This window comes from Spermophilus citellus (genome assembly GCF_964194105.1).
Source record: "Spermophilus citellus genome assembly, chromosome: 18".
In the NCBI taxonomy this organism is placed as follows: Eukaryota; Metazoa; Chordata; class Mammalia; order Rodentia; family Sciuridae; genus Spermophilus; species Spermophilus citellus.
In genome coordinates this window covers 2,247,252-2,381,441 of record NC_138200.1, presented here as the reverse complement: position 1 = coordinate 2,381,441, position 134,190 = coordinate 2,247,252, and the positions used below count along the sequence as shown (strand labels likewise).

Genomic DNA, 134,190 nt, shown 5'->3' with positions numbered 1-134,190 from the left:
CTTCACGTGTGTCGCGATTCTGCCACAGCCACTTGGTCTCCTTTTCCTGGGGGGACAGGGATTGTGTTAAAGCAAACAACATGTGGAAATCTGGGTGAAAAGAGCTCACGGCTTGAGATCTGTTTTAAAACAGTACAGCAAGTGCAAACCTATCATCCCAGGGCTCCGGAGGCTGAGGCAGGAGGATGGCAAGTTAGAGGCTAGCCTCAGCAAGTGAGCCAGGCCCTAAGCAACTTGGCAAGACCTTGTCAATTAAAAAGGGCTGAGGATGTGGCTCGGTGGTTAAGTGCTCCTGGGTTCCATCCCTGGTAAAAACAAACAGACAGACAAATGAATCCTGTAGCAGATTATTTAAGCCCTCCCCCCCAGTGGTTGGGGGGGGAGGAGACAGGGCATGCTGCTGGAGGGGGTCTCATGTGACTCCTTTCTTTTCTATTTTTGCTTTTACTTAGAGTTTTCCTTCATAAGAAGCTAAAAGTTATAAAATAAACTACAAATGTCAGGAGAAATGGTGCCCAGGCACCAGGTGCACATAGATCGTGATGACCACACCTCAGCACTGGACAGCAGGTCTGTAGGATCAGCCAGCAGCTGGTCAGGTGGATTTCTCCCAGTTTGCCCCCAAAGACCTTGACCTGGGTGAGTTACTCGGAAGTCATGTCCTACGGCTTTCAGGGAGTTTTTGTGGTATTTGTTTTTCCCTGAGCGTGTGTGGCTGCTGAAAAGTGCAGAACAACAGGGTGGTGACTGATTCTCTTGATAACAGGCCAGATGCCTGCTCCCTTTTTCTTACTCATCCAAGACTTGGCGGAGTCCCCCCAGTGAGCCTCCAGGGGGGCCTGGAGAAGCAGTCACTGGCCACAAAGATGCAGCCAGCAAGGGGCAGAGCCGGAACAGGAGGCTTGGAGTCTCCTGCCTGGACAGCATCTGAGGACAGACTCCAGGTCCCCACGCAGGGTTTGTGTCGGCTGTCCTGGAGCTGGGGCTACTGGGCTCCCGGGCGCAGCTGCCGTGCTAGAGCCAAAAGGTCAGTCTGCAGAGCTGGCCACCTGGGCCCCCGGGAGGAGTGGGAGAGGGGCACTGGGGCCTCCAGCCCTCCCCCAGAGGCTCACTGATGATCCAGGGAGCTTTGCACCTCTCCATTTAGCAACGCACTCCACCACTCCAAGGGGTCACCCCGAGTGACCTCAGCATGCAGGTGTGGCTGGGGGAGGTTCCAGGCCTGGCCCCAGGGCACACCCCTTTTTAAATCCGGCCTCTGGGTGTCGGGCCTCCCCGCTCCAGTCAGGCGACCCACGGCTCCCAAGGGCTCCCTGCCACGGTCCCCTGACTTTGTCTCCTCCTGGCTGAGTGAGCATGCCCACTGCCTCCCGCCTCAGCCTGCTCCCCGGGGCACCCGGCCCTGGCGCTCCCACCAGAGCTGGACTGCTAGAGAAACGCTGGGGAGCTGGGATGCACTACGCCTCGAACATTCCACCATGAAATACCCGGTACGATTAGGTGGGAGACTGTATGTGCTGCACACATTGTATGTGAAACTCAGTAAACCAAGGTAGTGTTTCATGGGTGATACCGACTGTTCATTACATACCACTTTTTTCAATTAAATTTAATGAAGAAAACATACTGAAAGAGCCCACAAAAATTAGTTTAGGGTTGGGGGTGCAGCTCAGTGGAAGAGCACTGCCCTGGTTGCCATCCCACCACCACCATCACAATAATAATAATAAACAATAACAACAAATCATGATGATGATTCACCCTCAAAGACTGCACTGTTGACAACTTAACCCCCCAGCCTCCCTCCCATCTCATCCTTGGCTCAAAAGAGACAGAAAAGAAACCCTAACTGCACCCTGATTTGCCTGGTCTGGAGCAGATGAGGCTGTGAACTAGCAAGCAGACCTTGGCCTCCCACCTTCCCCCTGCTGCCCGCACAGGCTCTGCAGGGAGAGTGCGGCCTCCGGTGCTCTTTCCTCTTCAGGGCGTTGCCATGTCCCTTTCACTGAATGTAGACGGGAGAAAACCCGGACCTCAGCCCCAGATAGGGAGTCATGATCACTGGCCACTGTGTCTCCGCTGCGGGCCAGCGCCTGCTGGGGGGTCGTGGGCCTGCAGGGCCATCTGCAGGGCCACCCTCATCTTCCCTGTGGCACAGGAACTCCCACTTCCTGAAGCCCAGACAGGCCACACCCAGTTCTTCACGCCTCCAGCGGGAGCAGTGTGCACCCAGCCCCAGCCTAGAGAGATGTCTTGGACATGACCACCGTGAGGACGCCTCTCAGCGTGCAGTGAGCGCCAGGTTGGCCTCCCGAGGAGGAGACAGGACTTTCCAAATGGAGCTGGACCCCTCTTGTACAGATCCTTCCCTTCCCTCCCAGATGGGACACCAGGCCAAGTGAAGTGCTTGCTGTTATCTGATTTTTTAAAAACTCTGAGTTACGTGGGCACTGGCCCATCCCATGCCGCCTTGCTAGTTGTCAAATGCCACATAAATAGTGTCATGTGTGGGAGCTTCTTGGCTGGCTTTGGCTCCAGCAGCTCAGCACATGGGTAAGGTTCCCTGTTCCCTCTGCGGAACTGTTCAAGAGCCCAGAGCTGCCGGCTGTCTTGGGGGCACCCCTTCTTCAGACGGTGGACACAGGGGTCTCTCCAGCCCTGTACTCTTTCCCGCAGCGGTGCAGCCCTTGCTCCTACGTGGAAAGGCAGGCCCACTGTGGTCGGAGTCGAGCCTGCGCCGCTCTCCCAGACAATGCCTCCCGCTCTGCAGGCTGCTCACCGCTACTGATCTATGTATCTTGGGTCCATCGAGTCCCTGGAGGATCTGAGAAAGCTGGCCAAAGCGGCCCTGTCCAACAGCGGCTAGCCACCTGGGGCTCTTCAGCCCTGAGACCTGGCTGCTCTGAGCCGGGAGGGACTGGAAGCAGCCTAGGCTCCAGGTTGAAGGGGGAGTGGAGGAGTCTCCCCGCCGGCTCTTACGTCCACGTGTTGCCTCCACCGCGCTCTTGCCAGGCGCCACCCCTCGTTGTCCGTGGATTTCATACTTCGAATACACCCACTGCCTAAAATTCATCATTAACTCCTAGATCCATACCCCAGTGCTATAATCAGTAACAATGTATCATATACTTGAAAATGGCTGACAAAGTAGTTCTCACTGCAAATATATGTGTAAAGTCTTATGAAAACAGAAGTGAGACCAGTGGAGTGGAGGCGGGGACGGGGAGGGAGGAGGGCAGGTGCTGGAGAAGGCAACTGACCCCATGACGTGGTGTGCTGTGTGCAGGTACAAATGGATAGCAGGGAATTTCACGTTTATGTGGGATTGTGAGGCACCCATGAAAAGTGCAAATGCATCGTGGTCCCTGTGATTAGCCATTCCTCGATGTGTGCATATTTCAAAACATCATGTTGCCCGCCATAAATACAAGCAATTTCTATTGGTCAATAATAAAAAGTCAAAAAATAATAATAAAGGGGGGAAGGAACCCTAAAAGCTCACACTGCCTTTGCAGGGTGGTATGGAGCTTCACACGACGGGAGCCCAGTGCTGGCCTGGGTCGCGCTCTCAGCTCACCCTGCGAGCAGGTGTCCTCGGGGTCTGGTTGTGCTGCGATTCCCACATTTTTACACTTTTTTGCTGGTGACGGGGGTGGCCAGGCCCACATGTGTAGGCTGAGAGGCGTCGGCTCTGGCTCAAGGACTCAGGAAGCCCCGTGTCCGGTCAGCCTCCTTCAGGCACCAGCTGCAGTGCTGTGGCTGTGAACTCGGGGGCTCCACAAGGTGTTTAAAAGGAGTCTTTAAACAGAAGTGCAGGCTGGAGCAAGGCTCTGTGTCCATCATCGATGGGAAACTTGTCAGGAAACCTGACCCTGTCTCCCCGCTTGACTCAGAGTTGCCAGTGGGGTGTTGTCTGCAAGTTCAAGTTCACAGACAGCTCTGAGCAAAGAGAATCCTCGCACCCGGTGGAAGTCAACATCATTGAGATCATTTTCACCCAATTTATTTGGGACTGAAGCCCCTCACTGCAATCCACCAAGGAACCCTCTGGAAGTCTGGAGACCACTGGCCAAGAATAGGGGTGTCTCCATCCCCAGGGGCCGCTCTCCAGACCTCGTCCCTGCCACGTGCGTGGCCCACGGCTGCAGCCTCTTCCCACCTCCAGCCTCACGCCCCACCCCAGGCAGCTTTCCAATGCTCCCTCAGACCCATCCCTCCCCCTCGCAGTGGCCTCCGCGCAGCCCTCTGCCCTAGGGACGCAGTCCAACCTCCCCAGCACCGGAGCCCTCTGGAGCCGGCACCTGCCCCTTATCTCCTGCTGCACCCATCTCACCCCTACCCCTGGCCACACGGAAGGACTCAGAGTGCAGGGGGCAAGCTGGCTTCTCTCCCTGGTCTCAGGAAGTGTGCAGTGAGGAGAGCGGCGGAGGCCAAGCGCAGTGGCTTCGTAAGGCTTCGTAAATCCTATGCGATTAGCAATGATTCTAGCTTGTATTTACTGAACTCTGCATCTCACCAGCCCCTGTGCTAAGCCTCGCAGAGGCCCTGGGGAGAGAGGCGCTATTCTTAGCTGTGTTTGATAGTTGAGGAAAGAGCGACTCACAGACTCACAGAGATTAAGTCCCCTGCCCGTGTCCTGCTGCGGGTCAAGTGGAGCAGCCTGCATTTCACACCCTGGCCTCTGGCTGCCGGGAGCTAGGGAGCTAGGGGCACGTGTAGGTCAAGGTTGTGGAGTTCTCTGGTGGCCTTCAGCCTCCCCCACACTTCCTGGGGCCTTGCGCTTGCTGAGCCCTGGCAGCAGACGGTCTGTCACCTCCAGGGGCTGTAGGGGCTCTGCAGGCAGTTAGGAAACAGGTGCTCCTGTTGTAGTTGTGGGCCAGAGGGAGCCCAGGAGTGCCTCCCATCAGTCCCGATGGGACCCAGGAGGGGGAGAGAGAGCCAAACGAGGACAGGAGAGGCCACCCAGCCTCCTGGGATTCCAGGTAGAGCAAGGAGAGCCATTCAGTAATGCTGAGCCCCACGGCTGCTGCCGGGCAGCAAGCAGGCAGGTTCTGAGCTGCAGCGGAGGGCAAGGCCTGCCCTGCTCTCCCAGGCCCGACCGGGAGGCATGGGGCGGAGGGGGTGCTGGGGCAAGGCTGAGGATGGGTGGCAGCACCCTAAGACCCACTGTGGCCACGGCTGTACCCGGTGGCCATGCCACCCCTGCCAACCTCCCGTGGGTGGATGGCATGGCGTGTGCATGACATGGCAGCAAAGCCACCAGCCTGGCCTGGGGGAGGCCCCAGGGAAGCTGACCTGGACACCCAGGTCCTGTGAACTTTGACCTCCTCCGCCCGTACACAACTCTTTCCAGTAGGGGTCCTCCGAATCTTCCTCTCGATCGGTGGTTTTCTTTCCTCGTTAAAAAAATTAATGGACTTCATCCCTTAGAGCAGTTTTAGGTTCACAGAAAAGGGGAGCAGATTGCACAGAGATCTCCAGAAGACCACCTGCCCCGCTGCGGGCCCCCCTTGTTACCAACACCTCCATCTGGGCGGCCCTTCCCTGGTCTCTATGAGTCCGGTGACAGGTCATCTCCAGAGCCCAGGGTTCTCAGGGTTCACTCTGGCGACCCTGGCGCAGGGTGGGCTGGGACAGAGGTGTGCTGGGGGGTCAGCCCTTACAGTTCGGGGTGGTTTCCACACCCTCTGCCCTCCGCCTCCCTGCCCCAACCCTTGGCACCCCTGAGGCCCACAGGCTCTGCGGTTCTTCCTTCTCCAGAGCTCAAGTAGGGGTCAGGCAGGCTTCTGCCCGGCTTCTTTCACTTGACCACATGCATTTAAAGTTCCCCTATGTCCCAAGTCCCAAGTTCAAGGCCAGACTCAGCAACTTAGCCAGACCCTGTCTCAAAATAAAAAGGGCTGGGAATGTGGCTCAGCGGTAAAACACCCCTGGGCTCAATCCGCTGCACTGTGAATATGAACATCAACCAACAGGAAAAAACTCTGTGCACAAATACAAGCTCCGTGCTCACACAGCTGGACGGCAGGGCAGTCACTGAGGCTGTGCCGCAGGTCTATTCGACAGGACCGTCCTACCCAGCAGGGACGTGTGCTGCAGGAGCTGGAGACGCAAATGGCCAGCACCGGGAATCTGAGGGCTCCTGGCCCCGTGAGCGTATTCTCAGAATGAACTTGTGAGCCGGCAGGTAGCGCACGCCTGTGATCCCTGCGGTGTGGGAGGCTGAGGCAGGAGGATTTCAAAGTCAGCCTCAGCAAGGGCCAGGCGCTGAGCAACTCAGTGAGACTCTGTCTCTACATAAAATACAATATAGGGCGGGGGATGAGGCTCGGTGGCCGAGTGCCCCTGGGTTCAATCCACATTAGCGTGTGTAGTGGGGTCGGAGGAGGGGGGCCAACTGCAGAAATGAGGCTCTCTGAATTAGCGTCCTCCGGCAGCGCTGTGCTTGTTAAAGGATGAGTGACGGAAGGCGCAAGGACCGAGCCTGTGAGTGTCCCTGCACATCCACCTCCCCTGCAGGCACACGGCTGCCTGAGTCCCCAAGGGGAGAACTGGACGCCCATTCGATTGTCAGAAACAAAGAAGTGGTGGGGGACAGGAGGCGGGGACGCTGCAGGGCCACTGGAGGGAGTGTGGTCCTCCTCTGCGACAGAGGACGCCCCTCGGGGGGAACAGCTCCAGGAGCTCCCCACGAGTCTCGGGGGTGAAAGGAGACCCCTTCCCTAGGCGTTCAGGGGAGCAGGGGCAGCCTGTCATGCTGCCCGCCCTGTGCCTGTCTCCCCTCTCTCCAGGTGGCCCTGCTGCAGGGTCATCGGGTGGTGTAAGCTCCTGCAGGGGAGGGAGAGGCAGGAATGGCCGAAGGTCAGGGAGGGTGTCCATCCACTCCTGGCCAGACTGCAGCTTGCAAGGGACAAGGACCAAGCACTGCAGTGGCTGAGACCTCACTGTGGGGGGCATGAAGACTGGGCCCAGGGTGGAGGTGGCAGAGGGCCGTCAACAGATGCCCCATTATGGAACAAGTTGGCCGCCACGGTCGAGTAGTGGCTGGAGTGTGACTTCACATCCCAGCCAAAGCAGACAGCACCCCCCTGTGCCTCGGTTTCCCCATCTGTGAAACAGGGATGCTTGCACATGTGTTACCGGGAAACTCGGTGTTAATAGATGCCTATCTGTTTCTAACTCTGGAGAGCAGTCCTCAGGGACTCCGAGCAGCACCCACACCAGGCTCCAGAGTGAATCCCGTGATCCTAGCTTCTCAGGAGCCTGAGGCAGGAGGGTCTCAAATTCAAGGCCCCTCTGGGCAACTTGGCCAGACCCTGACTCAAAAGTAAAAATAAAAAAGGGATCAGGTGCAGAACACTCTGGGCTCAAACCCCATGCGCCCCCCTTTCTCAGTTCCTCTGTTTCAAGGACTCACGAACCTGCCATCAAGGGGTCACTGGGCGGAGGTCTCAGCTGAAGGCTGGGGAGAGGATCTGCACCCAGCTCACCCATTGCTTGTGGCTGGACTCAGCGTCCCCTGGGCTATTGGACTGTTGGCTAGCGCTGCCTGCAGCTCTGCCAGGTGGGCTCCCCAGGGCACAGCTGCTGGCTCCTCAGAGAGGAAAGTGGGGAGAGATGGCCAGCCAGACAGGAGCCGTCTTCCTTGCCCACTCTTGACAAGGACACCCTTGCTCTCCCTGATCTTTTTATTAGAAGGCGTGAACCTGGGCCCTTCGAGGGGTGGGGATTCACCAGGAGGGTGCCTCAGGAGGCAGGGGCTAGCTCGGGCTGTGGTCACTGTTCCTATTGGGACAGGCACCCATGTTAACAGGCAGGAGCCCCCAGACTCTCTCTGCTACTCCCTCCCTTTGTGACCGTGAACAAGGCTCCAGACCTTTCTGAACCTCAGATTCCTCCTCTGGAACATGGGGGTGGGGGGTGGGGGGTGGGATAGGAACCGTCCTCTTTGCGCTCACTGCTGTGTGCACTGAGGATGTGTGCTGGGACCGGGAGTGAGCCCCGAGGGGCTGGCGTTCCAGGGGGGTGGCGGTGGACCACCCCTGAGTCAACTAGACCCAGGACAAATGAGAAGAAAACAGCAAAGAAAGTGGTTTCAGACAGACGAGAAAAGAGGCCAGATAATTAATTCAGGTGAACTAGCAGTGTTTTTCCTGAGCACCTACTGCGTGCCAGACATGGAGGCCAGCTGAGGTCTGCACCTGCACACTGCACATGCAGCCGGAGGTAAGACACACTGAAGTCCCATCCTCAGCACCTCAAAATGCAGCCCACGGTCCGGTCGTGCTAGAGTGGAGGGGCTCCCAATCGCCTGTGGGAGGTGCCCTCAAGGAAGGCCACATGGAGTCAGAGGTACAACGGGGTAGAGTGCCAAGGGGTGCCAAGGTCTGGGGCAAGGCCGCGAGGGCCCTTGATCTCCCCATCCTTCAGGACCGGGAGATAGTTTATTCATGTTGTTTTAAGCCCCTGGTTTATGGGACCAGGTCACAACATCCCTAGGAAACAAACAGGTGCAGAGACTCCAGCAATCAAGAAGAATCCCCTCCCGGTCCACATGTGGGCCCGCTTAGTGCCCCGTCTCCAAGGTGCAGCTTGGAGAGGGAGGCTGCAGTGCAGACCCCTCCCAGGCCTGTCCACCTGGCATCCAGGAGGGTAAGGCATGTGGGTCACTCCAGCCCTGACCGGGGCTCGGGGTGCAGTGAGAGGGCTCTGTGTGTGTGGTCTTTGGGGGCTGGGTGGGAGGGAGAGACAGAGCCGCGCTGCCTGGCCTGAGTGGCCATCGCCAGGAGAGACACAGCCGGCTTGCATTCACTTTCTGTGCGACAGCCTCAAATGGCACCCGCGGGTGAGCCTGCGTTTTCTTCGTGGCCCAGGTGTCCCGAGGCCTGGTGGGGCTCTCTCCTCCAGGCCTCACAAGTCTGGAATCGAGGTGCAGCTGGGCGGGACTGTGACTCAGTTTCCGTGGTGGGGGCACAGAGGTTTTAGGTTCGTGGGTCCCCGTCCCTTGCCGGCTGGGGCCACGACCTGCCTTTGGCTTGAGGAGGCGGCCTGTGTTCCTGGCCGTGGGGTAACTTCCACCTTCAAGGCCGCAAGGAGAAGCTCCCCTGAGTGGAATCCCCTCAGCTTCAGGAAGAGCCTTGTTCCTTTTAAGGGTTCCTCCGATTAGGCCAGGCCCACCGAGGGCCATCATCTGCCTACCCTGAAGTCAGCTGATTAGGAACCTTAATGCCACCTCCACAGCTGTGCCTAGGAAAGCATCAGATGGAATAACTGAGAGCAAGGACCCGGGGGTCACCTTGGATCCAGAGGGAGGTGGAGTGTAGGAGAGGGGCACACAAGGCTTCCTGCCGGGAATCTACAGGGAAAACCGAAAGGAAGAGCGGGAGTCGCTCCAGACCAAGAGAACGGCTTGGCCGAGGTGGACAGAAGGGAGGCCCTGTGCCAGGAGCCCACAGAGCCGTGGAGAACACAAGGTAGAAACAGCGGGAGCGCCTGGCACCGCCAGTGGGCAGGACCTTAGATTAGCCGCTGGGCCGACCGGATGACCGCGTCCTGGAAGTCCAGGCAACCCAGCTCCTCCGCCCTCTCCTCCCTCTCTCTCCCCCTCTCCCTTTCTCGGTCTCTCTCTCCATCTCTCCCTGACCACCCCGCCTGGCGGGCTGCTGCCCTCTCCCTGGCTTCAAGTCCACGTCCACCACGCCCCCTTCTCTCCTTCCGCAAAGGCCCAGCGGAGGGAGCGGGCGGCGGGGGCTGGGCCGGCGGGAGGCGCCCCTGACCCGCAGCAAATATTTGCGGAGCGGGGTCTGCCCGGCACGGCGCTGGGCGTGGCGAGATAAGCGCAGGGACTGGGCGGGGGCCGGGGCGCATTCCGCAGGAAGGGCTGGCGCAGCGGCGTCGCGGGGGGCCCGGCCGGCTGCGGTCCCCTGGGCTGCAGTGGAAGTGGGGTACCCGGCTCGGCTCGCCTCCGTCCACCTGCACCCGGCCCCTCCTCCAGCCCTGGCGTCGCCCCAGCCGAGGCCACATCTCCCTTCTCTGGGGACCAGCTCCTGCTTCCTGGCCCCAAGCTGTTCTGGTTAGCAGCTGGGGCGAGCACAGGTGGGACCGGACGGCCAGCAAAGCCCAGACGCCCCCAGCCGGCCACGCCCCTGCGAAGGGATGGCCCAGCACAGACCCGGGAGGAGGGGGCATGCCGCCTCCCGCTGACCCCAGAGACTGATCAGGAGCACTGAAGGTTCGAGGCCACCCTCTGCATCTTGGCACACCCGGCTGGGGATGTGGCTCGTGGTGGAGCACCCCGGGCACACACGAAAGAATTCCTAGATAGCTCCTCCGGAAGGTCAGCTGAAGCCTTCCGCGATGCAGAGCCCCTCCAGGGGCCCAGGCAGGGGCGACAAGTCACGTGGGCAACTCCTGGCCTGCCTGGCTGTGGTGGACTCGGTGACCAGGGCCTTTGAGACTCTTCCCCCCAAGGCTCCTCAAAACCACCCAGGCCATCCCTGGTCAGCTGGGGACAGAGCAGGGCAGGTGTGATGCCCAGCACCCAAGCCCACAGGAGATGGAGGGGCCCAGTGGGGAAGCCATGTGACTTCCTGGGTGGGATCCTGGGCCACTGAGGGACATTTGTGACATCCCAATAGAGGGTCGTTTCCTTAATAGTGATGTGCCCGCCTTTCTCTCTCCCTCCCCCTCATATATCTCTCTCTCTCTCTCTCTCTCTCTCTCTCTCTCTCTCTCTCTCTCTCATTTTCCAAGTCCTTTATTTTACTTATTTTGATGTGGTGCTGAGGATCCAGCCCAGTGCCTCATGTGCTAGGCGAGGACTCTGCCACTGAGCCACAACTCCAGCCCCTCTTGGATTCTTTATTTTTATATTTACTTATTTATTTTTAGTTGTCGATGGACACATACCTTTATCTTATTTATTTATTTTTATGTGGTGCTGAGGATCGCACCCAGTGCCTCACATGCCAGGCAGGTGCTCTCCCACTGAGCCCCAGCCCCAGCCTCAGTTTCTTGATCTTGACAGATATACTAGGGCAGGTAATGGCAGATGATAATATTTGGTTGAGGGGTCAAAGGGAATCTAGAATCACTGCAAATTCTCTATAAATCTCAAAGTTGCTAAGATTTTTTTTTAAAAAAGGTTATTAAAAAGGAAAACCAGGCTTATGAGTACCTCTGTCCAGCTCACAACCACCATTCAAACAGAAGGCAGAATCTATTAAGTCAGGAGAGGAATTTGTGCTATAAATTGCATTCATAAAAATTCATTAAATGTAATTTTTCTGTATTTATTTTTGTGGTACTAGGGATTGAAGCCAGCAGTGTTTTACCACTGAGCTGCATCCCCAGCCCTTTTTATTTTTTTACTTTGAGACAGGCTAAGTTGCCCAGGCTGTCCTTGAACTTGCAATTCTCCTGCCTCAGCCTCCCGAGTCACTGGGATTCCAGGTGTGCACCACCATGGCTGGCTGTATTTAAAATGTGCTAAGGACAAGAAGCTCAAGTATCCAATATCTTGTTATTATGTGCATGTTCAAATGTTTGGAGTGAATTGATACTTGCAAACTGCTTTGAAATGATTTCTTTTTAAAGGGATGTATAGGGAGGTGGGGGTTTGGTTTAGTGCTTGCCTAGCACACATGAGGCACTGGGTTTGATCTTCAGCACTGCATCAAAAAATTTAAAAAATGAAATAAAGGTATTGTGTCCATCTAAAACAAAAGAAAAATAAATTTTTAAGGATGCATGAGAATCCTGTCACTTCTGTTCAGTTTTGCTGTGAACCTAACACTTCTCTGAGTAAAAGTTTCCTGAGTAAAAAAATATGATGGATGGATGAATAGGTGGGTGGATGATGAATTGATGCATGGGTAGATGGAAGGATGGATGATGGATGGATGATAGATGGATGATGGGTAGATAGATGAATTGATGATGGATGGATGGATGGATGGATGATGGATGGATGGATGGATGGATAGATGATGGATGGATGGATGATGGATACATGGAAAGGTGGATGATAGATGGATATAGATGCATGGTGGGTAGATGGATGGATGGATGGATGGATGATGGTAGATGGAAGGATGGATGATGGATGATGGAGGGATGGATGGATAGACGGAAAGATGGATGATGGATGGATGATGGGTAGATGGATGAATGGATGATGGATGGATGGATGATGGTAGATGGAAGGATGGATGATGGATGATGGAGGGATGGATGGATAGATGGAAAGATGGATGATGAATGGATGATGAATGGATGATGGATGGATGATGGGTAGATGGATGAATGGATGATGAATGGATGGATGGATGGATGAGTGATGGATGAATGATGGAAGGATGGATGATGGATGGATGATAGATGGATGATAGTAGATGAGTGGATGAATGATGGATAGATGAATGCATGATGGATAAGTGAATGGATGCATAAACAGATTCATTAAATAGAAAATACAATAAAATGCTAATTGTAGACTCTGGGGGTTACTATATGATTGTTTTCTATTTTCATTTTTTATGGTCTCACAATGACATGACAAAAAGAAAAAAGAAAGTCAAATCCTTCCAGCGTCTGCGTGAACGTCTCTGATGTTCCTCACTCACTTTGAGTGGAAGACGGTCCTTCTGAGCCCCTACCTGATCTGCTGCCCCTGCGGCCCCTGCCCCCTCCTCTCACTCTCCTTCTCCGTCCCTTCACACTGGCCTCTGTGCCCCGTGAGCAGCCAGTCTGACTCTTCCTCAGAAGTTTGCCGCAGCTATGCACTCCTTGGGGACACATCCTCATTTCCCATGGCTCTGTCGTCCAGCTCCTGCTTCCACGGCCTGTGATTCCTGTGCCCCTGGCCTGCATCATCTTTCCCCATTGCATCTAGCCCCTACTAAGACGCTGTGTCATTTACTTGATCATTGTCTTCTTTCCTTTTTCCCTCTTTTTCTTTTTTGGTACTGGGTTTGCACCTGGTGGTGCTTCACTACTGAGCCACATTTCCAGCCACTTTTTTTTTTTTTTTTTTTTTTTGAGACAGAGCCTGGCTAAGATGCCGAGGCTGGCCTTAAGTTTGTGATTCTCCTGCCTCAGCCTCCCGATTTGCAGGGATCACAGGCGTGGTCACTGCCCACCACTGACCCTCTCCTCCCCCTAGAATGGAAGCCTCAGAGAAGGAGGTATCTGTGTTTCATTAACTGAAGGACAAGCAGCACCTAGGATGGTGCCCAGCACACAGCAGGGGCTCAATAAAGACTTTGGGAGAGTGATGAGTGGGCAGGATGGGGATGAATCCTGTGTAAGGGTCTGGAGCTGCAGCGCCCAGGGTCCCACCGGCCTTGCTGCTTCCTGCCTTGGCTAAGCCAGTTCACGTCTCTGTTCCCGAGTTTCCTTCTCAGGAAATGGACTCCGTGGGGAACCCCCACGATCACCAGGGAGGCTGTAGATAGTACAGTCACTTTGGAGAGCAATCTGGCACTTTCTCAAAAGGTAAACTGCAGACTGCTCATTCAGCCTCGTGATTCTGCCCAAGAGAAATGAAAGTAAGCGTCCACACACAGACGTGTCCACACATGTTCAGAGCAGCGCTCAACCGCAGCCCAGGAGCAGAAACAGCCCCACACCCGCTGGCCGAGGAGGGTCAACGGCATGGTCTGTCCGCACACAGAGCATGACTGAGCCGGAGGAAGGGATGAAGGTCTGAAATTCACATCGTGGAAGGACCTTGGAGGCGTTGTGCTGGGTCAAAGAGCAGGCACCAAGCCACCATCTGCAAATCCAGTGTCTCAGATGTCCAGAGTAGACAAAGTTGAGGGACAGTGGGTAGAGGTGGGGCGAGAGGGACTTCAGTGGGCGGAGAGCTGTTTGGGGGGTGTCAACATGCTCTAAAACTGGATTGTGGCACTGGTTAAATTTATTAAAAATCAGTGAGTGAAACGTGAAGCGGGTGAATTCGGAGGCCTGGAGGTGACATTGCATTAAGCTGTTCAAGAGACAAAGCAGAGACATGAATGAAAAGACGGAGCCCTCCGCCGCCCTGTCCCCCGCCGTCTTGAGGGGTAAATGAGCCCACTTCTGCGCCTGCAAGATGCATGCCTGGACTTCATCAGCCAACTTGCCGAGGTCCCGGGTGAACATGCTGGGTGACAGGGCTCAGAGCACAGGCTCCGAAGGGCCCAAGGCCACTGCTGGGACCTCTGTGTTCTCGCTACACGCTACAACTTTTCACAATGATGGGATATTTTAGATCTGTGCTGTACAATATGGCAGCCACCAGCTATATTTGGTGAGGAACTGAACTTTTAATCATATTTCATTTGAATCAAACTTACTTATTCTAAATTTAACCAAAATAGTACCCATTACTAGACACCCTATTGGACAGCAAAGGTCTAGAACACTCCAGCACCACAAAAAAGTCTAGTGGGCAGAGCAGCCCTGGGACTCAGCTCCTTCCTCCTCAGTTCCTGCAGGGCTCAGAGGTCTGGAGCAGAGGAAGTGGACGCAAGCTTGGCTGCAAGAGGAGTGCAAGGACCCACAGGGCTACCATATTGGTGGTCCATGGTGCTGCACCCCTGCTTCTTCTCAGGCCAAGGTGCTTGGGCGCAGGGTCTCTCCTGCTCAGAACCCAAGCACACCCCACCCCCACCTCCACACACAGCCTCACTCCTGGGTTTCACGAACTCACATTTATTCAGACAGAGGAACAGGGACAGACCTTTGATCACTGGAAACCCCCAGGGTCTGGCAGTTCCAAAGAGGTGATGGTGTCCAGTGTATGTCACAGGGAACAGGCAGGCTGGGGCAAACCCACCAGTCTGAGTCCCTCTGGCCAAATGTCCTCCGCCTCCTTTTCCAAGTCGTTCTGCCTTAAGACACGGGTCGGGGCAAGCGGTTCCTAACTGGCATCAGGGGTCTAGGGATGGGCAATGGGGACGGTGGGTGGCCCAGGGCCTCCTCTCCTTAGTGTCAAGGGCTTGGGGCAGGGTAGACAGGAGGTGCCTCTCCTTCAACTTCCCTCCTCCATACTGTGAACCCAGAGCTCGAACGGAGGGGCGGAGGGTGGGTACAAGGGTCAGGAGGCCAGGCCTCCCAGGCCGCGCAGATGCGCTTTGCTGTCTACCTCTTCTTCCTCCATCTCAAAGGCCGAGTGGTCTTGGCTGTCGAAACAGGAGGCGCTGAGGAAGACGGGGGGAGCGGGAGGGGACCGGGGTGGGGTCCCGGGGGAGGGTGGCTCTTCCTTGATGTGTGAGAGGGGCAGAGGGAGCCCTTCCGCATCCTGCTCAGGTGGCTGGGGCGAAGGCGCGGCCTGGGCCTGGAGCGCCTGCAGCGCCGCCGCCCTCTCCAGCTCTGCGCGGTGGCAGCGCTGGTGGCGAAGGAGGCTGTAGGCTCGCGAGAAGCGCCGGGGGCAGCGCGGGCACGGGTGCGGGGCCGGGCCTCCAGCGTGGACCTGCGCGTGGCGGGCCAGGTCCGCCAGCCGCTTGAACTCCCGCTGGCAACGCACGCACTGGAAGGGGCGCGCCCCCGAGTGGGTCACACCGTGCTGCCGCAGGTGTGCCCGGCGTCGGAAACCTTTGCCGCACTCGGGACACCAGAAGCGGGGCTCCCCCGCTGGGGGCCGGGCTGGGGCGGTGTCTCCTCCGTTCTGCCCGCCTTCTCCCCCTTCGGGGGCACCCCCGCACTCGGCCCCTTCGCCCCCCTCAGGCCCTTTCCCTGAGTTCCGTCCACCTGAGGCCTTGTCGTCCTTCTTGCCCGCCCCGGGCAGCGGGGCCAGCAGGCTGAGCGCTCCATGGACGCGGCGGTGCTGGCGGAGGTAGGAGGCGAGGCGGAAGGCTAGGCCACAGTCTGGGCACACAAAAGGGCGGTCCGTGGAGTGGACCAGCCGGTGGCGCGACAGGGACCAGGGCCTGGCGAAGGCCTTGAGGCAGATGGAGCACTGGTGTCGCTTGGGGCGTGGCGGGGGCCCCCCTTCACCCTCCTGTTCGCCCTCGGGGCGCAGACACGGGTGCGCTTTGAGCTCGCCCTTGGTGGCAAAGGCTTCGCGGCAGCGGAGGCACAGCAGCGTCCAGTCGGCCTGGAGCAGGACCTGCTTCTCCTCCTGCCGCCCGGCCGCCAGCGCCAACTCGGCTCTCAGCTCGGCTGCCCCAGCCTCGGCCTCCTCCGCCTCCGCCTCCCGGGGCTCGACGCTCGCGGGGGCCGCCAGTGGGGCTGGGTCCCCAGCAGGCCACGACTCCGGCCACGCTGTCTCCTCCTCCGCGGCCCCGGCCACTGCAGTGGCGGGCTGCTCTGCGCCCTCCTCCTGAGGGCTCCAGCTGGACTCGGCCGCCTCCTTGGCTGCCCTCTCGATGGCCAGCTCCACCTCGCCGCCCGCGTGCTCCTGGGCCAGGTGGCGCCTGAGCTGGGCGGGCTCCGGGAAGGTGCGTGGGCAGGCGGCGCAGCGCAGCGGGGGCTGGGGCCCGTGGCCTCGCAGGTGGCGGGAGAGATGGGCAGGCCGGCGGAAGGCCTTCGGGCACAGGGGACAGGCGTGGGGACGGAGGCCTGAGTGGCTCAGCCGGTGCCGGGAGAGGTAGTAAGGGAAGCGGAAGAGGCGGCCACAGGTGGGGCAGGGCAGGGGCGCCCGAGGGGCTCCGGCGCCTCCCCTGCCACGACCACGACCACGACCACGACCCCGGCCCCGGCCTCGGCCCCGGCCACGGTGTGGTGGGCTGCCCTGGGCAGGTGGAGGGGGCTGCGGATCCATGTCTGTGGGGAAAAAGGGGAGAGGCGGGCAGAGGTGAAGGGAGGTGTGTGGGGTGTGGCAGAGAGGGGCAGCCACAGAGACAGGCAAAGGCGGGACAGCGGGTCAGCGCTCACCCAGGGAGAGGGGAGGGACGGAGGAGGAAGGCAGGAAGGTGGGCAGACAGACCCAGATCTGAAGCAGAGATGGGACAGAGACAGGAAAATCAGAAACAAGAGGCGCAAAGAAGCACAAATGGAGAAGCATCAGGAGAGGGAAAGGGAAAAGGAAAGGGAGAGGTTTAGAGACCCAGGGGCAGAAAGTGCAAGCAGACCAGGCCAGTGGGAGGGTCGAGGCAGGGACTGAAGGGACAACAGGAGAGGGGACAGAGAGTCAGCCAGCTGCTTTTGCTCAAGGGCCCTACAGTGGGATTTTTGGGAGAGGCCAGAAACTAGCTCCCAAGGGGCCAAAATGGAGGGGGTGGGATTTCAAGTCTTGAGGCCCAGGAAATGGAGTGTCTGCACCCAGAGGCAGGGCTTGCAGACGCCAGGGAATTGGAGAGCTCAGACTCCCAGTCTGAGGGCAGAGGGCTGGGGCTGGACCCCTGAGTCCGAGGAAGGGGGGCTGGGGACTGGACTCCTGGGTCTGAGGGAGGAGGCTGGGTCTGGACCCTGGGTCTGAGGGAGGAGGCTGGGGCTGGACCCTGGGTCTGAGGGAGGAGGCTGGGCCTGGACCCTGGGTCTGAGGGAGGAGGCTGGGCCTGGACCCCTGGGTCTGAGGGAGGAGGCTGGGCCTGGACCCTGGGTCTGAGGGAGGAGGCTGGGCCTGGACCCCTGGGTCTGAGGGAGGAGGCTGGGCCTGGACCCTGGGTCTGAGGGAGGAGGCTGGGCCTGGACCCTGGGTCTGAGGGAGGAGGGCTGTAATCTGGACCCTGGGTCTGAGGGAAGAGGGCTGTAATCTGGACCCTGGGTCTGAGGGAGGAGGGCTGTAATCTGGACCCTGGGTCTGAGGGAGGAGGCTGGGCCTGGACCCTGGGTCTGAAGCTGGGGTCTGGACTTCTGGGTCTGGGGGAGGAAGGACCTGGGGTCTGGACTTCTGGGTGTGGACTGGATGGGATGGGTGGTCTAACTGCCTGGTAGGTAGGACACACAGTTCCTGGGTCCAGGTGGAGGAGGGGGTTGGGGGAGGGGGTCGGGCTCGAGAGCAAGGGGAGGAGGGGTCTGGGAGCCTGGATGCTGGAGATCCCCAGGGAGGAGGAGGCTGAGGGCCCGACCCTGGACCGGTCGACGGGTCGGGGGGGCGGAGGCTGCCGCGACACGGGCCCTAGGTCCCGGAGGGGGCGATCCGCTCAGGGCCCAGCCTGCGGCTCCCCACAAGCATGATCTGCAGAATTGGGCGGCGGGTGGCGGCCTTGCGGGTTTCTCAGCCCGGGGCCTGGGGCTTGCTCTGGCTGCTGGGCGCCGGGTCTTACCTCCGCCTCCTTGGCTCCTTTCTTCCTTCCCCGCGGCCGGCCGAACGCGGACGGTGGTGCTGGGGAGGGAGGGGGCCGAGCGTGGTGGGGGGTGGAGGAGGAGGCTGGGCTCGGTGTCACCGCCTAAGCCTTCCCCCCGGAAACTCGGCCTTTGGTCGGAGCCTGGAAGAGGAAAGACTGTCTGGAAGCCGGAAGCGGAGGACCGGGGACCCGGGAGCCGGGAGGCAGGGCGGCTGTGGCTCCTGGGTCCTGTGCGGGGGAGGTGGCCGCTAGGAGAAGGAGGGGGCTTCGGGCCCCCCTCCCCAGCAGATGCACGTATTCATTCATTCTTTCAACAAATACTCATTTATCAAGCCCTGTCTGTGCCAGGCACTGTGTTGGGCCAGAGGGCAGGTGGGGGAGGGTGTTGAATGCAGCCACAGTCTTCAGAAAGTACTGGCATGCTGGATTTGAACCTGGCTCCAGCCTTCCTTTGGCAGTCTGGGCAAGTGAATCTATTCTCCAAGCCTCGGTTTCCTTCTCTGTGATAAGCCCTTGCATATATTCATTTCATTGCAAGTGGCCAGTATTTACTGAGCACCTACTATGGGCTAGCTCTGTCCTTGGTACTGGAAGGACAGTGGCCAAAACAGAGGCCACTGCACCCTGTCCCAGGAGATGACCATCCACTGTCAGACAAACCAGCCAGTGGGGGTGCCGGAGTGCTCTGATGCAGGAAGTTGGATGCTATAGGAATGCAGGAAGAGAGGGGCTCTGGGCTGAGCTCACACTGGGAGTTGGGGTGATTCATGAAGTCTTCTAGGAGGCAAGTGCTTCGGTGGAAACCTGCAGGATGGAACAGCATGACCACATCCCAGAAACCTCACATTCCGCAGAAAAGGCATGTTGCAGGTGTATACCTGTGCTTGACTCTGTTTCTTATAGGTTCCATTCATGCCAAACATTGTTTGGCAAGTTAGTGGGCGAACAGTTCCTTTTATACTTAGCCGGAATGAGCTATGTACAAGCACAAGCAATTCCAGGAATTTCTCCTTAAGAGAGATCAGAAACATGCAAAATTATGTCTGTACCAGGTTACTCGCTAGTGTGGCACATCTCTGCAAATGGCTCAAAGCCATCTAGATGCCCATCCAGGAGGTGTGAGTGACAAATCCATGACTGATCTAGCCAGTGGAGTCCTAGTCTTCATAAACAGACTGAAGATGCCCACTGTGTAAAGATATGGAAAGTACCCGAGCAGTGATGGGGACGGCAAGCGGGGAGGGTGAAGAACAGCCTGGCCTGCTCTGTGCGCTCTGGTCATGCTGAAGAACTGGAGGACCAGAGAAGAAACTGGCAACAAAGTCCTGTTCCCAGGACTGAAACTTAACTACACTTCATCCTTTTGTAATTTCTGAGTTTGAAACCTTCGGAATGTGTTATATATTAAAAAAAAAAAAGTAAAGGGGAAATAAATTAAGTGGGGATACTGACAATAAAATGAAAATTATAAAGCTTATTTATATTTTTTGGTCCTGGGGATTGAACTCAGGGGGCACTTTACCACTGAGCTACATCCCCAGTCCTTTTCATTTATTTTGAGACAAGGACTTGCTAAGTTGCCCAGACTGGCCTCAGACTTAGGATCCTCCTGCCTCAGCCTCCCGAGTCTCAGGGATTACAGGCATGTGCCACTCTGCCTGGCTTAATGAAAATAGCTGATTCTTCCAAGTGCTTTAAAAATATGAGCTAAGGGCTGGGGTGGTGGCTCAGTGGTAGAGTGTTTGCCTAGCATGTGGGGGGCACTGGGTTCGAGTCTCAGTATCACATATAAATATAGAACCATCAACAACTAAAAAAAATTTTAAATGAGCCCATATTTCTCCTTACCTTTTGAAATAGATAGCATTATTTTCCCCTTTTACAGAAGATGAAAATGAGGCACTAGTTTCAAAGCTAGTGAGTCTCACTAGGTTTTTGACTTCACAAAGAGGAGAAATGATAGTGGATCAGAAGCATGATTTAAAAAAAATCTGGTCAGTAATACTATATTTTAAAGAATATATACATAAGGAGTAAAAATCTAAAAACATCTATGGAAAATGTAACCAATTGGGGGTGGGGGTTCCATTTGAGAAGGAAGAGGCAATCAGATGCATCTCTAGTATTTCAAAGCTGGTAGTGTATGGGTGTGTGTAGTGTTCCAACTTTTTAATTTGGTAAAATACATAGAACATAAAACTGACAATTTTGACTCTTTCAAAGTGTACAATTTAGTGGTCATAGTAGCAAGTATATTCACAATATGGCGCAACCATCCATGCTGTCCAGGCCCAGGACTTTTCTATCAGCCCATCGTCTCAGCAGTCATTCCTGGTTCCGTCTGCTGGCTCTGGATTCGCCTACTGTGTGTATTTAATATAAACGACATTATAAAACCTGTGGTCTTTTGCAACAGCTGCTTCCACTTAGCCTCTTTTTTTTTTTTAAGTTGTAGATGGACACAATACCTTTATTTTTATTATTTATTTTTAATGTGGTGCTGGGGATTGAACCCAGTGCCTCATGCATGCTAGGCAAGGACTCTACCACTGAGCCACAACTGCGGCCCCTAGCCTCATGTTTTCCAGAAACACCCATGTTGTAGGTGAATAGGCGAATCATTCCTTTTTGTGGCTGAATAATATTCCATTACATGAATAAACTATATTTTATTTATCTATTGGTGAACGTTTGGGCCGCTTCCATCTTTTGCCATGGGGAATAGTGCTGTTGTAAACATCACTGTGAACATTTTTGTTGGACAGCTAGCTGTTCTGAATTCCCTGGGGTATGTACCTATGTCATTTTGTCATCCATTGCAAAGGCCAGAATTCTTTCTTTAAAAAATAAGAATTCAGGAATGGGCATGATAGAAAAGAAACTGAAGCAGAAGACGGTAAGGGGGCTTTGATGGCTTGGTTTGGGCAGCAAAGGCGGCTTGGAGGCCAGCGCCCTACGCCGGGAAGTGCGGGGCCTCCTGGTGCAGGCCGCGCTTGGAGTCGTTCCGAGTGCACTGAGACGCACTGAAAAGTTTTAGGGAGAGTCACATGATCTGATTAGTGTGTTGGAGAAATCCCTGCGGGACCCGTGGAGGCCAGGCCGGATGCTTGGGAGACCGGGCGGGCGGGGAGGAGGCGCGGGCGGGCGCAGGTGCGCAGGGCCCGCGGGAGGCGGCCCGGGCAGGGGCGGGGCCTCGCGCCCAGGGACAGGCGGGGCTGCGGGTCCGGGGCTGCCGCCCCTCGTTGGCTCTTCCGCTTCACGTCGTCGCCGGTGTCCAGTCCCCTGCCTCCAAAGCCGCCCAGGTGGCTTCTCTGCTGAACGCTCTTCTGTGGCCCCTCACGTCCTCGGGAATAAACCCAGGCCTTCCCTAACAGGCACAAGGCTCTGCATGCCCCTCTCCTCCTAGAGGACGGCTCTCCTGCTTCCTCAGCCCGCCACCACCCTCTCTTCCTGGGCTCAGGGCATTTGCACGTGCCATTTGGTAGCGTTTCCCCTGCTCCCCGCACTCCGCGCGGAGCCCAGCCTCCTGGCCTGTCCTCCCGAGCTAAAACTGCCTTCCATCTTCAGCACTGTGCCACAGGCCCACCTCGCCCTGGAACGTATCACTGCCGTGTCGCTGTGGCTTATTTTTAAACTGACACCCCACCCCCTTTTCCCTTTCTCTCTCCATAACCATGGCGGAAGAAAGATCAACCTTTTTCCATCCTAGGCCGAGTTATCTGTCCTTTGGTTCACAGAGGACAAGAATGGAGCCCAGACTTTGCAGTGGGCCCCTGAGGACCTAAGAAACAGCTGGCAAGGCTGCAGATGAATCACGACTGCCCACAGGGCGCAGCTGCCCTGTGGCCTTGAACTGCCTCTTTAAAAGCCTCTGTTCCCTGACAGAAGCACAGCCTGGGGACAGGAGTCCCCTGGCTCCTCCTTGGCTAGCAAAGCAATACACCTTCCCGAGTCCTTCTTATTGGATTGGCATGGAGACAAGGCCAAGCTCTGGGTATCAGTCATCCTTACTGTGGCCGACCCTGGGCCACCTGTGCTCGGCCTCCCCTCCCACTAGATCAGAAACCCCATGAGGGCAAGGGATTGTCTTGCCTATTTGTCAAACCACTCTACCCAGAGCACCAAACACAGAGGTGGGGAGGAATGAGGAGAACTCGGGTGTTGTGGAAAGGGAGCGATGAGGGGAGGGGAGTTGCCGAGACCAGGTGCCCCCCCCAGCTGCCGGCCTCTCTCATTACTAACCCCCAGCCACTCTTAAATTAGCACATTTATGAAACAGGGCCACAGTGAGACAAGTAGAGGGCAGTTCAGCACGTGCATTTGGGAGGCACTCAGGAAATGAAAAGAGGCCCTTGTTGCACGTGGGAAGCACCAGGATCCTGGGAGAGGCGAGGTGGGTGGGAGCCTCAGGCTTCCCAGGGTCCTGTTTTTAACTCCGCAACCAGCTTTGATCTCCATGACAACCCTGGCATCATTCCAGGCCCTAGACCCCTGGACAGCTGTCTCCAGGCAGGACTGGAGAGGGGGCTGTCTTGTCCCTGGGGGTGGTGCCTGTACCTAAGGTGGTGGCCCTGCTTCTCCAACAGGGACCACCGCATCCCACGGCAACACGCAGGGAGTCAGTCTGGTGGTGTAGAGAGGAGTATGTCCAAGGTCTAGCGTCCCCTCCCCCAGGCAGGGTTGACCTTGTTCCCAAGAGGTGGAGCCTTTTCAAACTGGTGATTGTGGATCTCAGCCAGTCTTCCTTGAGCTTCAAACTGTTACTTGTTTCCACCCCCACATCTCCCTCCTTAACATTGTCTCCCCTTGCAAACTAAAACTTAGGGAAACTGCACAACACAAACGAATAATTGAACAAAAATTTTAAGATGACCCTCAGATGAAGAAACAGGACATCACGGTCCATCAGCAACTGTAGAAACCTTCCGGCCTCCGCCTGAGCTTAGCTGTCTAGCCCACTACTCTGAGTTTTATAGAGAAGAGTTTTTCTGTACCAGTTACTACCCATGATGCATCCTGAACACTGCAGCAGCTTGCCTTGGAATGCCGTGTGCATGGAGTCGTGCTTTCACACAAGTACCTGTGTGTGCTCTTGTCCACCCTCAGTGCTGCTCAGTATTCCATGGCCTAATGCACCATCACCATTTAGCTACTGTACTCATGAGTGTGTGTGTTGGGGGATGCTAGGGATGGAACCCAGGGCTCCAACGCACTAGGCAAGTGCTCTACCTACCCCTGAGCTACCCCTAGGCCCAATCTACTGTGTTCTTTCTTTCTTTCTTTTTTTTTTTTTTTAGAGAGAGAGAGAGAGAATTTTAATATATATTTTTTTTAGTTTTCGGCGGACACATCTTTGTCTGTATGTGGTGCTGAGGATTGAACCTGGGCTGCACGCATGCCAGGTGAGCGCGTTACCAGCTTGAGCCACATCCCCAGCCCTCTACTGTGTTCTTGATGGACATTTTGGTGGTTCTGAATTTGGGTATATAGACATAGCTGCTGTGAACATTCTCCTGTGTCTCCTAGTGCCGGTGAACATGACTTACTCCAGGGTTTGTGGCTGGCGGAATCACTGCATCGCAGGGAATGCATATTGGCATTCAATCTTAGAGAATGCCAATCTACCAGGCATCTTCAGTTTACATAGAAGAGCTCTGATTCTCCAAGCCCTGACCTTAACTTGTCCTCTGGTCCTGATACCAAGTGCCACCACCCACCCACTTACTTCTGCTTCCTCCCTTTCCAGTGCACGCACCTCCCACCTTGGACACACAGGTAAGCCACACATGCACACAACCCATCCTCTGCATTCTACCTCCAGCCCTCACACCAAATCCTCCCACTATTTCTCTCACCAGCTGGCCCAGACTCTCACTACTCCCTCCTGGCAGACTGACTAGTCCTCTACTTCTTTCCCTTTGCAGGCTCCAGCTCCTTCTCCCCAGAGCCAGAGAGCTGGTCATCTGCACCGTGGAACTGTCTGGTCAGTCAAATGCTCATCTTGAGTTCCCTGGCCCTGGGTGATCTGACCTCTGCCTACCTCTCCACCTCATCTCCTCCCTCCTTTCCCGAGTTCACTCTCCTCCTGGCAGCCACTCCTCATCTTTCAGGACTCCGAAGTGCCACATGGCAGGGAAGCCCACCCTAACTGCTCATGGGAAGCCCAGCCACTCGCCGTTCCCTGTTGCCTTCGGAGTGCTCAGGACCACCTGAGATTACCTCCACTGTTGGTTCCTCTTGCTCCTAGCCTGTCGCCCACTCACTAGAATGTAAATGTACCAGAGCCAGGATTAGCTATTTGCTTACAGTGGGGTACCAGAGGGGTACAAGGCCTGACTCCAAGAGTTGTGTGTGTGAATGTGACCGGGCTACTGGTACCACCTATCCTGATGATCTAGAGGTCTTTCTTAGGATCTAAGGATCTTGCCAGATGGCTGTCTAAGGGGCAGAGTCTTTTCCTGGGCTGTCTCTAAGCCCCAATCAGAAAATGAGACAGTAGTGATTGACAGGACAAGGTTTATTGGGGTCCTGGAGACACTAGGGAGTGGGAGAAGGGGGCAAAGTCAAGGCTCACAAGGGGGGAATCCCCTAGCCAATTTCCCCCTTCCCCTTGGGGTTAGGAGGAACACAGAGACAAACCAACAGAGATGGAGAGAAAGATGGACTAGTGCTACAGGAGCGGGGGAGGAAAACCCCAAAGCCCACCACCTCCACCTGGATGAGGTCACAGGATGTGGAGTAACGTGGACCCAGCCACACTCTACAGGATAAGGGAGTGTCTGTCCTATTCACTCTAAGAAGGGTGGGGCCAGGCCACTATGTGGACCAGCCCAGTGCATTTGGGTCAGTCCATCCTACTGGCTAGGGGGATTTCGGACCAGTCTATCCTAGTGTTTTGGGGTGGGGGAAGATCCTTAGGGTCGATCCATTCAGTGGTAAAGAAAGGGACCTAATTGGAAGGTGGGGGAGTTGAAGGCAAGGTCATCTACCCTGGTCCTCTTTCAGTATTGGGAATGAAATGGGGGAAAGGCAGATTTCGGCTATATTCATTTTCTGGGGTCACCAGTGACTGGTGGGTAGTATTTGGAGGGGATCCTGGAAGATTTGGGAACATGGTCCCTGCATTCCCCAGATCAAGGTCATGGAGAACGATGGCTGTCTGGGAGCGGGCAGTCTTCCCTTGAAGGTACCCACACTTAATTAGCTGAGAGGTGCTGGTGGAGACCCATTTCTCATTTGGAGGTCCCCACATCTTAGAGGCCTATTGATTGGGGTTGCCCACACGCATTCCTGGGGTCTCAAGCTCAGGAGTCTCTCCGTAGGTTTAGGTCCCCCAATGAATATGTTCTCCGACCCCTTCCTTGGAAGAGGTCTCTTTCTTGGTGGTCCCCCAGCTGGGGGCCTGTGTGGGCTCTGGGTGGCCCCATGGCCAGGTCGGGGCCTCATCTTAGGGCCTTGGCTCTGGACTTGAAGGGCCGGGGCCTCACCTGCACACAGTCCTGAGGTCCCTGGCAGGGCCAAGTCCAGTCCCTGGGTTGGTTGGGTTGAGGGCTGGGCGGCCTCGCGGTTCAGTCCATGCCCCGGTGCAGCTTCAGGTGCCTGGAGAGGTTGCTGAGCGTGATGAAGCCCTTGCCGCAGATGTGGCAGGGGAAGGGCCGCTCGGTGCCATGCAGCAGCCGGTGGCGCTTGAGGTAGCACTCGTGCCGGAAGAACTTGCCGCACTCGAGGCACGGGAACGGCTTCTCGCCGGTGTGCACCAGCACGTGCCGCTCCAGGTCGCGGGGGGAGCGGAACAGCTTCTCGCACTCAGAGCAGCCAAAGATCTTCTTGCCGCGGCCGGAGCCCGACGCAGGCTCCCCGGATGCCGGCTGCCCCCCAGGAGCCGCCGCTGCTGCCTCCTCCCCGCCGCCCTCGCCGTGGCTGACCCGCCGGTGCTCCTCCAGGGCCGCCAGCGCCGCATACAGCGCTCCGCAATGGCCACAGCCGTAGGTGGCTGGACCCGAGTGAGCCTCCAGGTGGCTGGCCAGCGCCGCAGCCGACGCGAAGAACGTCCCGCAGTCGCATTGGTACAGGGTGTCTTCCGACGGCTCGGCCGCCGCACCCCGCGCGGGGGCCTCACCGCCGCCCTCCGGAAGCAGCCCCCCGAGCTCGGGCACGCCACCCCCGGTGGGGCCCAGGAGTAGCCCGCCGTCCCAAGCCGATCGTGCGTCTCCTGCCTCCGCTGAGCCGCCCTCGCGGGCCGTCTCCAGCCCACTGCTGGCCCCCGGGACCCAGACCTGCACAGGGGGTGCGCCAGCACCCTGCAGGTCGTGGGTCAGCTTGTGCCGCTCCAGCAGCGCGGGCGCGTTGAAGTCGCGCTCGCAGCGTGGGCACTTGAACGGCTTCACGTCTGTGTGCGCGGCCCAGTGGGCTGCCAGCTCGCGGCCGTGGTCGAAGCGCCGTGCGCAGGCGCCGCAAGCAAACGGAGGCAAGGAGGCTGCGGCTGCGGCTGCGGCCTCTGCCAGCCCCCAGCTGCCCGCGCCCGCGCCCTCCAGGCCCTCTCCACTGCCGGTCCCCGCGCCCCCGCACACTGAGCAGGGCCCCACGTTGCAGCAGACGGAGCAGGGTGCGCTCAGGGCGGGCAGGCCCGGGCCAGGCTGCAGCGGTGCTGGCAGCACCCCGCGGTGCTGGCGCTTGAGGTGGCGGCCCAGGCTGGAGCGCGAGGAGAAGCGGAGCTCGCAGACCAGGCAGCAGTACGGCTTCTCCCCAGTGTGGACGACCTAGGGGTGGAACACAGGTCAGTGCAGAGGGGCTTTCCGCGTGGCAGATTCCGGGACACCCAGAAGGAGGAGGCCCAAGCTTTCCTACCCGGATTCCACACGCGCAAGCCCACTCTCTACCTTGGGCCACGCAGGCATGTTTCAGTACTCAAGTCCAAGTCCCTTCCACCTAGGACCTCTGCAGATGCTGTTCCCAGGGCACGCGGGGTGGGGGGTGGGGTGGGGGGTGGACACACTTCCTGCCACTCTTCCTGGCTAAGTCCTAATCCTCTCCAATGGGCCTACTTAGGGGTGTGACTCCCTGGGAGAGTGGTCCAGGTCTGGGGTCAAATCCCTGGGGTCTTCTATTCTGTGCATATGGAAGCAAGTGGCTTTGAATCTCTCTTTTTAAAAATACTTATTCTTTATTGTACACGATACCTTTATTTTATCTATTTTTTATGTGTGCTGAGGGTCGAACCAGGGCCTCCTATGTGCTAGGTGAGCGCTCTATGCTGAGCCCCAGCCCCAGCCCCAGCCCCAGCTTTGAATCTCTTGACCTCTGCTTTTCCCTTCTGTAAATGGGCAGAATCAGACTAGCCACCTCACAGTGCTGCTGTGAGGACACAGGGAAATGGCCACAAAATAATTACTAGCTCCGCATGCTACCATGGCTAACAACCCTCTCTGTGTTCTCTAAACCAGCATACAATGGGGCAGGTGGATGGGGCTCTCACATACGCCTAGGTGGGAGGTGGCGTTTCAAGGTACACGGGGAACCTTCTGGAGTCCAACAGACTTGTGTGATGATGGAAATGTCCCACATTCATGCTGCCCGATAAACTAGTCACAAGCACACGTGCTACTACTGAGCATTGGAATGTGGCTGGTGCCAGTGAGGGCCTGGCCGTGTGCCTGGAGAGGTGAACCGCAGGCCTGGAGGGCAGTGGAAGCGCTAGCCACATTCACAGACAGGGAGGTGACCCCCACCCACTCCAGTGTCTCCTCCCTACTCTAGAAAGCCCCCACCCATCACGGTGCCACCTGTCACCATGCGTGAAGCCCGGCAGCCGGCATCACCGCCCTGCCCCTGCTGCAGCACAGGCCACACCTGCTGCCCCCCTTCACTGCAGCTAATGGTTCCAGAGTCCCAGAGGCCAGCCTGGGAGGGGACTCACCTAGTGTCAAGCCTGCTGTCACCAGCCGGTCACTAATGGCCCTCAGGTCTATCAAGGCAGAGCTGTGATTTGAACCAAATCTGGCTGCTTTTCAGAGTCCCACCTAATGTTTTGTTGTTTTTTTTTTAAACAAATATTGATCCAGGGAATCACTTCCAGATTTAGGAAATCAGACTCTCCAAGAAATGTGTCTTTCTGAGGCACAGCTTGGCCTGCGGATGGGGAGAAACCAGAAATCTGGAACATCATTCACCCTTATGGCTAAGAGCTTTCTGAGGGTAGAGTCCTACTGATTGGTAATATTTGCCTTGAGTCCTGTGAGGGTTGATGAGAGTTCGGTGTAACTGATAATGTCTACCAGGGGCACGGACCTAAAGGAAGAACCAGAAGTGGTGCCTCTCTGCCATTCTGGCTCCAGACATGGTGATGTCTACAGTACAATGGGGTGCCTGGAACTCTCTCTTCTTGCTAGATTTATTCTCTGTCCATCTGCCTTTCTAACACACAAGCTTGTGCTGGCCTCAGGACCTTTGCACATGTTGTTCTCATTGCCTGGAAGGCTCTTTCCCATGACAGGCTCCTCCCTTCCTGGGGAGAGTCAGTGTATCTGTCAGCTCCCTCCTGGCATCCATCCTCCCCATCTGGGTGACGTCTCCCCAGCATGTGAGCAAAGAGGAAAGAGGGACCAGGTCAGCCTGCTCACTGCTGTGGTTCCAGGTCCTGTGCTTACTGGATGCCCCAGGACCAGTGGGCTCTGCAGCCTTCTCTGGTACCATGCTGTCCCTGGCCCCCTGGCCACATTGTCCCTAGCCACACATCCGGCTCCTGAAATGCCTATCCTGCTTCCATGAACACGTGCACTTCCTGGGCTTGGGCAGCCCTCTCCTGCCTGTTGAGCAGAGGTATCATTCTCAGAAGCAGCATCCTCTACCCCGCCCAGCCCACTTTACCGGCTCTCCTCACCCCCCAAAACGTTTTGGCCACAGTCTAATGGTCACTAACCTGGTGTCAATCAATGTCCCCCTCCCTGGACTGTTGGATGTGGGGGCTCTGAAGGGGGACTGTGTTTTCCCTGAAGAACCTGACTTAGAGTCGGGCTCACTGAAGGGTTCCGTCGGATCCTGACCTACTGGTGGGAGTGGGCAGATGTCCATGAGTGGAGGGACTTGTTGCCTGAGCATTAAGGGCTGTAAGCAGTGGGTACTTCGTCTCTTTGATGGATGCAAACACTGGACATGAGAGAGGGAGACAGGAGGAGGGGATACCACTAGAGTTGGGGCTAACATCAAGGACATGATGTTCTGAACCCAGAGAGATGCCAGGGGACAGAGACGGGGATGTGGAAGACCACTGTCAACCAGGTCTTCCTGGCCCTAGCAGGGTGTCTGGCCCGCAGACGTGGTTTTCCGGGTGGATGTGGGGCTGCCCCGCTTGCCTCCACCCTGCCCAATCACAGTCTCCAGTCAGTCCTTGACACACCGAGCCCTTCCCACCTGGGGCCTCTGCGCAGGCATCCCTCCTGTTGGACTGCTTTTCCCACACGGACTCCTTCTCAGACTCAGGTCCAGCTCAAACATGGCCTTGCCCTGACCTTTCTCCATCTCCCCTCCTGCACTCCCCATGTCAATTTTACTTATTTATTAAAAATATCCTTCCCAACATTTCTCCTTTCCCAGAACATTCTTATCTGTGGAACTGCTTTCTTATCACTTTCCTGGCCACTGTCCTTCTCCAAAGGAACATAAATTCACTGAAAGCTGGTATTTAATTGATTTTATGCTGGTAACCTCAGTGTTGGGCCCAGGGAAAGCCCTCAATTGGTAGTTGTGAAATAAAGAAATTATATGTACATGTGATAAAACTATTTTACTATAAGGAAGGGACGCACAGGGCAGGCCCTGGCAGGGGGCAGAGCTAGGGCCACATGGGAGGGGCAACTTACTAGCAGGTTGTGTGTGTGAGATGGGCGGTGACCAAAAAAGAAGTATGGCTTTGGCGGAGGGAGGAAAGGAGAAATTCTCTCTGGGAGGAAGCAAGTGCACGGGGCCTCGATCTGCTGCCTCTCAACCCTGTGCGGGCTGTGTGGGCCTGTGGACTCACCTGGTGGTGCAGCAGGCCTGTGGAGTCGCGGAAACCCTTGGGACAGGCAGAGCAGCGGTAGGGCCGCTCCCCCGTGTGGGAGCGCAGGTGGTTGGCCAGGTTGAAGCTGTGCTTGAAGCCCTTGCCACAGCGTGGACACGCATGGGGCTTGAGAGCTGTGTGCCGAGCGAAGTGACGCCGCAGGTCTGAACGGTAGCGGAAGCTCTTGCCACATTCGCTGCAGTGAAATGGGACGCGGGGGGCTGCAACAGGTGCTGCCTGTGCTGTAGCAGGTGCAGGGACAGGAGCCGGGGGTGCCGGCAGCCGGGCTTCATCCATGGTGACAGGTGGCACAGTGGTGGCTGGGGGCTTTCTAGAGTAGGGAGGAAACACAGAGCCGTTGAAGGGATCACCTCCCTGTTAGCCCCTTAGGCTCACAGGTCCCACACCAGACCCCTTGGAGACCCTCCTACTGCTAAGCCACGCCCACCACACTAACCACACCCACTGTTCTTAAGAGTCTTCTTACAAACCTTTCTCCCTCTTCTTCATTCATCTGCCAATCTTCATAACCACTACCGTGTCACTTCTACTCAAGTCACCGTGTTAAGCCTCTCTGGATCCTCTCTAAACCCTTCCCACTCTGATGCAGGTCCCACCACTCCTTTGGAGACACTAGTTCTATTCCTTAAACATCACGTATTCCTGGCCATGCCACTTTCCCTCCAAAAGCCTCTCCTACACTTCTTTGAAGATGACTGCTTAGTGAACAGGAGGACAAGGATTTGCAGCTAAGCACACCAGTGCCATGCTTCCAGGAAGACCAAAACTAGCTGTGCAACCTAGATAAAAACCAGTCAAAACTCTGGTCCTCTGTAAGAAGGGAAAGATTCTAGTACCTACCTCATGGAATGGTGGCAGGCACTAAGCCACAGCCAGGCAAGTATGCTTGTGCTCACGTGAGCCAGCACACAGTCGAGACTCAGCAAGTGTGCTGTTGACTACCCCTATCTGTAAGGGCCCTCCTACTTTCTTAGTTTAGCACCCCCATGCTTTCCAAGTCATCCGAGTTCTCCAATCTTTGTACTTTAACAAGATCTGACTTCCAATACCATACATTTCTTCCTTCAAATAGGCCCCATCCTTTCCAAGATCAATCCCCACTCCACTCCTATAACTTCCTCTACCCTTTCTTAGTCGCTACTGAGCCCCCTGCATCCTCTCCAAATTCTTCCACTTTTATTATAAAGACTTGATAGTTCTATGGAACTCACCAAATTACACACCTAAACCTGGGCCCCCTCTCAGCACCAAACCCCACCCCAGACAAACTCTACCCCTTCTACCCTAAGCTCCTCCTGCCCTCTTCCTGGTCCCTATTTTCCCAGCAGGCCTTAAACAGAGTTCCTTCTGCCTTTCAATATAGGCCCCACCCACCACAGTATTAAAGCCCCACCCCTTACCTAAGCTCCTCCCAGTTTCTATCCACAGACCCTTAAAATATACGAAGCCCCACCCACAACAAGCCCCGCCCCTCGGCTCCTCCGGTCCCTGTTCCGCCCACATCACCACTAGGCCCCGCCCCCTCGTGCTCCCCACGGCTAGCAGAACCGGCCCCCCCAGCACAGTCGGCTCAGAGACCCAGGCCCGAAAAACGGCCCTTTGTGCCCCTCCCCCTGGCCCTAGAAGGTTCGGCCCCGGGCACTCGGGGCGGGGGCAGGTCAGGCGGGCCGGGACCGAGCAGGTCCACCTCGCTCAAACAGGGCGGAGGTCCTGGAAGCTTGATGAGGCCTCGAGAGGCCAGGGAAGTCAGTCCGCTTTCCTCTTTAATTACTTACACCTCCCTCTGGGCGCCGACATTTTGGACAGCGGGGGCAGCGTCACTTCCACCCGGGGGGCCCCTCAACTTCCGCCTCGGCTCCCTTCTCCCCCCTCCTTCTCCCGCCCCCTCGACTCCCCCTTTCCACTCCACCCCGCCCTTCTCCTTCTTTCCCTTCCCTTCCCTGGGCTTGAAAGTTAGAGAAGCCATGTCGGCGCCATCTTGGTTGAGGGCAGCGGGGCGGGGCCTATGATCATCCCCGGCGCTGCATAGCGTCAGGGCAATAAGCTCAGCCTGCGGATTCCTGTAGTCTACAATGACGCTAACTGGTGCTAACGTAGACAGTTATGATTCCTTTTCCCCAGTCTCGCACTACTTCTTTACAGGATGCCGAGTTGCATCTGGAAGGAAGAGAGAAACTGAACTGCGCCAAGTGCAATACAGATAGAAAATACCAGGCACCATCTTTTCTATTTAATCCTCCATGGGGCCTTGAAGCTATCAGCGCCATGTTAGTTGCGGGCACTAAGTAGACATTTCCCGCTTCTCATCTTTCCGACCCATCTTTGATTGGATCACCCGGTTGGGTGCTTTCTGGGAGGAAAGGCATTTTGATGTGGTCAGGGATGTGGTGATGGGCTCATTCCCACTGGGGCAAATCCGGCGACTTGTGCGCCTCTGCCTGCACGGATGTGACCGGTCCTTAGGACCCAGCGAGTACCCTTTGTTCCCCGCGGGCGGCGAGGGGAGGGGCCGCTGGCGTCCGCTCCGAGGGGCGGGGCCGGGCCCGCGCGCCCCCGCCCCCGCCCCGCCGCCGCCGAGGGGCAGGGCCCCCTCGCCCCCGCCCCTTCCCACGCGCCGGCCCGTCGCCCCCCGCGCGCGTGCACACACGCGAGCCCAAGGCGGCATGCAAATGAGGTACCCGGGAGGCGGGGGACCCGGGAGGGGGGAGGGGGATGGGGGAGAGGTGGCCGGGAGCGCGCCGGAGCGCGGCCCAACACCTGCTCCCGCGCTCGCCCTTGCGCGCGCCGACCTCGCGCCCCGCGGAGCCGCCGGGCTCGCGCGCGCAGACCCCCTCCTGGCAGCTCTCGCTGCTTGCGGCCCCCGCGCCGCTCATTGGCCGCCGCCCCCGCAGGGCCCGCCCCGCGCGCGGGCTCCCCGCTCCGGTCCGACGGGCGCGCGCCCGCAAGGAATAGGAGTGGGGGAGGGTCGAGGGACCAGGTGCTCTCCTCCCGTGTTTCAGAGGTCCACCTCCCGGTCCGGGCTACCCCACGGGAGCGAACCATGTGGTCGTTGAGAGATTGTCGCGCTTTGGATTTCAGGCCGCTGTGTGTCCATTAAAGGGGGTTGGGGGCTGCGGGTGGTAGAGTACTTGCTTACCATAGTCAAGGCCCTGGGTTCCGTCCCCAGCACCACAAAAAAACAAGTCTAAACGGGGGCGCGGCGCCCTCGTGCTACCTCTCCAGTTATACCCCGATCTCATGCTCCCAGGTTGTAGTTGGCTCCGGGAAGATGGTGATGTTGGTGCACTAGTAGGTTGGGGCATTTTAAAGCCCCTTCCTTATTCGTTATTACTCTCCCACAAACCAGATATAGCATTTTACAGAGAAGGAAACTGGTTCAGAGACGTACAACCACTTGCTTATTATGGGTAGAGCTGGACTTAAACCTGGGTCTGAGAGTCTTCATGCTGTCTTCTATCTCCTTGGGACCATTTCTTCTCATTCCCTGAGCCACTGTGGTCAGCAACACCGGATTGGAGTCTTGGCCTTGCACTAACTATCAGAGGGAACTTAGCTGATTTGGCTTTCCTGTATTTCAGTTACCCCATTTGCAAAATGGGGAAGGTGCATCCTCATTCAGAAGGTTGGTGTGAGACTTAGCTTAGGCATGATGCTAATGAAGAGGGCATGATGCTAATGAGGGCTCTTCTGTGTAAAATATTGTCCTATGGCATGTCTGGTCGGGCAAGTGGAACAGAATCCCATTTTGTGAAAGACTTAATTGAGCTGGGAGAAGTGAACACCTTGCTCAAGGCCACAGAGAGAGGAAGTGACAGACTCTGAATTTGAACTTGGGATATCTGACTCCAGAGGCCAAACTTAGCAATGTGGATATGTTTCCTTATGCACCAATTAGGGTCAAACTTCACCTAGGACTGATTCCTTTCTTCTAGTTCTGAACTCTTCCCTTCTGCCAATCAGGAAGGAAATCTCTGAGACCTCTATGGCTCTGGAATTTGATGGGCTATTTTGAGGCTTGCACTCTCAGTTGAACCCTTATTTTTCTCTATTTAGCTAATGTTGATCTTGAATTCCCTGGTCAAGGGAACAGATTGTGGGGCATGGGGGACATTTGTGGAAATCAGGGCAGTGCCCGTTTATGATCCAGTACTAAATTATCTTATTGTTTTACCCACCAGCATGGCTATAATTGTCTGGGTGAGGTCAATCATATTCAGGTCAAGAGACTTGGAGCCAGGGTTGGGTGACATGTTGGGGTACACGGGGTGTTGGAGACCCTCCCCACACTGACGCTGCCCCTCTCTCCTCTTAGCCGGCTCCAGTGCCCAGACCCAAGCCCCTCACTGCTCAATGGACACCCCCAGCCCAGACCCGTTGCCTTCGACTTTGACTGGGGAGGAAGAGAAACCTCTGGCCTTACTTCCTCCGGTTCCCCGGGGCCGCAGAGGCAGACCTCCCGGGGGAGCCGCCTCCTCAAATCGGACCCTCAAGGCCTCCTTCCCTCGCAAGCGGGGCCGCCCCCCCAAGTCAGGGCAGGAGCCCCCGCTGGCGCAGGAGCTGACCTCACAGGTGGGCAGTGGTGGTGGCAGCGACCTCCTGTTGATCGATGATCAGGGTGTACCCTATACAGTCTCAGAAAGGTCGGCTGCAGGTGGGCCCCAGGGCTCTGTCTCCAGAAGGGCCCCGCACTTCTGCCCTGTGTGCCTGCGTGCCTTCCCCTACCTCTCCGACCTGGAGCGCCACAGCATCTCACACTCGGAGCTGAAGCCGCATGAGTGCAAGGATTGCGGCAAGACCTTCAAGCGGTCCAGCCACCTGCGGCGGCACTGCAACATCCATGCGGGCCTGCGGCCCTTCTGCTGTCAGCTGTGCCCGCGCCGCTTCCGCGAGGCAGGAGAGCTGGCACATCACCACCGCGTGCACTCCGGTGAGCGCCCATACCAGTGCCCAGTGTGCTGGCTGCGCTTCACGGAGGCCAACACCCTGCGGCGCCATTCCAAACGCAAGCACCCAGAGGCCTTGGGAATGCCCCTGTGTCCCCCTGACCCAAGGCCCGAGACGCCGTGGGACGAAGAAGAAAGCATCCCGGCCACAGCTGGGGTGTGTGAGGAGGGGCCTGAGGGGAAGGAGCCCGCCTGTCCTGCACCCTCGGCCTCTGCTTCCCGGTCCTGGCTTACAGCCAGGAGCTCAGCTGGCACCGGGCCCAGGCAAGTGGGCCAGGACACCCTCGCTTCTGGTGGTCTTCCTGTCTTGGGAGGGGGTCGAGGCTAGGGACCTACACCTCCAGGTCCTGCTGCCTTGTGGCACCTTCCTACGGACTAACAGGCCCCTGGAGGCAGGGGCTGTGGCAATAAATCCCTGCCTACTGGCTTCCTGTGTGTGTTCCATGATGATGCCTCTTCTCCGTTGCAGTGTTCAGCGGCTGCACCACCCTGACAGAAGTGCGTGGGATTCCAAATAACCCCATGTCACGTGCCTCCCTAGCATGGCGCCAAAGAATGGCTCAGAAGAAGCCTTTGCTCCTCTCCCATTTCCACCGGACCCCAAAGTGCTACCAATAAAAAGCCAGACTAAGTAAAACAGTGAACTTCTATGCAAATGTGACTCTAGGCTCCCCTCATCCTTGCCAAATTCCTGACACGTAGGTCCTGCCTCCGTGGACCCACAGTTTGCAATGAAACACTGAGTTGAGGGCTGGGATAGAACTCAGTCGAGAATGTGTGCCTTGCATATATGCAAGCCCCTGGGTTCAACCTCCAGCACTAAAAAGGAAAAAACAAAAACAACTTGAAGATAAGAGGACTGAATTTGGGTAGGTTTTATCAAAAGAAGGGGGGGGGCTTGGACGAGGTGCAAGCCTTATTGGGCAGTTAGGGGGCATTAGGGCGGGTCTTAGAAGGTGCAAAGGCTGGGGATGCTTTAAAGAGGTTAAGGTTGGCCAGAAGAAAGAGAATGACTTCCAGAGAATGGGCGAGAGTTTACCTGAGGGATGGGACTAGAAAGAGAGCTTTCGAATGACAAAGCATTAGAAGTATGACTTAACTGTTAGAAAGTGCTGGGGGGTGGACATGACTAGGAGAAGGAGGTACCTGAGAGAGGGGGAACTTAGCAGGGGGAGCTGAATAGATCTGGGCTTCCTTACTTGAGGTAGGGCTGAGTTGGGAGGTTTATGGAGTTATGTGAGGGGAGCAGCGTCAAGTGTGGTAAAGCTGTGGTTGAGCTCAAGAGACCCTCCTGAAGGGTATTTTCAAACACAGACGCTAGGCCCCACCACATAGGTCTCTTCTGAGAGGTTTGGGGCAAAGAGCTGGAGACGGATCATTGCTACTCAAGAACCACTGGTTCAAGGCGATGCTTTAGGTGTGAGGCATAACCATACACACAAGTTATGAGGGTCGCGCAGCTGTGGGAAGAAGGACAGGGCTTAAATCCAAGGGGCAGACACAGTTTAAGAGCCCCCCCCACCAAGGTCAGGGCTTGGAAGGGGCGTGGCAGGGCTTGGGAGGGAGGGTGGAGCTCCAGAGCATAGAGTCTTGGAGAGAGGAAAGAGGGAGAAACTTGGTGGAGGTGGGGCGAAGGGTACAGGTTTGGGGCGAGGGCGGAGCCTATAAAGATTGCAACAAGGTAGGCGTGGCTCAAAGTCCGGGGGCGTGGCCCAAGCGTGGGACCCGAGCTCAGGGTGTGCCTTAACCGGATGTCCGCAGCACGTGGGCGGTGCCGGAGGAAGAAGCGGGCACACATAGCGCAGGCGCACCTGACTCCGCTGACCCACCGGAAGCCGCCTAGGCCTTCCCCGCCCTTGTCCCCGCGATAGTGCGCAGGCGCGTTGCCCCTCCCCGCGCCGCCGCCGCCGCCGCTATCGCCTCCTTCCGTCCTCCACGCCGGCGCCTCGGGAACGGGCGCGACTTCCGCTTCCGGGCGGGCGGCGCGGGGCTGCCGGGGAGGGGGAGGGGGTGGCACTTCCGGTAGGGCCCTCGGGTCTCCCCGGAGCGGCGGAGCCTCCTCCGCCTTCTCGGCCTCCTCCCGGCGGAGACCCCGGCGCCGGTGAGTGACGGGCGCGCGGCCCGGGGGCCCGGGGGGCGGGGGGCTCCGCCCTGGACTGCAGCGGTCCTCAGGACGCCCCCCCAGAACGTCAGTGCTTCTCTGCCGGGCGCTAGCCAGGGCCCCCCCACACACACTGCTCTCCAAAAGGCCGCTCCAGATGTGTCCCGCATGAACGCCCCCTGCTCGGACGGCTGCCAGAGCGCCTTCATTCGTGACGGTCCCCTCACCTGCCAGGCCCCCCACCAATGCTTTCTCTAGGATCTCTTTCACATAGTTCACCGTCATTGCTTCTTTTGCAGGGCAGTCCCCCGATGCCACCAGCATTGCTCCTCTTGTAATGCAGTGGCTCGTGAATCCTAAAGGACTGCCTCCGAAGAGGGCTGCATTCGTGCTTTGCGACATAACTGTCCTCCACTAACGATGATTACATACATTCCACTTCCAGAGCCCCTTTTGTCGTAAAAATGTTTTCTATTCTGATCAAAATGCTATTTACTCATGTAACCCCTCCTTAATTCCGCTCAAGAATACCCCTTTCAAACACACCCCTCAACGAACAGCTCCCTCTAGCGTTCCCCTTTAATACCCACATCTTCCCTCCTGCCGCCCCCCCACCAGGCCCCCAGCAGAAAAACCTGTCTGCTTAGCGCCAGACTCTGCTCCTGCCTTCATCCTGGCCTCCTCTGCCTTCAGTACTTCTGCTCTAGAACAGAGCACGGCAGTGGGACGTTCTTAGAATGTTCTCCTTCCCCTAGCCTTAGCCAGTTCTGTAGTCACTTGCAGCCAGCTTGCATGACACTTCCCTGGACTTCCTAGGGAAGGTTCCCTGGCTCCACCAGCGTGCAGCACACCTCTTTCTGTAGACACTTGTTGTTCATGGAGTGACTATTCACCCTTCCAGGTCCAGGGCATATAGTTGGGAAGGAGAGAGGTGCAGACAGTTTTTCATCTTATGAAGTTTTAAAGTTTAATTAAGGCAGATCAGAAACAAGAAAACAAAAAAGCAGTATAATGCTCGCTCTCCAGGAGGCTGGTGAGCCTCTTCAGAAGTGAAACCTGAATCATAAGAGGTAATTTAGCAAGGCAAAGATCTTGGTAAACAGCCAGGGGGGACAGGGCACTGTGACCATGGTGAGTAGAGGAGCAGCGGAGGAGGCTGGTGAGGGTGGAGCATGAAAATTGAAGGGAAGAGGGTTGGAGGGAAGGCTGATGGCAGAGAGCCTAGGACACCTCTTCTGGCCCAAGCCCTGAAGGCACATCATTCATTTGTTCACACACACACTTGCAGCTATTTTATGAGTGCCCACTTCACCCTAGGAATGCCACAAGAACAAAACAGGCAAAAATCCCAGTCCATGTGGACTGGATATGATGTCAAGAGGGCAGACATCTAAAAATCAAAATCCATAGAAATCCAAAGCCATACAGTGGGCTTAGGAGACAGAGTTATAGGGCTGGGGTTTCAGGAAGACCTCACCCAAGATTCCCTCACTCTCCAATAAGCCATAGGACAAAAAGTTAGATTTGGGTGTAAATTCCACTCCTCTGGACAACTGTAGCCCACCACAGGACTGCTTTTAACACCCTCTCCCCAAGAGCAAATGATTAAGAGGGGCTACTAGGGCTCATAATTTAAAGCACTTTCTCTCTTCAATCACTTTTTCTCTTCCCCTCCTTCATTAATTTAATCAATGAGTTCTTATCAAGCCAGGCACTCTTGTTGGTCCTGAGAACAGAGTAGTGAACAAAATGTAAACTTTGCTTCTGAGCTGGGTTTGGTGCCTATTATCCCAGTGACTTAGGAGGCTGAAGCAGGAGGATTGCAAGTTGAAGGCCAGCCTCAGCAACTTAGCAAGGTTCTAAGCAACTTAGTGAGAACCTGTCTCAAAAATTAAAAGGACTGGGGTTGTAGCTCAGTGGTAAAGCACCCCAGGGTTCATTTTCCAGTATCTGCCACCCCTGTTTTTTTTTTTTTTTCCCCCTGCCTCTGCAGTGGCACCAGCTTATGATCCCAGCTACTTGGAAGGCTGAGGCAGGATGATTTTAAGTTTGAGGCCATTGTGAGCAACTTAGCCAGATCCTGCCTCTATACAAAAACGTTTCTTAAAAGGGCTAGGGTTGTAACAGGCAGTTAGAGCAGTTGCCTTACATGCGCAAGGCCCTGGGTTCAATTCCCAGTACTGAAAACAACAACAAAATATTAAAAAAAAAAAAAAAAAAAACACTCTCTCTGGAGAGGGAGACCAGTAAAACAAGACAGGCTGGCAGAACGTGTGGAGCATTAGTTGATGGTGAGTGGTATGGAGGAGATGAAGCAGTGGGGATGTGGGCCTGGCCGTGGGCCACAGTGGTCACCAAGAGCCAGTTTGAGAAGACAAAGTGGAGCAGACAGGAAGGAGGTGAGAGAAGGAGTCAGAGCACTTTGGGCAAGGCAGCAGCCCTGAGCATGGGTGGAGCGGACACACTGGTGTCTGTGGGGGCCTGTGGGGGAGGTGGAGGTCATCCTAAGGTCTCAGTTGTGCTCTGAGTAGAGTCACTGTAGGGTTTTGATTAGAAGAAGGTCATGGTTTGACTCTTGTCCTATCTTTAAATGGGAATAGTAATGTTTATGAGTTTGTTGTGAAGTTGAGACAAGTCACATGAGTCAACAAACAATAGAGTTAACAAATGTCAATGGCTTACCATGGATTGGGTCCACCCAAGAGATTGAGATTAGGTGGCAGGGAGGTGGGTGAAGCAGATCATGTCTCCAGTATACAATGGAATGGGGGCTCCACCGTTGTCTCAGGGTAAAATACCGAAGGCATATGTAGGGAGTCACACCTGCTGTGTGATGTTGGGAGACTAATTTACCTCTTGGTTACTTTCTTAGTTACTTCCTTTGTATTTCAGAGTCAATATGTGTAACCATCTGGGCATGGAGGCGCACACCTGTAATCCCAGCAACCCTGGATGATGAGGCAGTAGGTCCCAAATTCTGGGCCAGCTTGGGCAACTTAGACTCTGTCTCAAAATTTAAAAGTAGAAGTGGTGGGGGAGGCTGGGGATGCAGCTCGTTGGTAGAGTGCCCCGGGTTCATTTCCCAGTACCAGAAGGAAAAAACCACCAGATTAATTTAACTTGTCTCATAGGGTGTTTGGGAGGAGAGTTTAGAAGAGTGCTTGGCTGGCGGGAGGCTCTTACCCAGGGCTCCATGCCTCTGTTCATCACTGTTAGATAACAACAGGCTGGAATTTCATCATGAGCTGCTGTGTTGCAGCTGAATAACTCACAGGTCCTGACATCAGAAACAACTAGAATCAAGAACCTGGTTTCCCTCTTACTGGCTATGTGACCTTGGGGGAATAACTCAGCTCCTCAGTTCCCCACTTAGCAGATGGGACCAAGAATGGCTCGAGACTGTTGTGAGGCACTAAGGACATGGTACACATCAAACTGGGCCAATGTAGATGTGAGCGGTCACAGCTTTCACTGTGGGACCTCTCTCCCCAGTATGCCTCTCTGCATAAAGCCCTTCTGTGACACATTTCCCCTCAGAGAGACAATGTAAAGCTCACTGAGTCCTCAGAAAGAGGAAGTATCTTATTTCCCACTGGAAGTCATCTTGAGGCTGACCGTTCTCTCCCCACTAATGTCCCCCCACACACACCTGCCCACCTTGCCCTCTGTGCCACAGCACTGTTCCCAGAGCCTGCTGTCTGCTCCCTGGGGAGCAGTCAGCTTGGCCTGCACCTGCTCGCTCCACAGAGCTTCATTAGCTCGGGTGCTCGAGGCGGTCCTGTCCTTCTGGGCACTGCTTTGGCTGCATTTCTTCAGCTTTGGTGTGTTGTGGTTTTGTTTTCATTCACTGCAAAAAGCATTTTCAAATTTCCCTTGTGATTTCTTCACGGACCCTTTGGAGATTTAGGAAGGGGTTTAATTTCAACACATCGGCAAGTATTTGTCAGGTGCCGACCCAGTGTCCATGAGTGCTGTGCTGGGTCCTGGGGTCACATTAGGGAACAAGGAAGGCCAGACAGTAAACACACAGTGAGGAGGACATCACCAGCCAGTGGCAGTGACTGGGATGTAGAGAAGAGTGGGATGGTGGCCTGGGAATGCCACCAGAAGGAGGCTCTGAGGAAGAACATTCCAGGCAGAAGGAAAGATCCATGTTGATTTTTTTTTTCCAAGATAGTAGCCAACACCCCTCCTACCAGGTTCCTTGTGCAGACCTCCCTGGTACCCAGAAGGATGTGGAGTAAGAGGGGATAGGACTCCTGTCTCCACTCCCAGGACACAGCCTCTAGCTGCTCAGGCCAGTTGCTCCCTTTAGACTGTTGCTCTATGACCTTGAGCAAGTCACTTGGCCCCTCTGTGCCTCTATTTTCTCACCTTTTCAATGGAGAGAACAAATATCCCATCTCAGTTTTGGGGGGATTCAGTGAGTTAACAGGACAGTGTGCTCAGAAAGGTGGACAGCCTGTGGAAATGCCAGCCAGCCACAGCTCTTAGTAACAGGTAATGTCCACCTTCCCACCACCCCAGGTTGCTCCCCTAAGCCCAGCATTCCTGCACTGAGTGTTTTCTCCTAATCCCTGGGGCCCGACCTAGGTTCTGCCTTTGCTCTTTCTGGAGAGAGATCAAATGGAGAAAGTATGAAGGGCATGGGATGTCAAGCCTTGTCCAAGGACAAGGACACTCAGCTGGAGATAAAAATATCGAACTCCGGTGGACAGGGGGTGGAGGAGGCACTCACCTTTTACCTGTGGGAGGAGAGAACCTGCCATGCTGACAAAGGATGAGGGTCTGTGTCTTGGGAGGCCCCTGGGTTCCTAAAGTGGGCTGGACACTGAGCCAGGCCCCAAGGGTAGGGATGATGGGCATGTAGCAGACCCCATGGGCACCTCTCTTATTGACTCAAAGGCTGGCTGGGTCCTGAGAACTCAGAGCAACTGCAGGAGACAGTGCTGGGGCGATTGTTCAGACAGGACAGCTGCAGTCTGGGATGTTAAGTACTCCTAGGCAGGTGCTGGGAGTGCTTGCTTGAGCTCCCCCAGGTGTGTGATGTCATCATGGCTGTGTGCAAAGCTCGGGGGACAGATGTGTTCCATTATGTGCTGTGTCGGCCTCTTCAGTCCCCCTGCAGTTCAGGACTTCCAGCCCTGTTTTAAACATGGAGAAACTGTGGACCCCAGCAGATGGCATTAGACCCCCATGTCTTCCCAGTCGCAGGGCCTGTGAGGTGCTGTCTGGATCAGGCTCTCCTCCAGAAACACCAGCACCCTTGCAAGCAGACACTTCTTCCCACCTTGAATTCCGGGAGAGCCCCTTCTCCAGGACCGGCTCTTCCTGTTCTCTTGCCTTCTCCTGACTTCCCTTTTCTACTCCTAGAAGCAGTAGCAGTAACGACACGTGGTGATACTTTCCATTCATGCCAGCAGCACTTTACCTCGAGAGCTTCCACGTGCCAGCACTGCGTCCTCGTAACAGCCCTGTGGCCTAGGGATATGCTCTTCTTCCCCCTTTGGAGATGAGGTGGTCGCTTAGTTAGAAAGTGGCAGGGCTTAGATTTGAACCTGGCATTCTCGCTCTGGAGCCCACTCTCTGAATCACTCTGACAGAGCTGCTGTTACCGTCATTTTACAGAGGCAAGCAAGTCCTGAGGGGACTGAGAACAGAAAGTGGAACCCGAGGTGACAGAGAGTCTTAGAACTGAGATCAGAGGCTCCCCCAGTACCAGGGGAGCTAGACTGAGAAGGAGAGAATGGACTTGCAGGTGGTGAGGGGGAGGATCTGGAGATGGACTGGGAGGTATGTGAGGTCCCTGGAAAAGCTGGGGAGAGATGGAGGGAAGTGGGAAAGGGAGGGGAGGGCCGGGGCTGGTGCGGTGAGAGGGAAAGTTGGGGGCCAAGAGGCTGGATACACAGCTCCCTTTGCTGGCCAGGGGCCTGCCGCCTTTCCTCAGCCCAATCCTCCTCTTTACAGGGTCTCCCTTCTCCCCATCTGCCAGAAATGGAGGCAAACCCGGCAGGCAGCAGCGCCGGGGGTGGTGGGAGCAGCGGCATCGGGGGCGAGGACGGGGTTCATTTCCAGAGCTACCCGTTTGACTTCTTGGAATTCCTCAACCACCAGCGATTCGAGCCCATGGAACTGTATGGGGAGCATGCCAAGGCCGTGGCAGCCCTGCCCTGTGCCCCTGGGCCCCTACCTCAGCCTCCGCCCCAGCCCCCACCTCCCCAATATGACTACCCACCCCAATCTACTTTCAAACCCAAGGCGGAGGCTCCTTCCTCCTCCTCCTCCTCCTCGTCCTCTTCCTCCTCCTCCTCCTCCTCGTCCTCCTCCTCATCGTCGACCTCTTCCCAAGCCAAGAAGCCAGATCCGCCCCTGCCACCCGCTTTTGGGGCCCCTCCGCCTCCGCTCTTTGACGCTGCCTTCCCTGCCCCACAGTGGGGTATCGTCGACCTCTCGGGACACCAGCACCTGTTTGGAAACCTGAAACGAGGAGGGCCAGCTTCTGGGCCGGGGGTAGCACCTGGGCTGGGTGCTCCAACAGGTGCACCAGGGCCACTTCCGGCCCCCTCGCAGACCCCACCAGGACCCGCTGCAGGGGTGGCCTGCGACCCAACCAAGGATGACAAGGGCTACTTCCGGAGGCTGAAATATCTGATGGAGAGGCGCTTCCCCTGCGGTGTGTGCCAGAAGTCCTTCAAGCAGTCCTCGCACCTGGTGCAGCACATGCTAGTCCACTCCGGGGAGAGGCCTTACGAATGCGGCGTCTGTGGCCGCACCTACAACCATGTCTCCAGCCTCATACGCCACCGCCGCTGTCACAAGGATGTGCCACCACCTGCCGGGGGTCCACCACAGCCCGGACCCCCACTCCCTCAACTGGGTCTCCCAGTCCCCACAGCCAGTGCGGCCGCTGCTGTCCCCACCACGGTTTCCTCTGGCCCCCCAGCCACACCTTCTGCGCCTGCCACCTCTGGGGATGCCAACACTGCCCCCACTGCCCCTGCAGGCGTTGGCGTGCCCCCTCCGTCCACTGCAGGTGGTGAGGGCCCATTTGCCTGCCCACTCTGCTGGAAGGTGTTCAAGAAGCCCAGCCACCTTCACCAGCACCAGATCATCCACACGGGCGAGAAGCCCTTCTCCTGCTCCGTGTGCAGCAAGAGCTTCAACCGGAGGGAGAGCCTCAAGCGGCACGTGAAGACACACTCCGCAGACCTCCTGCGCCTCCCCTGTGGCATTTGCGGCAAGGCCTTCCGCGATGCCTCCTACCTCCTCAAGCACCAGGCGGCCCACGCGGGGGCGGGGAGCCCTCGGCCGGTGTACCCTTGCGACCTGTGTGGCAAGTCCTACTCAGCGCCGCAGAGCCTACTTCGGCACAAGGCTGCCCATGCCCAGCCTGCGGCTTCGGAGGCATCCAAGGACGGCGCTGCCTCTGTCCCTCAGCCCCCACCCACCTTTCCCCCTGGCCCCTACCTCCTGCCCCCGGACCCACCCACCACAGACAGCGAAAAGGCCGCCGCAGCCGCCGCGGCAGTGGTCTATGGCGCCGTGCCAGTCCCACTCCTGGGTGCCCATCCGCTGTTACTTGGTGGGGCAGGGACCAGCGGGGCTGGAAGCTCTGGCGCCGGTGTCCCAGGAAAGACTTTCTGCTGCGGCATCTGCGGGCGTGGCTTTGGGCGCCGGGAGACCCTGAAGCGCCATGAGCGCATTCACACTGGAGAGAAGCCCCACCAGTGCCCCGTGTGCGGGAAGAGGTTCCGCGAGTCCTTCCACCTGAGCAAGCATCACGTGGTGCACACCCGCGAGCGGCCCTACAAATGCGAGCTCTGCGGCAAAGTCTTCGGCTATCCACAGAGCCTTACCCGTCACCGCCAGGTTCACCGGCTGCAGCTGCCCTGTGCCCTGGCCGGGGCCACTGGCCTCCCCACCACCCAGGGTGCGACAGGAGCCTGTGGGCCTGGGGCTTCCGCCGCGTCTGGGGGGCCCACGGATGGGCTAAGCTACGCCTGCTCAGACTGCGGAGAACACTTCCCAGATCTCTTCCACGTCATGAGCCACAAGGAAGCCCACATGTCTGAGAAGCCGTACGGCTGCGATGCCTGCGGCAAGACCTTTGGCTTCATCGAGAACCTCATGTGGCACAAGCTGGTCCACCAGGCTGCCCCAGAACGCCTGCTGGCCCCCACGCCGGGTGGCTCCCAACCCCCTGATGGCTCCAGCGCCACTGATGCGGCCAGCGTGCTGGACAACGGGCTGGCAGGAGAAGTAGGGGCGGCCGTGGCAGCGCTAGCAGGAGTGTCTGGGGGCGAGGACGCTGGTGGGGCTGCAGTAGCCGGGGCCGGTGGAGGTGCCGGTTCGGGTCCTGAACGCTTTAGCTGTGCCACGTGCGGCCAGAGCTTCAAGCATTTCCTGGGCCTAGTGACTCATAAGTACGTGCACCTGGTGCGGCGGACCCTAGGCTGTGGCCTCTGTGGCCAGAGCTTCGCGGGCGCCTATGACTTGCTCCTGCACCGCCGCAGCCATCGGCAGAAGCGGGGTTTCCGCTGTCCGGTGTGTGGGAAGCGCTTCTGGGAGGCAGCTTTGCTGATGCGCCACCAGCGATGCCACACAGAGCAGCGGCCCTATCGCTGTGGTGTGTGTGGCAGAGGTTTTCTGCGCTCATGGTACCTGCGGCAGCACCGCGTGGTGCACACTGGTGAGCGGGCTTTCAAATGTGGCGTGTGCGCCAAACGCTTTGCACAATCGTCTAGTCTGGCAGAGCATCGGCGGCTGCACGCAGTGGCTCGGCCCCAGCGCTGCGGTGCCTGTGGCAAGACCTTCCGCTACCGCTCCAACCTGCTGGAGCACCAGCGGCTACACTTGGGCGAGCGCGCCTACCGCTGTGAGCACTGCGGCAAGGGCTTCTTTTACTTGAGCTCTGTGCTGCGCCACCAGCGCGCCCATGAGCCCCCGCGGCCCGAGCTACGCTGTCCCGCTTGCCTCAAGGCCTTCAAGGATCCCGGCTACTTCCGTAAGCACTTGGCGGCCCACCAGGGTGGCAGGCCCTTTCGCTGCTCCTCCTGTGGGGAGGGCTTCGCCAACACCTATGGCCTGAAGAAACACCGTCTGGTGCACAAGGCCGAGGGCCTGGGGGGCCCTGGAGCAGGGGCAGGAGCCCTGGGGAAGGATGCCTGACTCCAGAGTTTTATCTGCCGCTCCAATCAGATGTCCCTTCTTGACTCCTCCCTCCTAGGGCTGCTGATCAGACTCTTCCCCCTCCTTGCTGTCACCTGTCCTTCTGAACTTCAGATGTTTGAGTCTCCTTCAGGGCACATGCCCTACAAATCAAGACTGAATCACTCCCATCCTGGATCTCTGGACCTCCCCTCATTCTGTCAGACACTGAACTGAACCCTCTGTCCAACCCTCTTTTGTAACCCTCACTAGCCACCCCCAGCAGCATTCTGCCCTGGGAGCTCTTTGGTGGAGATTAATCTGAACTGCCTCCCCTTTGGAATCTGGCTGGACAGCAGATATGAGCTGAGTTGGGAGGGCACAAGGGGGGTCTGGGTGCTCTTGGATGGTGGGGTGGGGGTGGGGTGGCAGACGAAGCTTGTACAGAGCAGAGGACAATAAATCTTATCAACAGGGTGGTTGAAGTTTATCTTCAGATCTCAGGGAGAGTGGGGGTTAAGTGTTGGCGAGATGCAAGGCTGAGAACTTGTTTCCTTGGGGATTGTGATTCCCAGGCACCCTCTGCCTCACAAGCTGTGTTTCAGCTGGTATTCACTAAGGTTTGGCCACATTCCAAGCATTGGCCCAGTGGTTGGGCCAATGGAAGTGAGCAAAACAGGTAGGTTTCTCCTGTCAAGAGCTGGCTAGGGGTACAGACTGCCCTGCATGGCACTTTCAGTGTTTGCTCACTTGCCACCATTTCCTGAAGCCCCTGTTTTTCAGGTCCCAAGCTGGGGCACTGGGTGAGTTAGACATGGCCCTCACCCTTCAGAAGACTAGAGAACTCCTGTCAGGCATATCACAGCCTCATGTGGACTCAATTTACAGCTCACTCGTAGCACCTGCCTCTCCAGGACAATGATTTGGGGGTTCAAAAGCCCTTTCAGAGATCCATGGTGGTACATGCCTGTAATTCCAGCAACTTGGGAGTCTGAGGCAGGAGGATGACAAGTTCAAGTCTGGCCTGGGCAACTTAGTGAGACCTGTCTCAACAAAATATAAAAAGGGATGGGGATGTAGTTCAATAGTAAAGTACCTCTGGGTTTGTCAACCCCCAGTAACAAAAAACAAACAAACAAAACCAACTTATACAACTCTCATTTTCATACATCACAGAACTGTGTGGTGTATGTCCTGCAGTACAAGTTTATAGTCATCCCGCTTGTCAGAAGAGGAGCATGGGGTCCTGGAGAACAAATGAGCTCCAAGGACATCTGGCAAATTTACGGTAGAATTGGGACTCATCTCAGGGTACTTTAATACCAAAACTTGAAGATGAAACAGGGGACACTGTCTGGGCAGGTCTAGTGTGACCCACAAGAAGGCAGCAACCCAGTGTGCCAAGTTCTCATGCTGCAGACCTACCATGAAACAGCCTACAGCAGAGCTCCAGGGCTCCAAGGTCACCTGGAAGTGGAAGTACCACTGAAGACTGAGGGAACATGGAGTAGTCACCTTACCAGACTGGGGCAAGAGTTAGAAAAGCTTCCTCGAAAGGAGGGTGAGACCTGAACAGTGGCATAAAGCAACAAGAGCTTGCCAGGTAAAAACATGGGCAAATAATCCCAGGAAGAGGATGGGGTGTATCCAACTAAATCCAGCCATTCTGGAGAATTTAAAATCTAGTATAGCTGGAGGTTGGAGTGGGTGTGTGGCTGGATCCTGAAGGGGATTGAATTCTAAACTGTACAGTTGGGAAGTTTTTTTAGGCTAAAGGCTGAAAACTGGCAGCGGCCAGTCTGGAAGCAATTCAAGCCATTTAGTTTGTGCATTAAAAAAACAAAAACTTTGAATGCTTGGGATGTAGCTCAGTGGTAGACCCCTTGGATAGCATGCTCAAGGCCCTGGGCTTGGCTTAGTTAGCAACATTGTGGAATCTAAGGATTTTATGTAAAATCCTTTGATTTTACATAATGTTAACTAATGGAACGTCTGAAAATTTGAAGAATCTATCAAACCCAACCTGCATCCCTGTTGGCACTGAGTGCCATTACCTTCTCCTGAGGTGTGAATGTAAATGCTCCGTTTGCTCTCGATCCCACCACTCCTTGTTGAATGCCAACACTGAGCCCAAGTGTCAGTTGCCATGTTTCACCTCACAGATACTTTTGCCTTTAAATCTGGCCAAGCAGCTCTGGTAGGTATTTACATTTGTGATCCCTTCTCAAAAGTCACAAGGAGCTGTGGATTGGTGTCAAGTATACAAGTGGCTCCAGTGTTGGAGAATGGAGAAGGTAGGGCCTCAGCTGGGCTGCTGTGCAGTTATCCAGATGTGAGGTCACTGTTGGCTTGGTCTACAAGAATAGTGATGATGAAGTATTCAGATGTCAAAGACACTTAAATGTGCAACATGGGGAGACTGATAAGGGATTAGGTGACAGAGGAAGACCACAGGAACCTGTCCAGGTTCCTGAGATGGGGAGAACAAGTGTTTTCCTGGGGAAATGGGTCAGTTTTGTTAACTCATCTGCAGGCAGTCTTGTGCTGGCTAACTGGGACTGACACTAGTGGTTTATTGTCTCCTGAGCAGATCAGGGAGTAAGCAAGTGTGCCAGCTGCAGGATCCCTACATTGTGCCAGCCTTCCTGAACCCTTCTCCCACACAGAAATAAAAGGTCTGAACAGCCAGTACCTATTCAATCATATTCTAAAGATGAGAACACAGGCTTGGAAAGTGGTACAGTGCAACTTAAATGTTTATGGAAGACCACAACATGGCTCTGCTCCCCCACTTCCTCAAAGAAGACAACCCAAATACAAGACTGACAAAGAGAAACCCTTCATCAAATCCTTTAATAGGAATAGACTGGAGGTTTCCCACCTCCAGCTTTCAAGTCCTCTTATTCCACAGTGCCCACAGAAGGCCATGCTGCCATTAGCTAGTCCTTCCTTGGGACTCCCTGGGATTAGGCAATAAACTGCTTCAAATTCAGAGTGGAGGAAAGTAGAGAAGCCTGAGGCTTCTTTGCAGACGTGTTGGACCACAGCTTTAGGCTCTAAGCCTAAAGCTTCAGAAAGGGGCCAGTAAGTGGTGGACATCTTCTGCCTGGGGGTTTGTAGGCAACTCAAGTCCAGTGCAATACAGTGAGGTAGGAAAAGATTCCACCATCATCCACCTTAGGGAGCCCCAAATAGTCCAGCACTCTGCAGAAGGCCTAGACCAGGAACAATATGGTGGATGAGATTTTCCCACCTTCCACTTGACCCTGGCTCCCCTTTTTTAGTGTCCAGGTTCTGTTACAGGCTACATTTTGCCCAAGGACAACCTAACAAGAATGCAAACAGGGCAGTGAAATGCTTCCCACGGTATCATGTTCACCTGGGCACACACAGGGCTGCACTACCCCTCCTGTGGCCTCTCACCTAGGTGCAGTGTGGGTCTCTGGGAGTCCACAACCTTGGTACTCTCCTTCTGCTCCAACACCAGCAGCTCACTACCTCCCTGCTCTGCCCCTATCTCTTTCTGCCCACACCCTCCCCTGCAATCTGCCTTCTACTTCCAGAATTATCACCCCCAATCCTGCTCTCCCAGCCTACTGGTCAACTTCCACCTTCACCTTCACCATTTCCCCATGCCCCTCTTCCAGAGTGCTATCTGTCCCGCACCCACTCCCTGACCCTTCAGCCACCAGTGAGCCCAACTGGCTCCCAGAGTCTCCCAACCCAGGCCCCGGCCCATGGAAGTGGGTGCGCTGGTGCTTGCGGAAGTTGGAGGAGTTGTTGAAAGTGCGATCGCAGAGGGTGCAGCGGAAAGGGCGCTCGCCAGTGTGGATGCGGGCGTGGCCGCTCAGCACCGAGGACTGCGTGAAACCCTTGCCGCAGATGCCGCAGTGATACGGGCGCTCGCCGGTGTGCACCCTCTCGTGGTCTCGCATGTCTGAGGAGCGGCGGAACGGTTTGGCACAGAACCTACAAGCGAAGGGCTTCCCCACCACCGCGCCAGCAGCCGCAGCGGCCATCACCACCTCTGACCTCTCCTGCGGCACCCCTGGGCTTGGCTCTCCAGCTGCTGCCGCTTGCGAGGGCCTGCGGGAGGTGCCTGGCTCCAGCCCATGTCGGTGCTGATGCCGGAGCAGTGGCGCTAAGGCCTTGAAGGCCCGCGGGCACAGCGGGCAGCGGTAGGGCCGCTCCCCCGTGTGTAAGCTGTAGTGAGCACGGAGGCTGGCGGGACCTGGGCAACTGTGACCACACACGTGACACCGGCTTGGGTCCCCACCCTGCCCGCCCCCATCCGCGCCTGCCAAGTGGCCATGTTCATGGAACAGCAGCTCGGAGACCAGTCGGAAGGCAGCTGGACACAAGGCACAGTGGAAAGAACCTGGCTCTGGTGGCTCTGGTACCAGGGAGGTATCTGTGATCTTCACCACCTGGATCTCGATGAGGTCACTTGGGGGTGTGGCGGGGCGGCCATCATCAGGTGCCAGGACCTGGTAGGGGGAGAAGAACAAGGAGCCTGTGGACCCTGCCTGGAGACCTCCCCAGAAGCCCCCACTTACTTAAATGTCTGCTTCACTGCAGGCCACTGCTCCCTCTCCTTCTAGGTCATTACCAAGTCCCAGGATGCCACCCCATGCCCTCAGCTCTTCCCTCTTGCCTAAAATATATCGAGGACCCAGCCACCTCTCCTCCACCCAAGCTCAAACCCCTGTCCTGCTTCCATAGCTGAAAGAGCCTCCTAGAGGGAATCTGTTCCCAGTTCTTCCCCTTATAATCCACCTCTCTTGAGCAGCCTGAATGGGCTCTTGAAAATGTAAATCAGATAAAGCCACTTTCCACCCAAAACCCTCCCATGGCTCCAAATGCAATTAAAACCCAAAACCCTTGCTATAGTAGCCACCCTGATCTGACTCCTGCTTATCTCTCTGACCCCAAAGTAAACAGAAGCCGGCACCCAGCTGACTTCTGTCATCTAAATTTAGCTCCCCAACCCCCACTCTATCAGCTCACTTTTTATTTCCTTTATAGAATATATCACCAAAAAAAAAAAATCTCATTTATAGTCTCTCTCCTCACACAGGATGGCAAGCTACAAGAGAACACAATCCTTGTCTGTCTTGGTCACCTCTGTTATAGACCCTGAACAAGCAGCTCAGTAAATGTTTGTTGAATTAATGAATGTCCCCAGTTACTCTCCAGTCCTGAATGAGGGGAACAAGGAGGAGGTTCCAAAGTCATCTGGGACACCCATTTCTCCCCACAAATCTTCCCATGGGCATTGAGAGGCATCACTTGCAGAATCATCCTTTCACCCCTACATTGTGACCTGGTCATTACCCCTCTTTCAGGATCACCTTTTCAACCTTCCAGCCAAGTTGGCTAGCCCTAGAATTTCCCGAAGACCCCGCCCCTATGAAGGTACCACCCTAATTATGCAAACGAATCCCTGGGATTCCTCACCATGACCCAATCCAGCACCACAGACGACCCCTGTCGCCAGGCCCCGCCTCCTCTAGGCCACTCCCTCGAATCCTCCCTAGGCCCCGCCCCAGCGAAACCCCAAAAGCCCCGCCCCCAGGCCCTGATTCCACCCCCGCCAACCTTCATAGGCCCCGCCCCCTGCCCTGCGACCTCCCCCGCCTCGAGGCATCCCGCCCAGGCCCATTCATCGAGCCCACCAGGTCCGGCGGCTCCAGGGATCGCGACTCTGGGATCCGTGAGCTCGGACTTGGGTGCTCCGGGCGCGCAGCGGCCATCTTGTGCCCAAGCCCCGTCCCCGAAGGCCAATGGTCGCTCTCCAAGGGGGTGGGGCTTGGGCCGGTGTCAGAGGTTCTGCGCCGGCGCACTGCACGGTGGAGAGGGGCGTGGCTGGGGCGGGGCTCGGGCTGCTCTTCTGCCTGCGGGTCGGGGCCGGCGCCGAGGCAGGCGGCTGGGTGGAGAGAGGCGGCGTGGCGCGGAGGGCGGCCGGGGTCCTTGCTCGCTCAGGCGAGGCGTCCAGACGGGCCTTTCCACGGCGCTGGCCGAGCCGGGCTTGCTCGGGAGCCTCGCAGGTGAAGTTGTCGCGGTCGCCCTCTCTGCGGGGCGTGAGGACGCCGGGTGCGGAGTGTGTGAATCGAAGGCGTTCTCAAAGTCGGGGTCGAGAACGAGTCTCGGTGAACCGCAGCCGCGCCGGTGCCGAGAGGAAGCCGGCCTGTGTGGGAGCCGCGCTCGGGGGCAGGGGCGACGGCAGCACCAAGGACAGGGCTCCTCGCGCCGCTCGCGGTCCTCCAGCCTCCTGGCTGCGGTCTGAGTTCCTCACTGCACTTCTCTGGACACTCCCCTTTCTCCTGGACCGGACTGCAGCCTTGGAGAAAAGAGGCGTAGAAGAACCGTGAGACGCTCAAGTGTTTCCTTGGCAGGGCAGGAGACCCAAAACATGACCGTCGCTCCCAAGTTTGCAGTTCCTTCGGGGAACATGATAAAGTTGCTTAAAATATATATATATATAAAATATTAGTTTTTTAGATGGACACGATGTCTTTATTTATTTCCTTAATGTGGTGCTAAGGATCGAACCCAGTGCCTCCTGCGTGCTAGGCGAGCGCTCTGCCACTTAGCCCCAGCCCAGGGTTACATTTTTCTTTGAAGTTAAATGTAGTCGTAAACTTGTAGGTGAAAGTGTTGCGTGACCCCTTCAGTACACATGAAGAACCATAGAGCGACCCACAGTCTTCCATTCTTACTGGTTTGGGCAGAGATTGTTGGTCAAAGTCAAGTTTGCATCAGCCCGGGCTCCAGAGTGACTAATGAACACAAAGCTGGTGCCTTGGATATATATTGTTTACAGCAAGCATGTGTTGTGTTAAGCCACTGAATTTTAAGATCGTCCTATAGCGAACTCTGCCTTGATCCAGGTCCTCAAGATGATAAGCACACATTCTACCACAGAGCTACACCCACAGTCCCAGATAGGTAACCTTTAAAATAAACTTTTATTAATTTCTTTGATCTTTGGGCTTATTTATTGCTGCAGCATAACCTATCTCAACTGATACATAAAGTCTTTTACTTATATTTATTTTGTTATGAACTACTTCTGCATAGGAAAGAATACAGAGTAACATAATTCTTCATACTCAACAACATTTAAAACATACAAAACACAGCCTGAGGCCTCTGTGTACCTCAACATTCATTCTCCTCTTTCTCTTGCCTTGCCTGGGGTTATTAGATTTTGCATCTACTGTTCATCATTCTCATGCATGATTGGGTTTTTTTGTTGTTGTTGTAATTTTGAGACATAGTCTCACTAAATTTCTTAGGGCCTCACTAAATTGCTGAGGCTGGTCTTGAACTTGTGATCCTCCTGTCTCAGCCTCCCATGCTGCTGAGATGACAGGTGGGTGCCAACACACCAGGTTCATGCATGTATTTTTAAAATTTTTGCTACAGGTATGCAAAGATATGAAATTTATTTTATAATAAATTATGTAACTTCAGTGCAAACTCTAACTCCCCCAGCCTTGGCATTGTTTTCATGTCTACATTAATACGTGCAGTTTAATTGCTCATTGGAAACACCCACTGACAATTATATTATCTTCATCTAGTTTACCTACATCATTTACATTACCTTCATCTAGTCTCTGTTGGTGGACATTGGGTTGGTCCAAATTTTTATTATTACAAACAACACTGCCACACTGTTATTGCTCATGTCTTCTTGAACCCAAAGGGAGTTTTCTCTAATAATACTCCTGGGGGTTGCAGTTGTAGCTCAGTGGTAAAGTGCATGCCTAGCATGCACAGACCCTGTGTTCTATCACCAGTGCCACAAACAACAACAACCAAATTTGCAAGATACATATTATACACCTGGGAGTTGAATTGCTGGATCGAGAAATTTGAATCACTGGTGGAAATACAATTAGTCCGTGACTCAGTGTCTGGGAAATCTTAGGTAAGACATTTAATAATGCCATGGTTGCATTATGATTTTCATGGGCCCTGGAAACTGTCTTTTTGGTCCTTTTGATCCTAAAATACATTACAAATTATATTTTATGACTACATTGGTATGCAGATGAACATAACTGAGAAAGGATTATGTTTTATTTTGAGTGCTTTTGAAATGGGGTATCAATATATTGCCTGGTCCTGTCTCAAACTTCTGGGTTCAAGAGATCCCTGACCTCAGTCTCCCAAGTAGCAGGAACTACAGATGTGCACCATCATGCCTGACTTTCTTGTAACATAAAAATAAATTAAACCATGTTTGTGAGCCTGGTGCAGTGTTGCATAATTGCAATCCTAGTGGCTTGGGAGGCTAGGCAGGAGGACCTCAAGTTCAAAGCCAGCCTCAGCAGAAGGGAGGCACTAAGCAATTCAGTGAGACCCTGTCTCAAAATAAAATACCAAATAGGGCTGGGGATGTGGCTCAGTGGTCAGGTGCCCCTGAGTTCGATTTCTGGTACCAAAAACAAACAAACAAAAAAACATGTTTTGAGTCCCTAAGAGAGTATGATAGGCTCTAGGCACTGTGTGTACCTGCTGAGTCTAATAGATAAGTAGCCCTTTCTCTCAGTTTCCTAATTTACAAAAGTAAGGTTACACATTACATGGTTGCTACAATGATGAAGAAATCTTTAACATGTTTGGAATAGTGTATAATACAAAGTAGGTGTCATGTGTTAGCTAGGATTAAGCTAGAATTATTTCTACCAATTTACATTCTCACTGGCAATGCCTGGAGCCCCCCCCCCCGCCCCTTTGTGGACATCCATACCAACGACTAGTTGAACAAACTTTTAAATGTTTGCCATTCTGTGGTGTTAAGTGGTTCCTCATTGAGAATCTCTTTGTCAAATGAGATTTGTTCTCTGCTCTCCTGTTCTTGAGAGCCAGAATGATTTCATTTCTGCATCCACAGAGAAGGCATATAGATGCCCCGGTGTGTGTTACTGAGTGGATTTTTGCAATAAAGATTTGTTTACTGGACCTTGAGGTCACTAAATATGAGAAGAGGAAAGCATGGTTCAATGGAATGACTAGGTTTTCAAAGATGGCAAACCTAGGTCCAGATCTGTGGACTCGTTTGCTATGCGACTTTGGGCGCATGGGTTTCCTCTCAGTGCCCAACTGACTTTGCAGAGTGAGCACTGAACACCCTTTTGGCAGGGTTGTGTAAGAGCACCACAGACCGGGAACACCAAGGGTCCAGCCTAAATCCTGGAGGCAGCGGGTGCTGAATAATTCTGGGTTTCTTCCTTCCTTCCTGTTGCCTGTCTGCGAGGCTGTTGGGGCTGGCATGGCACTGACAGCCTGTTGCACAACCTGACGCTACATGGAATCACTAGAACATGGAATAAAGAGTCCTGTTTGGGGATCAGAGGTGTGGGGTCCTGTCTTGCTTCTTTCTCTCACTTTCTGACTGTGAAATACGGTGCCTGACACCTCTCCTCACTGGTCCTGGACTCCTTGCCTCAAAAACTTTTTTTTTTTTTTTTGGTACTGGGGATTGAACCCAGGGATGCTCCACAATTGTGCTATATCCACAACCCTTTGTATTTTATTTAATTTTGAGTCAGAGTTTCCCTGAGTTGCTAAGGCTGATTCAAACTCACCATCCTCTTGCCTCAGCCTCCTCAGCCACTGGGATTATAGGCATGCACTACTGTGCCTGGCTTGTCTTTTACAACTGCTTGGTTAAAAGACTCACCATATGGCCCACAGATTCCACTCCCAGTTATGTGACCAAGAAATAAATGCACAGGTTTCCACAACAGTTTCATAATCAGAAGCTTATAACTGCATTTTTCATAATAGTCAAAGTGCAGGAACAACTCAAATGTCCATCGCACTGACAAATGAATGAACAAAATATAGTATATCCATACATAAAATACTATTGACCATGAAAAGAAATGAAGTACTGGGGCTGAAGTACTGTGGCTCAGCCATAGAGTGCTCGCTTAGCATGGCCCTGGGTTTGATCCTCAGAACCACATAAAAATAAGTAAATAAAACAAAGGTATTGTGTCCAACTACAACTAAAAAAAATAAGAAAATTTAAAAAATAAATGAAGTACTGATACCTGCTATATTATGGATGAGATTGAAGACCTTAAGTGAGCTGGGCAAGGTGGCCCACACCTGTGATCCTAACAGGTGGGGAGGCTGAGGCAGGAGGATCGTGAGTTCAAAGCCAGCTTCAGCAACTTACAAGCTCCTAAGCAACTCAGTGAGACCCTGTTTCTAAATAAAAATAAAAAGGGCAGAGGATGTGGCTTAGTGGCTAAGGCCCCCTGGTTTAGTTTATTCCCTGGTACCAAAAACAAAACAAACAAACAAAAAAACCACATTAAATGAAATAAGCCAGACAGAAAAGGTCATATAGTATATGATTCCATTCACACCACACATCTTCTAGACATGGAAATCTACAGGAACAAAACAGATTAGTTTCCTTAGGACCAGGTTGTGAGTGACTGAAGGGAGGGAGGGAGGCAGGGAGGGTGTGCAGGGGATGAACATGTTCTAGACTGAACATGGTGATACATGCACATATCTGCAGCTTTGGGAAAGTGGTGTCTCCTCTAGGGTCCACCTGATGTCTTTAAATTGGGCACCACAACACCTTTGTGGCAGGTTGTGGTGAGAATGGTTATGGTGATGAATACACTCATAACCATGGAATTGTGGGATTAAGATGGGTTAACTCCGGGCTGGGTGCCCCAGTCTGGCTGGGCACAATTCAGGAGCGACTTGTCAAAAGAAACAAACTTTATTTTTAGAACTACAAACGCCAAACAAAACAGCTCCTCAGGAAAAACCCTCAGAGCCCAACTGCCACCACCGGCTTCCCACAAGCCTCTCACCCACACAAGCCTCTCCACCTCCCACAATCCTCCTGCTCTTGAGGCCGATTGACTGGGTCGTGGGGGCGGAGCCAAAGAAGTTCCCCAATGAGCAGCTCCTTGGTCTGAAAGGGCAGGGAAACAGCCCAATGAGAATCACTGCAGAGAAGCCAATCAGCTAGATGTTGCTGGGGCCGCTGTGAGCCAATCATCAGCTGGCGGTCTGAAGGGCAGCGAAACAGCCCAATGAACATCACCGCAGAGGAGCCAATCAGCTAGATGTTGCTGAGGCTGCTGTGAGCCAATCATCAGCCGGCATCTGGAAGTTTGCTGGCAGCTGGAAATTTGCTGCGGCCCCTTTGGCTGTGGCTCTCAACAGCTGGGGATTTGGCTCAAGTGGTAGCGGTGCTTGCCTTGCATACATGAAGCATTGGGTTCCATCCTCAGCACCACATAAAAATAAATAACTGAAATAAAGGCATGCTGTCTATATACAACTAAAAATTAATATTTAAAAAAAAGATGGATTAACTCTATGGTATGTGGATCATACATGGATAGAGATGCTTTTTAATATGACTGGCTTTCAGGATTAAAGTGTAGATGATATTTAAAAGTTATAAACTTACACATTATCCCAGCTACTTCAGAAACTGACGTAGGAGGAAGGCAGGTTTGAAGCTACCCTGGGAAAACCTAGCCAGACCCTGTCTCCACATAACATAAAAAGACCTGGACTGTACTTCTGTGGTGGAGTGCTGCCTAGCTTGTGCAAGGCCCTGGGATGGAACCAAAACCCAGAGCACAACAAACAGCCTCCATGGTATGCATATGGGTATTCACTGTGCAAGTCTTTCATCTGTTCTCTGAACATTCTCATAATAAAATGTTGGTATTGTGAGACTGTAGTCAATATTTAAAATCTGATTTTTTAAAACCCCCAATTCATGGCTCATTCATGTCAGAGTGCAAATTCTTTGAAGTCAGAGACCACATCTTTATCATTCCTTCTGTAGCTACAGCACACACACGAGTGTCTGGGTATTTCAGATATTCAATAAACATTTTTTTATTGAATTTTTTAATTTTTTATTTTTAGTAATACATGGCAGTAGAATGTTCAGTAAACATAGTTAATTAATCAATACATAAATGTAAATGTCTAACTGTGAAAAAGACATAAGTGTACCGACTGTGAAGAGAACAGATGCGGGAATCAGTAGCCCGTGATGATGGCAGCCTCAAGTCCTGTGTCAGTAGTGAACCTCCAGGAGGTCACCCTCAGGCCTTCCAGTTTGGGTGTCTGAGTGGCCTGTCAATGAGGCTAACTGAGGTTTATTGTGGGCTCAGTGGGCACCAGAGGCAGATCAGGGTTTGCTTACCACAAAGGAATATCTTGTCCGTCAACTTTCATTCTGACATTTCTAGGGACAGACAGGAGGGCAAGAAAACCCAGTTACACAGATGGGGGAAATGAGGCCCAGCACAGGGAAGGAGCTCACTGAAAACCAGTCAGCCAGCAAAACCTGACTGCCCCTGAAAGACAGGAATGAAGAGACAGATTAAGAAAAAGTACAAAACAACACATACCCATGAGCATTCAGTATGAGAAAAGAAATCCCAACTGATTAAAGGACAATAATTATCCTATGCAAACCCCAATTTTTTTTTAGTTGTAGATGGACACAATGTCTTTATTTTTATTTGTTTATTTTTTTGTGGTGCTGGGGATCAAACCCAGGGTCTCACACATCAAGGCAAGCGCTCTACCACTGAGGTACAACCCCAGCCCACAAAACTCAAAAATTTTTTTTAATATTTATTTTTTGTAGTTGTACATAATAACTTTTATTTTTATGTGGTGCTGAGGATCCAACCCAGAGCCTTGCACATGCAAGGCGAGCGCTCTTCCTCTGAGCCACAACCCCAGCCCCCCCCCTGCATGAAATTCTGGGTTCTATCCCTATCACTGTCTACGGGTATGTTTTATTTCTTTTTTCTTTTTTTTAATGTTTTAAAATGTTGTGCTTTAGATTTATTTTATACACGCACACACATTTTGGATCATGGGGTAAAATTCTTATCTCTTGGGCACCTGGTCAAGTTGGGGGCATCCTGATCAAGGGTCTCTCCTGTGTGAATCAGCGGGCTGCAGGTGGTTGTTTGGGTCTGGGGGCCTCGGCCTGAGCCCAGCCCGACTTGCTCTTTTACTTAGAGGCAGGGCCTCACTGGTGGCCTAGCGCCTGCCAGGGCACGGGGTGGCTCTGCAGGCGACCCTCCTGCCTCAGCGTCCTGGGCCGCTGGGACCACAGGCGCCGGGCCCTGTGGCCGGCGCTGCCCGGGTCCTAACTCTGCGCCTGTCCTCGGACAGGAGGGCGCTGAGGCCAGAACCCAGCGCCCAGGACCCGGCTCGGCTCAGGGGGCCCAGAGCCCTGGGGCCTGGAAGGGAAGGCGCGGAGCGAGGGCAGGCGGCGGGGCGGGCGGCGGAGAGCAGCAGGTCCCCGCGGGTCTGTTCCTCAGCGCTGACCAGGGAAGGCCCGCCTCTTGGCCGAGAGGCCACCGGGCGGCCCGGGAGGCAGAGCGGGCAGAGGGTGCGGCCGGCAGGAGGCCCCGGGGCGGGAAGGCGCAGCTCTCCCCTGACAGTGGCGGCTGTCCCTCCACCAGGCCGTCCAGAGGCCCAGCCGGACCCTCAGGGGCCTCACTGCCCCAGTCTGTGGGAGGGAGGGAGGCAGGCTCTCCGGCCCAGGCACGAAGGGACAGGCAGAGACGCCCCTGGCCGCCATCTCTGAGACCCCACTGGGGAGTGGAGGTGCAGCGCCAGGCACAGCGGTCTTTTTTTTCTTTTTTTAAGGAGAGAGAGAGAGAGAGAGAGAGAGAGAGAGAGAGAGAGAGAGAATTTTTAATATTTATTTTTTAGTTCTCGGCTGACACAACATCTTTGTATGTGGTGCTGAGAATCGAACCCGGGCCGCACGCATGCCAGGCGAGCGCGCTACCACTTGAGCCACATCCCCAGCCCGGCTCAGCGGTCTTGAAAGAATTGCCCACGGAAAGACACTTCGCCTGGAGAATTCAAATTTTATTGCAAAAAGCTGTGTGCTTATATAGAACTAAAGGGGAGATGGCAGGGCTTAGATAAATGGCAGGCTGCCCGTTTATTGGCAAGTTCTTCCAGATATCAGCTCCTGTGCCCAGGAATTAGTTCTCACTGGGGCTGAGGTTCCCCGCCAGCAAGACTTGAAATTGGCAGCAATGGAAGAGTTCACAAGGGCGGGGACTTTTCGCGCCACTGCAGAGAAGAAGAAGGTAGGAAGAAGAAGTCCTTAGGCGCCATGTTGGTTTTTTTTTCTCTGGGGTACAGCTGCCGTTTATACTTTTCCCAGCATTCCTCCCTTTTTCTTTTCTTAGGAACTGGGGCTTCGTTGGTCAGATCCAGCTGCTTCCTGCTGTGTGGGGGCGCCGTAGGGCCTAGAAAGGGAAGTGGAGGAATGTTCCGGGGGCAGGTCTGGGGATATCATGGCAGCCAGAAATAAAACCCAGTGGCTATAGACAGCTACTTCCGTAGGGGTGAAGTCTATGAAAGTTCCCTGAAGCCACAAGTCGTCGATGGCATCGAACCAGTCCTGGATGGAGGAGACTGTTGGTATCAGCCACTGGTCCTGTAACAGAGACTCTAGGAAATACTGGAAGCGTTGCCTGGACATGGCGTCACCAGCACCTGAAGAAGATCAGAGCGAATAAAAACAGAATGAAGATAAAGATTAAAGCAAAGGTCAATTTTTGGCAGAAGTTCCATGTTGGGGGACTGACAGAGAAGAGGCCAAGGGCCATGAGGAGGCTTAAAAGGACATAGAGACTCATGAATCCAGGATGGCAGATTAAGAGGTTCTCCGAGCTCGTTGTCTCCCGCTGTCTGATGTCCGTTGCATTCCATCGTGCCTGGTAGGGAGCCTCAGCACTGAGTGAACTGTTCTCTTGGAGATGTTGGGGGTTCATCGGCCATCAGAGGCTGGTAGTGCCTGAGCAGAAGCTGGTTGAAAGTTTGATTAGAAATTTTCTGCAATTGGGTTTGAAGGAACTTCATTATGCAGGGCAAGAGAGCACAGAAAAGGAGCATCCCAATAAGGGGCCCCAAGATAGGTAGTAAGTACGTGGCAAGAGAGGATTGGAAGAACCCTGTTATGGGATTAGAGGAGGTGGGTTTGAGCAATTGGGTGGATAATTCCTGCAATTTAACAACATTTTTTTCTATTAGCCCAGACTCATTAACATAGTAGCAACATTCCTCTCTGAGGAACAGGCATGTACCTCCTTTTTCTGCAGTGAGAAGATCAATCGCTCTTCGGTTCTGTAAAGCCACTTGTGCCAATGAAGTAACCTGCCGCTGCAAGGAGCCCAGAGACTCAGCAGTGGTATCGAGTGCTTCCTGCAGTTTTTGTTGCAGGTCATTGGATGCCCATAGAGCATGACCTATAATTCCATCAGAGAGTCCGAGACTCGCCACTGAGGTTGTTAAAGTGAGGCCTACCAGAACCGGCAGAAAGACTGCCCTATGGGTGCGGGAAGGTAGGGCCAACTGTCGGAATTCGGTGGGAGTATACAAAGACAGTTGAAGAACTACAGTAACCAAGAAGCAGGTGCCAGAGACATTGATTGTTGAGGTACTTAAAGACCCGTTACACCAGAGGAAATGTCCAGGTTGCATAAACGCAGGGCTCGATGGGGTGCTATAGCTCAAGGAACAAATGGGTAAAGGATTCATTGTTGGCAGGTGGAAACAGATGAAAGGAAATGAAGTATTGGTGGAATAACTTTCCCATAGTGGGATACGTGTCACGTGTAGGGGTTGTCCTTTCTTAGAGAAATTGTAGGGTTTTGCTGAAATATTTCCTGCTGCTAATGGGACCACTGCTAGAAGTGGACGACTAAGTGAAGCACAGAGAAAGCACTGAGAAGTAGGCACAGAAAGAGGGGTGGAGTTTAGCAAATTGAGCCATGTGGGAGGGAGGCCTGAGGGAGTTGAAGGCTCTGAATCCTCTTTGGATGGGCTATGGATAAGATCTTGAAGTTTTGATTCTGACTCCTTGATGTGCTCGACTACCTGGATGGTTGCCTTAGGTGGCGTAATCAGGGTGCGGCCAACAGTCATCCACCCTGTGGGTCTGGCTGAGGTTGTCCGAGCATAGACAGCAAACTCAACATAGTCCCAACATTTGGCCTTGGGGTCAGGTATATCTAAAGTATACCATCCATGGTTATCGGATGAAGAGCCTTTATGCCATTTTAGGTAACTAGAAGTCCATCCTACAGGGTAACCAAGTGAGTGGTAAGAATAGCTACCACGTTCATCATGGAACCTGCATGACCAATAGGGGCACCCATTATATATCTCAGGCCACCAGTGGCAATAGCCTTTGGTTTGATCAAAAAGGAAGCAAATGAAAGGCCAGTTCCAGCTACCAGGGACGAAGGTCCTGGAAGGTGACAATTTTAGGGAAATAGAGGTGCAGTTGTGGATGAAGCAAGTAGTTGCATCCACTTCGCGGACCTTCAGCATGCCATGTTCTGAGTATCGTTCCCGAAGAGTGAATAGATATATGGTAGGAGAGGAGGGTAGAGACGGTCCCGACAGAGCACAGAAAAGAAGCAGAGCACAAAAAACAAGCAGAGAGAGAAGACTGAGGTGTTGTGAAAGCTCATCGTGCCTTCTTTAAGAGGAATTGGGCTGCGGGGAACACCGTGTGAGCCGCAACTTAAAGGGGTGAGATGGGTGTGGAGAGCAGGAGTAAAGGGGAGGTTCAGGAGGTGATTCTTGGAGTTCCTCTGGGGGTGGTCCTGTCGTCAGCAGGTGGGGCCTCCTGGTGATATGGCTTCAACCTAGAAATGTGAATCCAGGGAGTGAGATGGTTGTCTGGTAAGGAGAGTTTGGTGGCGGTGGGGGTACAGAGAATGACAGGATAGGGGCCTTCCCATTTTGGGGTAAGAGGCCCTTTCTCCTCTGGGGTATTATAATAGACTAGACTTCCAGGTGTTAAGGGAGGAGTGTTTGGAGAGGAGACTGGGTCCGGAAGAAGCCAGTCTTGATATTTCCAGAGTTCCGAGCGGAGATGAAACAAGAGAGGCAAAGAGAAATATCGGGTGAGAGGTCCTTGTGAAACGACCAACCCAGGGGGTATAAGAGGTCTTCCATACATTATCTCAAAGGGAGACAGTAAAGATGGTTTCTTAGGGAGAGCTCTGATTCGAAGCAAAGCCAAGGGAAGGAGTTTGACCCAGTCTAAGTTTAATTCCATTGTCAATTTGGTAAGGACTTCCTTTAGAGTCCGATTTACCCTTTCCACTTTCCCTGAAGCCTGGGGGCGATATGGACAGTGGAAATGCCACTTGAAGGAGAGGGCTTGAGAGACCTTTTGTGTGATCTTAGAAATAAACTCAGGACCATTGTCAGATTGTAAGGAAGTGGGCATACCAAACCTGGGGATGATGTCTGTCAGTAAGATTGAAGCTACAGTGGAAGCCTTTTTATTGGAAGTGGGAAATGCCTCAACCCAACCAGAGAAGGTGTCCACAAAGACAAGGAGGTATTTAGTGCGCCGTACTGTGGGCATGTTGGTGAAGTCTACCTGCCAGTCAGCAGCAGGAGTGTGTCCCCGAGCTTGGTGGGAGGGGAAAGGTTTAGGCCTTAAAGGAGTATGAGGGTTGGTCCGCTGACAGATCTGACAATTAGAGGCTATATTCTGTAGCATGGCTTTGTCAGAGGGGGTGAGGGAAAAGAATCTCTGTAAAAAGAGGGTCAAAGACTGAGAGTTGGAATGGAATAGAGTATGAAGGAACTCGAAAAGATCCTGGTTCTTACTGGAAGAAGTAGGGGCTTCAGATGAGCTGTCTAAGGTGGCCATTATATGTCCCCCAGGGGGGCCATAATTGGAAGTGGTAGCAGCCATTCGTGCTGCCTGGTCAGCCTTGGCGTTGTCCTCAGTGATAAGAGAGCCGTCCTTCTGATGGGACCTACAATGGACAACTCCCAACTGGGTGGGTAAGTGGGAGGCCTCTATCAGATTGGTTATAAGAGCCGAATTAGTGATCGCATTACCTTTGGTGGTAAGTAGGCCTCGCTCCTTCCATATTGCAGCATGGGATAATAGAATATGGAAGACATATTTTGAGTCAGTATAAAGGGTGAGGGATTTGCCTTGAGCTAGAAGGCAGGCACGAGTGGCTGCTATGAGTTCAGCCTGCTGGTTGGTAGTTCCTCAAGGCAGAGCTTTGGCCTCTATAATCTCAGTGGCTGAAGCGTATCCAGAGTCATGAGTGCCATTCTGTCTAAAGGAACTGCCGTCAGTGAACCAGATAAGGTCAGGCTTGGTGAGTGGTCCCTCAGAAATGGAAGGCTGACAGGGGAGGAAATCATCTAAGGTTTCCAAGCAATTATGAGTTGGTGTGTCAGACGTGGGAGTCGTTGGGAGCAGTGAGGCAAGGTTCAGTGCAGAGCAGGGGAGGAACGTAATATTAGGGTTTTCCAGAAAGGAAGCGAGGAGTGACAGAACTCTGGATGGAGGAAGGGTTTGAAGGCCCTTATAAGCTAAAAGATCCTTCAAGTGATGTGGGGAGTGGATAGTTAAAGGGACCCCAAAAGTCAGCTTAGAGGCTTCTTTGTGTAAAATTTGTCCAGCAGCCAGAGCTCTTAAGCAAGGGGCCCACCCACGGATGGTAGGGTCTAGTTGCTTGGACAAATATGCCACAGGTGCAAATGTAGGCCCATAGTTTTGACCTAAGACCCCAAGTGCTTGCCCCCTTTTTTCATGGACATATAGATGAAATGGTCTTGAAAGATCAGGAAGGTGAAGGGCAGGTCCCTTTAAGAGGAGTTGCTGAAGCCTGCGGAAGTGGTAGTTGGGGGAGGAGGCAAGAGATTCACTAGGGGGTCCCTTTGCTAGGTCATACAGGGGTTTGGCTAGAAGAGAATAATTTGGGATCCAGGCCCTAAAATAACCTGCTAGTCCTAGGAATGATAGTATTTCGGCTTTCGTATGGGGCACTGGAAGATTAGAGAGGAGTTGCCTCCTATCCAGTGTTATTTCCTTTTTCCCGGGTGTAAGGCGAAAACCAAGATAGGTGACAGCAGACTGGGAAACCTGGGCCTTGTGGGGAGACACCCTATATCCCTTGTCTGCTAGGAAATTAAGAAGCTGGGCGGTGTGGGATTGAGAGTGTTCCCAAGAGGGACTACATAGAAGAAGGTCATCGACATATTGAAGGAGAGTAGAGTCAGGACAGGTGGGGTGAAAGGATGTGAGGTCCTGGGCAAGAACTTGGCCAAAGAGATGGGAGCTATCCCTGAATCCCTGTGGGAGGACAGTCCAGGTAAGCTGACGAGAATGGCGGGTATGAGGGTCAGTCCACATAAAAGCAAAGATATCCTGAGATTCTGAGGACAAGGGAATAGAAAAGAATGCATCTTTCAAATCTAGGACCGAGAAATGGGTAGTAGTGGCAGGGATCTGAGAGAGGAGGGTGTAAGGGTTGGGCACTAGGGGGTGGATGGGGACCACAGAGGAGTTGACAAGGCGAAGGTCTTGAACCAGCCTATAGGACCCGTTAGGTTTCTTAACTGCCAGAATGGGGGTGTTGAAAGGAGAGTGTGTAGGCCTAAGATATCCCTTTCCTAATAAATCTTGGATGATGGGTTCTAATCCGAGGAGGGCTGTGGTTGTGAGTGGATATTGTGGTTGACTAATATATCTTGAAGGGTCCCATAAGACAATATGAATAGGACTGCATTTAGCCATAGAGGGTGTAGTTGTGTCCCAAACCTCAGGGTTAACTGGTTTAGATAGTTGTGGAAGAGTGTGTGAAGGAGGTGTATCTGCCCCTAGGAACATCATGAGGAAATGAGAGGTAGGAGAGATGTGGGGTGATATGTGAATGGTGACTTTCAATAGTGAGAGTATGTCCCTTCCCAGAAGGGGAGTGGGGCAATGGCTCATAACGAGAAAGGAGTGTGTGAAGGACAAAAGGGATCCCTGCATATAACATGATAAGGGGGGGGGTTTCGAGGGAAAATCTGTTTACCTCCTACCCCGACAATAGGAGTTTTTGAGGGTGTGGTAGGACCCCAATACTCCCTCAAGACCGAAAAAGCGGCACCAGTATCCAAGAGGAAGGTAATGAAGCGTCCATCCACCAGGAAGGTGACCCTAGGCTCTTGCTTCTTGATGGTAATAGTCGGGAGGGAAGGCCCAGGGCTCCGTCAATCCTCCTCTGCCAAGCCCAGGAGAGGCTGGGGTTGCCGGGCGGCTGACCAACCTCCCTTCCGGGTTGTTGGGCAGTCCACCCCCCAGTGTCCCCTTTGGTGGCACTTTGGGCAGGGGGTGGAGGGTGTCCTTGGCGAAGGACAATCCTTGGCCCAATGTCCCTCCTTACCACATTTGAAGCAAGCTCCAGGGGGTGTCTTATTAGGACGGCGTGGTGATGACCTTCTCTGAATGACCTGGGCCAACATTTGGAACTTGGCATTTTCAGCCCTCTGCCTACGGCGTTCGCTTTCATCCTCTCTACCATGAAAAACCTTGAAAGCGACAGCGAGGATTTCAGTCTGAGGAGTAGCAGGGCCCTGTTCAAGCTTTTTAAGCTTGGCTTTAATGTCAGGGTAGCTTTTGGCCAGAAAATATGTCATTAAGACATGACGGCCATCAGGGGATTCTGGGTTGAGGTTTGTGTACTGCTGAAGGGCCTTGGTTAGTCTATCCAAGAATTCTGAAGGTGTTTCTTCCTTTCTTTGAATGACCTCCTGCACCTTTTGAAAGTTAACAGCCTTGCGGGTGGCCTTTTTCAGGCCCGCCAAGAGGCAGGATGTAAAAAGGTCACGAGACTGCAAGCCTTCAGGGGTGTTATAATCCCATAGGGGATCCTGCTCTGGGACAGCATGAGGGCCCGTGGGGTGGTTGGGATTGGTCCTATGATTTTCATCAGCATGGGCTTGGGCTAGCTCCCAGACCCGTCGCCTTTCCTCGGGGAGAAGTGTATTGGCCAAGAGCATGTAGATGTCATGATGAGTGAGGCTATATGCTTGCAGGACCCATTGAAACTCCCGAATGTAAGTGGTGGGGTCAGTGGTGAATGAGCCTAGCTTTCTCTCTAGCTGAGTAATGTCCGACATGGAGAAGGGCACGTGGACTCTGATAACACCCTCGGGACCAGCTACCTCACGAAGGGGTGCGATTGTCTTGGGGGTGGGAAGGAGTCCCTTAGACCTGGTAACAGGAGGACTGAAAGAGGCAGGCGGCAGACAGGAAGGAGAGGGAGGGGAAGGGGGTGTCTCTGCGGAGGAGGAGGTGGAGCAGGCAGAAGAGGGCGGAGGGGAGGGGGATGAAACGGAAGGCTGAGGATCCGTGGAACCAGGCGGAGGAAGAGGAGGGTATAGTGGGAGAGAAGGAGCAGATGGGGCTGGGGGATAAGGTGGGGGTTCATCTGCTGGGTCGAATGAGGAAGAATCTGCGAAGTCAGGAGTAGAAGTAGGGGAAGGGAGGGGTTTGCAAGCAAGGAGGACTTGAGAGGGGGAGCAGGAGGAGTAGAGAGCAGGGTGCTGTGCGAGAAGGCTAAAACCTTCAACGCAGGGAATCTCCCTCCACTTTTTCAGATGCTGGCAGTAGCTAAAAAGGTCTCCAAGGAGGTTTGAATCTAAGGACCCTTCTGGAGGCCAATGATTGCCATTATCCAGTGGATATGTAGGCCAATCTTGGGTACAGAATTTGATTAAAAGTTTGGGCTTGATGTCTGGTGTGAGGGAGAGTGTGGCCAGATTTTTTATTAAACATTTGAGAGGTGAGGCTTCAGGTACTGACGAAGAGGTGCCCATAGTCACAGGGAGAGATGGAAGAGAGAAAGAGAGAAAGAGAGAATAAGCGTAAGCGAGAGAGACAAAGGAAAAACCCGGGCTGGAACGGCTTCCAGGAAGCCCAGGGCGAACGGGGGTCAGGTGGGCGTCCCCGAAATGACCAGCCGTCGCCAGGAACTACAGAGGGCACTACCCGGTCGTCACCAGTGCAGTGCGATCTGTGAGACCCAATGGGGTCGGAGCCATGGGCAACCTGACGTCAGGAAAGTTTTCAACCGCAGTGGAAAAAGTCAGTAATTAAAACAGAACTCCGGCTCCGGCGGAACGCAGTTCCAGGCCGGGAGTTCAGTTTTCCCCGAGTAGAAAGGCCAGACACAGTAGCCCCGCAGGAAACGGCAGCGGCAGCGGAGGAGGAAAAAACCCATAGAACCTCGTGTAAACTCAGAAGCCTCACGCCCCAAAGGGAAACGGATCACCAGAGGGTCCACTGCGACCAGTAAAGGTCTTAGTGGTGTGAATTTCCTCCCCCCAACGAGCGTCTGGAGTGTGCCGGACGATCACGGTCACAGTACCAGCTGTAGCTCGAAGGGAGTTGGCGAGCCGGGGTCAAGGGAAGCTTACCTACGGTGGGATCAGTGGTGAGTGCAGAAAAGCCGGCGTCTGAAAACAGCGGACCTGGGCGGAGAGTCTTCAGCGGGGCAGGGGACAGGGCTCTTGTTGGAAAGAGCTCACCCGTCTCCTCACACGGGGCACCAGAATGAAGGAATTGCCCACGCAAAGACACTTCGCCGGGAGAATTCCAATTTTATTGCAAAAAGCTGTGTGCTTATATAGAACTAAAGGGGAGATGGCAGGGCTTAGATAAATGGCAGGCCGCCCGTTTATTGGCAAGTTCTTCCAGATATCAGCTCCCACGCCCAGGAATTAGTTCTCACTGGGGCTGAGGTTCCCCACCAGTGAGATTTGAAATTGGCGCCAGCGGGAGAGTTCACAAGGGCGGGGACTTTTTGCGCCACTGCAGAGAAGAAGAAGGTAGGAAGAAGAAGTCCTTAGGCGCCATGTTGGGGTTTTTTCTCTGGGGTACGGCTGCCAGTTTATACTTTTCCCAACAGGTCTGTCCTCGGCGCCGCCGGTTTCCCGCCCAAGCCCCTGGCGAAGGGCCCGAACGCTCGCCTGGTCCTCCGGCTTGTTTCTGTCCGGCGGACCAGAGGGGCGCAGGGGGCCGACCGCTCCCAAACCCAAGAGCTCAGAGGGGAGGTAGGGCTGGGCAGGAGGGTGAATCGCAGAGGTTGGCGGCAGGTAGAAGGGACGGGGAGGGAGGCCACAAGAGGAAGCGTGAGCACCGAGCGGTAGCAGGGAGGACCATGGAGAGGCCGGGCACGGCTAGAAGGGCCACCCTGCGCTGGGCAAGAGGAGGTGTGGGAGGGCAGGGGCCTCCGAAGGTGGGAACGGAAGACCAGGCCCTCTGGATGGAGGCCTGGGTGTTGGCGGCTTCCATCTCGGTCCATCGCTACCTGTGTGTCCTGGAGCTGGGCTCTCCCTCTTCGTATCCTGTGGTCACTGGTGGAACAGGAATGATTCAGTTACCGTTCAAGGGAAAGAAACAAAACCATATATGAAAGAAACAAGCACAATGCCTTTGCACGATGATGTGGAACACGTGGGGACGAGTGCAGTTACATTTTCGCCTATTGAAATCGTTTCTGCACGTCTGAACTCATTCTGGGGGTCTCCCATTCTCCCAGAGCCCTCCCCGACCTCGGAACTTAACTCTGTCTCCTGGGTGGCAGTGAAGCCAGATTTAAAATTAGGTCGTCAGTGTAGTTAGGAATATCGGGTCTAATATCGAGTGAAATCTAAAATGGAGGCCAAGTTGAGAATGAATTTCCCGAAAAGTTGAGCAACTCTCGAATGTTAATGAAGTCCAGGAAACAGCCCCCAACAGATTTGAAGATAGCCCATCCCAAAGAACTGTTAATGAACAGCAAACTTGACTCAGAAGTGCCCAGATTACTTCTTCTTCTTCTTTTTTTAAAAAATATTTTTTAGTTGTTGATGGGCCTTTATTTTATTTATAATAAGTGCTGAGATTCGAACCCAGGGCCTCACACATGCCAGGCAAGCACTCTACCACTGAGCCAGGATCCCAGCCACCCAGGTTACTTCTTTGGCCCACCTGTGTCCCAACCCTTCCGGCCTTCCCACCTACATTCCATCACCAAAAACTATAAAAGGGGGAACACATTCGCCCTTCAATGCATTCCACCTCTTGGGTCCCCTTCTTCCTCCAGGAGAAGTCTTTTCTGCTGTCCTTTAATAAACTTCTAATTTTCCACTCCGACCTTGCCTCAGCGTGCTTCTCTGGTGTTATTCTTTTTTTTTTTTATGACTTTAAAGATTTTATTTTTTTCAAGCATATACATTGTAATGAGCAACAGTGCTCAAAAGACAATTTGGCTTTGAAACAATTCTGAATTATAATAATAGTGATGGTTACTGATTATTCCACTCTTTGGGGGTAACTCTGCCAACAGGAGATGGGTTCCATTGCATCCCCATCTGTGTAGTTAAAAACACCCATGCAACAACACAGAAAGTGGTGCCACTAGCTAGTACTATGTTGCCATATTTGTCATGAAAATCTGGTGATTGTTTTATGTGACTCTGTCTTGCCATAATTTGCTGAATTCTCCAAATCTTGAGACTACTGAATGCATATCTTGCCAAGGAAAACATCATGAAGGTATGACAGGATTGCAGTTGATTGCAGTTACTGGTCTATAAACTCGTTGCAAAGAGACCTGACAAGGACAACTGAAATCCAGATGCTTTCCTCAGAATGTTCTAGATTCAGCTTCCAACGACGTAACAGGCAGCAGCCAAAGAAGATGGCGGACCGTCAATTCTGGTCTTGGTGTTATTCTTAAACATTGGGGAAGCAAGGACTGGACACCAGTCAACAGCGGTAACAGCAGCACCAGTCTCCTGGGGGAGGGGGACTCACCTCTCAATTCAGTACCACCATCAAAACAAGCAGATGGAGATCTTCCACAAGCTAGAAATCCTTCCACAGCTCCTTCCAGAGGCAGTATGAGAAATGCAGCTCTTCGTCCTGGGGTGTGTGAGAGAGAAAGCTCTTCAGGAGGCAGTGCCTGCCTGCCTGCCTGCCAAACTCTCACCACTTTGTGCTCTGGCCAAATTCAAAACCACACCTTCCTGAGCACTGTTCATACCTACAGGTGTGTCTTGGGTTGTCATGGAATTACTTGTGTTTTATTTGTAATAATGCAAACCAGACTTCCAAAGACTGTGTGTATGTAACCTGTCCATCTGGGGCAACTCATTTCCTCCAGAGTGCCATCTTGACTCCTTTCTCACTCCAGCCCCCAGGTGGAGTGAGGAGTCCCTCTGCTTCTCCTGCACTGCACAAGACCACTGGTTTCAGAGGAACACTTCTAATAGTGTCTTTGAGTGCCCTCTTTATGCCCTAGTGCCAGCAGCACAAATTCAAGTTCCTCAGCCAGATAATGTGGATGTCTCCAGCCAGTATCGTGCATGGTGAGCTCTGAAAGATGAACAGTGGTCTGCGCTTTCCCAGTTCTGGCTTTTGCATCCTCCACTCACTTTGCCTGAAACTACACTTGCTGTTCCCCAGTCTGGCTAATTCTCCTGTGACTGCAAGACTGAACTTGGACATCTCCTCTGGAAAGCCTTCCCAGTTCTGTGACCCTCACTCAGTCGGAGCACCTGCTTCCCTGGCCTCTTGGAACTAATGTTGCATCACAGTTGCTTCTTGACCTGTCTTCTCCTGTAGACACAGCTGCCCAGTATGGTAGCACCTGGCCACGTGTAGTTGCTAGGCACTTGAATTAGGCCAAGTTGTGTTTCATGTGTAAAAATCCAAACCAGATTTCCAAAGATTGTGTGTGTGTGTGTGTGTGTGTGTGTGTGTGTGTGTGTGTGTCCCATTCTAGTGTATGAGAACCAGCTGCAAGGGGCCCTGAGACTGAAGAAAAGAGGCAGAGTGATCCAGGATTGCACAGAGTCCCATTTATTGGGAGGTTAACTGACAGAAGCATGGTCATGGACAGGGGAAGATCAAGTGGATTCTTGAAATATGTGTTAGGAGGAAGGGTGTATATACTGGTTAGGACAAAAGTGACTTCATTCTGGCTGGAACATACCTAGTTTATCTTATGCTAATATCAAAAAATCACATCCTTGGTGCCAGGGCCTGGGGACACTGATGGCAGCTGTGTCTTAAGATGGTTGTGACTACATGAAGCTGAATCCATACAGCTAGATAGAATTCATAGAATTAGTTTTATATATGTACGAGGAAAAAGGCCGTATCTTCATGAACTCACAGGTCTCTTGGAGACAAAACTCAAAGGCCCCACTAGGTTTCTCCTTCCTTTTCCTTTCCAGCACCCACATCTACCTGTGGTTAGCCAGCCTCAAGCCACCACCTTGAGGGCTGGGAGATCCACCCCTGCTGAGACCTCTTTCACTCGGGTGACTTTTCCCTAAGGAAGTTGTGCATCATTCCCACCTAAGCTTTCTGCCACACCACACCCCTCTTATGCCTGAGGGGTCATGCGACAACTTCCCATGCAGTGAGTGTGTTGGGGTGGGAGAGTGCAAAGACCTTCCCAGCACTGCATGATGCAGCTCTGCTGTCTACGTGCAGTGTGCAGGTCAACTTTTCACTTTTCTGGGCCTCAGTTTCCTCATTTGGAAAATGCTAAGGCTGAATGAGAAATGAAATGACCATCTCCCTTGAAAACCTAGTCTTTGCTTATGAAAGGTCCCTTAGTAACTCTGAAGGCATCCTGAATAGTCTTTGAATTTGAATTTCCTGATCTGTAAACTGGAGGAAACATTTTGATATTTTGGTCTTTGTCGCCCCCATAAGGCCTGAGAGAGTTTCTAGTCACAGCAGGTACCCAATAAAAACTAGTCCATAAATGTAGTCGCAGAGACAGAGACAGGGACTCTCATTCATGCCAACAAGCTGGTGCACCAAGTACACCACTGTACACCATTCTTGTGCACCATTCTTTCATTTATTGAAAGAATGCCTAAGATGCATGACAGTGGAACTTGAGGGATTTCAGTAGAAGGGGGATGCAGGGTGAAATAGAACAGATCGGGGGATACAGAAAAGTTCTTGTGCCACCTCAGCTCTTAGTTTACCTCTTCCTGAGTTAATGAATTCACCCCCATTCCTTTTGTTACTCCTTTGAATTCAAAGATGACCTTGACTGTATCTTCATCAACCATAGATTCTCCTGGCCTCCACCATGAACCTCTTCCCTAAGTTAGGCTTCACCTTTTGCCCTCCCTGGGCCTCCCGGCTCATGGCCTGCCCTGACTCAAGGGTGACCCTTGGTCACTGGTTGTGCATATGCCTGCATGGACACACCGCACAGGGAAGCAGCAGGACAACCTGCCCACCCGCGGGGCTTCTTATACCCGATCTCCTGTCCCAAGCTGCTCAGGAGTACCAGAGACCTGGCTCAGCAAGTCCTCGTGCATTAGGCAAGACTGAGTCTCTCGCTGACTTGGGCATGGAACTGTTGCCTTTAGCAATCAGTATCCTTCGGATTCCATATCTCAACTTGGGAGATGTCAACTGAAGAGCGTGGCTCTGGTGTCACAAGGGGACAAAGCAGCACTCTTTCCTTTTTTTTTTCTTATTTATTTTTTTAGTTTTAGATGGACACAATATCTTTTTATTTTATTTTTATGTGGTGCTGAGGATCGAACCCAGTGCCTCGAGCTTGCCAGGTGAGCGTGCTACCACTTGAGCCACATCCCCAGCCCATCTTTTCCTAACTTTCATGTTGGAGACTGAATGACCTCCAACTTCAGGGCATGCTGGAATTCTACAAGTGTCGGGAATGAAAAAGAGAGTGAGGGTCTTGAGGTGCATCAGCCAAGGGAAACATGGTTATGCAGGGGATGCGCATGTCTTGGGACATGGGTTGGAGTGAGTTGGAACTGTTGAATTTTGGAGAGAACCTCGTTTCACCCCCCTCCCTTTCTTTCAGGCTCAGGATCTCAAGTACTATATACCTTGTGCCTGATTCTCTCTGTGGAGGCCATGGACCCATTTTCTCCTGACTGTAAAATAGGACAAGGTTCCCTCTCCAGGATGCATAGGATGAACGGGAGATGGCTGAATATAAGTTGTGGTTAGGTGGTGTACAAATATCACCTACTGTACAAAGGTAGCATTTAGTGATCTATTGCTTATGTATACTAAATAAGTTTTTATTTTTATTACTTTTGATTCTTATTTAATTGTTGGTGTAGAGTGGAACCCCAATACCTTGTGAACCTCTCTTTTGCGGGGAGTTTCTGACCAGAGTGCTGTCCCGACACTCCCGCATCCCTAAGGTGGTCCCTCCCCTTTTCCCAGGGTCAGAGCATCCCTGGAAGGCATTCCTGCAGCCATTTCAGGGCCTGGAAGTTGGCTGTGCTGCTGGACCAAGGCCTATCGAGTCAGGAGTGTCCTTAGTGTCCTGCTAGGAGGCACAATGAGGGTCTTGGCAATGGAGGTGGCTCCCAGGCAGTGGGCTTTGGAGACTGAAGTCCTGCGAGGGAAGACTGGGGCCTGTATAGAGAAGGCAGAAAGCCTGGGAGAGTTTTGTTTGAACCAGAGGCTTAGGATTGGAAATCACTCTCCTCCTCAGAGGCAAGATAACATGGGAGACACAGACATGAGAAAAGGGGATGGTCTGGGAGAGGTTCCTGAAGGAGGCAGGGCCCAGGCTGCAGGCTGGGAGGGGTTGGGCAGCTAGAGCAAGGTGAAGGTGCTGGGCTGGGTGTCACTGGCCTCTGGGGCTGCAGGGCTGAAGTGAGCTTATTCCTTTTGAGGACATGGAGTATCCCTGTCTGCCTGTCTGGAGTGCTGAGGTTTATGCTAGACATGAAGTTTGGGGGAATGGATAATTGGTCATGGGTGAGGCTGGAGAGAGAGTGATTGCTGAGGGAAAAGGAGTTTATGTGATGACATTGGAGCCTGGGAGGGGAATCTCAGACTGAGCATAAGCCCAGATAGACTGGCCCAAAATTGGAGGTGTGGACAGCGAAGTCAAATGATTGACTGGGCTGTCTGGTCAAGGTTGGGTGATGGCAGAGGTGGAGAAGGAGACTGACGCTAGGTTGTGAGAGGCCTTGAGTGCCAGGTGCAGGGTAGGTCCTTGGGAGGATTTTAGCAGAGAGGGTGTTAGAAAGGTCCTTCTGGTCCTGGAAGACTGGTGGTCTGGGCATGCAGGATATGTCTAGCAGCTCGGAAGGTCAGAGTCCTCAGCGTTCCCGAAGGCTCTGGAGTAAGGGTGCCAGCCGAGGCAGAGGGACGAATTCCCTGGCAGAGGCAAACAAGGCTTTGCACGTGGAGCCTTGTGAATTCACTGTCTGCCCAGGGGGCTGTGAAGTGCCAAGTGTGTCTGGAGCACCGCTGAGATAAGGCAGAGAAGTGGCCACATCGTTTCATGAAGGGTCTCAGCTTCCAGGCTGAGGAACTTGAACTTGGTCCTGAGGCCACTGGGAGCTTTGAGTGGCGCCTAAGTCACATTCCACATGGTTATGAGAAGACTATGCTAGGCCAGTGTGGGAAGGGAACTGGCAGCCAAGGAACCGGGAAGAAGTCTGGCTCTGGGGTCCAGATGAGGGAGGGAGGGGCCAGAAATGAGGCTTAGAGAACAAACAGAAGAGTATGGCTCAAAGAACCTATTAGGGTGTGGACACACTAGAACTTGGTGGCTATCTGGCTTTGGGAAGTGAGGAAATGAAGATATTCAAGGGTTTGGACTTACGCAGATGTGAGACTTCATCAAGATCCTGTCCCATGAGGGTGACAGTAATGCTTTTTTAAGAGTGAAGAGAAATATAAAAAAAAAATTTTAAGGGAGAAGAAAAATATAAAAAAAATTGACTTTTGGAGGGGATGCTCAAATTTATTCATTCACTCATTCGTTCATTTATTCAACTACTATTTACTACTACTCCCCTACCTTCTCCAGGTGCCTTTGGTGATGCTATCATGCTAGCATGTCAGGACAGAGCTGGCCTGCCTTCTTGAAGCATGAGAAAGGCAGACAGTGAAACAGCAGATCCATAAGTGTTCAAAGCCATGCTGGATCCTGATGTGGGGGTGCACATGAAGTAAAGTGATAAGTTATTGCCTATGTGAACTGACATCCCCACCAGAGGTTTCAGTGCAAAATGTTACTTTAGCTGAGACCTGAATGGCCAGAAAGAATCCACCCTTCTGAGTGGCAGAAGGGAACATTCCAGAGAGAATAGAAACAGAGGCCCTCAAAGTGGGAAAGGCTGTCAGGTTGAGCAATGGCAGAAGCGTGGTGATGGAGCCAGGAAAGGAAAGCCAGCCAGTCTGCACAGCCTGCAAGGGCTTTGGAGTTGATTGTAAGCTCAGGTTTCAAGTCAGGTTATGATAAGATTCCATGGGCTTAAAGATATCACCTGGGTACTGCCACGGAGAAAAGGGACTAGAGGAAGGGACGGGTGATGGAGACAGTGTTGCTATGAGCAGGGAGTCAATGTTGACGGGGTGGGTTCGGGAGAAGTATGAGGTGCCAGCCAATAGGATGGCCTTTCCTAACCTGGGACCAGGCAGATGCAGGTGCCGTCTCACCTTCAGATGTGTGATCTTTGACCACTGTGTGATATCTTCTGTAAAATAGGGATCCTCGTGGCATGTAGTTGGTGAGTCTGCTTTGAGTGTTCTGCACATTAGCAATGACTGTCCCTGAATAAGGGCTTAATAAATACTGGTCATTGTTGCTATTTTCTGATACTGGGGTGGGGCGAGTATAGCTCTCATGGGTGCAACTAGTTAATGGCAACTTGAGAGCAGGATCAGGGTGGGAGACTCAGATTGGGTAGCTGTCCCTGTTGACCAGTCATTCTCAACCAGGAGTAGTATTGCCCCTAGAGAACACTGGGCAATGTGGAGAGACTTTGAGTTGTCACACTAGAGCTTGGGGGATTGTGCTCCACATCCTTTAGGTGAGTGCAATGGCACACGCCTGTAATCCCAGTGGCTCGAGAGGCTGAGATGGGAGGATTGTGAGTTCAAAGACAGTCTCAGCAAAAGTGAGGTGCTAAGCAACTCAGTGAGAAACTGTCTGTAAATAAAATACAAAATAGGGCTGGGGTTGGGGCTCAGTGGTCAAGTGCCCCTGAGTTAAATCCCTGATACCAAAAAGAAAAAAAAATATATATATATATAAATTATTCACATGATAGTTTACTCCCCCACCCCAACACTGAATCTTTGGAGTCTGTAGGGAATTCTGCACTTAAGCACATTTTATTGCAGATTAGATGTGTCAGGTGCTCAGTGCCAGGATGGCTGTTCTAGACAGCACAAAGTTAAGGGAGCTTTAATTTTAGCTTAATATAAAATTGTTTGGATCACTTGAGGGTTTCTGGAGAAGATAGGAGACTTTTTCAGTTCCAGCTGATTGTTGCCACATCTGGGGATGTTTATTTCCATGTGTGCCTGGGAATTCGAATCTGTGCACTTTCTGGCATTTGAAATTTGAAATATCTGGCATTTGAAATAGTGGAAAAGCCCCAAACCAAAACTACAACCACCACCATCACCACCACCACCACCACAATACCCTTTGTAATCAAATCAAACATAATGATCCCATTTTGGCCCTCAGGCTTCAAGTTTGAACTGGTTGAGGGCGGAATATGTAGTGACCCCATAGGATAGGTAGCTAGTACCCACTGTGGCTATATAGATTTAAATTGAGGACTTAAGTCAAATTTGTACTTATCCTTAGAGGCATTAACCTCATTTGAGGTCAGCAAGAGCCCCACGTGGCTAGTGGCTATGACCTCAAGGAGCAGACAGAGCATTGCTGCCATTAGAGATGTGCTGGACAGCTCCCTAGAAGAGGAGAGCTGGGGTTCAGGTTCTGGTCCTCGAGTTGGGCACGAGAAGGGTTCCCTTCTTTTCCTCTGCCGCGTCCAGCTGCTACTGCCGCTCTGCCCCCACTCCTGTGTCGGTGATGCGTGGCTCCCTGGCCACGCTGTGTGTGAAGCGCCTACCTACTCATCACTTCTCCGCGCACCCTGCAATTTCTCAGCGTACGCAGCCCGAGAGGGTCCCCGCATGCACTGCTGACACCGGGGCCTCCCAGAGCTTGTGTGCCAGGGAGGCGCACGGGGCCCCATCCCACGCTCTGTCGACGCCCTTCCAGATCACATCCGGCTGGCAGTAAGCACCTGGGCGCTAGGCTTGCTGCAGGGCGGCCACTTCCCCACCTGCGGGTGGGGAGGCCCGCCCTCCCCCCCTGCATATCCCGCACTGCTGGCCTTCTCTGGGCCTCGGTTTTCCCGCGTGTTGGGTGGGAAGCGCACAACTTCACACCTCTGTCCACAGCAGTGACGGGCCTACTCTGGGCTTCAGGTCCCCACGCGTCCACAAGAAAGTATCACACCTCCCCACCAATAAAATCTAGCAAACACCAGGCCCAGTTCCCCCATGTGCCCACCCAAAATATCACACGTTCCCACCCGCACATCTGGCAACTGGCCTCCTGGGCCTCTGTTTCCCCATTTGCGGACGGGAGAATCGTGGCTATTCACACCAGAGCAACGGCTGGCCTCGACCTCTGTCTCCCCATTTGCTCCATCGACAGAAATATCCCTGAGGGCCTTCAGAACGACGGAACTGCTCAGCCAAGGAGGTGGACCGGAGCAGGGGAGCCGGGCCGGGCCTTTGGCAGGTCCTCCGGGCCTCTTGAAGCTCGGCCGCTGTTCCCCGGTGAGGGGCCGACTCCGGCGGCGGAACCTTCGTGCGGGGCGCGCGTGTTCCCCGCCGGCGCCCTTTCCCAGGGACGCCGCCGCCCCTCGCGCCCCCGCGCCCCAGTCCCGCGTACCCGGCGCCGCCGGCCCGGAGTTGCCCGGAAGCTCGGTCCCACCGCGGCGCTCGCCAGGGCAAGCCCGGGCCGCCGGGACCTCGGCCCGCTCCCGGACCCGAGAGGCCGCTGCACCGGGTACGGGGCAGGGATGGGGGAGGAGCCGGCCTAGGGGCCGACGGGCTGGGCGGTGGGGTGGGGACGCCGCCGCCGAGGGGCTCCGGGGCAGGGCGCCCCGCGGGGCGAGGAGTCGGGGGGGCCGCGGGGGGCGGGGCGGGGCTGGAGGTGCCCGGCGCCGGGCCGCCGGGGCGAGGGGCGGAAGGGGAGGCGTGCCAGCTGCACCCCGAAGGAGGGACGCGAGGCTCGGGAGGGGCCTGTGGGAGAGGGCGGCGGCCCGGGGGAGAGGAAATAAAGATGTCGGTGTCATCGGTAGCGGCGGGGGCACCCTCGGGGGGACGGAGCAGGTAGCAAGGTGGGGGGCTGGATGTACAAAAGGAAGCGGGTGAAGCGTCCTAGGGGCTGTCGATGAAGAGAGGCCAAGTGGAGAGAGCAGGGTGAGGCCTTGAGGTGCGACTCGTGGGGACAGCAGAGGAGCCTTGAGTGAAAGTGGGGAATTGGGTTAGTAGGACTCTGGGGAAGTACCCGGGGTGGCCAAAATGGGGAGGCTCCGAGGGCATCTAGTGGGTGGGGACCCTGAGGGAAAGACGCAGCCCGGGCTGCAGCTGAGTGGTGGGGACAGGAATGGACAGGTGGGGACGTCCTGGAGGCCACAGAGCTAGGGGGGTGAGGTAGGAGACACCCCTGCTCGGACATTGGTTCCCACGTGGGGAACGGGAGGGCGATGCCTGCAGAGGGAGAGCCAGGAGGAAGGGCAGGGTGGAGCGGGACTTGGTAAGCCGGGTTGGAGTGGCCCGGAGTAGAGGGAGGGAGGCTGGAGATCTGGGCTGGAGTGCGTTCTTATTTTGTAGAGCGGTAGGTCAGTGGCGCGGAAAGGGTGACAGGCCGCGAGAATGGGGACGCCTTCCCTTTTAGGCAGCTTTTCCTGAAAGGAAGAGGCGATCTTAACTTCTCTCCCCTCCGCCGCTCCCAGCTGCCGCTCCAGATGCTGCTGCTGCCGCCGCGGCCACCCCACGCTCGGTCCTCCTCTCCGGAGGTCATGGACCCACCGCCCCCCAAGGCTCCCCCATTCCCCAAGGCGGAAGGCCCCTCATCCACGCCTTCCTCGGCGGCGGGGCCCAGGCCCCCGCGGCTGGGCCGCCACCTGCTCATCGACGCCAACGGGGTCCCCTACATGTACACGGTGCAGCTGGAGGAGGAGCCCCGGGGACCGCCCCAGCGCGAGGCGCCCCCGGGAGAGCCCGGCCCCCGTAAGGGCTACAGCTGCCCGGAGTGCGCCCGTGTCTTTGCCAGCCCGCTTCGGCTGCAAAGCCACCGTGTGTCGCACTCGGACCTCAAGCCCTTTACCTGCGGCGCCTGCGGCAAGGCCTTCAAGCGCTCCAGCCACCTGTCGCGGCACCGGGCCACGCACCGCGCCCGTGCGGGCACTCCGCACGCCTGCCCGCTCTGCCCGCGCCGCTTCCAGGACGCCGCGGAGCTGGCGCAGCACGTGCGCCTGCACTGAGCCCGAACCTGCGCCGCCCTGCCCTCTCTGGGCCACCACGTCTGACCCACACAGCGCCACTCCCACATACACTCCCTGGTTCTGCCGAGGTTACTGCCTTACCCTGTGCCTCGGTTTCCCCGTGTACCCAAAGGAAGAAACAGCATTCCTTCCTCCCCCTCCCCCCTAGCTGTGTGATGTAGACCAAAGTTGTTGCCCCTCCCTGGGCCTGGGAGCCAGTAGGAGTTGGGCTCCTGTCTGGCTGTGCTTTGTGAGCCTTTGCAAACGACGCGATCTCTCTGAGCCTTGTTTTTGGGCTCTCTCAAGTGGTGAATGGTTGTTGTCTGCATAGAAGGCAGAGAAAAGAGCACCGGCACGGTCTGGTTCGTCTCAGTACCTCCCCCTTCTGCCCATGACCCCCCCCCCCAATTCGTTGCTCAATAAACATTCCTCACTCCACTTTCAGGCTCCTACTTGCGTGTGTACTGGGACGGGGCAGGGGGTTAAGACCGGACCTTGGGCACCCAGGAACCTTCTTCTCAGTGTGTGTTTCCAGCCGGCGCCCATTCCCTAGTTCTCAGGTGCCCCGCCTCCACCGTCCTCCTCTGGACCCTCATCTTTTTCCCCCGACCTTCGCTCCCCTCACCCAGTGCCGCCAGCTCCTGGGGACATCCAGCGGTCCCCGTGCCGCCGCCGCCTGAAGCTGCGAAGGCAGCTCGGGGTCGTCTGGAGCCGCCCGGACATTAGAGGCTGCTGCACCGGGTACGGGGCGGGGCGCGAGAGAGCCGAGCGGGGGCGGGGCCGCCGTGCCCGGCACCTGTGCTGGGCTGGGAGGCCCGGCCCACGGTGTCCCAATCCGGCTTTTCCGAGAGCTGGTGGCGCCAAAAGGCTCTGCAGGCGGCAGGCGAGGGCCATGGACCGGGGCGGGCCGGTGGAGAGCTCCAGGGCCTAGGAAGAGGTGTGGGGTGGAGAGGCGCGGACTAGAGGGAGCCTGGAGGTACAGGATGGACCCTCACCTAGACCCGGGTCGGGCCATAGCCTGGGAGAGGCCGGAGCCATAGAGGGGCAGTTACCTGAGAAGGGCAGAGGGGGAAGGGGAGCAAGGTCCCGGTTGTGCATCAAAGAGAGCGCGCCTATGAGTACGGTGGGCAGTGGAGACCAGAGGACAGGAGACCTCGCCCGCCTTGCAGAGGGTCACAGAGTACAGTACTGGGTAGAGAGACTGAGGGGCAGCAAAATGCAGAGGTCCTGGTAGGGCACACAGAGGGGAAAGAACTGAACCTGTGGTTCCGTGCTCCTCTGTGCTGTGCAAACTTCTCATCCTCTCTCCCATCCACCAGGCCTCAGCCACCCCTCCGGATGCTGGTGCTGCCGTCCCCTTGCCCCCAGCCCCTGGCGCTTCCCTCTGTTGAGGCCATGGAGGCCCCTCCCCCTCGGACAGGCAGGTCCCCTGAACCTGGACCTTCCTCCTCCACTGGATCTCCCCAGACTTCGTCCCCTCCAAGGCCCAACCACTACCTTCTCATTGACACCCAGGGTGTCCCCTACACAGTGCTGGTGGACGAGGAGTCGCAGAGGGAGCCTGGGGCTGATGGGGCTTCTGCGCAGAAAAAGTGCTACAGCTGTCCTGTGTGCTCCAGGGTCTTCGAGTACATGTCTTACCTTCAGCGACACAGCATCACCCACTCAGAGGTGAAGCCATTCGAGTGTGACACCTGCGGGAAGGCATTCAAGCGGGCCAGCCACCTGGCACGGCACCACTCCATTCACAGAGCCGGTGGTGGGCGACCCCACGGCTGCCCGCTCTGCCCTCGCCGCTTCCGGGATGCGGGGGAGCTAGCCCAGCACAGCCGCGTGCACTCCGGCGAGCGCCCGTTTCAGTGCCCACACTGCCCGCGCCGCTTTATGGAGCAGAACACGCTGCAGAAGCATGCCCGGTGGAAGCATCCATGATCTGGTATCATGCATCCCAGGGTTGTAGGACTACTGAAGCCCTGAGACACTTGTGGAGGTGCAGGCCTGCTCTCAGGGCCCTGGACACAGATGAAACTGGCCTCCTCTGGAAGTGATTCCCTTCCTGGAGGAGGAATTCCTAAGCCATTGCTGCCAGCTCGGTGCTTTAGAGTTGTGATGGGCACAAGTGAGCCCTCACACAGAATGGGGTCCTTTGGCTCTGAAGACCTGGGCCGGTCCATGATAGAGCCCTGACTGGAGGGGCCAAGGGAGAAAATGTTGTGCCTGAAAACTTGCCCCTTCAAGAAAGCAGCCCTTGGGAGGCCCCACTGTCTTCCAGAGGCCACTATGCTGACACTGGGCAGGGTCCAGACCTGCCTTCTTTTCCCAGCCAGGACTTGAGGCTGGACACCCAATAAACAGCTTCCCACTCTGAGCACTTATTCTTGGAGACTGCATCTTGGACCTTCTTTGCTCACCACCTAGTAGAACCTGCCTCCTGTGGGCCTTGGCTGTCCTGGTTAGGGAATAGGACTGTTGGCCTGCCCTAGGGTCAGACTCATCTCAGCTCCTGAAGACTTGTGTCATCTGGAAGAGTGTTTTAAAACTTTCTTTAAACATAACCCACTGTAACATACATGTTTTATATGAAGCCCAATATACAGATACACAAAATGTATGTAAGAGGAGTTTCTTCAACAATAGCCACCTTTAGTATGTGCAGGGCCCCTTGATTTTTTTCTTTTCTTTTTTTACTATTTTTATTTTAAATGTAGAGTCCATCCTACTATATTAAATTCTCTGCCCATGAACCTGCAGTTTGGAAAACACTGATCTAGGGCAGATGGCTCCCCCTGGACCTTGTGATCCAGGCTGCAATTTATCTGTAAGTGAAGCAGGAGGGGGATGGTTGCAGTTCTCTTGCTTGGAGCAGACATTCAGACTCTCTTTGAAGGGTTGAAACCTTGCTCTCATAAGGGCTTCACAGTCCCAGAGCACAGGTACTGCTGGTGAATGGGAGGAGAGGAGGTGGAATTGAGCTTTGAGCTTAATAAATATCTGCCTTCTTAGCGCATCTTCCTTGCATATTTTGTGCCAGGCACTGTGCTCGGCTTACTTTCCTGTTCCGACCTCTTTGGGGGCAGAAAAACTAATGTCCCATATGCACTCCCCAGAGTGTGAAAGAACGTCCCAGGGACTGTTCACACCCCTCTGTCTGACCTTAGATAAAACCAACAGCGCTGAGATCTTGAGCCCTGTGTGTGGCCAGGTATTAGGCTGAGTTTTTGTGCGTCATCTCAGCATTCTCACAAGGAACCTAGTTGGGATTGTAATCTCCCCACTTAACAGGTGAGTAAATGGAGGCTGGGGACTGGACTCCAACTGTTCCACAGCAAGCTCCTGGTCACCTTTATGGGGTTGGTGGTGACTGTTTTTGGACCTCATTTCCAGGTGAGGGGTAACTCTCACTCCACTTGCCAACCTGGCTTGACATCCCTGGAAACCTTGGGTTCTGGCTGAGAGAGATGGGATCATACCAGCCAGTTCCTGGAGAATCGCTAAGAGCGGATTCTCCTCTCTTCAATTTTCCTGGCTTGCTTCTCCCTTCTCCCTGCGACTTCCCCAGTCGACTAGACACTGGGGGACCCCCGGAGCTGCGCCAGCTCTTCAGGATGGGAATTTCTTGACGTTCCCTGCCTGTTCTATGGGGGAAGGGGGGGGAGTACTTCAAGGGGCCAACGCGCAAGTGCGGCCTTAGCCTCCGCGCAAACGGCGGGCCTCACCTGGGCGCTGGGACTTCTAGAGGAGGCGCGCCAGGCAGGCTGGACGGGGCAAGTCCCCGCGTCCCTGCCGGCTACGCTGCCCAGTTCCGAGACGACCCCCCCAATCCCCTGCGTGCTCGCGGGTGGGCGCTTCTCTCGGCTCCCTGTGACACTTTGCAGACGTTCCCCGGCGCCAGGCAGGGGCGCCGCTTCCACCGTCGGTCCCTGGGCCGGATTCCGCGCGCGGGTGGGTGAGCGCGGGGAGCCCCCCCCCCCCCGGCTCCTCGGACCCCGGGAAGCCATTGGTGGGGTATGGTGGCCGCATTCGCACCCCTGGCCTGAGCGCGCCCCTGCTGGGACCCTTTTCTATGACTGTCCTCTCCCACTCGCGGGACAAAGGGCGGGGGCGGGGGGGAGCGCATCCCCACGCGTGACCTTCTCCCACACTGTGCACGTGTCCCCCGCCACGGGGAAAAGGCCCTGCTTGCCCACGCGAGTGCGGGGGAGGGGCGTGGGGTGCCTGAGGGAGGAGGCAGCCGTGTGGGCTGGACTGCCACCCCATGCTTGGAAGTTGGGGCGGTCTCCCTTCACTGTACCTAAGGCTCTTTTGGAGCGGAAAATGGTCCGTGGTGGGAGCCCTTCACATTCAGGCCAGTGTGACCCTGCTGTGTGGATCCCAGGGGGAACCCAGCAATTCTGCCTATATAACAGGGGTCCACGGCCCCAGCTAACTTCTCCCCAGAACCTACATGTCTGGGTCCTGAGCACCTTCATTCAAGAGGAGTCTGGAGTATAGGTCCCTTCCTCCCTCAGACCTGGGAGTCCAGGTCCTTTCTCATTTCCGAGGAGTGAGGCCAGGACTGACCCCACTTGTGGCTGCTGTTTCTGTCCAGTGCCCCTGAGGCGCTCAGCTGCTGGGTCTGCAGGAAGCTTCGTTATGAATGACCGAAACATCCATAGGTGGACAAGTGAGGAGCCTCCCTTCCCCAACTTGGCCCATCATCCCTGTCCCTCCTTTCCCTGCTGTGGTTGGGGGTGGTGAGAGGCCCTGAGTCATCCCTAGGGGACCACCATGGGCTTCTCCTCTACAGTGAAGAAGGACGAGGAGGCTTTGGAGATCTCCATCCCCTTTGATGAGGCGCAGCGCCTAGACTCACAGATCTTTTACAGCCTCAGCCCCTCCCGGGGGAACTTCGACGGTGAGCTAAGGGCTTGGAGGTTTGCTTAGCTGGGGTGCTGCCCTGTGGTGGTGAGTGACTGGGGACCCTTTCCCCTCCCTGCTGTCCCTAGAGCCTCCAGAGGCTGCATCCCCCACACTGGCCCTAATGAACGGCGTCAAGGCTCAGCTGCACATGGCCTTGGAGAGGAACTCCTGGCTGCAGAAGCGCATTGAGGACCTGGAAGAAGAGAGGGATTTCTTGCGGTGTCAGCTGGACAAGTTCATCTCCTCTGCCCGGATGGACACAGGTGGGGGGCACTGACACAGTTGCCCCCAATCCGTCCCACCCACAGGCTGAGGCCCCACTGTGTGGTTGGCTTGGTGGGGTCCTGGCATCTCGGTCCTGTCTGCTGATTTACTGCTCAGCTTCCATCTTGCTTGAAATCCAGGACCTCCCATCCCCTAGGATCTCTTCCTTTCCAGTAGACTGCCCCACACCCCACCAGCCCCCAGCCCCTGTGTCCTAGGGTAATCTGGAACCTGAGTCCAGGTTCCTCTTCCTTTTCCCTAGAGGACCACTGCAGTCCTTTGGGTTCTTCAGGGGACCTTGCCCTGCATCCCAGCTGTCTTTTCAAGCATCCAGGCCTCCAGCCTTCTGTGCCCCAAAGTGACTTGTCTTCCTCTCTACCCTGTCCCCTATCTTGGCTAATGCTCCTTCCTCTTCAAAGAGCTTCAACTCTCTGCAAGTGGAGTCAGCCTCTAACCTGGGGACCTTTTTGGTGATCATAGAATCTGTTCTCCCAACCCCCTTCTACTTACTCTGCTGTAATTCATGGCCAGCAGCAGCCTCCCAAGGCCAGTTTGTGATTGCCCTGTTGGCAATGTTCTGACCACTATTCCAGCCCTTCCCTAGAGAGTCAGGGCTTCCCTTGCCAGATCTTGAGCCCGTCTTGGAGAACTCAACTCTGTGCACCTCCCAACCTCAACCGGGTTCCTTGCAAACTTCGTAGCTGGTAACTGCCTCCAAAGCCTGGGCAAGGGTCCTGTGGTGTTTGAGGTCTGTTACTAGTGACCATAGGATTATGGATCTGTACTTTCCTGTCTCTCTACACTGAGGGTTTCATCCTGGGTGACTGCCTTGGATGACAGGACTCTCTGGGTCTCGGCTGCTGTCTGGGTATCCTTAGCCAGAAACTTGGTTTTTAGGGGTCTGACACCACCCACCAGGACCAAGGCCTTTTCTGGCTTCTGAGTTTCAACACTCAACACTCTGGAGGTTTCTCTGGGTCCCTGGACAGCCCGTTCTCCTCATGGGAACCCCACATGGTTAAGATCTGCCTGAAGTCCTGGTCCCCAGACCTCTGGAACAGCCCTCCTCCAGGCCTCCAACTTTAGGAGCTTGGGAAAGGGGTCCACCCATGCCCACCTCCTCTTAAGTTCCAGCTGGCCTACTCTACTCAGCATTGTCACCACCATGTGCAATGCACTCCTTGTCTGTCTGTCTTGGTGGGGGCACCCTGGTTGGGGAGGTCCAGTCTCTCACTGTGGGATATGATCTCCAGGTGCTCAGGCCCTTTCTCTTTCCCCTGGGACCAGTGATGTGAGGTCTGCAGTCCCAGTTCATGTGTCTCTGTCTCCCCAGAGGACCACTGCCGGGTGAAGCCTGGGCCCCGGAGGGTTGAGGGGGACAGCAGGGCTGGTGGTGAGGCCTCAGACCCTGAATCAGCAGCCTCCTCACTCAGCGGGGTGTCTGAAGAAGGCAGTGCGGGCGAGAGGAAGAGGCGGAACCAGAAGGGAAATGCAGGCCGGAGACGCTTCGGGAAGCCCAAGGCTCGGGAGAGACAGCGGGGTGAGCAGGATGCAGGTGTCCTAGAGGTCTGGGCCCCAGACTTTCGCTGTGACTTCCGCAGAGCCCCGACCTAGCTAGTCTCTCCGTGTGTAAAAAGACCAGACCTGAGTGCATCCCGCAGCCTTCTCCCCAACTTCATGACTTTGGTGTCTTCCTCAGAAAGAGGAGGGCCTTCCTCATAGGGTGCTCAAAAGCGGATTCACTTAAGTGGGAGGAGTGTGGGCGGGCCTGGGAACGCGTGGCTGACAGCCCTCTCCGCTTCTGTCTCTGGCCTGCCCTCTCCAACTTCCCCCTGGCCCAACCTTCTCCCGTGCGCTCCCTTCCTCCTGCTTTCTGTGCTCCCTGTCTTTCTCCATTGCCCTCACCTGCTCTGCCTTCTTGATCTTCTCTTCCCCGCCTCCATTTCCTTTCCTGTGTGTCTCTCACCCCTTCCCATGTCTGCCTTCCTGTTTCCTATTCCGCTTTCCCTATATTTCTCTCTGTCCCTGTCCGTTTGTCTGCCCTCCTTGGCTTCGCAGTGAAGGACGCTGATGGGGTTCTCTGCCGCTATAAGAAGATCCTGGGTACCTTCCAGAAGCTAAAGAGCATGTCGCGGGCCTTCGAGCACCACCGCGTGGACCGTAACACAGTGGCGCTGACCACGCCCATCGCAGAGCTGCTCATCGTGGCCCCGGAGAAGCTGGCCGAGGTGGGCGAGTTCGACCCGTCCAAGGAGCGCCTGCTTGAGTACTCGCGCCGCTGCTTCCTGGCACTGGACGACGAGACGCTCAAGAAGGTTCAGGCCCTCAAGAAGAGCAAGCTGTTGCTGCCCATTACTTACCGCTTCAAGCGGTGATGCCCGGCTCGCGCGGCCCTCCCGCCGCCCCGCCCCGCCCCACCCCACCCCACCCCACCCCACCCGCGGCGGCCCGCTCCCCCAGGGCTGCCACCCTACTCCACGGAGTCAGAGTTATTCAGAGAATTTAAATTAAAGAAACGTAAAAAATTTGGAATAAACTGGGCCCAGCTCTTCTTAGGAGGGGGGCGACCGTTGCCACGGAGACGGGGACGGCCAGGCGGAGCCGGGAGGTTGGGGAGGACAGGGTGTAATTAGCCCCGGAGACGTAGGAGTGGAGGGCAGGAGCTGTTGCTCAAGAAACTCGAAGGATCAGGCTCCAGAAAATAGGCGTAACACGGACCCCTGGGCTACCTGGGCAGAGGTGCGGCGGCAGCGGCCACCTGGGGGACCGGGATGTGTGGGTTTATACTACTGCCAGTCCGCCAGGGGGCAGCATGCGAATTGGTCCTTCCCCCGGAAGTGGCATTTCCACTGTCTCCCGCGCTTCCGCGGAGAGGTGCTCACGCGCTAGCTAAGGCACCGAGGAGAGGGATGTCTAGCTTAACGGTCGGGAATTCAGCACTTTTATTCTGGGAGTGGGAGGGTAAAAACCTCACGCATGCGCACTGTTGACCTTGGAACCCGTCTCGCTTTCGGAGCAGCCAGAAACCTCGCCTCAGACGGATTTCTACGCAGGCGCAGACGCCTGTGTCGCCCCCACCGCCTCTGCCACCGTGCGCAGGCGCAGAAAGGCGCGCTGGCAACCTCCGCAGCGGCCGCGCGCTCCTTTCACCTGGCTGGCTGCTTTTGTCTCGCGCTCCTACTCAAAGCCCCCCAGAGGTTGAGCTTTCTTTTCTTCTGCTCTCCCCACAGGGAGAGCCAGGTGCCGAGAGCCGGGACCCCGCCCCCTTTTCTGCAATCCCTTCCCAGACCCTACTCGTCTCCGTCCTCCTTCCCCTTTTCGATTCTCCACGCCGGAAGGAGCCGAAGAGACGACGGAAAAAGCCGAAGGTGTTTCCCGAGAGTGAGACCTTCCCGAAGCGGTCGGAAGGAGCCGAAGTTCTCCGGAAGGGGAGGAGCGAGCGAGTAGAACCTCCGGAAAGAGCCGAAGCTTGAAATCGGGTTTAATCTTTGTAGGGCCCCGTGGGCGAGCGCCGGAAACCTTCGGAAAGGGCCGAAGTCTGGGACGGTTAGGATTGTCGGAAGTGACCGACGGCTTGGACAGAGTCGGCGAAAAAGATCGGGGTGAATCTTCGGACAAAGCCAAAGACTGAGACGGTTTGAATTGTTGGAAGAAGACGAATTCTTAGAGGGGACTGGGCGCTGAGGAAACCGAGACCCACGGAAACCTCCGAATGTTGAGACCCTAATCTCCGAAAAGTTACCGAAACCTAGGAAGCGGGAGAACTGTCGCTTCGGGTGTTTTCGGAAGTGGCCGAAGCCGCTGCCAGCCTATCCTTTGATCTGCAGTCCGGAAATAGCCGACGCATTTCGGAGCCAGGCTCGGTGGAGAGGGGCAGCTTGCGGGGGGGTGGGCGGGGCGAGGGGCGGAGCCGGGGCGGGGCGGGGCGCTGGGGGCTTGATTAGGTAGGCGACGAAGCGCCGGCGGCGCCGGAAGTAGCCGAAGCCAGCGGCGGAAGTAGCCGAAGCGGCCAGAGCGGGCGGGCGGCAAGGCGAGGCGAGAGCTGCACAGGGCCCTACGCGGCCGCCTCAGCATGTCGGACTTCGACGAGTTCGAGCGGCAGCTCAACGAGAATAAACAAGGTGAGGGCGCCGGGGTCGCAGGGCGGTGGCGGGACCGTCTCAGGCTTCGCTCCTTGACCCCCGCCATTTTCCCCTCGCGGCCCCCTCCTCAGGGCCGCGCCGTGGTCCCCCCCCCCCGCTTTCGGCGCGCGCCTCGTTCACGTGACCTCCGTGTTCCGTCGCGCGCGGCAAGGGAAGGGGCGGCGGGCGCGGCTTGTGGCGCATGCGCGCCGCGTCGTCCTGATCCCACGTGGTCCTGGCGGAGGTTGCGCGGGGGACGCGGTGCCAGCGCGCCAAGGTCTTAGACGCAAAGGTTCGCTTTTTCCCTTTGGGTAGGAGACGATTTTAAATCCTGTAATCCCATCTTTTCACCCTCTGCTTTGGACTTCCGCTTCCGGCCAGGCTCTCGGCCGTGACTCCACGCCCCCTTTGTTTCCAAAATGGCGGTGGCGGGGACTCGGGGGGGCCCCCTTCCCTCCTTCACGTGGACGGCCCCCTCTGCAGGCCGCGGCCTTTCTCGTGCCGGTCCCTTCCCGGCTTCTTGGGAACTCCGTGTCAGGGCGCCGTGCCCGGGGCGCTGGGGCCTCGGAAAACGTGTGGGACACCTGTTTTCTCGCGGAAGCGGGAAGCGTCTGCCCTCTTTGTGCCTCGCACGTGCACCCCGCGCGTCCGGGGCCTTTCTGCGGGCCCGACGTTCACGATCTGTGGAGCGTTTGTGTCCCTTATCCTCAGTCGAGACACCCCCCGCCTGTCCGAGCCCAAACCCGGACGCCTACCCTCAGGCTTGTAAATGATCTCTGGACGGACGAGAGAACCGAGGCCCTGGGCAGCGCGACGAGGCGCTGCCCCTGCGGGCGCTCGTGGGGAAGTGCCAGGCCGGTGCCGGGCCCCTCACAGAGGCTGGCAGCACCGAGCTCGGGCCACGCTGGCGCAGCTCGAGTTAGGGACTCCAAGAAGTCCCAGAGCCCTTGGATAGTCCTCAGGTTTCTCATGTGTCCAGGTTTGGTGTGAGTGAAGGGACCGTGGCGTAGGGGAGGTTGGCGACTTCAGGCCTGAGCTGTGTTCCTAGCTGGAGTTTGGAGGACTGAATGTGACTCAGTTCTCCGTGGAACCCAAGCTGGAGTTGAAGCGGGAGTGAAAACAGTGCCCGAAGAGGTGCCTAGGGAGTGCCCTGTCTACTCTGGTCCTGTCTAGGTGGTGTACTGCTTATGAGTCCGAATACCTTCTTCGTTGTTTGGTATCTATGTGATTTGAATACTTTTGCTCTTTGGGTTTTTTCTTTTTTTAATCTATACACTGACATCACTATTTTGCCGTTGAGATTTGAGAGGGTTCATAAGAATGATGTTGGTAGTTGGAATTAGACTCTGAGAGCTTACCACGTGTCAGGCAATTTGCATGGTTTATCTAACTGAATCCTTGTAACAGCCTTGCGAGGATAAAATAATTACTTCTTTTATAGTGGAAAGGAGACTGAAGCTCAAAAGCTTCAAAACTTTCCAGGGTTCCAGGTGGTCAGGAGCTAAGTTTAAATGGGGTAATGTGTAAAGTGCACTGCATGTGGCTGGTCATATGTTAAGCGCTTAATAAGTGGTGTTTATCATTGTGAAGTCTACATTCTTAGAAAGGAAGTAGAAAGGCATGTCTTCACATAGACATGGTATCAGGGTTAGGGAGGGGCTGGAAATACGCTTTCCAAATATTCTGCCAAATCCTTGTAACACTGGGGTAGTGTTATACTTGACTTTAACTTAAGAGAAAACAAAGTGTCTGAAGTTCTTTAGGTTGTTGGTTGGGGGTGTAGTTCAGTGGCAGGGTTAATTCTCAGTACTATAAACACTGTGTTGCACGGTTTTATGCAGAGCTGTTTCATTCTCTTGGACTGCCAAGTGGAGCTGCTTTAGAGGGTGCTGGAGGCTGTTGAAAATGGACTACATCCGTTCTCCTGGGGTGTCCCTGCTGGTGCAGGAACTCCAGGGCCTGAGACCTAGGCACTTCTGGGTTGGTGGACCTGCTCCCACAAGGTCCCACAGCCTCCTACAGCACAGCATTTTGAGCAAACGAAGAAGCTTCCTTTCTGTTCTTAGCTGTCCAGCATCAGTGTGGGGGAGTTCTTGCCCTAGGGAAGGCTCTGTGCACGTGTTACCCTGCCGGTGCTTCTTTACTTTGTGGGTTATCCTCCTAACATCTTTGAGCTTCAGGGCCCTTCAGCTACCTAGGTGTACAGGGAATTTGTCTGTTTCTGAACTTCAGCAGCAAGTGCTCTTGGGCCTCACAGGACTGTACCTTGTGCTGGGTATTGTGCCTTTGTGTTTGCCCTAATACTCAACAGGGGTGGTCTGTCCCCAACTCTCTCCTCTCCCGATTCCAATCTTAAATTTAGTTTTGGCCTCTGAAGAGAAAATTCTGAGAGGACTGGTGCCTGGCGCTCATTAAGGAATATGGTCTGGTGCAAGTTTCATCATTTCCTAGCTGTTAATTCTTGAACAAGTCATGATGTCCCTGGGCCTCAGTTTCCTTATTTGTTATGTGAAATCTCCACCAGTGTGTTTTCAAAGCAGTAATGTGGAGTTAGAGTGAGTAAAACTATGTAGTGTGGATTCTGATTGTAAGAAGCATCTCAGTGTTACCAAAAGGGAATCTTTCTGGGTGCCCTTTTTCTCCTGAGCGTTGGTGGTTCTGGAATTGAGAAGAATTTACAAGGAGTTTGTGTTTAATCACATTGGAAAGACGTGTTAGGTGAAAGACACCTAAGATGGGCAGGTTGTAAGGCCCAGAAGTCTAACCTGACAGGCTCTTCTCATTGCCTTTCCCTCTTGCTGCCCCCAGAACACAGCACTCACAAGGCATAGGTGTGAACTAGGAGTTTGTTGATGTGTTCATCTTTTGTTGTGCTTGAGGGGTTGTTGTGCAGATATCAACGGTGCCTGTGAATTAAGGGAAGAGTATGTGGTGGTGCTCCTGCTCCACCTTGAAGGGCCCTCTTCCTCCTTCAGAAGGTGAAGGATCTGCCAGGAGCAGAGCTTTCTGTGATATTGCTGGCAAGGTTGTGCTGAGTTTTAGCCACCACCTCAGAGGCAGATGAAGCTGAGAAAGCAGATTGAGTCCTGGCAGGGACACAGGTCTCACTCTAGACCTTCCTTTGTGGCTATGAGGGTGTGAGGCAGGGAGGGTTGGGTGGTTTGGGCTTCCAGTCTGGAATAGGTGGCTTTTCTCCACCTGCTGGGGCTTCTTTCCTCTTCAGTGTGCACATTCAGAAAGAGGCCCCTCCCCTGGGGGAGGGTGCTCCTGCATTATTCACCTGGTTGGGAAGGGATGGAGTTGAGTTTCCTTCCTTCCTGGGGTTAGCCTATCCTGCCTGGCATCTGGCCCCTGGGCCTGATGGTGGGGCTGTGGGTGCCAGTTGGTTGCGGAGGTCTTTCCTGAGGGATTGCTGGGTTCCTTCAGGAAATCATCATTGGGTCTCTTGATTCCCCAGCCTCTAGCCCTGCCCCTCTCAGGGACGACCCTGGGGTCAGGCCCCTCAGCCCTCGAGGGGGACCAGGAGCCAGCCTCCTCTGTCTTCTCTGGCTCCTCAGCTCCTCTTGAGCATCCTCAGGTATCTTACACCCCGGGGGCATTTTCAGGCCCTGTCCCCCCTGGTCCCCTCAGAGTCCTTGGGGACTTGTGTGTGGACCCAGGAGGCCTGCTATCTCCCTTCCCTTTGGGGGTGGCCTCCCTGGGGCTTGGGACTTAGCACCAGCGTGCAGGGTGGGCTGGGCTTGCATCCTTCCTCTGCTTATCCCATCCCATTGTTTTCACCTCTGTCCAGAACGGGACAAGGAGAACCGTCATCGGAAGCGCAGCCACAGCCGCTCTCGGAGCCGGGACCGCAAACGCAGGAGCCGGAGCCGGGACCGACGCAACCGGGACCAGCGCAGTGCCTCTCGGGACCGGCGACGACGAAGGTATTGGGGCTCAGGAACCCCTGGCTGGGCCTGCTTGGGAGTGGGGGTGTTTGCAGCCCCAGGCTGTGATCTGATCAGGGGTGTGTCTGGGTCATTTTGTTATGCCTTGGGGGAGTTGTCTGCTGCTTGGTTTGTTTTGAATTCAGTTTTCTCCTCACTTCTCAGGTTTATTTCTGTGTTCTGTGTTGGGAATATTGATGGATTGTTGGGTGCAGTGGTTTGTTTGTCTGGAGACGGGGATCCCCGTTTCTGAAAGGCTGCTCTCTGTCCCTGATGCTGACGGACTAAATTGTTCTTTCCTATTCTTCCTTTTCTTTTGGGGACTGTCTTCAAAAGGGTTGGCCTCTGTTTCTTTGTCTCCCAGGAATAAGGGTGTTCTTGGAGTGGGACAGTACTCACAGCCTGGGCTTAATTTCAAGCTCAGGGCTGTCGGTTTTATTTGAAGGGCTCTTCTCTCAGGTGTCCTCTCTGTTCTTTGCCTCTATTAGATGAGAGAGAGTGGGTATGTGAAGGTTCTTCTGCTTTCCCATCTCAGTATCTTCATAGTGTGGTTTTTCTTGGCCCCTTTCTCCCCTTACTTCCTCTTTCCTGGGAGTGGGAGTGTCTTGGGGAAGGTGGACTGGCAGGGCCGAGGGGGGCCTGCTTTCGCTTCACCTCGGCCCTGCCCCAGCCCTGGGGCTTAGTGCTCTTGGGGGGTGTGGCACATGGGGAAGACGAGGGTCCCCAGTCACCCCTCCCCATACCTTTCCTTCCCACCCCCAGCAAACCTTTGACCAGAGGCGCTAAAGAGGAGCACGGTGGATTGATGTGAGCTTCTCTTCCTGCCCCTTCCACCCTGAAGTCCACTCCCTTCACCTTCCTCATGTCCTGTGCACCCTGCCTGGCCTGTGTCCACCCTGGCCCAAGCACTGGGGAAGAGTCTGCCTGCCTTGAAACCAGCGCCCCTCCCCAGTCCCGGGCCCTGCCCTGACCTGGATCCTCTCCCTCCTGGAGAGAGCTGAGCCTTTGTGGTGGGGAATTGAGGGGGAGCCTGGGAGGGGTTCCTGGGTGGGGCCTTCAGGCCCTCTCTTGGTCAGACTGAGGTTGCCCTGCCCCGCTCTCCCTTCCCCTCCCTCAGTCGTTCCCCCCGCCATGAGAAGAAGAAGAAGGTTCGTAAATACTGGGACGTGCCACCACCTGGCTTTGAGCACATCACCCCAATGCAGTACAAGGCCATGCAAGGTAGGACCCCTGGGTGGTCTGCTCTGGAGGGTGAAGCATGGAGGTGAGGGGCAATTGTCTCCATTTGTCTTTCTGTGTGTGTTTTGGGGGGTTGAGTTAAACCAGATGAAGGGTCACATCCCTGGGCTTCTGGCTTCTGCTGGAGGAGGAGATGATCTGAGGTACCTGTAGCGGAGTTGGGTTGAGGCTTCCACCCCGATGCTGTTAGGAAACATAGCTTCTAAGGAGCATCCATTATTGGGTTTTGGGGTCTGGTAATGGAAACCACCCTGGGGCTGGGGGAGTTTAAGAGTGCTGGGTGGTCCCAGAGCTCAGGTTGGAGGTTGCCTTAATGTAATTTTACTTTGTTTCCACCCCTCTCTTGAAGCTGCGGGTCAGATTCCAGCTACTGCCCTTCTCCCCACCATGACCCCTGATGGTCTGGCTGTGACCCCAACGCCAGTGCCTGTGGTTGGGAGCCAGATGACCAGACAAGCCCGGCGCCTCTACGTGGGCAACATCCCTTTTGGCATCACTGAGGTACTGCCCTCCCCTGCCCCATCCTCTCCCCTGTTCCCCCACCCTGTTCCTCCCCTCCCCTCCATTCCCTCCCCACACCCTGCACGGGTCAGACTCTGTTCCTGCAAGACCCCCCGGCCCCCTCCCAGACGGACCGATGGAGTTGAGCCAGCCAGGGGCCGGGCTGGGGGTGGCCCCTCCCTCCCTCCCTCTTCCCCTCTCCCCTCTCCCTTCCCCCCAACCTCCTTCAGCAACCCAGGGATCACGTGCACACACGATGAACCTATATATCATACCTCGTACCTCGGAGAGAGACAGAGAGGGAGACTCGGACACACACACTCGGACACACACTCAGACGCACGCCCCCTGCAGTTTTTTCTGACACATTCTCCTTTCTGCCATCTATCCCATCCTTTCCCCCACATCCCTCCCATGGTCGCTGTTCTTTTATTTTTGATTGCCCTGACCTCCCCCCACCTTCCCCACCGCTCCTCTCCCCTGCCCCTCTCCCCCACCCCTTCCCGTGGCACCCCCTGAGAATCCCGAGATCAAAGAGTTGTTTCCATTTCTCTTTAAAGTGAAATATTGTGGGGCTGAGATCCCTCGTAGCAACAAAAAGTTTGCTACCATCGTCGAAGGCAAGTAAGGTCCATTCTGACTTTCTCAACCTGCACTTTGCTACATTTGATAAACCAGCCCCCGGACTCCAGGGCCAGGTCCCTCCACATCACTCTTTTCTCCTCCCCTCCCGCCCCCCTCCCACCCTGCACTCCGCCTCCCTGCTCTGTGCTGGTCTCTCTCCTTCCTGCTTGCCGCTCTCTGGCTGTCCCTGTCGTCTCGTCTGCACTGCGTTCCTCCTTGTCTTCTTCTTGCCTTTGGTTTGTTTTCTCTTCCTTTCCTTGTTGTTGTCATTTTTTTTCTTGAATGATTTTCCTTTTTCTTGATTTGTTTGGGGGGGCCCCCTGGGGCTCTCCCCCTGCACCTGTCCCGACTGCCCTGTTTCCATCTCTTGTCCTTCACTGCCTTTTGCTACTTCTTTTTCTTTATTTTCTCATTTTTCTCCTGCTTTTGTTCCTACTATTGACCTCTACACCCCACCCATATTCCACCATTCCCTCCCTTCCCCTTCTCCCTTCCCTTGTCCCTCTCCCCTTACCCCAAACCCCTCTGTGTCTCCCTCTCTCACCCTTCCCCTCCTCTCTCCACCTCCCTCCCCGCCCCTCCCTGTCTCCTATTCCCTCTGCAGGAGGCCATGATGGATTTCTTCAACGCCCAGATGCGCTTGGGGGGGCTAACCCAGGCCCCTGGCAACCCGGTCTTGGCTGTGCAGATTAACCAAGACAAGAATTTTGCCTTTTTGGAGGTGAGCTGGGCAAGTGATGGGGTGGGAGGGGAATGTGTGGTCCCTTGGCATGTTGTACTTCCCTGTGCTGCCCATTACCACTGGCCCTCTGCTGTCTCTTCTGGTTGCCAGAGTGAGCTAAAAAACCCTGGCAAATCCCATCCTCCTTCCTGCCTGACCTTGTTCTCTATGTGGCCTGGGAGGCCTGCAGACCTCTTCCAGACCAGTTTGATGCCATACTTTGCTCTGGCCATACTGACCTTTTCCAGGACCTACCAGGCCCCCACCAGGGCCTGGGCTGAGGTTGTTCATCCTGCCTGGCTAACCGTGTTTCTAACCACTTTTCTTAGTCATTGTTTCTCAACCTGTCTGGTAGAGGACCTTGGTTTTTAAATTTTAATTTTGGGTGGGCCAGTGTTCTTACAAAAACCAGGCATTGCAGCAACACCAGGTTGCTGGGAAAGCTTCTGGGTGCTGCCTCTGACTCTCCACATTGGCCTCGCTGCAGTTCATTTTGAACTCCACAGTTTCAGGTTTTAGCTTAAGTGCTACTTAACAGCCTGCAGTGCCTTTACTTCCTTATGTATTTAACATCCCCACTCTGTTCTCTCAACACTCTGTTCCCCTTCACTCACATCAGACTTGCAGCTGTGTGTTTGCCTCTGCATCTGTGTTGGGTGTTGGTGACTGCACTTGGGGGGGAGAGCCTCTAGGACCAGGGATGTTCTGTTGTCCAGCACAGGGCCGGCACAGTGGTGTCTGCTCATATGAGTGAAAAGAAAGAAAATCATAGCCTGTCACAGAGCCTGGGGGGCTGAGGCCTGGTCTAGTCCTTGACCCCTGCCCCTTACCACCCCCTTCTCTTCCCTTCAGTTCCGCTCAGTGGATGAGACTACCCAGGCCATGGCCTTTGATGGCATCATCTTCCAGGGACAGTCACTGAAGATCCGTAGGCCTCATGACTACCAGCCACTGCCCGGCATGTCGGAGAATCCGTCTGTCTATGTGCCTGGTGAGTGAGGAGCCCAGTTTTTGTGCCCACCCTTCCCGTCGCTGAGTAGCTAGAGCTACTCAGGAAGTAGTGTGCTGCTTTGGATGTGCAGTATGGCAAGTGTGGTCTCTGGGTCCCAGATTGTGAGCTGTGAGCTCCTTGCAGACACACAGCTTGTAAGTGGCAGGTCAGGGCTAAACCAGAGGTGCTCTGGGAAGCATAGGGCTTATAATCTGTTCCTTGACTTGTCTCTGCCCCAGGGTCTCTTGACTGTAGGGTCTCAAGTGCTCGTGTGCGCCACTGTGGTGCACATCAGAAGACCTCAGTAAAGCTCCTCATGTGGGGTCCGACACCTCAGTATTCACTCATTTACTGTTTTCTGCTCTCTGCTTTGAATCTGTGCTGTGGATTTTTTACCTTGTTGTGCTTGGTCTCACTTCTGATGGGTAGTTAAAGACAACTTGGGCTTGGCAAATATTTGTGTGTGGGACCTAAGTGATCAGGTGCCTGTGTTCCATTGCACCCTAACATCCGTGATTGTTGAGGTAGGCACACTGAAGTTTTTTAGAAAGCATATGGGCTTTGGAGGTAGAGGCCTTGGGCCACTCTCATCCTGTATTGACAGTAGGTATCAATGAGGATTGAAGCTTGTTTGAGGCCCATTGGGGTATGAAAGCACTCTGATCCTGGGAGGGGCCAGTGCTGCTGGAGCCCAGTGAGTGAGGTGCCTGTCTCAGGCATGTTGGAATGTTGAGAATGTAGGGTTCTGCTGGCTGATCCTCAACTGTAGAAACAGCTCTACCTAAGCACACCACCTGGTGACTGTGTGTGGGTACTTCTCCCAGACTGCTACAGAGCATCTCCCTTGGGCCTCCACCAGTGAAATCAGTGTGCTTAAGTTCATTTCTACTTATATAAATAGCCCGCCAACTGCTGGTGCTTGCTGTGTGCCAGGTACTGGCACAATTGCACTGTCCAGCTCTTCTTGAAACCTTCACAACAGTCCGGTATGGTGTCACCAGTTTAGACTTGAGGGACACATCTGGTCACTCCCTGTTTCTATAGATGAAGATTTATGGGCACAGAGTCTTGTTGCGCATTGCTTATGTGCTGGTAGTAGCCAAGCTGAATAATTGTTGCACAGGCTGAATGGACTACAAAATCAAAAATACCTTTTGCATGGCTATTTACTCTGAAAGTTTGCTGACTCCTCCTATATTAGATGTGACTCTCATTTTACATAGGACAGAAGTGAGGCAGGGGGTGATTGATAATCTGCCAAATGTCCTGAAACCAGTGTCTTGGGCTACTACTTACCCTCTGTGTCTCCCTCTCTCAGCTTGACCCTGGGATCCATGAACAGCCATTCTATGCACTGCTTCCTACATACTTGTTACTCTTCTTCTGAAAGCAGAGGTGTGCAGGGGGACAGTTGCTTTTGATTATGCTTCCTTTGTGGCAGGCTTTTCCAGAAGTGGCCATTACTATATAAACTGGGGAGATCACTCGTTAGTTTGTCTGGGATGTGCACCTTGGGGGCCTGTTTGTCCAGTTCTTACCTGTGGTTGTACTGATGAGTTAGAAAATGTGATTCTGCCTGTAGGCTAAGTATTTTCCAGTGTAGCTTTCCTTCTGATACAGCTTGTATTTTGATCTCCCCTTTTAGTGCTGCAGAGAAGGACATTACTCTATAAAGACACTAAAGAAGAGAAAGTATTTGATAAAATGAACAGATCTCTTGATTAGACAGGTTGGAAACTGGAAGACAACTTTCTCACCTTGATGAAGGGGTATTTGATATCACCTGAAGGGGTGCTGTGCAAGATGGTCCAGCCCAGGCGAAGCTTCCCACAATGGGCCCCAGCTCACCCAGGGTTAAGCTCACCTTTGGCAGTAGCATCAATTGTGCTTGTCTGTGTGGACTGGTGTCCTCCCGTTCTGTAGTTGAAGATGCTGGGCCCTTGGCAACTACCGCTGGACCCCAGGGAGCCCAGCTCTCCTGTCCTCACTGCTGTCTCCCTGAGGTGCAGCATAGTCGTTAAGCTTGGATTTGGAGCCTGGGGACACATGACCCTCTTTGTTGATCACCTGCCAAACTCTCCTGGGCAGGGGAGAGGAGCGGTGGGGAAGGTGGGGGGAGGTCAGGGCAATCGAAAATAAAAGAACAACGACCATGGGAGGGATGTGGGGTAAAGGATGGGATAGATGGCAGAAAGGAGAACATATCAGAAAAAACTGCAGGGGGCTGCGTCTGAGTGTCTGTGGCCAAAAAATGGCCTGTGGACAGACCTGGAGGCCACCCTTTGCCTGCCTTTGTGGCTTTGCCCCATACTCAGTTTACTCATTTTTGTATTGTAGCCGGGGCTTTTGCACACATTGAACTAAGATTGAAAGAGATTGGGCCATGCCTGGTTTGTGGCCAGCATTTAAATGTGTTGTTGCTTCCAGGATGTTTCTGCTTGTCATAGTGACATCCAAGCTGGGTTCCCTGTGGTCTCCCTCAATCTGCTGGGGCCCAGCTCTAGGGGACAGAGCCAGCTGGGTTGGTGCCTACAATTCTGTGGGTGCTGGAGGGGCAGGGAGAGAAAGAAAGAGTACATTAGCCCAGAGGGTAGGTGGGGCCCAGGGGCTCAAGTTATGGGGCCTTTCTCCATTTTCTGCCTTTCCTGATGTTCCCTAAGATCAGGATGGAGGTGGGATGGGCCACTAGTAGTTGGTGTGGGGGGACTGCTAAGGAATGGGAGGCTATGTGGCCAGGCTTTGAACTGGGCGGTCAGGGTAGATGGCTGCTGGAGCCTTACAGCTCTTGTCTGACTGGGTAGTTCCAAGAATGGAGTGATAAAATTGGCCAAGTGTGTTGGAAGCCATATTGAAACATCGGTCAGACACTTGTCTGAGTCCAGAGTTCAGGGCAGAGTCGAGGGCAGGACCGAGGGCTGTCGAATTCACTTAGCTCGTGTGACCGTGGGCTGTGACATTTCAGTCCTAATGGACCCTGAATATAGCACCCCATCTTGAGTCAGCAGTTTCCACTGAGGTTGGAATAGCTGACACAGATTACTTGAGCAGCCTGAGAGCAGGCTACCTCTGTGGTGTCACAGATGAACTGGGGCCCAGAGACAACCCACTCTTCTGAGGATAGGTCCCTGAAAACAAAGGATTGAATGATGTAATGGGGAAGATGTTCCTGGGCAGTTGTCAGTTGGGACCTGAGGAGTGAAGGAGGGGTTTGGTGTGTGTCCCAGCAGTATGTCCAGTGTTAAGGTGACTTTTCGGTGTCACACAGCAGCATGTGTGTGCCAACATGTGGGTCTAGGTGCCAGGAGGCTGTGGGGGGGGGGGGGGATGCTGCTAGCTTGAGGTTCCTCTGAGACTGGACCAGTTTGGGAGACACCTGTGTTCTCACATGGGGAGTGCTGTGCTTCCTTGCTGTGTCCTTCTCAGGCTGGGGTGGAGATGAGAGTGATACTTCCACCTTTATCAGGGTGAAGCCTCTGAAGGGCTCATCTTGTCATCTGGGAGATGACCTCCTACTGCAATTGAAATCCTTTTCTCTCCTTAGGAGTTGTGTCCACTGTGGTCCCTGACTCTGCCCACAAGCTATTCATTGGGGGCTTACCTAACTACCTGAATGATGACCAGGTAAACCCCTTGCTCCCTTCCCTCTCCTCTTCCCCCTTCCTGGCCTGACTTGAGCCCTGATGGATTCTTGACCTGCTCCAGGTCAAAGAGCTACTGACATCGTTTGGGCCTCTTAAGGCCTTCAACCTGGTCAAGGACAGTGCCACCGGGCTCTCCAAGGGCTATGCCTTCTGTGAGTACGTGGACATCAACGTCACGGATCAGGTGAGCCCTGGCAGCTGTTTTGCTTCTTCTGTCTTTCCCAGCCCTGCTCAGTTTCCAAGCTGAGGTCTCTCCTCAGGGCATAGGGTGGGAGCTTAGGGCCCTGAATGGGACTCTCCGCCTTTCCTTTGATTTTGGTTCCTTCCAAACTCAACCCCCTTTGCTTTCCCTTCTGCCCACCAATGCCCCGGTTTGTGGGGAGGTGCTGGGCTCCTGGGCCCTGACCCACATATCTCCTGCACCTTCCCACCCCTCACCTTCTGACTGCAGGCCATTGCTGGGCTGAATGGGATGCAGCTGGGGGATAAAAAGCTGCTTGTCCAAAGGGCAAGCGTAGGAGCCAAGAACGCCACGCTGGTGAGCCCCCCGGCACGTCATCTTCATTGGCTAGAGGGACCCTGGGGGTGGGAGGGGCTGGTAGGGGACAGGTTCTCTTTAGCTCTGCCCAGCTTTAGCGGAAGGGGATTTGGGGGATCATCAGAAGCAGTATTGGGGAGTAAGGCATATATGTGTTCAGGCGGAGGAGTGTCCTTCCTCTGAGTTGGTTTCTGAAGGGCATGGCCTTGAGTGGAGGGAGGCTGGTCTGAATCCCCTGTGACACCTCGCCTACCCCTCCTCCCACAGAGCACCATCAATCAGACACCAGTGACGCTGCAGGTGCCGGGCCTGATGAGCTCACAGGTACAGATGGGCGGCCACCCTACTGAGGTCCTGTGCCTCATGAACATGGTGCTGCCAGAGGAGCTGCTGGATGATGAGGAGTACGAGGAGATTGTGGAGGATGTGCGGGATGAGTGCAGCAAGTACGGGCTTGTCAAGTCCATCGAGATCCCCCGGCCTGTGGATGGCGTGGAGGTGCCTGGCTGCGGAAAGGTCAGAGCATCCTGGCTCAGCTTATGCCCTCCCTCCCCTGCACCCTTACTGAGTGTCCCTCTGGACCTGGCCAGGGGAGATGCTGGTGACCCAGAGGATCAGGGCCCTCTGATGGAGATGAGCTGTTGGGGCCGAGAACTTGGGCTCTGTGGAAGCACCTTTGGTCTGGAGCCTGGCTCTATATCTCCCTCGTCGGGTGCCATGTTTTGCCTTGTCTGTGAGATGGAGAGAAAGGCTGTGAGGGTATTCCAGCTCCCGATTATGCTGTGCCTCTGGTGTGCCAGATGCTCTGGGACTAGGGCACTCTCATGGGAGGGGACAGAGCACAGAGGTGACATGCCACACAACCAGGTCCAGGTCCCTGCAGTCTGACCTAAGAGCCCAGAGTCATATCACCCCTGCTCTGTGCCCCAGGTCACTGTACTCACTGATGTATTCAGTATGTCAGTGGAATTCTTATGCCAAATTCTCGTCTAAGCAGAACAACTCCTGCCCTCAAGTACCTGAAGTCCTGGGCACTGTTGTCAGGGAATGTATGCCATGTTGGGTGGGAAATGGGGTGTCCCAGATGCCCTTTGTAGAAGGGGTCATTGAGATCGAGAGGTGGCATTAAGAAGACAACAGTGAGGTTTAGTACCCTCACAGTAGGTAGAATGCACAGCAAGCAGAGAGACGACTGGACATGTTTGGGGACAGTGAGGAGGCCAGTGTAGCCAAGGAGAGCAGTGGGAGATGAGCTCAAAGAGCAGGTGGCCAGGTGGATCCTGGTAGACCCTAGGGTGTGGTTTTGAGTGAAAAGGGAAGGTAGCTGCTGGGAGCCTGGCAGGTAGAGATGACTATTATAATGGGTACTAAGCAGGCATCTGCCCTGCCCTGCAGGATAGAAGTGTGGCGGAATCCTTGGGATTCACTGAGGTTCATTGAGGTGGCAGTGAGCAAGAACTACAATTGTCAGGAGTCTGGCTCTACAGCACTGTCAGGGAGGACTCATGAAATTGTGGAAGAAGCTTGGGATTTTCCTGGGCGTGGTGGGTTTTTAAGCAGAGAGGCAATGTTCATGTTTTTGGTGATGTCTACTGAAGTTTGGAAAGTGAAGTAGAGAGGATCCAACAAGAGTAGGGTGATGGAGGAAGAGTTTCCTGCAGTAATCTTTGTGAAAGATATTGCCTGTTCTGGTGTAGTCACGTACTATGCAGTGACTTCCTTCTGTGACAAGACTGCATAAAGAGCCATGGTTCTGTTAAGATTCTATTGCCGTGATATTATTTGCTGATAGGGTAGCCAACACAGTTTGCCACAGTAGTGAAATGGTCCATGACCCATTTGGTGCAACCTGTATAGTCTTAAGTAGCCTATGACCGACTAGTTGCAGGGGGTGGAGGGAAGCTGATGGGTTTGAGTTAAATTTTTTGTGTAGGGGGGTACTGGGTAGAGCTCAGGGGCACTTAAACACTGAGCCACATCACCAGCCCTTTTTTTGTATTTTATATAGAGACAGGGTCTGAGTTGCTTAGGGCCTCAGCCTACAGAGCTGCTGGGATTAACAGGCTGAGCCATTACACCTGCAAATTGATGGGTTTGAAAGAGAGTTAAGCCTTTAAATTTCCAGTCCTTGGTGATTGGTTTGGGTATGTTGGGACAGGGAAGGAGGAGGTCCAGGAGATGCTAGGAGTGGCAGGTGAGAAGGAAGGTTGATGAGCTGGTATGTAAGGTTCAGCAGCCAGTGTTGGGACAGCTAGCCTTGAGGTTTCTGACACCCCAGTAGAGATGGGTAGGAAGCAGTTAGCTGGACAGATGTGTATTCCAATTGAGGGCTCATGGAAACTGGGACTAGGTGAGGAGGGCCAGCGGCAGCCTCTCCCCTCTCCAGGAATCCTTGGTAAGCCAGTTGGTCAATTTGGTTCAGTCTGGCACTGCAGTGGAAGCCTGGCTTAAAAAAGGGCTGAGTAAATATCTGTGGGAAGAATAAAGAGACCCTGGCCTTTAGGATCAGTTGACCAGTTTTTATTTACTGTTTCTGTTCTTAAACTTCATGATACTAACTTCATATTATGGATCTTTTCTTTTGGTACATAGGGGATCAGTAGAGGTGTATTATTTATATGGTAGTATATACAGTACATGTAGTATCATATTGTCCCATCACCTGTCTTCAGGTTTCCAGTTTTTGCCATTTTCTTTTTTTCTTTTTTTTTTTTAAAGAGAGAGTGAAAGAGGAGAGAGAGAGAGAGAATTTTTTTTTAATATTTATTATTTTTTAGTTCTCGGCGGACACAACATCTTTGTTGATATGTGGTGCTGAGGATTGAACCTGGGCCGCACGCATGCCAGGCGAGCGCGCTACCGCTTGGGCCACATCCCCAGCCCCAGTTTTTGCCATTTTCTTCATTCAGTTTATCCCTCCTGCCCCAGTTTTGTTTGAATATTTCAAACATAGTTTAGATGTCTTTTGCCTGAGATAATAATAACTTTTTCTCAGCTAATATCGGGCTAGTTAGCTCTGCTTTGGGTGTTTTGTGCATCCTAGGCGCTTAGCTACATCCCCAGCCTGTACCTACTAGATGGCCAGTAGTGCTACTTCCCTTTTTGTGACAACTCCTAACATCTGAAGATTGCTCAGTATGTCCAGGGGACATGTCTCCCCCTAATTGAGAACCGATGCTCTAACCAAATAACCTTAAAATTTTTTTTTTTTTTTTTTTTTTTTTTTTTTTTTTTTTAGTTTGGTGTGGTACATGCTTATAATCCTAGCTACTTGTGAGGCTGAGGCAGTAGAATCACAAATTTGAGTCCAGCCTGGGTAGCTCAGTCGTAGGTAGATCTGGGTTCAGGCTCCAGTACGGGGTGGGGGTGGGATTAACAAAATCATAATATACTCATTACAATAACAAAGTAAACATTAATTTCTTGATATCTACCTATGTTCAAATTTATTACTGTCTAAAAAATGTTTTTTGAATTAAGGATTCAATCAAGATTCCCTCTTACCAAGTTTCTCATCAGTTTTATCTCCATATCTCACTCCCACTTTTGAAGTCAAGCTGTTTTATGTATTGAAGAAATAGGGTCATTGGTTGTATAGAATTTAGGCTCTTTATATGCTCCATTTCCTCTAAACTGGTTGTTGAAACACAATTAGAAGTTTGAGTAAATTCAAGTTTTTATCATCCTGGATTTGAATTCTAACTTGTGGCTTCCCTTACTTCATCCCTTATCTGGGGAAAAAAGCATGGCCCTTGGTGGCTCTGGATGCTCTCCACAAGGTGGCTGGTGCAGAGTAGACAGAGTTAGTGACTTCTCTGGGCATTTGCTTACCTTCCCAGCTCCCCTGCGTGATTCAGGTGACTCTCAGGCATGCCTCTGTTCTTTCCATGCCTGTGAAGTATCTGATCTGTGTTCCCTTGTTTTATGAAACTGCACATATAGGTGTAATTTTTCAGAAAGCTGTGAAGAGGCCCTTTTTCTTTCCCTTCTGCCTGTATCAATCATGGGCTTGGATGGATGTTGGTAGGTTACTGGGAGGCCAGCCTTGTTCACAGACCTGCCTCTTGTTCCCCACAGATCTTTGTGGAGTTCACCTCTGTGTTTGACTGCCAGAAAGCCATGCAGGGCCTGACGGGTCGCAAATTCGCCAACAGAGTGGTTGTCACAAAATATTGTGACCCCGACTCTTACCACCGCCGGGACTTCTGGTAGAGGTGGCCTGGGGAGGGTGGGGGCAGGGCTGGCTGGAGGCTTCTCTCCCCGCCTGTCCCCCCCTTTCCCCCCTCTGAAGATGATGGGCAGAGGAGTGACAGCCGAATGACAGCCTGTGACAGCCTGACAGCCGGCAGCAACTGGAATGGCAGCAATTAAGGGTGGGGGGTGGGGGGGTGGGAGGTTAGGGCAGGGAAGGGACTGGGGAAGTACACACAGGCCCACACAGACACGCACCCACACAGACACAGAGGGAAGGGGTTGGGATGGGGACGGGCGCACAGCAGGGCGGGTAGGACCCCCACGGCCCCTCCCAATAGTCTTTCCTCCCTTATACCCCTTTTCTCCTCCCCTTCCCCATGGTAGGAACATAGCGTGTTTATATTTTATGGCCAAACTATTTTGAATTTTGTTGTCCGGCCCTTGGTGCCCTGCCCTCTTCCCTTTGCAGGACCACAGCTCCCGTCCTCTGGTCCTCCCTGGTCCCCGCCCTGGTTTCCCTGGTTTCTGAAGTAGTTGGTTCTCTATGGCCTTCCCTGACTCGCTCCCACCCTAGTCCCGTGGCCCCTGCCCCTCTCCTCCTCTCTGTGGCAGTTTCATATTTGCTAAGACGAATTTGCTCATTAAACATTTTGTTGTATTTTACTTTATGGAGCTAATCTGTGTCCACTGTGTTTCGGCCCTGCGCGGCGTGTGCGGGCTGGCGATTTCGCCCTTGGGAGGGTCTCTCTCCCGATACCCCGGCTGGGCAGAAGGGTGTAGGGGTCCCACGTGGGCTCCTACCTCGCCAGGGGGTTCGGGCGCGTTGTGGCCAGGTCCAGGACCTGGCGGGGCCTCGCGGAGGGGGCGGTGACGGGCGGAAGTGGCGCAAGAGCGCCTAACCTGGAGGGTTCGTGTGCCGGAAATGATGCTGCCCGGGCAGGCTTTGGTCGCGGAAGCGGGGGCTGCCGGACCCGGGAGTAGCGCAGAGGGCGGGGCGCGTGATCACTTCCGCTTCCTGTCCGTCGGCTCCTTCGGTTGCTTCCCGTCCGCTCGGCGGCTCCCCTCCCCCGCCCGGCTCTCCGCGCCCCTCCCGGGCGCTGGGGCGGCGGGGCCGTCGGCGTGCGGCTCTCCGTGCGTCCGCGAGTGCGCCGCTGCGAGCCTCCGCCGCCCGCAGCCGGCGCGCGCCCCGCGACACCGAGGCCGAGCGGGGGCAGGGGGCTGACCGCCATGACCCCCCGGAGCCCCGCGTGAGGGGCCAAGGTGAGCGCGGGCCGGGTACCTGGGGCCGCCAGTCCGCTCTCTGCCCGCCCCGTGCCGGGCGCTCGGGCCTCGGCCGCGGCGCGCGGGCTCCGGCCGGGCCTCTGCTCTCTCCGGTTCCTCTGGGTTTCGTCCGCCGTCGTCCGTGGCGGCCTTTGTGCCTCCGCGTCCGGACGGGCTCGTCTGTCCGCTGTCTGTGCCTCTCTCGGTCCGGCTGTCAGCGTCCCTGTCTCCGCGGCCCCTCTGCCTGGGTTGCGCTCTCGTCTGGAGCTGGAGTGCCTGTGTGTGTCTGTCCGTCTGTCAGGCTCCTGTGCTTGTCTTCCCGGGTTCTGTTTTCTCTCCCAAGCCTCCCCCGCTCCCGTCCCCTTCGCCGGTCTCCTGCACGTCCTTCCGGCGCGCTCCTGCTGGGTCTGGGACCTGCGCCTTTCGAGGTGCTGGGGCTCGGTGTGTGAAGAGCGCCCGCTCTGGTCCTGGTGCTCGTGTGATACCCGGCAGGCGACTTCGCTCTCCAGACCTTAGTTTCCTAGCCTTAAATGTGTGTGATTGGTACACGCAGGGGTCTGTGCCTCTTCATTGAGGTGGTATTGAAAAGTGCCCACTGTGTCTGGAACAGTGTGATTAGCTGGGAGCTCTGTTTATTTATTTTTTAATTAGAAATTTTTGTCTCACTAAATGTTTTATATTGGTCATTTGAGTTCCCTTGTCGAAGTTTGTCTGATATAGCAGTTGTATTCAGTTAATTCAGTAGTTCCCTTTGTATCAGTTTGATTTGAAAAACAGCTTCATTCTAAGGGTGTCTATTGATCTTTGACTGGAGAGGTGTGTTTTCTTAGAGTGTTGAAGTAAGTACATGGCATTAAGATAGCCTATCTTGGGATGCCACCCTTTGGAAATGTTCTGTGTTCCTCTGATAATGATTGCAGACGATGTTATTGAGCGACTACTATCTGTGGGGCACAGAGCCAAGCACTTTGTGTACCCATCTTACTTAATCAACAACCATGCCAGGTAGGAGTTCTTTCATTTCAGAATTGAGCATACTAAATCTCAAGGAGGCTTGCTTTGCTGGTTGCTTCAGAATTTGAACCTCAAATTTGTTTGTTTTCCCATTATATCCTGTTTTTTTTTTTTTTTTTTTTTTATCTCTTGTTTCTCAGTCCCAAGCCTTTCTTTTGTTTCCGGCCTGTCTTTTCTCCTGGTCCTCCTGCCCTGCTCTCCTCTCATATTTTTGCATGATCCTTGTGTCTTTGTCTCAACATGCCTCAGGGCAGCCCCCTCTGCCCAAGTTTCTCCATGATTTCTCTCCCAGTATCCTTGTCATTCCTTTTCTCTGTCTGTATTTGTCACAGTATCTCTTCATCTTCGTGTCCCTGGCCGGGCTTATCTTGGGACTCTGGCTGCCTTTTCCACTTAGTTGTGGGCAAGGTTCTCTGCCTGAGTTCAAGGCAGCCCCTCTTATTCACCAGTGTGTCCCCTGGGTTTAGGTCATGGTAGGGTTCAGTAAATCTCCATGGTTTGTTGGAGAGGCATAGACTGGTGGTCAGAGCCTCTTCTGGACCCAGGCTCCTTTAGGTGTGAGGTGTGTCCTAGGCAAGGGAGTTAACCTCTGTTTGTTTCCTCCCATGTGAGGTGGCTGGGTTGCACGGAGATGTAAGGATTAGTTGAGTTAATGTGTGTGAAGCACTTAGAAGGTGCCTATCATGAGGTGAGAGCTGTGCAAATGCTTGCTGGTACTATTCTCATGAGCTTGATTTCTGCCTTTGTCCAGGTCTCATCAGTTGGTCTCAACAGGTTCATTTAATTTAAGTTAATTTAAAAGTGTAAGTTTTAGAGCTCAGGTGGCCTTGGTTGAGCCTGCCTTGCCATTTCTGATAAGGCGGTGGCCAAGTTGTTTAACCTCCAGAGCGCGTGTCTAATGCAGTGTTAGATGAGATAATGTATGCCTTATGCTTAGTGAGGCCTGACACATGGCTGGGGCCCATCAGTGGGGCTCTTATATCTCCTTCCTTGAGTTTTCCTTCCAGCCCTTGGGAGGGACGCCTGGTTTCCAGGCATCCCCCACTTCCTGCTGCCTTGGAGTGACTCTGGTCTCCCTACCAACTCCTCAGTCCCTCACCAGCCTCCTCTCCCTTGTGTCCTTGTTCTGCCCTGGATTCTCTGCTTCTTCTATCCAGATCCAGAAATCTTCCCTGCCCTCTTTTCTTCATTTCCTTCCTGCACCATTTATTGTATGATTTTCAGAGTTTGTAGGAAAAGCCATGTCCAAACCCATGTATGTGGTTTCTGCCCTGTGGGGCCTGTGGGTTGACCTCAGCCACAGAATCATATGAATGAACTCAACATCATGAGGGCTTCAGAATCTGCTGGGAGGCCCTGGGAAACCGTGATCGTGATGTTCAGGTGCAGATGTGGGATGGGAGTCTGGTGAAGGAGGAGAGCATGAGGGCAGGGTGATAGTCTCGTGACATGCCTGTCCAGTCTTTATAGAGGTCTTCTGTTCACCAGGTCCTCTCCGTTCTCTGGACTGCCACACAGATCTCCGTTTTAGAGAGGGCAGGAGTTTGAGGCCTGCTCAGGTTAGCCTGGCTAAGAAGGGGCTGAGTTGGGGTGTGGCCCCAGGGAAGTATGACTTCTGTGCCTGTGACCTGCTGTATATTCTGCCTCACTGAGCAGGGACCTAAGCAGGAAAGAGCTGGGCACATTTGAGGAACTGAAAGATGGCTTGGGTGACTTTCAGACAGAGGTTAACAAGGGACAGAACCTTGCAGGCCACAGTTAGGATCTTGTGTTCCTGTCTGAGGGGAGTAGGCAGCCTCAGGGAGAGGCCGGAGAGAGGGGGCTCTGGCTGGCCTGTGTCTGGTTTGTGTTTTTAAAGATCCTTTCCCCCTTCAGATGCAGCAGTCTGCCAGCATCTGCTGCAGCCTCCCTCTGTGAGTTGCCCCATCTCTCCACGCCCCTTGACGCCCCTGACACCACAGCTGGACACCATGTCGACCTCGTCCCTACGGCGCCAGATGAAGAACATTGTCCACAACTACTCGGAGGCGGAGATCAAGGTCCGGGAGGCCACAAGCAATGATCCCTGGGGCCCGTCCAGCTCTCTCATGTCTGAGATTGCCGACCTCACCTACAATGTTGTGGCCTTCTCCGAGATCATGAGCATGATCTGGAAGCGGCTCAATGACCATGGCAAGAACTGGCGGCACGTTTACAAGGTCAGCACCTGGTCTGTCCCCTGGGGCTGGAAAACTGGGACAGCAGTGTGTGCCCTACAGGGGAGCTTCTGGTTCCCAAGAGGAGTTGAAATGCTGTGCTTGTATGTAAAGTCTCTTGTTTAATGACAGTGATGCTTGGTATCCCTATGGCATTGGTTCAAGGTCCCCTGCATTCACCTAATCCAAGGATGTGTAAGTCTCTTCTGCAGATGGAGTGGTATTTGCAAATAACCTACCCATATCCTTCTGTGTACTATTTATCACTTCTAGGTCACTTGTTGATTTCTGACACAATGCTAACATTATGTGAGTAACTCTGATACTATATTTTTTAGGGAATAATGACAACAGAAAAACTCCATACACATTTAAACAGTTTTTACCTCCAGATATTTTGGTCCATGGTTGGTTGAATCTGGGAATGTGGAACCTGTGGATCATGAGTAGCAGATCTATAACATTCTAAAGAGTTTTGACCCTTGTGTAAGTCTACTTTTGAATGAGTGAAATATCGGTAAGATTCATGTGCTCAGAGATTTAAGGATTTAAGAGGGCCCATAGTTCCCTCATCCAAGGACATTTTCATCTGCGTCCCCATCCAAGCAGGAGACCCCTTTACACAGATGACACTGGGCTGTGGGCATGTCAGAGAAGCATGGGGAATCTCAGCTGCCTTTCTTGAGATTTAAGAGGTCAGACCTCTCGGCTATACTCTTTATTGCTGCTGTGCAGCAACTACGAGGGTCTGATATGGAGACCCCAAGACAGACAACAGGTGAGTGCTTGCCAGGAGTCAGGGTGGGGTGATGAGAGAGGGGCAGCAAAGGGAAGTTTTGGGTGACAGAACAGCTGTGTATCTTGGTTGCAGTGGTGGTTATGTGCTGGGGCACTTGGTCAGAATTGGGACTGTATGTTAGAAAGAGTGGGTTTGACTGGATGGCTCATGCCTCTAATCCCAGTGGCTCAGGAGGCTGAGACAGGAGGATTACAAGTTCAAGGCTAGCACCAGCCACTTAGTGAGGCCCTAAGCAACTTAGTGAGAACCTGTCTCAAAAAATGAAAAGGGCTGTGTGGTAAAGCACCCCTGAGTTAAAGCCTCAGTCCCCTGAAAAAAAGAGTAGGTTTAATTGTATGTAAATTAGACCCTGATTTAAGAAAGGAAAAGTGAGAGAGTGGTTTTTTTTTTACAATTACAGAATATTTTGCTGTATAGATTGGCCTTAATTCCTTAATTCTGTGTTGATTTTTTTTTTCTTTTAAAGTGGTTTTTAGTGTTTTGCTTTTTCAAGCAAGAATGTCCTTGTATGTTTGCTATTTTCTAGAGCTGGAGTTGCTGGTTGGAGGGCATGTGCATGTGTAATTTTGGTAAATGTGGTCCAGTGTGCTTGCCCTAACCGAGACAGACTCACTGCCTCGGCTTTGGGCTGAAGGGAATTTTGTGTCTGTGGGCAGGACTCAGTGAATGGGTTTCTGGTTCGACTGCTGCTTTGGGTGCTGAGAGCCTGGCATTCCCTCCTTAGGTCACTCTGTTCCTTGTCTTCTGGCAGAGAGACCAAGGGCATGGACTGAGGCCAGGTGGCTGGGTTACTTCTGTGGGTGGGACCTTAGGCCCATCGCTGAACCTCCCTTGTGGGAGGGTCCAAGGAGTGCTGCTCTTCTAACTTGGGTCATGGCTGGTGAGCATTGCAGGGCCCTGCTGCTGTGTTTTCCCCTGACTGTTTGTGGAGGTCTGCTCTGTGTCTTGGTGGACACAATGAGGTCCAAGGCCCCTCTGTCCTTGCTGACCTCAGGGACTGCTACCAAGGCAGGGATGGTTCCCCTGCTCCAGTGTGAGAAGGCGGAGGCCCAGAGAAGGGGCAGCACTAGGGATTGGATGGGGAATTGAGGCCCACTTACATGATACACCAGGGCTGGGTCATGACTTGGGTGGATCATAGATGGAGTCAGTTATTGGTACTTATTGTGATGGACTGTAAATGATGGACTGAGTGGCGTTTCTCCGCAGGGGCAAGGCCCAGACGATAGGCAAGCTCTGTGTGGGGGCAGGGAGAAAGGATGGGCTGGTGGGGTTGGAAGAGAGGAGTGCATGGTGGGGGGCTGGGGACCTTGGATAGCAGATCCTTCCTGACCAGTAGCTGGTATATTGCTGCTGGTGGCAAAATGCAGCAGGTGGCTTTTGGGCAGCGTCAGGAAGTCCTGGGAATGTTCCAGGCTGGTGACTGTGGGCTGCATACAGGGCAGGGAAGTGGCAGGAGAGATGGGTGGGTAGGCCTGGGTGCTTCTTGATAGTGGAGGGGAGTCCACACAAGGCTGTGTCTTGAGTCCTGTTGGGTTGGCCCTTTGCTGGATGGTGCTAAGGACCTGCCCTGATAAAACCCTGCTCTGGCCCCCCAACAGCTGCGGGACAGAGGTGGTCAACTCTAACTAAGTTAGAGGGGCTTGTGGGGATGGTGGAGGACTCTGAAGCTGTCACGATAGGGGAAAACTTCTGCAGAGGCTGCCAGGCCAGTCACAGGTCCTTCCTGACTTTTCTAACCTGTTTTTTTTTTTTGTTTTTTTTTTTTTTAAGATTTTTTAAAAAAATTATGGATTTTTAAAATTTTTTTTTTTTAGAGAGAGAGAGAGAGAATTTTTTAATATTTATTTTTTAGTTTTCGGTGGACACAACATCTCTGTTTGTATGTGGTGCTGAGGATCGAACCTGGGCCGCACGCATGCCAGGCGAGTGCGCTACTGCTTGAGCCACGTCCCCAGCCCCTGGATTTTTTTTTTTTTTTTTTTTTTTTTTTTAGTTGTTGATGGGCCCTTATTTATTTTTATTAATTTATATGTGGTGCTGAGAATCAAACCCAGTACCTCATACATGCTAGGCAAGTGCTCCACCACTGAGCCACAGCCTCATCCCTAAATGTATTTTTTAGTTGTAGTTGGACACAATACCTTTATTTTATTTATTTTTATGTGGTGCTGAGGATCAAACCCAGGGTCTTGCACGTGCCAAGTGAGCACTCTACCACTGAGCCTCAGCCCCAGCCCCTTAAAAAATTTTTAAAAGATGGACTTAATTAGATCTAATTTGTAGAATCTCAAGATTCTGATAGATGGGTGTATTTTAAATTACCGTCAAAGTCAAGACATAACATTTTTGTCACCCTGGAAAGGTCCCCCGTGACTTTTTAAAAATAATTAAAAAAAATTTTTTTAGTTGTAGTTGGACACAATACCTTTATCTTATTCATTTATTTATTTTTATGTGGTGCCGAGAATCAAACCCAGCAGCTGGCACATGCTAGGCAAGCCCTCTGCTGCTGAGCCCTCCCACCCCGCCCATGACTTTTTTTGTGTACTGGGAATTGAACCCAGGAGCACTTGACTACTGAGCCACATCCCCAGCTTTTTTAAAAAATATTTTATTTAGAGACAGGGTCTTGCTGAGTTGCTTAGGACTTTGCTAAGTTGCTGTGGCTGCCTTTGAACTCGTGATCCCCTTGTCTCAGCCCCCTGAGCTGCTGGGATTACAAGTGTGTGCCACCACACCTGGCCCCTGGTGACATTTGGCTTTCCTTCTCCATGCCCTGACCTGGCCCAAATGCCCCTGCTCTACTCTCCAGTCCTGCAGCCGCTTCTGATTCTGTTTTCCCTGTGACAGAGCCTGTGGATGTTGGTCTTTGAGTGCTCAGGAGTCCCCAGCTTGTGTGGCCACTGCTGTGGGGATCCTGCTTGCTCAGAACCTCTGATTTCTCAAGCTGATGATGGGATCCTGTCTCAGGTGTGCAAAGAGAGAATTAATGGCATCTGTGATACCCTGCTGCGTCTGGAGCCAATTCTATCCCCAGGCTGACCTGCACGTAGCCGTGCAAGTCGTTATGAGCTGCTCTTCTAGCTGCTGCCACACATGTGGAGATCTAAGTGTACACTTGGCCAGGGTTCAGCAGGGGCCACTGTCTGCATCTGACTGGCACCTCCTTTGGGCTTCACAGTTCCCTTGTGGAAATGTGTGTGATAAGGATGGAATCCCAGAGACCCAGTGTCCCTGAGCTGCCAGGAGCCTGGGGCACACCTTCTGCCCTCAGGGCCCCTTTGCTGACTCCTGCCCGCTTGGGGAGGACCTCTTATTCCCACCTCTGTCGCCTTGGATGGGTGGGAAAACTGAGGCTCAGAGTTTGGGGAGTGGTCTGGGATGTGGGCTCATCTCTCCAAAGCCAGAGTGCTCCTGCCTGGCCACATTTTGTGGGGTCTAACTGCCCCTGCAGAGAAAGAACACTCCAAGTGGCCCCAGGAATGAATCTTGAATGAGTAGGTTCAGTGTTTATCCTCCACTTTTAGGCATGGTCCTCTGTCAAACACAGGTTCTCAGCACGGCCTCCAGACTACCCAGAGAAGGAGGTTCTTCCCTCCTTTTCATTGATTTTTCAGATCAGTAAACTAAGGCAGAAGTAGCTCAGGGGTCAGCAAGCTGTAGGCCTTGGGCCAAATTCCATGCACTGCCCTTTACAGAAAGTAGGTGCTGACCCCTTGTTCATTGTGATGTAGGACATCTTTGATAAAGCTGTTTCAAAGTTTAGCAAGGAGTGTTGGGTTGTTCAGTTGCCTGCTTTTACATTAAGGTTTTAAGATTTTCTGAGTTATGGCATACCAAACAGATCATGAGTGTATAGTGTGATTTGCTTTTGCCTACCTGCACACCTGTGTGTCCTGTCAAGAGGGAGGCAGAGGGTGTGTCCAGCTGCTGGTAGCCTCCCTCATAACATCTCTGCCCTAGAGGCACCGTGGCTTCCTGCCAAGACTGATCTGGAACACTAGAAGGCTGCTTGTGGTCTAACTTTGCTTCCTATCGGGTCTAGGGGCTTGGCCCATATTGTTGTATGTAGCAGTTCATTTTTCTTTTATTTTTGTGTATATGGTTACCCCACTGTGTGAACTTACTACAATTGATGTACGCATTTCACTGTGGCTGGGTTTTGGGGCTAGATCCTAGTTAGAATGTGGGTTCACATTCTAACTGCAACTCCGAAGTCCAGAGAGCTCTGAAAGTGAAAGTTTGTTATAATCCATTGGTGCAAAGTCTGATGCTGACCAAGGTGGGGCCTTTAATAGAGTGTGTGTTGGTCTCACTTTGTGAGTTGGCGTGACTCTCCTCTGAGAGTTCTCTTAGGGTGGCATGTGCACAGTCTTTCTGTTCTGAATCAGGGAGATTCTGGATTCCAAAGTGCTGGGCCCCAGGAGTTCTGGACCTAGCTTGCCCCTCTGCCTCTCAGGATTGGGAGTGATGCTGGATAGAAATCACTGTGCTTTTTCCTTTCCCTGCCACATGAAAACACTTCCAGGGCCAGTTAAAGATTAGTCTCCAGTCTCATCCATAAGTGCTCCTAACACGTGTTTAGAGAGCCCGGCCAAACCTAGGCTCTCTCCCCCAGAAGGCTGGGCAGATGCTAATGGCCCACAGCAGCAGTTTCTGGCAAATTCACAGTTTAGACAGAGTTTGGCTGCAGCGGCTGCCTCCTCCTTCCCGCCCCCCAATTTTTTTTGGTTTGTTTTATATGGACACAGTGTATTTATTTGTATGTGGTGCTGAGGTTTGAACCCAGTGCCTCACACATGCTAGAAGTACCACTGAGCTACAACTGAAACCCCATCCCTCCATTTCCCCCCACTTTGCTGTGTACCTGGGAGCTTGGATGGGTTTTGGGGGCTCCACGAAGCCCCTGAAAATCACTTGTAAAATTGGGATGTGCCTTTTTCTGAGGACGGTCGCCAGTGTTAAAGGGACCTGGAACCTTGCTCTGTAGATGGGGTCTTGGGTCCAGGCCTTGCCCAGGAATGTGTTTTATCCCCCGTTCAGTTTTAGTTTATTGACGATAACTTATTCATATGTTACAAAATATAAAAGCTCCAAAGGGTGCAGATTCAATAGCAGTGTTTCTCCGCCCTGACCTCTTCATCCTGGTGTTCTTTCTTTTTAATTTTTTTTTTTTAGTTATAGATGGACACAATTTCTTTATTTTGTTTTTATTTATTTTATGTGGTGCTGAGGATTGAACCCAGGGCCCCAAATGTGCAAGGCCAACGCTCTACCACGGAGCCCCAGCTCCCATCCTGGTGTTCTTTCTGAGAGCATGGGGCTTCTTCCTGGAGGACTTCACCTGGTCACCCCAGACTCCTGTCGGTGTGCAGAGCGTGGCTCTCAAGAGTGAGGGCACATTCAGACTGACAGACCGGGGCGCAGGCTGTCCAAGGCACCTCTAGAGTGCCTTGACAAGTGCACTTTTGTTTGGCCCTGTTCCTCATATTCTGATTTGAAGGATGTGGAGAAAGCTTTGTGGCAGCAGATGACCCCAGGCCACCCAGTGGCTGCGGCCGCCCTATCCTCTTTGCTGTTTTCATTCAGGTAGATAGAGCTGCATCTCCAGGTCACCCCTCTGCAGCAAACAGTTGGCGGCATCTGGTGCACTCGGTGTTGGGCAGCCACCCCTTTGTGGTGACCGAACTTCTCATCATGCTGAAAGGACCCCCACCCCCCTGAGGGTGCCCTCCCTACTCAGCCTCCCCAGCCCTTGGCAGGCTGCAGGCAGTTTCGGTGACCTCTCTTGTCCATGAGACCACTCTGGACCGCTGCACGTGGCTACTTTCTGAGCACGCTCTGTCTCGCCTCCTTCTGCGCATGTGTCGTCACTTCACCCTTCCTACCACCTCATGCTCCTGCTGTGCGGATGGACATGTCTACCACTGAGATGACATGGGCCGTGGGACTTGCACCCAGGAGGCTGCATGAGTGTCTGGGTACTTCTGTGCAGGCTCTGCTGGGATACCCAGCCTGAGTGACTGGTGTGTCCCTGCCCTGTAGGCCATGACACTGATGGAGTACCTCATCAAGACTGGCTCAGAGCGTGTGTCCCAGCAGTGCAAGGAGAACATGTATGCTGTGCAAACACTGAAGGACTTCCAGTACGTGGATCGTGATGGCAAGGACCAGGGTGTGAATGTGCGTGAGAAGGCCAAGCAGCTGGTGGCCCTCCTGCGTGACGAGGACCGGCTGCGGGAAGAACGTGCCCACGCGCTCAAGACCAAGGAGAAGCTTGCACAGACCGCCACGGGTGAGGTCCCTTCCCTTTCCCTTGAAGCCCCTGACAGCCTCGGATCGGGTCTTCTCCTGTGAGTTCCTGCCTCCAGCCATCAGGGGCCCGGCTTTCCTCACCCGGACCCTGCTCTGGTGGGCCTGTGTCCTTTCCTTCCCTCAGGCCTCTCCTTGCCTCTTGCCATGGAACCCTAGAATTGAAATTTGTTCAGTTTTCCCACAGAATTCCCCCAATGCCTCTTTAAGGGCTAGGTACGTTAGGTCCTGAGGGCAGCCAACAGTGTCCCTGACCTTGTGGATCTGTACCCTGGGCCCTGGAGCAGGCGCAGACAGGTGTGCCCATAGGTCTCTCTGGGGAGTGGTTGGTGCCAGGTAAGAGGGCCTCCAGATATGGGGCTAGGAGGTCTTGCAGCCTCATACTTAAGGGTGCTGTCCTGTGCAGAAATGAGGTGGGGCAAAGGCTCTGGAGTGGGCGGAGAGAACCAGAGATGGAGGGCCAGTGCTATGGATGAGGGATGAGCCAGGGTCACCACAGGCTTTTGTGTCTGATCATGGGATTTTAGGATGATCTTCATAAGTGACACACTCAGTTTGATTGGCAGTGACCGACATTGTGAAAAAGGTAGAAGTAGAATAAAGAGGAAATCGGAGCTCGTCCCCTATTCTAAGGTCATGATCTTCCCTGAAGCATGGACAGGCGTGTGGGCCCTGGATTGTGCGGGGTAGTGCATTCTTTACTGGATGGGGGGGTGCTCACAGCCATGAGAGGTGTCGGCTACACAGGGGAGGGAGAGCCAGTAGGGTGTGCAGGAGACTGGCTGTTCCTGGGTAGTGCGCGTGTGCCTGGGTTAGAAAAGCCCCATTGGTAGTGGGGTTGTTCCTGGATGGGGAAGATGGAGTGTTGCCTGGAAATGAGATTGGCTGGACCTGTTGGAGCAGAAGGAGCAGGAGGGAGCCTGTGAGCCAGGGGGTTCCAGCTGCGGGTGTTTCTGTCTGGTTGTGTCATGTTTGAGTTCTCTGTTAGCTCCCACTTGGAGAGGTGGGGTCAGAGCAGCCTGGATACAGACCTGCCCAGGGCTCCAGCCTTGACCGTGAACCTGTAGCTGGAGTTTAAAGCAGGGAGGAAAGGAAGTCAGGGAGACTCAGGAGTGGCCAGTGTGGCTGGTGGGGAAGGGCTGGGCTGGGCAGGGCATTGGCTGAAGACCGGGGACCTTAACCATCTCATGGCATGTACTTCACTCAGTCCACATAAGTGAGCATGCCTGGCCCTGTCCCCAAAACCTCCACCATGGACCCTGAAATTTGAGTTTCCTAGTTTTTTTTCCCCCTCCATTTTTAATTAGTTTATTATCGTTGTACATATTGGTGGGATTATATCTTTGTACATACACACAATATGACACTATAATTTGGTCAGATTTACTTCCCAGCATTTCCTGTAATTTTTATATGTCTTAATGTATTTTTTAAAAATATATATTTTTAGTTGTTGATAGACCTTTATTTTATCTATGTATAAATGGTGCTAAGAATCAAACCCAGTGCCTCACACATGGCAGACAAGTGCTCTACCGCTGACCCTCAGCCCCAGCCCCAGCCGCTGTCTTAATATATTCTTTTTTTTTTTTAAACAAAACTTTTTTTTTTTTTAATATTTATTCTTTTAGTTTTCGGCGGACACAACATCTTTGTTTGTATGTGGTGCTGAGGATCGAACCTGGGCCGCACGCATGCCAGGCGAGCGCACTACCGCTTGAGCCACATCCCCAGCCCTTAATGTATTCTTTATCATTTGTTTTTTCTGCTGGTTGAAAGTGAGAAGCCCAGCTTTGGCCAAAGGCCACAGTTTGCTGGTCCTGCCCTGGAGCAAGCTGTGGGAGGCAGCTCAGGAGCACCCTAGGATGAGAGTAGAAGCAGGCAGGGCTGGCAGCCACAGGGCGCCTGTGGAGGGTGGCTAATGAGGGGGAACCCCCCCATGCTGTGGCTGGCAGAATGAGGTGGACATGAGGCTCCCCATCCACCTTGGCTGGGGCCAAGATTTGGCAGTGGGATGGGGACTCCTGGCGGCCCATTGCAGTACTGCGCTGATCTGGTTCCGGGCTGCCCTGATAGAGTGCGGTGGACCCTCGGACAGCTTGCAGGAGAGCCTGGATGCAGGGTGGGTGGGACCAGGAGCACAGGACCCAGCACCTAGAGCTGAAGGAGACAACTTGCTGGGGTGGGGAGAAGAGGGGAGTGCAGGGTCTGCTCTGGGGGCTGCCGCGGCTGTGCCCATGGGGGAGTTTAGCAGATTTGGCGCTGGGGAGGGAGGGGTGGTGAGGAGATGCTGACTGCAGAGGCTCTGTCAGCCCTTCTGGGGGCCTACCACTGTCTTCTCCAACTTCTGCCAGCCCCAGAGATAGCTTCATGTGTCTCCAGCTGTCCCTTCTTGTTCTACTCCTGGAACCAAGAGCTCCTTGTCTACTTACTCTCTTCTTCTTACTGAGCCTTGGGTTCCACAGCCTGAACTGACACTGTCCTTCCCTGTGAATTCCAGCTGTTCCTGCCAGAGCCACAGTCTTCCATGAGCCCCTGGAAACTGAGGCTCTGGGCCTCCATCCCTGGTTGCCTGGGTTGGTGGGGGGCTAAGAGGGGACAGGGAAGAAGAACCTCTTGCCCAGCTCTGGGGCAGACCTCAAGGCAAACAGGCCTGGGCTTGGGTGTCCTTAGCACCCTCGTCCCTCCCTCTCCTCCTCAGCAATTTGCTCCTGTCCTCCCTTTGTTACTCCTGTGGGTGGGTCTGCCTTCACCTCTCTTTGCAACCCTAGCTCCTCAACCCCTGCCCCAGGCTTGGCCTGCAGAGGCCTTGGTGGTGGGTATCTGGCAGCAGAAGCACCCGCCTTCCCTCCCTGGGGTTGCCATCTCTTACTCCCAGGTCCCTGGTTCCTGGTCCATCTTTCTTGTGTTCTTCCTGCCCCCAGCCTCCTCAGCAGCAGTGGGCTCCGGGCCTCCGCCTGAGGCAGAGCAGGCCTGGCCGCAGAGCAGTGGGGAGGAGGAGCTGCAGCTCCAGCTGGCCCTGGCCATGAGCAAGGAGGAGGCTGACCAGGTACTGGGTGGTGCTGTGGGCCAATCTCGTCCTGCCATCCTGTCTCCATGCCTCACTCTCCACTGCTCCCCTCACTCCTGCCAGCCCTCCTCCCTGGCCCTTGCTCAGTCTCTGCTTGCCCTGGTCCTCTGTTTCTGTCCCTTCCTTCCTTTCTGGGAGCTGTCCTGGATCTCCGTCATCTGGTGCTCTGCATCTCCCTCTGCCCATCCCTCACTGGCTTGGGGGTCTTTTGCCCCTCTCTGACCCTCTCCAGTCCTCTGTCCTCCTCCTTGACCTTCCCTTCTGCCTCTGCCTCTGGCTCTGGCTTCCCCACCTCTGCCCCTCACACTCTCTCTCCCCCAGCCCCCGTCCTGCGGCCCCGAGGATGACGTCCAGCTCCAGCTGGCCCTTAGTTTGAGCCGAGAGGAACACGATAAGGTCAGAGTGGCCTCCCTGCCCTGCCCAGGGGTCCCCTCACACCCTACTCAGGTGCTTGGGTTTCACCCCTCACCCCTTCCTGGAGTGCCCCCAGCCCACAGGCTTGGTCCACACTGAGCTCTCAGTGTCTTTGGCTGCAGGACCTCGGGTAGCATAGGGTCTGGTAGAGATGCCCTGGAAGTGAGGCAGACCTGCTAGGGTTGTCCTGGTGTGGCAGACCCCCAGTGCAGGCAGCACCACCAAGTCACATGCCCTGGCAGAAGGCCAGGGCAGCGGGGTGGCCCCTGCCCCCCCGGGGCACCTCACACTCTTCACATCTTGGACCACACATGCTTCCCTGCCACCCACCCGCCTTTGGCCCAGGTGTCCCACACCATTTCATTCATTGTCCACATCCCATTTTAATTTTCCAAAAGGAAGAAGGGTGGTGGGGCCTTCCAGGCCGCGGCAAGCCATGTCTGCCCAGTGCTTGTGCTCTGACTCCTGCTCTGGCTGGTGCTTCTGTCCTCACAGGAAGAGCGAATCCGTCGTGGGGACGACCTAAGGCTGCAGATGGCAATAGAGGAGAGCAAGAGGGAGACTGGAGGCAAGGAGGAAGTGAGTGGGGTGCTCTTCCCCGGGACGTCCGGTTGGAGGTGATTTCTGGGCATGGTGCATTGAAGAGAGAAGGCCCAGATGTTACAAGAGCCTGCGCGGCTATGGGTGGGGTATAGGGCATGGGTTGAATGTCCTGCCTGGGGTGTCCTCTCTGGGGGAACACATGGTAAGGCGGAGCTGTGCAGCTGTGTCCAGACCTTCCCAGAAGCTCCTCTTCCATCTTTCAGGGTTTTGGGTGGATAGGGTTCATTTGGGCGTTGGGGCTGAGTCACTCAGGGCTGGCTACAAGGTCAACACTGACCTTCTCGTCCAGTCTCCACCGGTGACCTCTCTTCACTCACTGGTCTGCCCTGAGCATCTCCATGACTCTCTGGACCCCACTGCCACCCTGTGGGCAAGGGAATCTTGAGGCCAGTCCTGACTTGAAATGTGAGGACATGCAGAGCAATAGCTGTGGCCATGGGTAGTCAGCTAGCGGGGCCAATGTGATGGACAAAAGTGCCTGCTCAGGCTGGCCTCAGCCTATAGGGTCTTCATCTGGCTGCGCCAGCTGCGCCAGCCGCCCCCTGTGTCCCTTCCACTCTTGGCATTGGCCAGGAAGAAGGGTGTGGCTCTTTTGTCTCCCTGAGGCTGTGTGCCTCGTGGGTGCTGCCTGTGGCATGTGTATGGATGTGGGGCGCCTCCACTTGCAGAGAGATGGGGCCCCAGTTGCCACCCCCACACACCTGGACACTGCTCAAGTGTTCTCACACGTGTAGCGCCTGGAGACCCAGTGCACCACGGTTGCTGCAGGACAACAGGGCTTGGGGTGGGCGTCCAGGGTGAGGCACGAGGAGGGTAGGCAAAGTCTGCTGAGATCAGATGTGGCGCAGTATTTGGGGCAGCCTGAGCTGCTGCAGGTTGAGGGGCTGATCAGAGGTTGTGAATGGCCACCTGCTGCCGTGCAGGTTGTGGAGGGGCCCAGAGTAGGGGGACTAGGCCCAGGCCCTTTGGTAACTGGGCTGTGGGTAGGTGGAGGTGGATGGAGATGGGCAGGACCAGTGGGTGTGAGGGACTGCAGGGCATCTGAGACGGCCCTTCTTCCGTCTTCTCTCTGCACCCTCAGGGTCCCACACTCCTTCCCTCCAGGCCCTCGCCCTCTTTTCCTCCAGCTCCCCACCCTTTTCCCTCCTTCCCTACCCTCTGCCCTCGGTCCCTCCGGCACCTGTGTGCTCTTCTCTTTTCTCTCTTGCAGTCATCTCTCATGGATCTTGCTGATGTCTTCACGGCCCCGGCCCCTCCACCAGCTTCAGACCCATGGGGGGGCCCAGCACCCATGGCTGCCCCCATCCCCACGGCCGCCCCTGCCTCAGACCCCTGGGGGGGACCTGTTGTCCCTCCAGCTGCTGATCCTTGGGGTGGTCCAGCCCCCACACCAGCCTCTGGGGATCCCTGGAGGCCTGCTGCCCCTGCAGGACCCTCTGTTGACCCTTGGGGTGGGACCCCAGCCCCTGCAGCTGGAGAGGGCCCCATGCCTGACCCATGGGGAAGCTCTGATGGTGAGTGCCACAGGCCACTCCACTCCAGTCCCTCAGCCCTGTGTACAACCCTTAGCCAACCATGCCTTTAGGAGGGGGAACAAATGCAGTCAGGGGGTTCCAGGCAGTGGAGGGTGCCCTGGGCACTGTGGGTGTCAGATGAGATGGCCCAGAGGAGGGCGAGTGAAATTGAGTCTTGGAGGACTTGGGAGGGCCTCTGGGGAGGAGGCAGCTGTACAGAGACTGCGCAGGAGAGTCTGAGTGTGTTTTGGGTACCTGGAGAGGGTGGCGGGTGAAGCTGGGATTGGGTTCGGGTGTGGAGGGGCTGGATGCCTGTCTGGACAAAGACTGGAGGCTTGGAGGAGGGGCAGGTCTAGTGAGGCTAGGCACAGGCTCTGCACCCTGATGGGTGTACAGGTGTATATGCCTGGAGGAGGCATGGATGTGGGCTGGGGTCATTGCTTCAGTGGCTACGGGCTCAGAGGAAGCAACCCCCAGCCACCCAAACAGGGAAGGCCACCCTCCCCTCCGCTGTTCCTTCCTCACCTAGGTGGGGCTCCAGTCAGTGGACACCCAGCTTCTGATCCCTGGGCTCCTGCACCTGCGTTCTCCGACCCCTGGGGGGGGTCACCTGCCAAACCCAGCACCAATGGCACTGCAGGTATTGGGCAGCTCTGGGCTGTATCTGCGTGTTGGTGTAATATGTTCACCTCCTGGGTCCTGAGGGTGCGGGGCTCAGAGGCAGGGCCTCCAGGTGCTTGCTGAGTGGAACACCCTGACCCCCACAGCAGCTGGAGGTTTCGACCCAGAACCTGATGAATTCTCAGACTTCGACCGACTCCGCACAGTCCTTCCAGCCTCTGGAAGTAGCACGGGTGAGCTGCCTGCCCCCCTGGTTCCCCAGAAGCTCCCCACGCCGTCTCTGCCTGCCCCGTTTTCCTCGTCCAGGCAGCAGAGTTGGTGAGACAGAAGGGGCCAGACCCTGTCCACAGAGGACACCGTGGCTGTGTTGGGAGTCATGCCAGAGGGGAAAGTTGCCAAAGCCGTACAAAGAGTTCCCTTTAGTGGTCGCCCACCCGGTCGCCCACCTCGGGTCCCTCTCGGTCTGGAGCAGGCCAGTGCGGGGCTCTTTACCAGAGTGTGTCCCCAGCCATTGTCCACTTTTTAAAAATTCTTGAATTAAGCGAACTCCTGCTGAAGTGCCAGCCCTGGAAGGAAAGAGTGACCCCAGCTCCCCTCCTCCCTTATGGGGCGCTGATCTAGACAGCCCGCTGGTCTGCAGCTGGCATTCTTCTCAGTCTTTCCTCCCCTTACAAATTTGTGTAGTTTTTAACATTAGAATTTTTAGATCCTTTTTTTTTTTTTTTTAAGTGACCTCAGGCCAATAGATGTCATCAGCTTATGGCGACAGCCATGGCTCCTCCACTGTGAGATCCCCATGGGGGGGGGCCCCGTGTGCTAGGTGGGCTTCTTGTGAGGACCCTGTGTTGAGCCTGAAGGTGCCCTGTGAGCACCCATCCTGCTTTCAGCACCTGGCCCTTAGATGGCTCCTTCCTGAGAGTCACTGCCGTGGTTGTCAGGGACACCACATTCCCTCATTCCCTCTGTGCTTGCTCCCTGGAATTAGGCCCCTGTAGCTTTGACTTTGGGCTCTGCAGTTTGAGCTGCCCGCCTTGGACAGATCATGGCCCATCTGGGCCTCACGTCCTCAAGGAAGTCCCAGCCTGCCTGTCTCCCTTCAGAGCTGTGTGACCCTGCTTATCTCCTAGGGGAGCTGGAGCTGCTTGCAGGAGAGGTGCCCGCCCGCAGCCCTGGGGCGTTTGACATGAGTGGGGTTGGGGGGTCTCTGGCTGAAGCTGTGGGAAGTTCCCCACCTGCCGCTGCCCCAACCCCCACACCTCCCACACGGAAGACGCCAGAATCCTTCCTGGGGCCCAATGCAGCCCTCGTCGATCTGGACTCCTTGGTGAGCCGACCGGGCCCCACTCCTCCAGGAGCCAAGGCTTCCAATCCCTTCTTGCCAAGTGGTGAGTGTGGCACCCCCTGCAGGCCAGCCAGAGCCAGTGCCTCATGGGCTAGGGATGCTTCCCTCCGCCCCCGCCCCCCACCGTGTGCAGACACTGGCGGAGCCAGCACCTGCTGACTGCACCCTGTCTCTCCTTTTCTCTCTCTGCAGGAGCCCCAGCCACTGGCCCCTCTGTCACCAATCCCTTCCAGCCAGCACCCCCTGCAACGCTCACCTTGAACCAGCTCCGTCTCAGCCCTGTGCCCCCAGCCCCTGGAGCACCACCTACCTACATCTCTCCCCTTGGCGGGGGCCCTGGTCTACCCCCAATGATGCCCCCAGGTCCCCCAGCACCCAACACTAACCCCTTCCTCCTATAATCCAGGGCAGGAGGGGGACCTGGCCTGGCCGACTTCCCCCCTACTCCTGTTCCCTGGGAGACAGTGTTGTGAGTGCATGTGAAATGGGGGCACTCCCACCCCAGCGCCCTACCCCCTTCTGGGGCCCACTCACACTACGCCCTCTTCCCACATCCCCAACCCATTTCCCCCAGAGAAACTGGACATGGGGGATGGGGAGGGGAGCCAGCCAGAGGAGGACCCCTTTCTGTGGCATTAGAAGAGGGAGGGACAGCTGGGGTCCCCCCACCATTCCCCCTCCCTCCAAATTCCTGACCCCCGTCAGTGTTTGAGCCTCCTCATTCCCCCCTTTGCACCCCGTGGTGAACCCTTGGTGATGATTTGGGCAACTTCGGGAATAAATGGCAATTCTCACGGGTGTGGCTCCTACATTTCCATTCAGTTCCTGTGTCCCTCAGAAGCTTCTCTCCTGGGGGGATCCAGGGCTTGGAATGTCTTCCCTCTTAGGGGCAGCTGGAAACTTGTCCCTCTCAGAAGCATTGATTTATCTGAGCTAGTTCCTGGGGCAGGCTGGCTGAAAGCCGAGAGTCTGCCAGACACACCCGGGGTTCGGGGGACTGAGCTCTGGGGAGCTGGTGTCCTTGGGCGGGAGGCGCGAAGCCTGCTCCAGTCAGTGGCACTGTGTTGAGGTTGGAGCTTGGTGGTGGTGAGACCAAGAACCGCTCGGGTGGCATGTGCCTTGCGTCTGTGCCTGCTGCAGGCGTTGGTGACCCACCCCAGTACCCCTTGGCACCTCTGGAATCAGCCTCTGCTGGCTGAGTCAGGTGAACCCTCAGGTGCCACCTGTTGGCCATTTTTGTGTGTCCTTGTGTGCTGGACCCTATCTGGTGAGGACTGGCCCAGCCAGGTGGGTGCCACCGTCACCTGTACATACAGATGGACATTGGCCATCTGTAGCCCAGGCCCTCTGTGATGGGGGCCCACGTCCTCCACGGGTTTCCTTCTGTGTGGGATCTCCTCTTACTCTGTAGAGTCGGGTTCTGACGACTAGGTTCGTTCCTGGTGACTACAACTCCATCAGGTGAAGTCTGGATGGAAGCCAGGCACAGGGACATCAGTAACACTTCATTCTTGCCTCTTCTGCTGGAGAGGCTCAGGTTGAGGGGACAGATGACTGTCATGGGTGCTTGCTACAGCATCCATGCCAGCCAGTGTCTCCAAGAGGGCCACCCCTAGGGGTCATGATGCAGGCTCTAGGATGGCCTGTGACACCCCTGCTCCCTGATGTCTCCCTTATGTGGATGTTGCTGAAAGCGTGTATGACCTTGGAGCCTTGGAGTAGAATAAGAGTGTCTTGTGGTGACATGAGTTAGGGTCTTCTACTTTTTGCCAAGTGTGCCCTGACCTCTTGGTGTCTGGAACATCCTCTCTCTCCCCACTCAGGCCAGGGTGCTTGGGGGTGGGGGGGGGATGGGGATGGAGAGCTGGCCAGCCCTGCCATGCAGAAGAGGACAGGTGGGTCAGCTGGCTTGCCAGTATCCCTGGCTTGACCCAGGAAAACAGCCCCCTTCTTGCACCTGGATTCCTAGACTGCATATGTTGGTCTGAGGGGACTCCCCAGGAGGAAATGGACCTGGGCTTCCTGAGACCCACTCTGGTCAGGGTAGGGCAGTTGTGGGTGGGGCAGCAGGGCAGGAAGACCAAGGCTCTTGCAGAGTTGTCCTCTGGTGCAGCAGCGTAGCCACACATCAGCCCCTCTGCCCTGATGCAGGGTCTTCTGGGATAGATGCCCGAGTGGGCACTGTGCTTCAGTTAGGAGCAGGGAAACCGGCAGTGAGAGGAATGGCCAGCCCAGCGGGGTGTGGTAGGGCTCTGACCACTGCACTGCACAGCACCAACGAGCTTGGTTTGTTCATTCTTTTCCCCAGAGTATTCCAGCTACCAGAGTGAGTAGGAGCTACCATTTAAGGGAGCCCTCTGAGGCCCAGCACCTTGGTGTGTGGTGGCCCTCCAAGATGGGGTGGCACGAGGGAGTCCCCAGTCCAGGATGCATGTGCAGAGTGCATTTTACTCCTGAACCCAGAAACCCTGTATCACTGAGCTATAACTTTAGTCCTCCATTTTTAAAATTTTAAGACTGGGGCTCCGTAAGTTGCTGAGGAACTTGTGATCTGAACAAAGAAAAATAAAAATTCTGGATGATCACATGTGATTATACTACATAATTTAGGAAAAGATGTCACTGGTTAAGTTTTTCTACCTTACTCCTTCCGTTGACAGCATTAACGTGTGAACTAATGTTTATATTTAGTTCAGCTGCATTTATGTTATGGCACAAGATCTCGTTTTCTAAACAGCACCAATTTTCCTGAAATAAGAGCTCTTATTTTTAGTAGCAGTTATATTTTTAAAGATTAGCAGTTTTTTTTTTTAAAGAGAGAGTGAGAGAGGAGAGAGAGAGAGAAATTTTAATATTTATTTATTTTAGTTCTTGGCGTACACAACATCTTTGTTGGTATGTGGTGCTGAGGATCGAACCCGGGCTGCACGCATGCGAGGCGAGCGCGCTACCGCTTGAGCCACATCCCCAGCCCAAGATTAGCAGTTTTATAGAGAAAATATTTTAACTATATACCTTTTGTATTTTATACTCACCAGTTACAATATTTATAAAAAGCTAATGTCTACATAAAAAGTGATCTTTTTTCACTTTCCCAACTCCATATCTTAGTCAATTTTTTGTTGTTGTTGTTTTGTTTTTTTCCCCTCTTCCCTGTTTCTGACCTTGTTGGGGGAAGTACAAGAGTTTCAATCCAGGTACTTATTTGTTTTTGATGGGATGCCTGATTTTAAGTGAGTATAAAGGGTAGAATGAAATAATTCTTAGTTCAGGTGTGTTCCAGTGCCTCAAAAGTTATGTGACAGTGATTACTGACAACCTAGAAAAAATGAGACATTTGAAGGTGCCTTAACAATCTTAAGCCCACAACAGCTGAATGGCAAGGTGGCCGTTATACTTCACTGTGGAGCAGCCGTTGCTGACTGGCCCTGAAGGTGAGACTCCAATCCTGTGGCTTTCGGTAAATACACAAATTTAACAAGACTGGTCACTAAATTAAAAAACTGATTATTTTAAGAGCAGTTTACATTGAGGGAAATACCTTGCCGAGGTACTCTATGTAAAGAGATCAGAGACTCGGGGAATTGGCAAGTGAGCATGCTAGAGAAACCCCATGAAGGCTGTCTCCCCGGTGGGGTGCACTTACTACAGCCTGCATTTTGCTGACCGTATTTCCCTAAAAATCAGTTTGTGTTAAATTACTATTGAATTTTAGGGAAAAGTAGCCATTTCATATTGATAGAGACATAATATTAATTATGCAGATTCAGACAAGAGTTGGCAAATTTCTAGAATATCAAATTGAAGTCCTTTGCCCAGTCAAGGACCACACAGACAGCCCAAATGTGCAATTTATGATTTTAAATTTTGATCCTCTGAAACAAGTTCTGAAATGGATGGATTTCCCATTAATTCCACCACAGAAAGATTTATTAACATTGTGTTAATGCTGCAAATGAGAAAACAATTCAGGGGGAATATACTCACAAGTAATTTGATCTGATAAACTGATACCAAATGGACAAAACTAAAAACTAAAAAAATGTTTTGAAAAAAATGACAGGGCTGGGGATGTGGCTCAATGCGAGCGGCCCGGGTTCGATCCTCAGCACCACATACCAACAAAGATGTTGTGTCTGCCGAGAACTAAAAAATAAATATTAAAATTCTCTCTCTTTTAAAAAAAATCAATAAAAAATATTTTAAAAAATGACAAAAATAACACGAGGGGGCACAGTTAAGGCATCTAAAGAAATTCCACGTAGCTTTGGCTTATTAAAATATTTCACACTTTGTTTGAGAGACTGGAAAGCATCTGACCAGCCTGCACGTTGGTTGAAATCAGACAGTTTGCAAGCACCCTTCCCACGTTTGCCTCTCCCCAAAGATGACACATGGTGGGGGAGTTCCTCCCGATCCTGCCTCGCACTTGACGGCCACCCCGAGGTCTGGGGCAGTGACAGTTATTACCTGGAAGAGAAGGGACTCGGGTTCCCATGGCTGGGGGAACAACGCAGCTTTCGCTTTCCCAGAGTATGACGCCTGAACAGGTTTATGACACTGGAGAATCTGTCGCATCTTGCACCTTGAACCACTCCCTCCTCCTTCCTAGAGGCGTGTGAGAGTCCAGTGTTGTCCTGTGCGTTCCGTCTTGGTTCTGTCAGATGTACCCCGGGTCTTCCTAGTTTTCCTTGGACTCCAGCCTCCTGTGAACTTCCCTCGCAGCAGCACCGCCGGGCCCCTCCCCGGTCTGGGAACCGGCTGCGGCTCGCCCGGGAGCCCAGCCCCCCCCCCCCAGGCCTGCGAGGCCGGTCAGTCCCGGGCCCATGGACAATAAGACACGGTGTGGGTCCTGGAAGCGCCGCCTCCCGCCGGTGCTTCGCCGCCCGCAGGGGCAGAGAGCGTCGAGGCTCGCGCAGACAGATGACCAGCGCCGATCCTCCCCCTCCTCTCCCTCCCCCTCCTCGTTTTGCAGCGAATGCCCCTGGCAGGACATCTGAGAGAGCTTTCTGACATGCTGGGAATATTCTTTGCGCTTGTTCAAAGGGGCTGCCACTAGCCACGGGCTGCTGCTGAGATCGAGGCGTGGAGGCGTGGCCAGTGTCAATGCGATTTCCAGATCGAAGTGGACGCGCGCGGGCCGTCTTTAGGGAGGCAGAAGCCGAGGGGCCCTGCGCTTTCGGCCTCGAGTCCAGCAGAGGGCGCCAGAGACCGCGGCCGGAGCTGGGCTGGAGCAGGCGGGGTCTGCGGGGGGCGGCCCGCGAGCCGGAGCCCGTGCTCCTCCTCCCGCCCGAAGGGACGCTACTTCTCCAGCCTCCCCGGGCCATCTCGCAGACGGCGCCAGGTCCTGGTCCCTCTTCTGCACCCGACTTCCGCCGTCCTCCGGCTCCGAAGTCGGGGTGGATAGTCCTTGTAGAGCTGAATTGTCGGCCCCAGACCCGTCCGTTGAAGTCCCCAGTCTCAGAATGTGACTTTATTTGGAGATAGGGCCTTTAAAGAGACAGTGAAGGTAAAAATGGGTCCTAATAATACCACAGATTAGGACAAAGACCGGCACCGAGGGAAGGTCACCTGCAAGCCAAGGACCGAGGCCGCAGGAGGAACCGGCCCTGTGGACACCTCCGAGTCGGGCTTTCGGATTCCAGAACTCAGGAAATAAGTCCTCGTGAAGCCGTGCGACCCATGAGACTGTTAGGGCAGCCCTCTCCGGTGGGCCCAGACTGGGCTTAACAGAGAGCAGACTTCAACGCAGCTTTTATCCACACATCTAATGAAATAAAAGTGTTCAACTAATGGAGGGACCTCTACTAAGAATGAAAGGACAAATAGGAATCTCCAGCACTGGGAATGGCGGAAGCCAAGTGGATGAATGCGACCTTCGCTGCTCTCTGTGGAGACACTTGGGCTTGCTCTTCCCATCTGTTGCACAAGCTCATACTGGTCCTTCTCTCAAGTCCCTGGTACCATCAACCTAGCTTGTTCCTTGGTGGGGGACCTGGCCTGCTACCTCTGATGCTCCTGGACCCACTCCCCACCCCCTTCCACAGGCGCGCGCGTGCACACACACACACACACACACTCTCACACACACACTCACACACCCCCCCACACACACTCACACACACACACTCACACACACACACTCACACACCCCCACACACACACACTCTCACACACCCCCCCCACACACACACTCTCACACACCCACCCACACACACACTCTCACACACCCACCCACACACACACTCTCACACACACACACACTCACACACACACACACACACTCACAAACTCACACACACACACTCACACACCCCCCCACACACACTCTCACACACCCACCCACACACACACTCTCACACACACACACACTCACACACACACACTCACACACACACTCACACACTCACACACACACACTCACCCCCCACACACACTCTCACACACACACACACACTCACACACACACACTCACACACCCCCCCACACACACACTCTCACACACACCCCCACACACACACTCTCACACACCCACCCACACACACACTCACACACACACACACTCACACACACACACACTCACAAACTCACACACACACACTCACACACCCCCCACACACACACTCTCACACACCCACCCACACACACACATACACACTGGCCGCCTCCTTCTCTCAGGCAAATGGCAGTGATAGGGGCTGTGGTGTGGCCCGGCTTCCCACTGATGCCCCCTGGGAGGTGAGCATAACCAGTTTTTCAAGGTCTCTGGCTCGATGAGGTACTACAGATACATGTGGGAGACCCCCACCCCCAAAGAAATGGAAAGCCTGGGAAGATTTGCAAATATGCCACTCTGTTTTCTTCAAGCCACACACAGCTCAGGGGGCTGAGGTGGGAAGCCTTGCTGGCTTGAGATTCCTGAGTATGACCTCATTTATCTGAATATTAAACTTCCCAGGATCTGAAAGAAATTAGCGGAGACATAGATAGTTGCTTATTGCTGAGAGATTGAGATCTGTTTGTAGGCTTGTTCAGGCAAGTTTTTTTGTGTGTGTGTTACCGGAAATTGAACCCAGGACTATTCTACTTCTGACCTACGTCCCAGCTCTATTTTAAATTTTATTTTGATACATGCTCTTGCTAAATTGCTGAGGCTGGTGTTGCACTTTCGATTCTTCTGTCTCAGCCTCCCAATTACGGCTGTGTGCCACTGTGCTAGTGTGGACAAGCTCTTCATCTGCCAACAAAGTGAACAAAAACCGGGGGAGGGGGATCCCAGAAGAACAAAACAGAATCCAGAGTTAACACCACACATTCCAATTATAGTGTTCTCTTTTTTCTTTGGGGGGGGGGAGGTCAGGTCGGGGGAGTATCAGGGATTGAACCCAGGGGTGCTTAACCGGTTACCGGGCCATGTCACACGCTCACCTTCATCCAGTTTTTGTACTTCTTTCAGAGACAGGGTCTTGCTGACTTGCTCAGGGCCTCACTAAGTTGCTGGGGCTGGCTTGGGAATTGCAATTTTTCTGCCTTAACCCCCCCAAGCCAGATGTGCAGCACTATACCTGGCAGTGCCCTATTTTCAACCAAAAATCACTAGACAAGCAAGAATGCAGGAAAGGCAGACTACTGCTTACCAACAAGAGCAGTGACACCAGAGTAACCAAGCACTGAGATGTGGGTTCAACGGACATAGACTTCAAAGCAGGTTTTGTTATGCTCGAATTCAGGACCCCCCAAAGACCACCAGAGACCAAGAAAGATGTAAGCAGCAAAGAGGTGTTTATTGCCAGCTAGGTCGGTCCTCTGCGTGCACACAGCAACTAGTGACGTCGAGAGGCCCCGAGCCCAGGTTTTCCAGCAGTTTTATGCACTCTTTGGGGAAGGCAGGGACTTCACATACATCACAGCATCTCTTAGTAAATCATCACACACCGAGGGAAAATCATAAAACAACTCTAAAACATGATTAGCACATTCACTGGCGGGAACAAGTTGGGTAAGGGTGATTGGTCAGTACAAGAGGGGGATTCCTTTGAACTGATTGGTTTAGGCCATGGGGGTGTACATGCTGAACTACATGGTTTCCCAACTTGTTATCAACCACCATAAACTACTGGGGGGTCATCTGGCATCCCAGGTATTTCCCTGTCTCATGCTGATTGGAGGTTGCTAGGGGGCTGCTAGGGTCCTCACCTAGCCTGGCTGAGTCAGGGACACCTGGTTCTGCAGATCTCTCCTGTTATTTGTAGATAAACAACTCAGCACTGTGGGTATGTGCCTAAGAGTGCTCTGTGGGTCTTTCTAAAGACAAGGGTCATGCCCCCTTCCTTGGATAGGCTTTGCTCTGAGGTAGAGGCTGGTTTTTAAATTTTATATTTTATGAAATGTGTTCAAAAGTTTAGGAAAATATGACAAGAATGAATGAATAAATGGGGTATCACCTCCAAGAAATGGAAATGATAAAAGCCAAGTGGAAATTTTAAGGCTAAAAATTACAATAACTGAAATGAAAACATCTGTAGATGGGCTTGTCATAATTTTTTTTTTTTTTTTTTTGTACCTGGGATTGAACTCCATGGCACTCAACCACTGAGCCCCACCCCCAGCCCTATTTTGTATTTTTTTTAGAGATAGGGTGTCACTGAGTTGCTTAGTACTTTGCCATTGCTGAAGCTGGCTTTGAACTTTTGATCCTCCTATCTCAGCCTCCCGAGCCCCTGGGATTA

The 134,190-nt window shown here is 54.2% G+C and overlaps 11 protein-coding genes across 26 annotated transcripts; 7 read left to right on the top strand and 4 right to left on the bottom strand.

The window, feature by feature from the left end:
* Positions 1–14,688: 14,688 nt before the first annotated feature.
* ZNF579 (zinc finger protein 579) lies at positions 14,689–18,345 on the bottom strand. Of its 2 annotated transcripts, XM_081274098.1 has the most exons (3): positions 18,192–18,328; positions 16,858–16,915; positions 14,689–16,746 (listed from the first exon to the last, which is right to left on the bottom strand). In XM_081274098.1, the coding sequence occupies exon 3, from the start codon at positions 16,742–16,744 to the stop codon at positions 15,080–15,082; it is 1,665 nt and encodes a 554-aa protein (XP_081130224.1). In that variant the 5' UTR covers positions 16,745–16,746; positions 16,858–16,915; positions 18,192–18,328; the 3' UTR covers positions 14,689–15,079. The 2 variants fall into 2 exon arrangements, with proteins under 2 accessions (XP_081130224.1, XP_081130223.1); XM_081274097.1 differs by lacking the exon at positions 16,858–16,915 and having other exon boundaries at positions 14,690–16,746; positions 18,192–18,345.
* A 6,372-nt stretch (positions 18,346–24,717) lies between these two features.
* On the bottom strand, positions 24,718–32,176 carry FIZ1 (FLT3 interacting zinc finger 1). 2 transcript variants are annotated; one of them, XM_081275548.1, is made up of 3 exons: positions 32,046–32,176; positions 30,229–30,580; positions 24,718–26,971 (listed from the first exon to the last, which is right to left on the bottom strand). In XM_081275548.1, exons 2-3 carry the CDS (start codon positions 30,544–30,546, stop codon positions 25,781–25,783), a joined length of 1,509 nt encoding a protein of 502 aa, XP_081131674.1. In that variant the 5' UTR covers positions 30,547–30,580; positions 32,046–32,176; the 3' UTR covers positions 24,718–25,780. The 2 variants fall into 2 exon arrangements, with proteins under 2 accessions (XP_081131674.1, XP_081131673.1); XM_081275547.1 differs by lacking the exon at positions 32,046–32,176 and adding an exon at positions 31,111–31,460.
* Positions 32,177–32,647: 471 nt separating this feature from the next.
* Positions 32,648–35,888, top strand: ZNF524 (zinc finger protein 524). Of its 4 annotated transcripts, XM_081275124.1 has the most exons (3): positions 33,368–33,892; positions 34,583–35,477; positions 35,683–35,888. In XM_081275124.1, exons 1-3 carry the CDS (start codon positions 33,865–33,867, stop codon positions 35,729–35,731), a joined length of 972 nt encoding a protein of 323 aa, XP_081131250.1. In that variant the 5' UTR covers positions 33,368–33,864; the 3' UTR covers positions 35,732–35,888. The 4 variants fall into 4 exon arrangements, with proteins under 4 accessions (XP_081131251.1, XP_081131252.1, XP_081131250.1 ...); XM_081275125.1 differs by lacking the exons at positions 33,368–33,892; positions 35,683–35,888 and adding an exon at positions 32,648–32,944 and having other exon boundaries at positions 34,583–35,640; XM_081275126.1 differs by lacking the exons at positions 33,368–33,892; positions 35,683–35,888 and adding an exon at positions 32,961–33,354 and having other exon boundaries at positions 34,583–35,640.
* Positions 35,889–37,177: 1,289 nt separating this feature from the next.
* Positions 37,178–46,937, top strand: ZNF865 (zinc finger protein 865). 2 transcript variants are annotated; one of them, XM_081274744.1, is made up of 3 exons: positions 37,219–37,314; positions 42,943–43,107; positions 43,282–46,937. In XM_081274744.1, exons 2-3 carry the CDS (start codon positions 43,096–43,098, stop codon positions 46,480–46,482), a joined length of 3,213 nt encoding a protein of 1,070 aa, XP_081130870.1. In that variant the 5' UTR covers positions 37,219–37,314; positions 42,943–43,095; the 3' UTR covers positions 46,483–46,937. The 2 variants fall into 2 exon arrangements, with proteins under 2 accessions (XP_081130871.1, XP_081130870.1); XM_081274745.1 differs by lacking the exon at positions 42,943–43,107 and having other exon boundaries at positions 37,178–37,314.
* Positions 37,203–88,289, top strand: CCDC106 (coiled-coil domain containing 106). 5 transcript variants are annotated; one of them, XM_081274751.1, is made up of 6 exons: positions 37,203–37,314; positions 85,244–85,318; positions 85,442–85,549; positions 85,641–85,817; positions 87,152–87,358; positions 87,877–88,289. In XM_081274751.1, the coding sequence occupies exons 2-6, from the start codon at positions 85,288–85,290 to the stop codon at positions 88,191–88,193; spliced, it is 840 nt and encodes a 279-aa protein (XP_081130877.1). In that variant the 5' UTR covers positions 37,203–37,314; positions 85,244–85,287; the 3' UTR covers positions 88,194–88,289. The 5 variants fall into 5 exon arrangements, with proteins under 5 accessions (XP_081130877.1, XP_081130873.1, XP_081130874.1 ...); XM_081274747.1 differs by lacking the exon at positions 37,203–37,314 and adding an exon at positions 78,644–79,172; XM_081274750.1 differs by lacking the exon at positions 37,203–37,314 and adding an exon at positions 84,467–84,597.
* On the bottom strand, positions 49,296–52,892 carry ZNF784 (zinc finger protein 784). Its single transcript, XM_081274752.1, has 2 exons — positions 52,137–52,892; positions 49,296–50,948 (listed from the first exon to the last, which is right to left on the bottom strand). The coding sequence occupies exons 1-2, from the start codon at positions 52,212–52,214 to the stop codon at positions 50,055–50,057; spliced, it is 972 nt and encodes a 323-aa protein (XP_081130878.1). The 5' UTR covers positions 52,215–52,892; the 3' UTR covers positions 49,296–50,054.
* On the bottom strand, positions 70,624–70,869 carry LOC308637931 (cytochrome c oxidase subunit 7B2, mitochondrial-like; the record flags this gene model as incomplete). The annotated part of the gene is made up of 1 exon (XM_081274815.1): positions 70,624–70,869. The coding sequence occupies one exon, from the start codon at positions 70,867–70,869 to the stop codon at positions 70,624–70,626; it is 246 nt and encodes an 81-aa protein (XP_081130941.1).
* ZNF580 (zinc finger protein 580) lies at positions 79,038–81,044 on the top strand. The gene is made up of 2 exons (XM_081274755.1): positions 79,038–79,172; positions 80,125–81,044. Exon 2 carries the CDS (start codon positions 80,137–80,139, stop codon positions 80,653–80,655), a length of 519 nt encoding a protein of 172 aa, XP_081130881.1. The 5' UTR covers positions 79,038–79,172; positions 80,125–80,136; the 3' UTR covers positions 80,656–81,044.
* On the top strand, positions 79,041–84,301 carry ZNF581 (zinc finger protein 581). Of its 2 annotated transcripts, none has more exons than XM_081274753.1 (2): positions 79,041–79,172; positions 81,975–84,301. In XM_081274753.1, the coding sequence occupies exon 2, from the start codon at positions 81,994–81,996 to the stop codon at positions 82,585–82,587; it is 594 nt and encodes a 197-aa protein (XP_081130879.1). In that variant the 5' UTR covers positions 79,041–79,172; positions 81,975–81,993; the 3' UTR covers positions 82,588–84,301. The 2 variants fall into 2 exon arrangements, with proteins under 2 accessions (XP_081130879.1, XP_081130880.1); XM_081274754.1 differs by lacking the exon at positions 79,041–79,172 and adding an exon at positions 81,143–81,396.
* Positions 88,290–88,830: 541 nt separating the features above from the next.
* On the top strand, positions 88,831–106,675 carry U2AF2 (U2 small nuclear RNA auxiliary factor 2). 4 transcript variants are annotated; one of them, XM_081275414.1, is made up of 13 exons: positions 88,831–89,939; positions 93,397–93,516; positions 93,730–93,865; positions 94,628–94,672; positions 94,983–95,086; positions 95,454–95,605; positions 96,834–96,950; positions 97,803–97,941; positions 101,483–101,562; positions 101,644–101,766; positions 102,034–102,132; positions 102,388–102,636; positions 106,198–106,675. In XM_081275414.1, the coding sequence occupies exons 5-13, from the start codon at positions 95,065–95,067 to the stop codon at positions 106,330–106,332; spliced, it is 1,116 nt and encodes a 371-aa protein (XP_081131540.1). In that variant the 5' UTR covers positions 88,831–89,939; positions 93,397–93,516; positions 93,730–93,865; positions 94,628–94,672; positions 94,983–95,064; the 3' UTR covers positions 106,333–106,675. The 4 variants fall into 4 exon arrangements, with proteins under 4 accessions (XP_081131540.1, XP_081131538.1, XP_081131539.1 ...); XM_081275412.1 differs by lacking the exon at positions 93,397–93,516 and having other exon boundaries at positions 88,933–89,939; XM_081275413.1 differs by lacking the exon at positions 93,397–93,516 and having other exon boundaries at positions 88,935–89,939; positions 102,034–102,120.
* Positions 106,676–107,440: 765 nt separating this feature from the next.
* Positions 107,441–126,259, top strand: EPN1 (epsin 1). Of its 2 annotated transcripts, XM_081275410.1 has the most exons (11): positions 107,441–107,574; positions 110,464–110,786; positions 117,631–117,880; positions 120,822–120,946; positions 121,289–121,363; positions 121,877–121,960; positions 123,195–123,498; positions 124,028–124,138; positions 124,266–124,352; positions 125,247–125,504; positions 125,654–126,259. In XM_081275410.1, exons 2-11 carry the CDS (start codon positions 110,559–110,561, stop codon positions 125,860–125,862), a joined length of 1,731 nt encoding a protein of 576 aa, XP_081131536.1. In that variant the 5' UTR covers positions 107,441–107,574; positions 110,464–110,558; the 3' UTR covers positions 125,863–126,259. The 2 variants fall into 2 exon arrangements, with proteins under 2 accessions (XP_081131536.1, XP_081131537.1); XM_081275411.1 differs by lacking the exon at positions 121,289–121,363.
* Positions 126,260–134,190: the final 7,931 nt, after the last annotated feature.

Bases quoted from the DNA above. Each gene is read 5' to 3' on its own strand.
- EPN1 (XM_081275410.1), top strand. From the start codon at position 110,559: ATGTCGACCTCGTCCCTACGGCGCCAGATGAAGAACATTGTCCACAAC. The intron at 110,787-117,630 runs GTCAGCACCTGG...CCTGCCCTGTAG, and splicing joins ACTGGCGGCACGTTTACAAG to GCCATGACACTGATGGAGTA. The intron at 124,139-124,265 runs GTATTGGGCAGC...TGACCCCCACAG, and splicing joins CAGCACCAATGGCACTGCAG to CAGCTGGAGGTTTCGACCCA.
- ZNF579 (XM_081274097.1), bottom strand. From the start codon at position 16,744: ATGGATCCGCAGCCCCCTCCACCTGCCCAGGGCAGCCCACCACACCGT.
- ZNF581 (XM_081274753.1), top strand. From the start codon at position 81,994: ATGCTGGTGCTGCCGTCCCCTTGCCCCCAGCCCCTGGCGCTTCCCTCT.
- U2AF2 (XM_081275412.1), top strand. From the start codon at position 89,891: ATGTCGGACTTCGACGAGTTCGAGCGGCAGCTCAACGAGAATAAACAA. The intron at 96,951-97,802 runs GTGAGCTGGGCA...TCTTCCCTTCAG, and splicing joins AGAATTTTGCCTTTTTGGAG to TTCCGCTCAGTGGATGAGAC. The intron at 102,637-106,197 runs GTCAGAGCATCC...TGTTCCCCACAG, and splicing joins AGGTGCCTGGCTGCGGAAAG to ATCTTTGTGGAGTTCACCTC.
- ZNF524 (XM_081275123.1), top strand. From the start codon at position 33,865: ATGGGGAAGGTGCATCCTCATTCAGAAG. The intron at 33,893-34,582 runs GTTGGTGTGAGA...CTCTCCTCTTAG, and splicing joins GGTGCATCCTCATTCAGAAG to CCGGCTCCAGTGCCCAGACC.
- ZNF784 (XM_081274752.1), bottom strand. From the start codon at position 52,214: ATGGCCGCTGCGCGCCCGGAGCACCCAAGTCCGAGCTCACGGATCCCA. The intron at 50,949-52,136 runs GTGGGCTCGATG...TCCCCCTACCAG, and splicing joins CCCTGGAGCCGCCGGACCTG to GTCCTGGCACCTGATGATGG.
- FIZ1 (XM_081275547.1), bottom strand. The intron at 26,972-30,228 runs GTGAGTCCACAG...TTCCACCCCTAG, and splicing joins CAGGCCTGCTGCACCACCAG to GTCGTCCACACTGGGGAGAA.
- ZNF580 (XM_081274755.1), top strand. From the start codon at position 80,137: ATGCTGCTGCTGCCGCCGCGGCCACCCCACGCTCGGTCCTCCTCTCCG.
- CCDC106 (XM_081274747.1), top strand. From the start codon at position 78,659: ATGTGCCCACCCAAAATATCACACGTTCCCACCCGCACATCTGGCAAC. The intron at 79,173-85,243 runs GTACGGGGCAGG...GTTTCTGTCCAG, and splicing joins CCGAGAGGCCGCTGCACCGG to TGCCCCTGAGGCGCTCAGCT. The intron at 85,818-87,151 runs GTGGGGGGCACT...CTGTCTCCCCAG, and splicing joins CTCTGCCCGGATGGACACAG to AGGACCACTGCCGGGTGAAG.